The sequence below is a fragment of the Poecilia reticulata genome, chromosome 1 (assembly GCF_904066995.2).
Source record: "Poecilia reticulata chromosome 1, P_reticulata-male-v2, whole genome shotgun sequence".
In the NCBI taxonomy this organism is placed as follows: Eukaryota; Metazoa; Chordata; class Actinopteri; order Cyprinodontiformes; family Poeciliidae; genus Poecilia; species Poecilia reticulata.
In genome coordinates this window covers 14,828,377-14,972,471 of record NC_088830.1, presented here as the reverse complement: position 1 = coordinate 14,972,471, position 144,095 = coordinate 14,828,377, and the positions used below count along the sequence as shown (strand labels likewise).

Below are 144,095 nucleotides of genomic sequence, written 5' to 3'. Positions count from 1 at the left end.
ACATATTAAGAAAAAAGATTTGGCTACTTTTCTGAGGGAGAGTATGCCAGAGACACATTATAAGAACTGTAAGCAGATGTCAAGGATTCAAAGTCGACAATATTTTTAGCAACAGAAAATGACACAGTTACATGCTGTTGAGAGTTTTAACTTTTGCATCCAAATGATAGTTATTTTTAGAAATGCTACATTTTGCACAATGTTGTAAATATTTTATAAGCATCTTGGTCGTGCTTATTGTCTTTTGGACGATTTCACAAACAATAAATGAAATTAAAAGATGGCTAGTAATCTAATCTCACCTGCAGGACATCTTTTTCAGTGTTGCACGTTCAAGGTTAGTTTCTGCTTCGACAACCAACATTTTAAGATAGCTTTCTGTAGTCTGCTTTTGGTGTGCACTGAGGAAAGGTACATTTTTTACCCTTATAAAAACCTGTGAATAAACCTGTGTGCTGATTATCCCTATTTTTTCGTAGTTCTTTAGAACTGGGCATCCATTTTCTCTCCCCCCTTCTTACGCTGGAGTTGTGCGCACCATCTTCCTTCTCTTGTTCGACAATTATCTTCACCATACACGGTAAATCTTCATTTGTGATCATTATTACGTAAAGCTTAGAGGACTCTTGTAACTGGCAAATGAGTCATTATCTGTTTGTAGCTCATTTCTACTCCCCCTGCGTTTGCTCTTTACTCCCTGAGAAGACTTTCATTACCTCCTGCATTACTGCCTCTAATGTTTCTACAATCCAGTGAAGCCTGCTTGTTTTGAAAAGTAGCTAGTGTGAAATGTAATTATAAGTACACATTAGCCTCCTATGCTCTTCATTACATCCGTATTTGTAAGTTCACAAAGTAATTATTACCTCAGTAACACATTATTATAACCCCAGTCTGCATTTAAATTCATACAGCAAAGCGTCTTTATGAATACTTGGTACAACATTCACTTCAATGCGTGTCCATCATTTATTTTTATTTATTTTTTGGAGTTTTGCTTTGGTCCCATTTTTTATCCACCAGGTATGTCATTCTGTGAGGTTGGTGCAGCGTGTTGTGCTGGTGGGGTGGAGGTCTGCCCACTGTTTACACTCATTTGGCAGGTTCTTCGTTGGACAGGGTGGCATGAAGACAACCCATTTCATCAGCCTGTCAAAACCAAATATTCAATCTACAATCTGACTTGGTGGGAGAGCTCCAAGGAGATGAATTTTGTACAAGTGACTGAGAGCTAGAATTGCTTCGTTTACTTGCCTCTGTCAATATAAATGTATTTTTTATGCTGAAACTACAGTTTAGCATTTTGACCCTGAACTGGTGTGCCCAGCGAATAGCACTTTTTTTTTTTTTTAGAACTGGGATTGACGACTCACACAAACAACTGGCTGATCTGTGACGGTTCTGTTGATGCCCTGTGGACAGAGATTAACACTGCGTTGACGGCAAGATGCTGTGAAGCAAACAAAAACTTCATTTGTGTTTTTCTGCGCTCTGTGGTTTAGATTTTAATTTTATCTTTCTAAGTTCTTAAAATATTTTCAAGTCTAAAATTTGCCTGCCACACAAATTTATTATTGATAGTGACTGTATTCCAAATAGTCGGTGATCTCAGGCAAAAGGTGGATAAGTGCCTTTTTTCAGGACGAAATTATAATTGAATTCATCTGAAAGGCACCACTGAGAGATTTGAACACGCTTATTTAAATATTCTAACTTGGCTCATCTAAACTCTACTTTGTCTTTTGAATTATGGTGTAAACTGCCGCTATTATCACCAAATTTTCTTTAACATCTGCCGCTGTCCCTGGCAAATCCAAGAAGGGGGAAGGAGGCAAGCAGATGCAAATTAAACATTTTTACTAAAAAAAACCAGGACAATTCAAAACCTAGAAAACAAAGTGCAGGGAAATCCAAAGTAGGTTGGTGGCAATAACTGGAGGTCAAGTTAGATTATTATTTCTTTCTTTGGCACCAATAAGATGATTCTTAATGGGCCTAACAACAAAAGACAGATTTACGGTGTGCAGCGTGTGAATACGTGTAACAGACCATTGCCTAAACTTTTGGCTGCATTTGTTTGCCGCTCAGTGGGGCATCCAGACAATTTACCAAGTTGACATAAATCAAATCCCTTCTATTTGATCTCTGTTGGATGGCTTTGTTTGCTTCTGGAAAGACTCTATGGCGCATAAAACATAAAATGAAATACTTTCCTTTTTATGGAACCAGAATTAGTTTTTAGCGCAAATAATTACAATTTTACTCAAAAAAACTAAATATAATCAAAACATTTCAGAGCATCAGAATATCACTTAGAATATCCCTCACTTTTTCTGTGCATTCACTAAGATTCTTTTTAATGCAAGATTTTTGAGCAGTCAAAAAAAAATGTAGATTCACACTTGTTAAAATTTGGTTTTTTTACAAGAGATGCTATTTTCGAATTAATACAGTGAAATTTTTTCCAGAAAAGTGACTCCCAGCTGAAAAGTTTGAGGGTATTAAAAATCCATGTCAGCAACAAAAAAACACATCTGTCTGATTCACAGCACTCTTATTTATAGCAGTTTATGAAAAACGTAAAATCAGCTGCTCTGCTCTCATTACACATGCTAGATGTTTACCTTTTCAGTTTTTGTGATTTATGGTGATACATTTTGTTCACAGAAACTTTATGAAAATTAGGAATTAAAATAGGACTTTTAATAATTACTAAATTCAGGTCACATTTTTAAAATTAGAAACCTTAGATGAACTTACATACATCTGACACTTTGGTTATCTTTTAAACTTTTGATCTATGCTATCCATTCCACTCTGTTTTTGTGAGCTCGATCCAACCTTTCTGTTTTTAAGATGGTGTTCTTTTAGTACACAAGCTGCGATTGTTGTAAAAAAAAAATTATATCTATACATTTAGGAGTAATCTAAACTTCTCTGAACCATCATAGATTAAATAATCTATCATTATTTGTAATATATGTTGCCAAACTCATCTTTGCTTTCTCTTTGTTCCATAATGCATCAATCTTTTTTATTAGCACAAACTTATTTGAGTTTTTATCTATCTGTGTTAGCTAACCTTTTTTTTAGTATTTGTGTTATTTTTGGCTTGGCGGTCTGTTGCACTTGCAGTGAGACCTACTTTAATGTTTTGCGTTTGCACTAAAGAGCCTCTGAATACACTGTAACACTTGGACTTGGCCCCAGACATCCTATCTAATTAATCGATCAATACATAATCAGGAGGTAGACCACATATGGTCATTAAAACAGCTTTTATCCCAATTATCCAATTAAATTAGATTAGACTGCATTTTAAAGTGGGCTCTGGGCAGATAATTAGAAAAAATAATTATTTCTCACATACTCTTCATTCAAACTGGATGATAAAACCCTTGAATTAAAGCAAGAAACTAAATTGCATTTTCAGCAAATGTGTCTCAAATTGATGCCATTTAAACAAAACTGCATTTATCTTAAAAACATAGTTTTGTGAGACTCTCTTGAACCTTAAGAGCCTATCTTCATTTGTAAATAATATTCAGATTATTGACTTATTGTGGTTAAAACCACATAATCCTTTAATTTTGATTTGATTTCCATAATCCCCACCTCATTTATGCTGCCTTGTCCTGATGGAAATTAGCTGACCTTGGAGCAGCATGCGGACCTCCTGGTGGGGGAGCACAACCTGGCCATCCCCCTGATTAATTTGCCACTTAAGCCTGGCGTGCCTGGTGACACATTCAGAACTTAAACACGGGTTCAAATGAGGAGCAAAACATTCGTCCAATGCCTCACAATATGTAAAGGCTCATTACGCTCGTTGAGTTTGTTCATTCGATTGGAAATTCCAGTGCAGGCATTGAAAGGTTAACACTCATTTCATTGCTGCTTTGCCAGCCCAGACTCAAAATCACATGTTAAGTGAGTGGATAGAAAAGAGTACCTGCCTCAGATTGTCTGGTTCTTGACAGGACATTTGAGCCAACATGTTTTCCTGTCTGTCATGCCTCAAAGTATCCTCCTCAGTCTCTAAATCTCCTAACTTACACTTCTTTTTGGATATGAACTGCTACAACCTTTGCTTCCTCTGGGCTGTGCTGGGATGTTTACTTAATACATCTTATAAAAACAAGCCTAGGAGAGTAATACATGTATATAATCTGCTCCTGATTTCAGATAGGTTTCACTGTCTAATGATCTAATCTGCAGGAGCTCCCAAAAATTGTAAGCCAGTTGAAGCACAAACGGGGTTAATTATGACAAAAGGCGACACATTCAAATAAGTATATTAAAACTGGGGATGCACATTCGGTTTTGATGGATTAATAGCCTATTTTTGTTTGAGAAAGGTAGATTTTACAATTACATAAACAACAGATTCCAACTTTGAAGATTTTGTGGTTTTCCCGCTCCAACGTGCATTTGGTGTGGACTTGCTATATCATGCACACGGACCACGTTCACACTTTTGTGCCAGAGCCGGAGATGATTGCTGCTCAGATACATAACTGCTGATTTACACATTCTGATTATCACAGGAGACACATCTGTTGAAATATCTTCTCCTTTTCCCAAAAGCTACCATTTGTGACTCTGAATGTAGGAATCCATTCGGTGGAGGGAGTACGGCTGCTTCACACATAAAAGAATATAGCCTCCACCGCTCGTTCCTGAACGGTACAAACTAACTCTGGCTTTGTCAAGGACACCAACAGATACACGGTTTAAGTCTTTGTTCCGCCACAGCATGACATGCAGCTATAATTTATCTGTTCAAGGCAAATTACTAACATTTACATGCCCTGTCTGTGCTTTCTGCCTCACATTTTCTTCATTCCCTTTTTCTTATCTGCTTCTACATTCCTTTGGTTTACCCAGCAGGCATGATTATTGCATGAAAATACTCGAAATAAGCTTTGCAACTTCTTTCTAGGCTCTACCTGACTATCAACAGAAATAGACATCAGCTCGCAGTGGAGACTTTTACAGCATGTAGTACTCTCTTGACCTGCTGTTGAAGTGTGCACCTGTAGCTGTTCAAGGTTTGCTAACACAATGAAGAAATTCTCAATTGTATCGTTTTTTCTTCTTTCCATTTTGTTCAACGAGTGATATTCACGTTTTCATATTTTTCATGAGCACTATATTCTACTATCTCTATGTAACAGTTGTGTAATAATTTATATTTTTTACTGCTTTCTGGTCATGATGGCTAGGTACGCTGCAAACTGAGGCGTGTATATTAAAGTAATGTGAAAAATTAATGAATTACATTGAATAATTCTATTTCTGTATTAAAAAGTCTAAGATAAAAACTGTTTTAATAACATTGTTTTTCAGTTAAAAGGAAAGGAAAGTGAAGGAACGTGACATAAAAACAGGTACAAAAAGATGGAGGTTAGAAACTGAGGCAGAAAGTTTTCTTTGGTTCTTTCCCACCTTTACCTTTTGGCCGTCATTTATTCTTGTAAATTTTGGTTTATTATCACATTGAACTGTTAATCACTAGCTCACAGAATGTGAATGATAGTGATGGGTAAATGAGGCGTCATGAGGCGTTTCGACTCATGATGCCTCATGAGTTTCAGTTTCCATCTCCTCAGTGGCCAATCTGTATTAAACACCGTAACGTTATTGGCACTCAGGTAGCGCGGAGACTGTTTTTAACAATATGGTCAACTAGGACGAAGAACACTGTGGAAAAAAAAACTGCACAAATAAATCTGTGATGCAGTGAAAAGTGAACCGCGTTACAGCGAGGGTTCACTGTATATGAAATAATTTATAAAAAGCAACTGAGTAATTTGTAGAATGGCTGTGTATCTGAGTTTATCTGGGTGAATCTGGGACTTCATTCTCATGCCTGGCTCATAATGCCTCAGCATTGAAAAAGTGGATTTATTTAAATAAGACAGTTTAGTTAAACATATGCGGCACTTAACCTGCAGAACATAATATGACAGTAAACTAAAAGTCAGTTTCAGCTGAATTTGGATTCAGATAGATTAAGTAGAAACTGACAAGAACCGGATGAAACGACAAAAATGAAAACAAATGTATTTTCCAATGTAAGATCAAAATGGTCCCACACTGCGGAAACATTTCCTTTGAAGCTGCTCCATAGATGACAATGCAAAAGTTCAAGAATTTGTTTGGCAAATGCTTTTGACAGATTCGCTTCCTTATAAACACAGTTTGGCATCCAGTGGCACTTCGAAACAGTTCCTGTATTGGTCACGTGACTTGCTGAAACCAATACGCGCACCGACACGGGTGTTGGTCTATGGTAGCGGTTCTCAACGTGGGCGGTGCCGCCCCCCAGGGGGCGTTCAGAGGACGGCAGGGGGCGCTGGAGGACATTTTTACAAAAGGGGGGCGCTGGAATGCCTCTGGGGGCGTTTGGTCGAAGGTAAACTTTACACCTTATATGCACAACAATGCCAGTTTAGACTTTGAGCAACTTGTTAAAACTGTATTGTATAACATTAAACCATGCTTGGCTGCAACTGTATCAATGGCAGCTCTTCTTCTATTCAGTGTTTGTAGCTTCTGTTAGCTTCTTAGCGCAGCTCCGTTCTCCTGCTACTGGTAGCTAAAATCACGATACCCTCACTGTGTATCCCTCTGAAAAATGAACCCATTTAAATAAAGAAATAAAGAAATCCCTCCATGGGTGATACCACGATAGAGAGCGTTCATTTTATAGCGTTAACACGGTGCTGTAAGTGATCCGGTATGAAACTGGTGTGATAGAACAACACAGCACTTTTAAATTTCAATAATCAGAATGCAGAAATTGTTTCCGTTGTTTTAAAAGGTTTTTGTCAGTCTGCCTTTTCCCCATCGATACGCTTCCCAACCGCCCTGCACCTTAGGGAGTTTAAAAAAAAAAAAAAGACGTGCACATTGCGCAAAACTCTGAAACAGGAGAAGAGGGACATAACACGGAGCGACGAACTAGATGTGAATTATGGCATAAAAACAAAGAATCCGACGCTGAACAGTGAAAAAATCAACAAATGACGTGAAACACATGACGCAGTAGGTGATGAGTGAAGATTATTCGTCTTATATCCATCATATAATGGATAAATGATCAAATAAATCTAGGAACAGGAAATAAACTAAAGTGGACATAACAATAAACCAAGAGAGGACAATACTAATCAAAGGAAATAAAATGGAAATGAATGAAGAACAAAATGCAAGAATAAACTAACTAAATACAGAGGAATAAACTTCTATGGCAAGACCTTTCAAGCAATAAGTAATACAGAGGACTGTATGGCAAGAATAAACAGAAACTATTTCCAGATAAAAGGTAAAATAATATTGTTGAACTGCCATGAGTTTGTTGAGGCCACATCTAGTACTGAGAATAAATATATCTTACAGACCATAACAGTACTTACCACTTACTTATGTTTTTAATTAGATTTGATATATTTATTTCTTCAATATTATTTTCATGTCAGTGTTAATGTCATGAGGCTGATGACTCGATGACACTTTCAATTTGACTCATTAGGATTTGATTAAGAACCAGATTTGTTCTTTGTAATTTCTGTCCAGTAAAACTATTAATCTATAAATCAATAGTCAGGTCTATATAAAGATATAATCCATGTTTCTGTCTCATATTTGTATGGCATTAAAAGGATCTGGAACCTTGTTTTTCCACTGAAAGCTCTGGTTTGAACAATATCCATAAAATATCCATGTGGGTGAAGTTTTATGGATGATACTCTGATGTCCCATTCTCCTGAAGGCAGCACAGAGCTGCACCACCAGAAACTGACAAACACTGAAGAGAAGAAGAGCTATGATTAACGTAGTTACAGTTCTATCCATGTTTTAATGTTGCAGAGCTTAGTCGTTTTGCAAATAGATCAAAGTTTAAACTGGCATGTTGTACATCTTTTATCTGGTCATTTTGTGGAATATTTAACAACTAGAAAATGGCAAAGAACAAGAATATTTTTTCCACTCTGATTGGCTGCTGTTAGACCTACAGATTTTAACTTGAATGTTCATTGCATTTTTCATAGACACCTGTGAAAATAATTTCTATTCCCTTGACTTTTTTTTTCTCTGGGAAATTATTTTTGATGATAAATACACAGAAACAAGCATAAAAATCAAAACATCTACAATAGTGATAGTAATATTAATTATAAAATAATGGTCAGTGCAAAGTAGCCTACAAATTCTTTGGTGGGGGGCAGTGAGGGACCTGGATAAAGGCCAGGGGGGCGCTGGCCCAAAAAAGGTTGAGAAACACTGGTTTAGCAGCTACTAAAGTGTCCACTCCGTTTCAAAGAATAAATCTTACACAACTTATGACAACAGTCACATATTTTGTCTGCCACGATCCCCGGTAGCATATTGTGCTAGCTAATGTTAGCACAAGGTAAAGTTCATAAACTAGGTTTGTGTAATATTCGCCTGTCTTTATGTTGAATTCGTTAAACACCACACCTCTGTCGAGCGGCATTAAGCGTGGAAAATACCAAATGTATCTGGAGGAAACGTGTTAAAAACTGCTGTGTAATCCTCTGTAGTGTGTGTATTAACTAGCATTGAAGCTAAAGTGGGAAAACACAGCGGATCGCTGTACCAATATTATTAGGTCCATGTTAATATGCGCCATACGTCAAGTGACTGTACAGATTATTTCTTTACCAAGCACATAATCAGTGCTGTGGATGAGGGGAGTCAATGTAACTCTTAAATATATATTTTCTTCCAGATGCAAAATGAAAAACCAAGCTGGTAAATCACAGGCCGAAGGAGGATATTCACATCATTTCTGTCTTGTACTTCGTTTTATTTCGAATTGGATGTAATATGTCTTTTGCTGTGTTATGTTATGAAATTAAATTTTTCTTCTCCTAATTCCCCATTCTAGTGTCATAGTTGGTGCATGGCACCAACTCTGCAAGACAGAGTTTAGAAAGTGTGGCTGAGCTAATTTTTTCAGTTTCCAGCATGAGCCATGGGAAGTTAGATGCGACTTGAACTCCTTAGCGGATCCGATTTTAGGCAATACATTTGGCATCTTCCACACACGCAAGCATAGATATAAAAAACGGAGCACACCACACATACTCTAAATGCTTCTCAGCAGAGTGATGACACATTTGAATTGGCCAAATCCAATCTCAAGGCCCACCACACACAGACAGCTGTTGGTGGCTGAAAGTGCTCCACTCTATATCAGACCTTGTGAACAGACATGCAAATGCAAATCTAGTATTTGTAAACATGCAAAGAGAGGCAATGCCTTCATTCCTCCCTTCCCTGCAATCTGTCCCAAGTTTGCCATTTTTCTTCTCTGATCTTCATATAGAAAACACCACCTGGGTGTTTATGCAAGTAAAACCGCTTAAGCAAGTGGGGTAAAAACTTTTTGCTCTATTTGGTGGCAATGTTGGTGCAAAATTACTTGTGACAGAGTCCTGTGAAATGTTACACACCTGATCCAATCTTGGAATTGCTTCAATGTGGAGCAACCTCACTCTGACACACTTCTGGTTCATTTCATAAATTAGTTGCTTGCCTCCCAAACAGCACTGCTGTGGCCCTGTAGCCTCAGATGTTATACTGCATGAAAAGTGGGATTTTCGACAGCTATTGACACCTAGTACTGCCGTGCGCATGGAGATTGTGGGCTATTGGCAAGACGTTTTTGTCAGAATGAAAAATTGTAGGGTCAAAAACCATTCTTGGCAATTAATGAGAATTGAAATAATTATTCTCATTATTTCACCTCGTAAATAGCAGTTGGGCTGCACAGTAGCACAGTTGGTAGAGCTCTTGCCTTGCAGCAAGAAGGTTCTGGGTCCGATTCCCAGCCTGGGTCTTTCTGCATGGAGTTTACATGTTCTCCCTGTGCATGTATGGGTTCTCTCCAGGTACTCCGGGTTCCTCCCACAGTCCAAAAACATGACTGTCAGGTTAATTGGTTTCTAAATTCTCTTTAGATTTGTGTGTGTGCATGGCTGTTTGTCCTGTCTGTCTCTGTGTTGCCCTGAGACAGACTGGAGACCTGTCGAGGGTGACCCTGCCTCTCGCCGGAATGTTAGCTGGAGAGGCACCATCACCCCTCCCGACCCCACTAAGGGACAAGGGTGTAAGAAAATGGATGAATGGATGGATAAATGGCAGTTCATTACCAAGAACTGTTATGTTAACCATCTTGACCATTTTTGCCAAAGATGTGCTAAGACGTCTTTGGAGAATTGCAAGAGCAAATCTGATTTGTTACTCCTGTGTACAAAGTTTTATAGTAAAGGCGTATTCTTGTCTTGAATTTATTCAAATAAGGCATATCTTTGGTCATCCAACCAGGAGCTGTCTCTGACCCTCTTTAAAGTTAGAAACTCCCTGCAATTTGTTTTCAAGATCAAACACCAGTTGTCACCATTATCTAAACAAAGTGGAAGCAGAGCTTTTCCTCCACTGGCCTGGACTTGTGCTGTTTTATTGCTTTTCACAGATCAGTGTGAAGGGCAGTTAAAAAGATCTTGGCAAACAATCTGCTATAACTACAGGTAACATAAAGGTCAATAGGGCAGAATAAGTTATTAATCTGAAAACTATAATTTGGCTATTTTAAGCACGACATGTTAAGTTTTAAAACTAGCATATTTTAAATTTATTTTCTTAACAATTACCAGTTGAACTGTCTCCAATTGCCATCAGCTAAACAGAGCTGCATTCAGCCGTGAAGTTTGTTTTCATTCAAACTTTAGCAGTTTTCTAGTTGTTCTGCTGAGGTAGTGACATCAATTTGTGACATCATGCGAATTGATGTCACTAGGTGTGTTCACACTGCAGCCTGAAGTGACCCAATTCCGATTTTTTTGACGTAATGCGACAGTATCCGATCTTTTCATGGAAGTGTGAACAGCACAGGTCGGATTCTATTTAGAATGCGACCCATATCCGATACGTATCCGATTCAAATGCGACCTAACTTCCAGGACAAACGCCACTATTCTGAGTGCAGGAAGAAACAAAACAACCATGGCAACCCTGGTATCCATGACAACCATGGCGGACGATAATGCGGAAAGCAGTCAGTGGAGAGAAAGCGAGGTATCTGACCTAATAAATATATGGGGGGATAGGTCTATCCAGTCCAAACTGGAGGGATCTTATCGGAACCGGGCGGTTTTCACTAGCATTTCACAAGAAATGACCGTGCGTGGGTATAGACGTTCCTGGCTCCAATGCCAAAGAAAAATTAAGAGCCTCCGTAAAAAATATAAGGAGGCTAAAGACTCAAACAAAAGAAGCGGCAGTGGACTTGTTACTTGTCCATTTTACGAGTTGGACCGCATTTTAGGAGACAAGCCCAGCGTTCAACCTTCGGACCTGCTGGATAGCTGCTGTGCCGAAGAGGAGCAGGAGGAGATGAGCCCAAGTCCTGCAGCTAATACAGCTAGTCCAGCTAGCAGCGCTAGCGCCGGTTCAGGTGAGAGATTTACACAGAGGACTATATTGCACTCATGAAAAAACAGGAATGCTACTTCAGTTTTGGCAGTTTTATTTACCCTGGGCTTTATCCTTTGGAATCATGCGAATTTGGAATGTTTCTGTCTGAAGCAGCCGGGTATTAACTTACAGAAAAAATTGTTACAAACTTTCTTCTTCTGGTTACAACTTTACAACTTACGCTATTTATCTTTTAAAAACAGTGATGCAACACGCAGCTCAGATTCTGTAAAACTTCTGTGCCTGAATAAAGACTAGGCAGAATGTCTTAAACAATAACATTAATAAGACAAATAAGATATATTAAATAAATGAATAAAAGATTGTTTTATCCATAACCTATAATAATTTAAATACTTCTAGGGTGTAACATATATTTATTTTTTACATATCATGATCTCATGTGTATACACATATTATGTTTATAAAGGTGATGGGACACTTGCCTCACTGTCGACACCTGCCTCTACCTCAGAGTAAGGTTCTTCAACAAGAAGTGAAGATACAGCCTTTAATAGCGGTACATCTTCCAAATCCACTGGCTGTAAGATACCATTTATTTTGTCCAATTATAAACAAACCTTCTACTAACTAAACTGAGGAAATATTTTGTTAAGGGTGCTTAAAATATATTTGGTATTATCATAAATATCATAGTTTGAATTGATTGCAGTTTTAAAGTTTTTCTAACTGTAATACAAAAAGATAACATGTAATGGTTTATCTGATCTTTCTCTTAGTACAGCTACTTCTGCCAAGAACAGAAAAAGAAAATCAGAGCTGGAGGCTACTCTTGAGGTTTTTGCTGACAAGATCAGTACTGCCCTCAAAAGTGAAGATGCCGATCTTTTGTTGAAGATGCAAGCAGCTCAGCATGAGCATGAATTGAAAATGTTCACAATGTTATCACAGTTCTTGGAGAGATCAAACCACCCTCCACAGCAACCATTTTACCATACTCCAATGCCGCCCTCACAGCCTTACAGCCCAGGACAGCATCCTGCTCACCATTCCTCACCCGTTTCCTATGACTTCTGCTCCATCTCCCACCATTGCTGTGTCCTATCTTCAAGACTTAAGTTCACCACTGTCCTTCAACAATGCTCATCCACATCCTCAAAATCTCCCTCAGCCCTTTTTCCAGACACCAGCTGATATGCGAGCTTATTCTCCACCCTTTCAGTTTCAAGATGAGGATGACATTTAAACCAACTTGAAGTATTTTTGAACAGTACTAACATTTGTTTTGAAGCAGGCACTTTCACTGAATGTTACTCAGTTGCAATGCAATTTTGAGATGAGCAATATTTGTAAAATATTTTGTTCTGATTTCAAAAACAAATTTTAAAAATATTTATGATTTTTATTTTTTTTTTTAAAGGTGGTTCAGAATTTATACACAGAGGCACAGGTTTTTCTTCTACTAAAAAGAAATAAGATTATTGAAAATGTAATTTTGTTATTTAACAACGATGTGGTTACATTTAAAACACTTAAAACACTATAAATAAAAATGTGATAACATGCTAAACAGTTGAACTTTGTGAATAAAAACGTGATAACATGTTAAAACACTTGAACAACAAATACAGCTATTAATTCAACGCTGCCTACTAAAAAATTCAGTGAGGGCTTCTCTGACTCTTGCAGGTTGTATATCAGGTAAAGAACCTCCTTCTGCTAATCTTTCGAAGGGAAGGACAGGTGCAGATTCTAGGTAGGCCTCACCGTGCAATTCACAAATATTATGAAGTGTGCAACATGCACTGATGACAGTGTTGACGGCAGAGATCTCCACATCAAGCCGTTTGCTTAGACATCTCCATCGACTCTTGAGTTTGCCAAATGCACATTCTACAACCATCCTTGCTCTGCTGTGGCGCTCATTGAAGTAGCGTTGATCTGTTGTTAAAGTTCCGGTATCTGCATGTCCTTTCAACAACCATCTTCGAAGGGGGTAGGCTACCTTTTTCCCTTTTTCCCACTGGTATGGGTTGCCGAAGATGTGTGGCTGCACGTGTGAGTGTCAGAGAGACGCTCACATATGTACATAAATGTTTTTCTTGATACTCTAAAATTTTGGTTGAAATTGATGTCATCAACGCCAATTACTTCTGTTTCCCACCACTCCTGACTTCGAGTCCGAGCCCACACATTGCGCTGAACCGATGTAGCTGCCACTGCCTCACAAAATGCCATGGCCAAAATTCTGGCTCTCTTTCTTTTCGATCTTCTTAAGAGGAGAATGTTATTAAGATGCCTGCGGTTGGAGAATAACTGGAAGATCGCTAAATATGTTCCATTTCCATCCATGTTTCCATCCATTTCCATGTTTTATGTTCGTCTCAGGTCGACCTTACGACAGATGCACTCAGGTTCAACGTATTTATTCTAACAAGAGAGGAAATTAAGTTGGTCACTTCACCAGCTTCTGCCCCTTCACATTAAATAAAATACATGGTTCCCGAGGAGCAGTTAAAATTTGTAAAATTCAAAATACACATTATAGGTTAAATACAAAACATCGCAATATTTGTCCATTACACCCGGTATATAAATATATTTGCTTAAAATACATTTTATAACTACAATACGTATAAATACATCACAGATCTGACCATAATACATACCGCAGTAAAAGACGGCAACAGAAAAAGGGGACGCCCTGGAGGAGGAAATCACCAATCTTTTAGAGGATTTCCCTGGACTGGAGAAGGATTATGAGAATCTGCTGGAGAAAACCAACGAGCTGCTGGAAAAAAACGACATCCTAGGACAGGAAAACAACATCTTGGAGGAAGAAAACGACGCCCTGAAGGTGAATTGCACCGTCCTGCAGCAGAGAAGCCTCGCTTTACAGCAGCAAAACACCACCTTGGAGCAGCAAAACTCCGTCTTGGAGCAAATGAGGACCGAACTGCAGCTTGAAATGGAACAGCTGAACAGTAGGCTGAGGGACAGAGAGGAGCAGCAGAACCAGCAGCCATCTGAAGAGGAAACCCATGAAGACAGCCAGTCGGTTACAGACCAGCCACAGGAGCAGCCATCTATATTCAGACGTGCGGTCAGGGGCTTTACCAATACACTTGTAAAAATGTATAAAACAGACACTCTGAGGTATTGGGTTCAACCATGGCACTTCTAAATGAAGTTTCATGAGGGCTCCAAGCTTCATGCTTGATTGTCGGTGGCAGAAAAGCTTGAGGACAGCAGGACTGCGTTGTCAGCAGAGCTTGACACTTGGGGGCTGATGGTGGAAGACCTAATCACTGGACCCAACCATGGACAAGCAGGACCGCCTCTGAGTCTCAGGATGACTTTACATGTGATGTTCCATTTGCTCCTTCAGAAGCTGTTCAGGGCAGCATTTAGTCCCGCTGTGCAGAAAAATCTGGACAAAGTATGTGGCCCCCTTGACAGAGCGAGGGAGAGCCGGAGAGATACAGCAGCATCATATAAAAACATTTATTTATGGCTATCTTTAGTAGTTTTTTCTATATTGTTGGCAGAAAATAGTGTTTTTTTAGATTTGTTTTTTTATGGAAAATTTCCTGCTACCGACCATCTGAAAAAGTGCCAAAGAAAGTACAGTTTTTAATAAAAAAGTGTCTAGAATTGATCATTTTAGTATAGATACAGTCACTTCATCATGCTGCCACCCACATAATGATGCCCTGGGCGGTTGCCCATGCCTCCCATATCAGAAACCGCCGCTGAGCATGTCTGCTAACACGATTCATGTCCTTGTTGCACAAATCGCACAAAAGCAGCACAAACCTAAACCACACAAATACAGGTCATCATGCATATTTCCCGTGGCCCATAAAAACAGCGGATATAATCCTCTTTTTTATTATTATTAAATAATAAGGACAGGGAAGCCAAGCATACCTGTGGAGGAGGAGGAGGATGAATAAACCCTCGTTCAGGTGAGGAGGTGAAGGGACCATGTTTGCTTAGTTTCTCCTCTTTTGTAAAAGTTTCCACTAGATTTAACTTTAGATTTAACTCCTCCCGCAGTCTTTGCCCGGCGCTCCGGCAGATCGCGTTATAACGCTGTGGAGCTCGGTATAGCGCGGTAGATGTCAGGATCAGCCAGCCGGGCGGTCCGTCCTCTTTTCAGTTTGCAAAATCCCAAAAAAAAAAAACTTGTTAAAGCAGCATCCCCGCTAGAACCGTGCACACGGAAAAAAGCTCAGGAAGGGTTCACTCGATCCGCTCTTAGAACTACCGGAGGCTTAAAAATCCGGTTATTCGTTTTTAGCTAGCTTCACCACGTAGCCACTTTTAGCTTACAGAAGGAACGAAAAGCTGGAAGGGGCGACTCGGGGGGGAGTCCGTTCGTGTGTTGATATGCGTGGGGCGTCACGCACATTGATTCTGCAAGTGTGGTTCCAGTATTATATTAAAGCTAACAAATTAACCTTTATTTTTATACCCATTTTGTCGGGTTTATTTTTTTTATAATTCGTTCGCTATTTCACAAAGTTTTGATACTTGTATGATTTACAAAAAAACTAAAAAGATAAACCTTGACAAGCCGGGTATGTATAGAAAGCCTATAGTTTAAGGTTTAATATGATATCACTGTTGGCTCATTTCGTCATGTGTTCGTGACGCCCGAACCGATTTTCTTGGACAATGTTTCAGCGCCTTTCAGGAGGGGCTTTCAAATTAGCATAAATAATGCGGCTTTTACAAAAAATTATGAAAATTACTGGGAAATTTAAAGAGTTTTATTTACTTCAGCATACATAAAATTGGTATCGTTGGAAAGGAAAATCAATTAACTTTAACACAGCAGTGTTGCTTTTGGAAAAAAATTATTCTGAAAAGGACTTTTGATGGTGGGACGTTAGGGCATTTTCTGTGATCAGCAGGCGTTCTCTCCAATTCCTGAGTGGAAAGAGCGTCGCTGCCGGTACCTAATATCAATTATTTGCCATCCATCCATCCATCCATCCATCCATCCATCCATCCATTTGTTTCCGCTTATCCGGGCTTGGGTCGCAGGGGCAGCAGCTTCAGAAGGGAGGCCCAGACTTCCCTCTACCAGCCACTTCTTCCAGCTCCTCCGGGGGAACCCCAAGGCGTTCCCAGGCCAGCCAAGAGACATAGTCCCTCCAGCGTGTCCTGGGTCTTCCCCGAGGCCTCCTCCCGATGGGACGTGCCCGGAACACCTCATCAGGGAGGCGTCGAGGAGGCATCCTGACCAGATGCCCGAGCCACCTCAACTGGCTCCTCTCGACGTGGAGGAGCAGCGGCTCTACTTTGAGTCCCTCCCGGATGACAGCGCTTCTCAACCTATCTCTAAGGGAGAGCCCAGCCACCCTGCAGAGGAAACCCATTTCGGCCGCTTGTATCCGTGATCTCGTTCTTTCGGTCATGAGTCAAAGCTCATGACCATAGATGCATAGATGAGGGTGGGAACATAGATCGACCGGTAAATTGAGAGCTTCGCTTTGTGACTCAGCTTTTCACCACGACGGACCGGTACAGCGCCCGCTTCACGGCAGATGCTGCCCCAATCCGCCTGTCGATTTCCCGCTCCCTTCTTCCCTCATTCGTGAACAAGATCCCCAGATATTTAAACTCCTCCACTTGAGGCAGACGACACCCCTGACCCGGAGAAGGCACTCTACCCTTTTCCGGCTCAAGACCATGGCCTCGGATTTGGAGGCACTGAACCTCATCCCGGCCGCGAACCGCTCCAGTGAGAGCTGCAGATCACGATCTGACGAAGCCAACAGGACCACATCATCCGCAAAATACAGAGATGCGATCCTAAGGCCACCAAAATGGATTTCTAGGCTGCGCCTAGAAATTCTGTCCATGAAGGTAATGAACAGAATCGTTGACAAAGGGCAGCCTTGGCGGAGTCCCATTCTCACCGGAAACGAGCCCAACTTCCTGCCGGCAATGCAGACCAGACTCTGACACCGGTCATACAGGGACCTGACAGCCCATATCAAAGGGCCCGGTACCCCATACTCCCGGAGAACCCCCCAGAGTGTGACTCCCCTGTAATTGGAGCTCACCCTCCGGTCCCCCTTTTTAAACAGGGGGACCACCACCCCAGTTTGCCAATCCAGGGGAACTGCCCCCGATGTCTATGCGATATTGCAGAGTCGCGTGAGCCAACACAACCCTACAACATCCAGAGCCTTAAGGAACTCCTTAAGGCTCTGGTGGTAGATCTCATCCACCACCGGGACCCTGCCACCGAGGAGCTTTTTGACCACCTCGGCGACCTCGTACCCAGAGATTGGAGAGGCCAACCCAGAGTCCCCAGGCTCAGCTTCCTCAACAGAAGGCATGTTGGTGGGATTGAAGAGGTCTTCGAAGTATTTCACCCACCGGCCCACAATGTCCCGAGTTGAGGTCAGCAGCGCACCATCCCCACTATAAACAGTGTTGGTGCTGCACTGCTTCCCCCTCCTGAGACGCCGGATGGTGGACGTGAATCGCCTCGAAGCCGTACGGAAGTCTTTCTCCATGGCCTCTCCAAACTCCTCCCACGTCCGAGTTTTTGCCTCAGCGACCACCCGAGCCGCATGCCGCTTCGCCCGCTGGTACCCATCAGCTGCTTCTGGAGTCCCACAGGCCAAAAAGGCCCAATAGGACTCCTTCTTCAGCTTGACAGCATCCCTCACCGAAGGTGTCCACCAACGGGTTTGAGGGTTGCCGCCGCGACAGGCACCAACAACCTTGCGGCCGCAGCTCCGATAAGCCGCCTCAGCAATGGAGGCACAGAACATGGTCCACTCAGACTCAATGTCCCCATTATAATAATTTTTTGCTCAGAATTTTTTTTATAACTTAAACCTAACTTTGCCTTCTCCCCCATCTCTTTTTTCTATTACAACTCTGGTAGTCTTCCTTGCCACTGCCAATTTCCTAATTCCTTGAATTATGAACACCAACATAATCTATTCACTACAAGCTCCATCTGAACACAACTCAGATGAAGCAACTGCACCCACCAGAATATGCCAGCCATATTCTACGCAGCCCACACAACGCATACAAATCAAAAGGTGGCGACCTGGAGCACACCGTAAACACCACACACCAACCATAAAAGATAGTCCCTGTTGCCCAAGATGGTTCTTGATCTCGAGTGAGAATGCATACCCTTTGAGGTACCTAAAACGGGCTGTGAACCATTCGTGGGGAGCCCACAGCCTCAAAGAGTGAATTCACCAAACCTAAATACTATATAGCGCTATCACAGTATTTTATAATATTTTTTGAAAACTAGACATTTGTGTGTTATGTAACTCTGGATTTGTGGTCTTAAGATTTTGCTTAATCATAAGTGTATTTTCTAAGAGAACAGAGTTGCTGTTTTTACAAGATGACGTAAAATATTTCTCCCTTTTTTGCAGCCTTGGCTAGTCAAGTGCCAAGTTATTACTTGCTGAAACAACTTTATTCATGCAAAATGACAAACTCTGACATGGAAAGCATCAACTAACAGGTCCTTGCAAAACTGTAAAGGACCTGTTAGTTGATGCTATTTATTAAAGTGTGTTTGTGTTGTTGCTGAGGCAGAGAAAGCATTTAGGTCTGTGGATCAATCTGGGCAAGCTGCAGAGCTATTTGTCTTTAAGTCAGTATTCTCAAAGGTCCAAATGCTGGTCAAAGCATGCATAGGTCAGAGACATGTAGTGTACATGTAGCAAACGCTTTTACCTTTACATACAAAGACACTGCATTGGTTTATGTGTTAATCTGCAATTTAAGTGTTATATTTACTTATTTATTCGGTATTATTTAATGTGGAAGCAAATGAAAAAGGAAATCTGAGACTTTTTCCTCCTGACCTTTCTTTCCCCTGTCTTTCCTTTTCCAAAGTTAAAACCATGACTGTAACACAGGACAGATTAATGAGAACAGGGAAGCTAACATCTGCCCAAGGTGACAAGCAGGCATGCTGAGAGAAAGGTGGAGCCTTGTTTGAGCAAGAGATTATCAATGTTCTGGGGAATGTCTTCCTGCCAGCTGTCGGCATGTTGTACCACAGAGCTTTCATTTCCCTCTACAGTCAGCTGAAATATTAAGAGATAGTGTAGCATTCAACCTTAGCAGTTCTAAAAGAGTTATTCCCGTTTATTACAAATATAACATTCAGATTTCCATATAATCTTGTTACTGTAGATGTCGTTTCGTTTTTCTTTGAAGTGTAAGACCCAGTTCTGTTACTGCATCTGCTAAATACAGTCTTGAAGGAAGTGAATACTTGCGAAAACAGAAAATAAATATAACAATTATTAGCTGCCACCTCTTTACACAACTGAAAAGTTGTAACAAATACTCTTTAAATGTCCTTTTCTTCTGGTTTCAGATATAGTTCCAATTTTGGTGTTCTTACAAAAGCATACAAACTAATTTAAAGAACCTAAGAAATTATGCCATCACCACTCTCATGGTCTTTGTACTTCAGTTTCATTTGATTTAAATCACTGTTTACATGGCAGCTGTACCAGCATAATAAACTGAAAAAATATGTCTCAAAATAGAAATTTCTGCCACATGCAGTCAGGGACAAAGTCACAGACTGACCCTCACTGCCTGACACACGCAAAATATCCAGCATCTCTGTGCAGAAAAGGAAAGCAGCTAGAGCAGATTTTAATTTTAAAGGGAAAAAACCCCCAAAAATGGCTTTGGCTTTTAAAGTTCTGCAAACGGTTTTATAATAAGAGTTATTTGTTTTTGCTTTTAACTGATAAATACGTTTTTTAGATTAGACAAAAATGGAGAAGCTGCTAAGGTTTGGTGGTGTCCTACTACTGGCATGTTGTTTATACTGGATGACACTTCCTCTTACATCCTGCTTTCCAGACAAATGAACTGTCGTCTTTCCAAAATAATTGTTGAACATTCTTTATTTTTCAACAGACATGCCAAATACCCTGTAGTTAATTTTGACATCATATTGACAAAGGTTATTTTTGTCATTGTTAGCTCAGCTGATGGAATGAATGTTATGAAGATGAAAGGCCACCTTCAACCAGTCCTAAATTCATTTTCTTTCTTTTTCAGCATTTTGACACCATTTTACCTGAAAATAGAACAAAAAGGATTCACCTATTACCACTTATTCAATGCAGCATCAGACTACTTTGATTGATTATGATTTTCCAAAGTATTGATTGAATTGGCATGACAGATTCTCATGCTGTGTTACCTGAGCGCTTAAAGGTCATTCACATCCAACACAGGTTTTAGGTCTTGACTTTTGTTTTCTATGATTTTCTATGTCTAGTCAGACAACTCACAGGTAGACGTTTCAATAAATTTTTACTTCCTGCTTCTATTTTCTCATCACTCCGTATACATGCTCCTAGACATGCTACGAAGAGACGAGCGCAATCTTTACTCTCTCAACATTTCCTCCCCATTTCAGGATGAGCAGAAAGAGTCTGTGACCTTGGAGCTCTAGGGAGGTTTTAGGACTGAAGGAAAACGAGTAAACACTGGGTAGCAGTAGCAGCCATCAGTGCATGAAATGCAGAAAGCAGCAGCCTAAGTAGACTGACCAAATCATTTAGGTGTGCTTGATGCATGCTGCAGAGTTGGAGAAAGATCACATTTGAAACAGCAGCTCATTTGGAGATGACTATCTGAAGTAGCTTCAAGAGCTTGCCTCGTTTATGGATTTTGTATAAATAAATATTCTGACAGAGATTGGCACAATATTTATAACCAACTCATATCTAACCAGTATGTCCCTAATTTACCCAGTCCTGGTGCTCTTTCTTGTAATTAATTATTCTGATTTCGGCTACATGTTTTAAAGCATTACCACTTCCATGTTTCAAAATGGTCTTTTAATAGACTGTGGCTAACTCCTTTTGTGTTGCTATGACCGGTTTCATCTTATTGTTTGTTTTAATAAATGAAGTTATATTATTTTCCTCTTTACTATTGTTGACTATTGAAAGTTTAGTTCATTTTTGTATCGTGTACTCCACCCTTATTTTAACCTTTCTTTAAAGTTCTTGGTGTGTTCACATTTTGGTTGCAGAAAAAATCTACTACTATGATGCAAACTTGAATTTAAGATGAATACTAAAGAAAATAAGTTATTTTGTGTGGTCTTTAAAAGGACATATTTCAGATATAAAACACTCATATTTTAGTGGTTTTATTTGATTAATGTAATTTTCACACCATCTTTTCTCAGATTCTGAACTTTTCTCTTCGATGAAGAAATCTGAGCAACTTTGACACTGGGGAGATGACCGAAAGGGACAACTTTCTTTCTTCTTGTTGGTTAGTCAAAGCCAACAGCTGTGATTAACCTTCAAGTTTATTAGATATTTTTCCAAACCATCCAACAGTTATTCTCCTCAGCACATGTAGTTTTTATTGTAAAGCCATTTAGTCTGATGAAATTACTTTTTTTACATGTGTTTTGTAAATAAAATGGTATGGTATGCTATGCTACGTCTTTAAGCATTTTGTACCTGAAAGAAGCACCAAGAGGTGAAACTGATTTTGAAATTCATATGTTGCTTAATTCCTTGAGCTCAGAGCACAACCTGTTGCTGTTGAGTTCCTTTAGCCTTCTTCATGTTGACTTATTTTTAATTCTACGTCTCCGGTAGCAATTAGGCATGAGTGCAAATAGTGAAAATAAGCTTTTTAAATCTTGTGGCAAATCATGTTAATGATTTACATCTATTTTTGTCTTTGACATAAAAAATAGTCTGCTGATCAAAAACAGTGTAATAAAAGCAGAAGTCCATTCACGCATGCATTCTTTCTCAATTTATTTGGATTGACTCCATTTTCCTGAGCCAAGGCTGGAGCCTGTAGCAGAGGAGACGATATAAGCAACAATGAAAAATGGGGACAATGTCTTTCTCTAGAAATACCATCTGGCTTCCTCTTGGATTTCAGCCACTAAGTGTTCATCAGGAGATTCAGGGAGTCTGCGGCTACCGCTAACATATATTTAGACACTCAACCAGGTCTGACACTCAGATATTCGAAATTGTATGACCAAGAACATGTACTTCTGCGTTTTACTTTTGAGTTTTATAATGAATCAAGCAAGTGTAACTGACTTGCTTGAGTAAGTCTGAAGAAACTGAAGGTCATCTGCTTCTTTATGAGTTAAAAAAACGTAATATCTTTGTTCTCATATTTATATTTTGTATCATATTGATGCCCAAAAAGACAAAAGATGTACTATTTTAACGTTTATTTCCTGTAGACTTTTTAAGTGTAGAAAGAGTTTGAGTCTTAGTTTTTCTGCTAATTGCCATCATTTTCTGTTTTTATGGGAACAATATAAGCCTATGGAAACACTAAAAATGCTCTATCCCTGTTTTAAATGATTATACCTCTACAAAGTAGGAATATAATCTCGACCATAGCTAACATGACTACAATAGTTTGTGGCGAACGCACTCCCTAGAACATATGCATTTGCTTTGTTGTCTCTTTATGCTTTGATTTGTGTTCTTGCTTATAAAAGGCAGGAAGAAATTTGGTTCAGTGGGCTGGAACATCTGCTATGAGTTCAATGGCAGAGATAAAGAACATGCTCTGCTAACCCTCAACCCTTACTATAGAGCTTATTCCCCTGTGAAGGGGAATAATGAAAACACACAGACACGATGTGTTACTGCTGTCATCTCCAGTGTTCTAATGGAGGACCAGAAGCATTGCGTTCAATCTACATCAATCCAGACAAAACCAATCGAGACTCGAAAAGATAAACTCTCAAAACTTAAAATATAAGAAGGTTGAACTCTTCAAGAATTATAAACAAACAGTATATAACACATAACAGTAAACAGTAAGTAAGAGTAAAAGTAACATTAAAGAAAATACCTTTTAAACTTAGGCAACCTTTTACTGTATTGGTCTGTAGCGCTGAACGTGAAAGACCAAAATAATCGATCGCAGATCACTAGATCTGGTTTTCCCTTTTACTTATCAAAAATAGTTTTATAATCACTACACTGTTAGTATTACTTCGGGTGCCATGTCTCCGGCAGCCTAAATTCATTTATTAGAATAGAAGGGATCATAACTTTTAAAGGCCAGATGTGCTTGTAGAAACCATGGAGCCTTTTTCAAGGACAGTTTGCGTATGTGACCGGTAGATTTCTGCGTTGTGTGTGTTGTGTGGTGATCAGACAAACCACAAGACATCAAGTCTGGGTTTGGAGGCGGTCTCCGTTTATTTAATCTGTCAATCGGGAGATATTAGCATTAGCACCTAGCATGTGCTCCAGTTCTCCAACCAGATCTATACAAAATAATAGTTAGCATGCATCAAATTATATAAAGGTGTAAAAGCAACTCAAATGAAAATATCCAAACACTTATCATTAATACAGAAGGAAAAATAAACATTTAAACAATATAAATGAAAGGATTACAATAGATGATAAAACTTGCCTCTCCCCAGTGGAACGAATAACAAAAGGGGAGAGGAAATTAATAACTTAATATTTATAATAGTCCTGGAGGACCCTGAACAAAAGAAGAAGAAAATAAGGCGGAGTTGGAGGACCAAACCCCTTATAGTAGACACAGAGGAACACAGCAACAGTCAAGTAGAAGCAGACAAATACATAAAAGAACACATTTTGTGGAAATATAAAACTATTATTATAGACCCAGTTACACGTACATCATGAATACTACATAATTGGCAAGCCATAGCATATCAGTGAAGCCCTGTCAGCTGTGCTTAGTGCATGTGAGTTTAAATTTTACGATATAAACTCTGTTTCAGTCGGAAGATGCAGCCTTAGTGTATTTCTTATCTAATCAGGTTAGCTTTGGAGTTGTAATTTTCAATTTTACAGGTTTGAAAACAAAATGATACATCACCCCCCCAGCATGAGGACATGATGGATATTAAAGGAAATACTTTGATTTGTATAATTGCTCTGCGAGACACCATAAAAAACTGTTTGAAATGTCTCATTTATCCAGGGTGCACAAAGCACACATTAGGTATTATTGAAATTTAATCATGCAAGTTTATTAACATGTCCTCTGGGCTTCCCTACACCTCTTTAGAGGTAATATATATACAGCAAAGGCATGCCATTCATTAACATTGTGCAATGTTGTGTCTCCAAAGTTCATTTGTTTCCCTAATCTGGTTTTCAATTACACATCCAACTGATTATGAGCTTTGTTCAGTCGCAGAGCAGTGCACAGCATTAAATTGATGTGTCTCTCTGTTGTTATCACACCACTGTGTTATTAGTTTGATAATTTATTAAGCCAGTTCATGAGACCAGAACTGCACTTTATTTAAAAGAAATACTTAGAGCTCAAACTGTGCATGTTAGAGCATTTGATTTTATTTAAGAAGTGATTCCTCACTTTCAGGACTAAGAAGGCATTCTTTAACTTCACAGTGGCTACAGTTAATATTCTAAAGGCAAGGTCTGTTTATTTATATGGCGCCGTTCCTATATTAGGCAATCCAAAGTGCTGTACAAGACATCAAAAGAAAGACAAATTGAAAATGACAAACCTAAGCAAAAAGAAAGACGTTAAATTACAGATGTTAAAAGCACATTTGAATCTGAAACTATTATGAACTTTTATTTTCAATTTTAAAAGTCTAGTATTACTGTGTATCTGCTTTGAAAGATTCAGTGTTAAATATGTTAACAATGTTATTTCAAACTAATCTAAACGTTTGCAGGTCAATGCATTTTTTGTGTCTTTGTGACAGTAATTGAAGTGTTTTGAAATTTCAGATAGATTTTGCAGTTAAGATGAGATCCTCCAATCAGAACACAGAATAAGATTTAGTCAGGTTTCTCGCCAATACGCGTTTTAGTCAGATGTCTATAAGCCTGTGAAGACTTCACAGAGCAATGAAACGTCATTCCCATGATCAGTTGATTTGTTTACATATGAAAAAATGAGATGGAGACACCAGAGCAAAAGTAAAAGATTTCCACACTGATGTTAAGTGAACACTTTAATTCCACAGCCTTGATCCCAGTACACTATTCCAGCTCTATTCACACACACTTAAGAAACATAACATGATTTGCATGATTTTTACATGAAAAAAATCTAATTTCATCACATTTGGACTCATGTAATGTTTATTTTTCTTTGTCAATATTCAAGCATACACTACGGGAAAACAATATCACAGCAGTTTTATCATCATCGGAGTCAAGATTGTACAGTAGGTCCCAGGCATTCAGGCTCTGTCTCTTTAACTAGGCCCAAAACTTCATTTTAAAAGACTGTGCTATATAAGTAATTTCTTTTCTAGAACATGAAGTCATCTAGTGAAACAGTGTCATGTCGCTAGCAATATGATAGTGATCACTTTTTTTTAACACCAAGTCGAAGTGCCAAAGAAAAAGAACAAAAAACATTTTCACACTGACTCGATGTAAGTTGTCTAATAAAAGGCATCAAGATTAAATACAGATGAATTAAAAACATGGGGGAAATATGCACTACTATTCACTTCAAGTTTTTCTTGCATCGCTGACTCACAAATGTCAACATCTGACTGTGGAAGCTTGTCTGATTTTTATATTTTGTACTTTCCAGCACTTTTCTGTATTTGATTTGCACACTTTCTCTCATTAAGTCAAAATTCAGCAATTTGAGTTCTGTTTGTCCCCGAGGCACAGAACATCTCTCCAAAGTCTCCCCCTCCTTCTGTCTGATGCTCTTCATCCATCTCCCTGTACGCCCCCTTTCAGCATTTGCTTCATTTCTCCTGACTTAAGCTTTTCTTCCGAAACACTGGTTTGAACACGTGTATTGCACAATCCCTAAAAGTCTTACAGGCACACACAAAACAAACAGTGTCAAGTTGCATTAGATGATAAAGCGATGGGTAGCAGCTCAGTCAGAATGCAAAGTTGGCATCCTCACAAAGACGATTCACCTCACAGTGCACAAGTTCGGTCACTGAGTCGCTTTCAGGTCCCACAGGAAACATAACGTTTGGAATGTACTGAAGCAGATGGAGAGCAGCACTTCAAAACTGTTATTTAAAAATCACTCAAATTTTAATCTTACCGTGCCTGAATTACAGATGGTTACCCCGAATCTTTTGCTCATCTCGATTATTCTTTCCTCAAAGCATTATGACCAGTTGCTCACCAAAAATCTAATTTCTGTTTAAGCACAAGAATAGACCTTCACACCAGAGCTTCTCTACCCCAGATGCAAACCTTTGCTAGATCTGTCCTTATGTTTTCTAAGCAATAACATTAATTTGGTGTTAAGTGATGAGCGTGTTTTCTGATGACTGCTACAAAGTAAAAATCTGATTTTTACTTCCGTGTTGAATGTCTGTTTTATAATATATTTACCACCAATGACAAAGAAAAAAATGTCACTTTTTTGCAAAATTCACCAACTGCACAATTCTTGTTAAGTTGCAAGTAGCATAAGATGAGATGCATTTCAAAAGAGCAGAAGAAATCTTATGTTTTATGAACAATAACAATATTTGTTGCATAATAATTTCAGAGTTGAATGAAATTAAGTCAATTCACAGTTAATTTTGCAGCGTATTATCATATCTGGGAGATGTCAGTAAATTTCAGCAAAATAAGGTTTAAGTTATCCCCTGTGAATCCACCATAAAAAAAGCAGTCAATACGGAGCAATTTATTTATTATATGGGTTCCCCGGATAACGCTTATGAATGCAAACAGGGCTTCAGATTGCAATTTTAAAAAAAAAGTTTGACAGTGAAACCATAACTCAGTCATGGTTTATATATTTGTAAATAAATTCAGGCAGTAAGGGTTAAATATAATTGTTCCTGTAGGACACAAAAATGTGTTCAAATATGTTTGTTTTGTTCTACCTCATTTATCAGAATAATGTTTTACTCTATATGAGATGAAGGGGTAAAACACAAAGTAGATATGATCTGTTTTAATCATTTTATACAAGATGAAAGAGTAAAACTGACATTTTCCTCTCATCTTACTTGTTTCATGTCTTAGTCATTCAGCTCTACTTTTCTTTGTTACATACTTTCTATTTTTACCCAGATTTGGCAGCTGTGACTTGTTGGAGGAGGCACATGTCATGTAACTGTTTCTGTAAAGCAATGTAGAGGTGACTCGTTTGTTTCGGAGGCTTTTGAGATTGCCTCATTAAAACTCATTTTAGCTGTGATGTTACAAGGTGAAATTTTGCGGTTTCATAATCTCATCTTCGCAAAAATAATTAAAACCTAAAAATAGCACACTCTAAAATGTTTTTTTTTTTTTAATCAGCCTTTCACAACCCATCTGGGCACTTGATTTTTAATTACACTTAATTTCCAACAATGAATACTTAATCACATAAGTGACTTTCTGCTGGTTTTCATTCAACTGACTCCTTAACTTCCCTTAATAAATGCCTAAAACATAAATTTTATTTTGCAAATCAATACATTTATGAACCAGGTTTACACACTGCAAATAACTGCAAATGTACTCCAGCGTTATCAAGGAGAATGTTGCAGTGGAAAAGGATTAAAGGAGTAAATGAGATTATATGCCTAAATCACTTTGAAACCTGATTAACAATGTTTTATCATCCCCCATAGATATATACACATCCTCTATCCCAGTGTAATAAGTCAGAAGTAACGGGGCGTGGATGATCTTTAAAACAGATAGGTCCAAAGAACAGAGTTCAAGTCTTGTGGGAGAAGCAGGAAACTCATTCAAAAGACGTATCTCAACACACAAATCCAACATTAGACACAGCAGGAAAACAGAAACTCTTGTCAAACACTTCCTCACACATGGGCTGGAAGCCTTAAGAGCCAGACCACTCACACACAACCCTAACTGGTCCAAACGAGAAAGATATAAAAGTGATTTAGTATGAACCTGGATAAACTGAAAGCCTACTTCTCTTGTTTGCAATATTTAAGCCACTGTGTGTGAAGTGACTGTTGGCGTCAGGAACATATTTACCACACACGTATTGCTTCTTTTCCATTAACACAGGCAGCACATGCAAAATCCTAATCTAAATAGGAAGGAACGCACCACTTTTGCACGTATAATCAATTGCGCACGAGATCTTTGTAGATTGTACATACCTTATGTCAAATCTTTTAAGATCAGGCTCTCTGTGACTTTACAATCTATGCGGAAAAGAAAAAAAAAAAACTATTGACAGAAGCTACGAGCTAATAACCCAGATGTTTTGATCTGGGACAAAAAAAAATCAGTTTGCTGCCTTGAAACACAAAATGAAGCCACATAATAGTTTTATTTGTCAGTTTTTGTTTATTTCTCATAAAATAGGCATGTACAGTGAGGTTTTGTGAACATCTTTTAAGGAGAATTATGCATACTGATAAGAGAGGCACCGGCTACAAATAAAAATACACAATATGAACAACATATAATTCTGGTTGAACATACAATTAAATAATATCACCCTCCTTGGGGCAGTTCAGCATTTTCTGTCTCTAATCTCAAACTTTAACCATTTATTTTACCTAAAGCCTTCTTTCATGTTGAAGATAAACTTAAACTCTGGATGAAATCTATGCTTTTGTTGCAAAAACATATTCCAAAGCCAAAGTTGATGTCTCCACAACTACCCTGCTTCTATTGTCATCAAACTGGCAGTGAGAAACAAAACCTGGGCTGGTTGCTTGTAGACTGAGCCATTCTGACCTAAATTACGTTTAAAAGATTTTAATATTTAAATTTCCAGAAGAAATTCAAAGTGCCTTCTCAACTGGCTTCATCGTTTTTTAAAGTCACATCAAAAATGAAACATGGCCGTCTACAACGCTCACATCTCCACAATTCCAGTGTGTGCGTTGTTGGCAGAGAGGACAGCACATTTGCAAATCCAAACAAGCATAAATGTTAATCATCAGGTGGCGAGGCTTTGTCTGCTCCTGGTCCATTGATTTAATGTAATGGTACTTAATCTACTGCTGCAGCAGTTGTGCTGGGTCACGATGCTTTTGTTCCTCATCGGTGTCGCTTTCGTCTCCAGTCAGGGTAAAATCCCACAACCGAGTTTCACCTTTGTGCATGACAAGCTGGAATATATTTGTCTTATGCCACTCAGGATCAGAGAGGACGATTGGGGAATAATAAAAAAACAAAATCGGATCTACTCGAAATCTTCTACATCAGTCACCCGGTAATCCATGTTGCATGTTGTTGCGAGAGATTAGCAAAGGGTTTGCTTTTTTTTGCTTTTTGTAACAAAAGATTTAGGCCAAATGTGATGTCAATGGGATTGACCTTTCCTCAGAACTCATTTAAAATCTTGTCTTTTAGTCAAAAGTTGTTTCTTTTATATCATGAGTTTTTGACAGCATATGACAAAATATAACACAGTATGCGCAAACACTTCAACCTTCAGGGGATAGGCTTAGTGAGAAACGCAAATCACTAACCAAGTGATTCAGCTAATCGCACTAAACATAGTCAGTAAATGGATTGAAAAAGAAATATTTTCACAATTTGAAAAACTGCAGAGTCACAATTAAGCATGACTTTCACCCACACTGATAAAATTCTTCTCATTACATTTGTGGATACAGAACCTGGGTTTGAGCTGCTCAAAGAGCGACTCAAAAGATTAATACTTAAAAAAGAAATGAGACGGACTAGAAATGCAAAGGGAGATGTAGTAAATTAAAAAATCCAGCAGTGATATGGGAGAGAGACGTTGGAAGTAATTTCAAGGTTCTTAAATTAACTTGCAGCGTTACTGATGTGCTAGTCAAGAGAGACTCGGGCGCTGTCCGGACCCGGTATTATCGTACGTCCTGGCCGGTTCTGCTGAAAGCAGAGTAGATGAAAATGACACCTGGGATTAAAGGATGTCTTACATTATTAAATCAGAGAAAAACATCTACAAAAAAAAAAGTGTAAATATCGTTGAGCAAGAAAAAGAGCATCAGCACGTCTGCTTATTTTTCTGTGACATACACGTTCAGTCACTCTAACAACTATTTTATTCAGGCATCCATATGGTCAGCAATCCTCTGAGTTTCATTTTTGGGTAGTTATACCTGCTATAACTCTTGATGGGCTCAATAATGCAGCGTAATAGGTGCAATTTAGGAGAAGTAAGATAAAAATATATTATGTATGAGTTGAGTCAGTTTGTCCCAGTAAGGACTGGCCAAACTAATGCAATTACAAAAGTCCAGACAACCTCCAACAGGGGTCTTAGTGGGTCTTTTCAGAATCCATCTCCAGTGTGTTCACCGCTGTGCTGTACACACAACTGCCAAATGTGAACAGATACTAATTTAACTTGGATCATGAAAAAATGTATAGGAATTCCACTTAATAAAAATAATACATATATCCACAATATCTGACTGAATTACCAGCTAAGGAATTCACAGGGAGATTCAAGCAGAAACTAACATGGTGCTGCAGCCTAATTTACAGAACAAACAGCAAAAAATAAGGATCTATTCTCAACAAATGAAACAGCATTGTGTTGTGTAAAAAGTGAAAAAGAGAAAAATGAAGGTTTGTGAGGAGGCTACTCTGATAGGACGTGACGTCACAGCGGTGGCAGGTAAACGAGGTGGAGTTTTAGGGATAAACGTGAAAAGTGCATCAAAGTGAGTTTCTACACTAACAATAGCCTCAAGCATCAACATCCTACTGTTTGAATAATGTTAGGAAAGCCACCTCAAAGAGAAAAAAAATCTTGAAAAAATGCACAAAGAAAAGTTCAACGACACAATAAGATCTTATATACAGAGTGTATCAGCTTGTGAGGCTTTAACTAGAAGTAGTTCAGGATCTTTCTATAGTATAGATACCAACATATTTGGATTCTTTCTGAAACAATTTTCCTCTTCCTTCTCAGAGTGGCAAGAGATTAGCTTTATGTAAAGTCTTTTGACACGGCCTCGATGAAATTCGGAGCGGACATGAGTATAGTGAAGGTGCAGATGATGGAGAACAGCGAGAAGGCCACCAAGCATAAGCGATCCACCACAGCGGCGGCGAACTTCCACTCGCTGCAGATTTCCTCCCCCTCGTCCTGGTCTCGAAAGCGCCTGGCGATGTACTGCACTTCCTCCAGGATGAGGGAGATTTCCGGGATCTGCTCCAACATCATCGTCCGCGTGTGGTTTGAGTGGATGTCGGGCTGGGAGGAACCACTCAGGTGGTTCCCTCCGCCTCCTTCACCGCCGATGCCGCACGTCACCAGGCCCGAGTCGGTGCTCGGTGGGAAGGCGGGGTTGTCCGTTCCCATGGAGTGGTAGCCAAAATACAGGTTCATGTTGCCGTTGGTTGTCGACTGGGCCTGCCCTGGTATCGTGCTCATCTGGATGCTGGTGGCGCTGGTGTGGTGTGGAGGAGAGTGAGAGTACTTGTACGTTGGAGGGTTGCTGGAGCTCACTGCTGGTTTATTTTCTTCCCCGGGCTTCTTCATGCGGAGGAACCAAGCGCACCAGTTCAGTAGAATCACACGGATCTGCTTGACGGGAATATGAGAGTTTAAAGAAAGGACAAAACAGGCATAAAAATGTTTATGTTCCAAAAAATTATGCAATCAGAAAACAACCTGAGTAAATACATAAACCAGATTTTTAAAAGTTATTCAATTTATTTGGGAGGAAAAAGCTACCAAATCAAACTGACTGTTGATTTGGTAGCTATAACTAAATTAACTATGATTGTCTATGTTGTTTTGCTTAAAAGTTGATTTTACGTCGTCCTTCTCCTTCAAGTTTTTCCAACTGCTCTCAGTTCTGGTTACTGCAAAACATGTGGAATCAAGAAATCCCTTGAATAGAACCTATCTGTCAACACGAAGAAGGGTTAAAGGTAGAAAAAGCAGCACATCATGCCCACATTTGTTGAAAATCATGACTGGTCTGTCAAAATTGTTCCAAGCATACATCAAAAAAGAAACCAGAGCAACAAAGCACAGGTCACGCTCGCAGTAACACGGTCAATATGTTGGGATTTAGTGCAAAGAGAAGAAAGCGAGGTAGAAAATGGCTTTAAACAGATTTTATGGCTCTCCGTGGCTGAGTGGAAGGATTAGTTTTGGCTTGTTGGAGGATTGTGAGTTTAATTCCAGGCTCCTCCAACAATATACTGAAGTGCATGTATGGATGTGGATAGAAAAAACTGTAACTTGTGAAATGCTTTGAGTAGTCAGCAACAAAGAAGTGCCAAATATTCACTTTAGTTAATTAGAGCATAGAAATGTTTCCTAGTTAAAACTACTATTTTAGATATATCATGTGCATCTTAATTATCCATCCCTTCGACTCAATAATTCCCAAATGTTTCGCAGAAACACGACGAGAAATAAAACCTAGAAATCTTGAGTGACTCAAATCTTTGTGAACAGAACCTTCACAAAAGGTGCTCCAGAGAGGCAGCAATACTTTTAGACTTTTCATATCTATTTACTTTGAAAAGCACGTTTAACCTACCCATTTAGGCATTTTCCCCCCTCTGGGATCGTGGTGGTGGAACTGAAGAACCAGGACGGTTACCACCACAGACAAGCCCACAATCATCATGGTGCTGGCAAAGTACTGAGCTGAAAGTAAACAAAACATTTACATCATACATCCCTCTAAGGGTAATGAAAACCATGCCATTAATATAATTTATAACTAGCACCACAATTTCATACTGAAGGGATTTTTGTGGATATGTAAAAAAAAATCATAAACTATCCAAAATACATGAAGACAGAGATATAAAGAAATTAAATAGATTATGATAGGTGTGTGCTGATTTGCAGAACCCTGTCTACGTGCATTTAATGCAGCTTCTGTTTCACAGCTGTCCAGACTAATCCAATTATCATACATTTCCATATTAAACCACAAGCAGGAACTGGATTGCCATTGAGCATCAGTTCTACTTTTTTTTCTGCAGTGAGCTCACACATCATGAAGGGAACTTGGATAATGGCTCAGTTTTCCATCACCGAGCTACCAGATGATGCAGAGCAACTATTTTATCTGCTGTTTTCCCTCTCATCTCTCAGCCCGCCGTCCCGTCTGCTCGTGTGTGCGTCAGCAGCACAGCCTTACACGGCGCAACTCAATGTTTGTCTCCAGCAATGAGCGTAATCTTCAGATACTGCACAGACAATAAAACATCCACCTTACACCTGCACATCTTTTCCACGCTTACAACAAATCATTCAGTGGAAAAAATAGAAAATGTTCTGTTAGACTGTTGTGACAAAAGATCTATAAGTCTGATTGGGAAAAAAATTGTTGTGGCGCTCTCTAGGCTGTAGAGACTCAAAAATAAGTGAGAGAAAAAAAAAATCTGGAGTAAAATGTTATTGTGTTGGAGATGAAGAAATCACCAGTTCTGTGGTAGATTACCTACACGTGGTTTTTACAATGTTTTCGACCTTCCAGTCACAAATTTATCTGCTTCCCAAGTCGGTCAAAAGACAAGTCAAAAAAGTAATACATAGATGACATTATTTGGACGTCTCTGTGTACATTTCCTAGATAATGTCAAACTCACCAAATCCATTACGTAACATAATGTGGAAATCTCAAAAAGATAAACGTAGAAAATGTGCTGTTTTATGATAAGTCTTTCTGCAGCAGACCAACTACAGTCAGTGACTCACCTTGTCATAGAAAATATTTTCCTAAATCTATGATTCCTTTGACTTCATTTTTAAATAGCTTTAATGACTAACGAGCAATTTCTTGCTTGGCACATCTCTTAACTTTTTTTTTTTTTAATGAACTTGATTATCTTTCAAAATCTTCCTTGCATCTACCAAACTAGGTTAATTAATGATTGCTATTTAGTGAGAATTCACTAATTTGGAAAGTGGTACACTTGCATATCATTTTTCTACCTCCCTTTTCTTTTAATGAGCATTAATTACCGGCAAAGGATGTCTTACCAATTAGAGGAACAGAGTCTGAAGTGGCAGGCATGATCTCTGCAACAAGCAGCATGAACACCGTCAGAGAAAGCAGCACAGTAATACCTAGAGAAAGAAGATGAAACCACATTGAAGGTCTGCTGTCATCGTCTGTCCGCGTTTCTGCTAATTATTAACTTGTAAGACCTAAAAATAAATGCAACTTCTGACATAATCACAGGTTTGAAAAAAAAAGAAGGTATATTTATCTTGGAGTGTTTGTGTTTTCATTTAATTTGACCCTGTCTCACAAGGTGCTATTTAAAATCAAGCTGGCATTTTCAGGTCCCCATAATTATCTTGTGCTGTGTTTATGATCGACTTTTTATTCATCTGCCAATGAACGGCCACCTTGAATGCTAATCTACATCTTTAATGCCAGTATTAGCATAGCACAGCGACAAATAGATGGCTCTGAAACACCACTGAGACCTGCTAGTACTGAGGCAGGGAAGATGTACAAGTATATTCTAGTCTAAGTTTATGAGTCTGTCTCCTCTTGTGTTAGTGTAGGATTGTTTCACTGCGTTTAAGGCTGTGCTGGTGTCTCGGCCTGTACCCAGTGAGATCTTTTCTCCAGAGTCAGCTGGAAGCAGAAAAACCAAAAGGGCCAATCCAGAAATCAGCACACAGGGGATGAGCAGGTTGAGGCCGTAGTACAAAGTCCTGCGTCGCATAGTGACAGTGAACGTCACATCAGGGTAGGGCTCCTTGCAGCACTCGTAGTACAACTCGTTGCGCTTTCCAGGCACACCTGGAGGACAAAAAGATGAGGAGGCGATAAATGTCGGAGGTTGAACAAACTGGACGTGTTAGAATCCATTGAAGAAAGACTGTAGAAGGGCCAGAGAGGTCAGAATGTTGTTCTCTTTTACCTTTTACAGACAGAAATGCTTCAAAGAAAGCATTTATTTGAAGGTAATAACAAGTAAAAAAAAACTTATACAGGTTTTGCACCAAAGTCCAGCTTCTGATGTTGGGGCTGGTGGTCCTGGATGAACTTTCTCTTTAGGTTTGCCTGTAGTGATGTTTTTAAAGTTAAACAAGACTTTGTAACCACCTTTGCTCAGAGCGTAGCATACTGCTAACCTTAATATTATCATCTTTAGCAGACACAAACTAAAAGCAGTGACAGTATTATCAGGTAGAAAGTGTCCATCTCTTTTGTAGATTATCATTTGCATAATGTATCTGTGTTTTTGTCAAACTTGAAAACAGAAAGGAAAATGACTTCGTCATGGTCACACATGTATCAAAACAAGATTGTGAATTTGTATTAGTTAGAGACTGTGTGTGTGTGTGTGTTGTCGAGAAAAGTCGAGCTCATCCCACTTCCCCATGCTGGAGATTTTAGTTTAATAGTAATAATAAATAAAATTACCTTCAAATTAATGACATAGGTGACATCAAGACCCAACAGTAGAGTCAGACGGTAATAAAATGAATCTGGTTGTGTGTGTTGTTATTGTGTCCTGCAAACTTTGCTTTAATTCTACTTCTTTCTATTTAATCATAAAAAATCAAAGTCAGGCAGAAAGAGAGTCATGAAACAGGAAGAGCTGGTTTTCTGAAGAAAAGGGGAAGTTTCTTTCTTGCATCAGGCTAAAAATAATTCAGACCATTCCTTATTTTAAAGCATTAAAGGTTTTTAAAGAATAAAATATAAACGTTTTGAGAGATTGGATAAAACCCAGAGTAAAATATTTAAAATAATTACTTATAATTATGCCAATAATTAATATTGGTTTAACCAGTGGTTGATGTTGGTTTGATTATAAGAATATTTACACTTACTCTTACACTTGTGGAAGTACTTAAAGGTGAAACAAGTAACTGTAATTTGGTATCAGATAATTACAATAATGGATTATTATTGGGTTCTTTTCAGAAGTGTCTGTAATAACTCACATTATGATTATAATAAGAGTAACTAATAAGTTATGGTTATTATAACATTATAAATGAATGTTAAATCAAAAAGGTTATAAATGTGATTTTGACATTGAACTTGAAAAGGTGTAAAATGTTGTAACTGTAATTAAAGGTCACTGATGTTGTGTTGAAGGTAGATGGTAGGTGAAAGGTCAGGGGAAAGAGGAACTGATAGGAGAACGGAGAAGACTAAAGCCTTATTGCTAAACTTCAACTTGCCTAAGAAAAGGTTGGGCAGGAAACAGAGGTAGGAGGAACTGTTGAGCAACTTGGGGACATTAGAACAGAGATCCGGTCATAAGGTCTCCAGGGTGATGGAGATGAGATCATCTGTCCAAGCAGTCAGCCAATGAGACAGGCACAGCAACAAAGCTAGCCAATGTAAATGCACCAAAAGGTGGATAAACCCTTTATAAGGTGGGTGCAACAGAGGAATCTTTGGTTGGATCCTTCAGGCAGCTTCGAGCCAAGACGGAGATGGACAAAGAACTCTGCAGCTGAAGAAGAGCCGGGGCCACAGAGCCGAAGACTGTTCTGCACATGGGGACCAACCCGTTAGCCCCGCAACATGTGGCTTCAAATCGCACTTCTCTCAACAGCTGGGTTTAGACCCCCAAAGACAAAGACCAAGGCAAAAATGAAGATAAAGACAAAGGCAAAGAACAAAGGCAAAGAGGAAGAACTGGTGTGTTCCTTCCGTGGGACCAGAAAGATCGTGAGACGAGGAGAAGGGAGCTACAGAGCTGCAAGACAAGAAGCTGAGGACCGCTACGCGCATGAGGAAGTCACCCTGATGCCCGAGACTTGCCGCTCTAAGTCAGTACTCTTCCTGTACTGGGAACCTCCTGCTGCTGCAACACCTTCTTCATCATCAGGCCAGTTCTGGGGTTCAAAATGCCAAACTCTGTCCGTCTCTCTCAAAGTTTCCCTTTTTTAGTTCTCAGTGTCAGCATTAGGGAAAGATAGGCTAGATTATTGATTTTACTTATTTGATTATTTCTGCTACTGAATTAAGCTGTACTGACCCTTGCAAAATGGCCTTACTAATAAAATAATTAGCATTAAGAAAATCTAAATGATGTTGTGGACATTCAATTAATGAGTCACCTTAAAGTTCTTTGATGGTTGTGAAATAGCAATGAAGTTTGATTCTGGGAGGAAAAAGTAGAAATGTTTTATAGGTTGCTTTTAGCCAAAACTAAAACAACACCCTTGGGACTCGCCCGAGTCACTAAAACCAACCTGGTTCAGTAACAAGTGCAAGTTGTAAAAAAGAGAAAGAGCGACCGTTAACAGGTGTGCTCTGTGAAGCTAGTTGGTTGCAAGCTACTCAATCTGGCTAATTCACAGGGTGAAAAAGGGTGGGACATCTGGAGGGGGAGGTCGTTAGAAACCAGGCTAGTCTTTCTCGACGCCAGCTTAAACAGAGTTTACTCAGTTCTGAACAGGGTAAAATCCCATCAGATTTAGAAAACTCAAATTACCCGTTAGATGGAGAGCTGGCTGCACATCTCCCTCCTCTGAGAAGAGGAAGTAGAGTGAGAGAGAAGGGGGGGGAGGTGTTGCGCAACAACAGTGTGTAGATTCTGAGTGCCAATTTCAATCAAAAGAACAAGATAACAGTACAAGTATTGCACTTTGAAATGATGGTGAAATAATGAAACTATGCGTATTAATCACTTCGCTATTAATCAGTGTCTGTGTGTGTGTGTGTGTGCGTGTGCGGGTGTGTGTGTGTGTGTGTGAGTGTGTGCGTGCGTGCGTGTAGGGGTGTGTGTGTGTGTTTTTGAGACAAGTTGTCTGGACAACAATTAGCAATCAGTTTTGAATCAAAATCAAGCTGAAGTGCCGCAGATTTGATTATGTTTTGGGCATGACAGACCACCCATATCAACACTTTCTAACCTTTTCTCATGTTTTAATATTTATTCTCTATTTGTGAGAAAGACTCTCGTCTGAAACAGTCAGCAGCACAAACAGAACTCAAGTTTCTTGCTAAAAGAACTGATTTCCTTCAGAAATGAAATTTAAATAAATTGAATAGATGTAATTTTATTTCGTTCAAAGTTTGTCACCTGGTTCTGAAAGGATGTAGCTTTTGTTCACCACCTATTAAATTGATGGACTGCAGGCTTGCAGATTCAGATTGATTATACATAATCATGTGTGTGTGTGTGTGTGTGCGCAGGGGTGTGTGTGTGTGTGTGTGTTTGCCGGCCTTGACTCTGGCGTGGTTTGTTCTGAAGCACCGGGATGATTTGTGTTCTTGGGAAGTTTGGCCCTTGACTGTTCTGAATTAAGTGAACCATCGCTGGGCCAGCTGTCACCTCATAAAAACCAAAATACTCCCCACACACTCACACACACATTTCCGGGGCCTGCTAGGTGATCTCACTTTGTGTGCAAGTCTACGCTTGCATCTTTGTTTGTCCTGCTTCTCTTGGCCATTGATGAGCAAAAATTGAGGAAGAGATTATGTGACATCTTTAATTTCCCACGGACAGAGAAGATGGCAGAAAGAAAAGGCAGCCGAGTTAACAACAGTGTGTCACAGCCAAGGTAAACAGGACTGCTGAATAGGATCTGCCTTTTAAACACGTCACTCTGCATTTACAGAGCCTGCCGTGTGTCGATTTGGTTGCAGAACAGAGAAGAAGAGTTTCAGCTAAAACTTTGGTACAATTTCAGGGTCTATGTTCACAAAAGGTTCTTATTAAGAGTGGTGGTTTGGTTGTTACATGAGCATTGCCAAGCACACAATCTAAAAATTGATAAAATATTGAGATGCAATAGATTCCTGACTAACCTTGATGAATGATGGGTGGAAATGGTCTGTTTTCACTAAAAGTAATTTCTTGTTTTTCTACACTTGCATAGGAATCTTTTGAGAACTGTGCTATTTCGACGTTTGCTTTTACTTCATCAAATCTGACAAAATATTTAGTAATTAAAAACTAAGTAAACATAACCCTGCGGAAAGACGCCAAGGTTTTTATGAATACAGTTGGCGCCCCCTTTTCACCTTTAAGCAACGGCTTCGATATTTCCCCTGTTATCTGTAAGGAAGCTATGCAACCTCCACCCAAGGCAAACAGAATCAGTTTAAGATCTAAGCAGCAAATCTTAACAAATTAATACAGGAAGAAAACTGTCCAGGTTGTTAAAACTATACACGTGTGGATCGCTTTTGGTTGAATTAGAACAGGGGCTGGGGAACTTTGCAAGTTGGTAGCTCTCCATTTTTGGCAGGTTTTGCAGTTGGTTGTCAAAACAATATCTGAAGACAGGCTGAACATTTTGTCTGAAGGTCCCTCTTAATTTAATAATGAAGATTTCGAACCTTTGTGTCCAATCTGTTGGGTTACCTTAAAGGCAGAGCAAGTCTGAAGAACTGTTTCAGCTCTTTGATACTCACTGGAAATCTCACAACTTAAAGGATGCTAGAAACTACTTGTGAAGGCTGAAAATCACAGTCAAAGTCTCGTTAGCCATGTGTACTAAACAAAATATTTATTTATTGTACTTGAGTATTAGAATTGCGCTGCTCCGGGGGGCAGCATGTTGAAGTAGCTCTGCTATATTAGTTCTGATTTGTTCTCTTTCCACTTTTGTTCACTTTTTTTTTGTGTGTGTGTTTGGACAATTATTCCCTCTGGTTTTGAATGTTGTGCAGCTGGATGGATTTTTGCTCTTAATGTTTCATTTTTGGACAGTTGTGGTGGCAACAAAGTATTGCTTTTTTCAACTGCAAGCAACCAAGTAGCATCCAGAGCATTCAAATGATACCTGAACAACAACCCCAAATCCCAGAGGAGTTGGGGAAAAAAGGCTTCGTGTATGCAGAATAGGACCAAAGAACAGACGGAGAAGGAGGAAATTCAAACCATCTCTTCCATCAATCAAAGATGCTAAATTGTCTCTGCTCAGCTTTCTAATGTCATTGCCAGGCAGACTTAAAGAGGAGCAGCAGAAAACAAATGCTGTGGTTTAGCAGTGCTTGCTTGGCTACAACTGATGGTGTCATTCAGGACACGTTAATGTGGAATATTGTCTCTGCTGCTCAGATGTTGAGTATAATTAAATTACACTCAACATCAAATTTAATCATGTAATTTCAGCAAATGTTTTCAGTGAGAGGCCTCTTCAGATTTGTTGCAAGGCCGGCTACTACTGGAGATACTTCCTGTCGACAGCATTACTTGGATTATCTGAGCGACGACATTTATTTCTCTTTATTTTATTATTTATTTTATAATTTTTTGTAAACATCCAACTTCCCCTCAAAATGCCTTCCTCAAAAAAAGAAAAATGCATAAATAGGTATAAAAGAGAAACTGAATGCTTTTTTTTTTTTTGCTTTTCTTACCTACGAGGTCCCACTCGCCGTTGGGTATGTATGTAGAAATGTCCACGTCCATCATCTGGAGATCCAGGAGCCAGCCGTTGTGGGTCCAAGAGCCAAATTTCAGGTCACACTTCTGGATATCAAATGGGAACCACCGGACATCAATATAGCATGTACTCTTCAGGATACCTGAAAAGAGTAAGTACAGTACTTTTATTTTTCACCCAAGAGTTTTTTTGTTTTTTTTTTTGCACAGTGCGCTAAAAATGTCACTTAAACAGTTTTGTTTTGTAAAGTACAGATGGAGCTCAATAAAATAGGAATGTTTAAAAAAAACTTTATTAATTAAAAAAAAAAGTTATTTGGTTTGGTTTGATTTGAATGGTTATTACTTGCTTATTAATAAGTTCTTAGAATATTGCTTTAAATAAGGCCAACTAAAAGAGATGTTCAATACAGAAACTTAAGACCTACTCAATCATGGAGAAAACCTCTGTCTCAGTTGATCACCAGATTGTCACTAATGATCATAAGCCATCAAGAAATAAACTTATTGAGGGGAAGTTGAGTGAACAGTCAGAAGAAAACTAAATGCTTACTGATTGGACCAAGTATCCTTTTCAGATAACATTGTATTGAAGATCTACACCACAGAGGCTGGAGGTAGAAAGGAGAGGCCAGAATCCATGTTGCTCGAGGTCCAGTGTTAAGTTTCCAAAGTCAATAATGTATAAAGCCATTATACCAGGAAGTTTTATTGCACGTCGTGGTGCCCTTTGCTGACAAGCATTAATGGAGAGGCTGGCAGAATTCGCCATGTGTTTCCTTAACCCCTACCCATCTGGTTTGGCGTTTTGCCTTTATGCCATGTCATACCACATTGATGAACTAATAAAAAAAAAGAGTCCTGACCAATTAGTAAGTGACTCAACTTAAAAATACATGGATATAATTCTCACTGAGCAAAAATTTATATGTGACACTTTTTTTTCCTCCCTTGATTGTTACACTAAGTACAAATTTTATAACTGATTAAGATAACATTTGCTAAATAATGTATTAGTTTTAGCTTTTGAACAGAATTTCTAAGTAAAAAGTTACAATATGTGAATTTACTGAGACAGAGATGTATATAAGACTTTAAAGATGTACACTGCTCAAAAAAATAAAGGGAACACTTTAACATTGAAGTGAACACTGAAGTGTTCCCTTTATTTTTTTGAGCAGTATATATAAGACTTTATAAGTGAAGAGGTTTGGATAATGTAATCATAATAATAATAATCATTTTTAAGTGTTTTCCCATTGTATGCTGGGATTAAATTTGAAACCTCTGAATTTAAAGGAAAATAAGTTAAAATAAAAATGTACTTCCAACTCTCACGAAAAAAAATCTCTCAACTTATCCCAGGAGTGCAGAGTGAAAAAAAGGATTGTGTAAAAATTCAGTATTAATAAATCTGCACTGTAATATAATTCATTTAAATTTCTAATCTGCGATTATAAATACAACTCAGAGACAGGCCATACATAACATAACATGTGGAATATCTCACCTGGTGGGATGTACTGGCAGGCTCCTGATGCGTTAACCAGCACATTTGTATGAAACGTGGCATCAAATCTCTCATCGGCACTAAAGTGAGAGAAGACAAATTAGGAACAACTTTAAATGGCAACTGCAAGTCTGAACAGCAACTCAGGAAACAACATTATGGAGAAAGATAAAATAATGAGTAAGCTGCAAAGTCAAAGACACAAAGAAAAGAAAAACACACACAAAAAAACCATATTGCGAGTCTGAAGGTGACATGAGGGGGAGGAGGAGGATTACCACGGCTACAGATATGCAGTGTTTAATTACAATGATGAGTACAAAACATTGCAGAGTGCTTTAAAGCCACTTGTCACAGAGGAAAAAGGCAAAGATTGGATGTCTCATAAACTAACAAAACAGCCAATGTTTCTTTTCAGATCGAGTCTAAAAGGAAGCAGAAGCTGCAATTATCCAGACTGTAATCATAGCTTAACACTACATTATGTCAGAAGTGTTTCCTGAAAGTCTCAAGTTTTAACTTTTTTTTAATGAGCCACCAAGCCCGGTTTCAAAAGAGCCGACATTTGACTGGAATGCATTCACCCTAAATAAAGAAAACATCTTCACATTTGCAGCTTCAGCGGCTTGTCTGGTGTCGTTGCTGTACCATATTAAATAAATGGATGACACCTGATGAACTCGGGCCTTGGCGTGATGAATTTTCAGCCGCGGTTTGTGTTTCTTCTTGCAGCATTTATTGGCAGGGCATCTGCAAATCAATACAAGCCTAGGAAATAAAATAGACATGGCTTGTTCAAAAAATGAATAGCCTGACATTTCAGAAAGCGACTCCACATAAGGAGTGAATAATAAAGGCTATAAAGAAGCTGCTGCCCACTTCTGATTCAATATGAGCAATTAAATGTGCCTCAGTTGAACCGTGGTTTCAGTAGACTGTGGGAAAAAAAAAACTAAAACTTTAAAAAATGTTAAACTGAAACTGGTGACATTTTAGACAACATGGGATTGTTAAAATGTTGATTTTTGAGGAGTTTCACAGCATTTCATAACCCCCTTCTTTCACATGAAGTCATTTCCTGATTCTAGTGACAGCAGAGCAAAAAAAAAAAACTTGAACAGATTCATGCAAACATCTAATTATTATTTTTTCCAGATTTTGATAGTAACAAGAGAAAAATGTGTATGTTCCCATTATGTCACATCATGTCAATAGATTCCAGACAAATAGGCAGGAGAAAACCTAACCTCTGCATACAGAGGTAGACAGCCAGTAAAGCCTTATTTTTCCAAGTGGTGCGCTCCGACTCAAAACTTAAAAAAATGGTGATGACTGAAAGCACTCCAGCTCAAGCAATGATTGAATGCTTATCCAAATCCAGAGACTAGCTTGCCTCTCAACCCATCATTTGTTACTGTCTGTTAGTATATTTCTACCAATTACTGGCAGCGAAAGAATATGATGGCCGCACTTAAACTCTCCCTGAAGGCTTTTAGCCCGACAGGTAGAACATCAATTTTGGTCATGTGGTTTTGCTCAACATCAAATTACGACCTCTAAATCTATCATTTAAATCTAATCGCTTGTTTCACCTAGCATAGGGCTGAAAGGCGAAGAGGTTGAGAGAGAGAGCAGTGAAACTACTACCATCATTCTCATTTACCGTCCCGAATGAATGAGCTATATTAGGTTTTAGCCTTGTAATGGCATTTTGAATGTTTTTTCCTAACGTGTGGACTGGAAAGCAATGAGAGCGTTTAGCCACTTTATCAGGAGCAGAACCAAATACAGTTAAAATTAAACTAAGTCTAGAATCAACACATAAATAAAAATAAAAATAAAATAATAAATAATAATAAAATAAAAAAATAAAAAATAATAAAATAAAAATAAAAAATAAAACTAGAATCAACACAGCAGATTACAAATGCTATCGTAGATCAAACTATTCCCCCCGAGTACCGAATGTTTGGATCTTACATAAATCTTGGTTTTCATGACTTATAATTACTGCAAACATTGATAGATAAATAGGAAATGAATTGAATCAGATAGTGATTTATAGGTATTTGTGCAACTAATCCTTGCTGAATGTTTAGTTGCACAGCTTGCAGTCACTCTGGGAACATAAACAAGTTGAATATTGGCAGAGTTTCCATGCTTATAATATGGGTGGTTTGATAAACTTTCATTTTTTGGTATGTGTGTTACTCCTGGTCAAGATGCTAAAGGTAAAAAAATAAATACAAAATAGAATATTGTGATATTCAATTATTGTAAATGCAGTTTTTCAGATGTTATCAGTATGTAGCCAAAATATATAAATTTTGCCAAATTTACATTTTATTTTAACCTTTAGGTTAAAATAAACTAATCAACATTTCATTTCAAGAGAACCAATAAGAAAACAATTCATTTTTAAGATAAAGTTAAATCAAAGTCAATAATTCAGACATGTTAAGGATTACGACTCTAATATCAGGTCAATATGTCCAGAGAGGAGCCTTTTTGTTTGAGGCAAAAATGCCAAACAGAAATGTACAAAATGTAAGCGTATTTCGTCAACGATTCAAGCAAACAGCGAAGTCAAATAAATATCTACAAGCCCTTAGAGTGGTGATAACAAGGTTGAGTAACACTAGAACATTGTGAAGCATCTAAAGGTCTGACACTCTGATGTTTATGAGGGACTTAAAGCTCAGAAAAGCTTCAGTTTCTACAGCAATGAAGGAAATAACATTATCTCTTTCATTTTTAGGAACTTTCTAATAGTCCTGTTCCTCCTGTGTTCAGTTGACAAGTAGACAGCAAATATAGCCAGTATTAAAACACATATCACATGTATAAAAACTAGCATTAACTTAATCTGTTAAGGACTTTGTCTCTTAAAACAAATGCTTTTTTAAGGCTCTGATGGAAGCTGTTTAGTAACTAGTCAGAAACCAAAGAAGAAAGATGCAAAAAAAAATAAGCAGTGCTGAATTTGAACATGATTGTCAGTGATTAATGAATAGACCAAATCCTTACTAAGAATGTTGGGGCATTTCTGCTTTGTGCTTCGAGGATCTCATCCTTTTTAGATGTAATGTAATCTCCAGCCGGCTCAGGTTGCCAAGGATCTTTTGGACACGTCAAAAATAATTCTGTAGCATGTGTCACAACTCAGACGTGTGCATCACTGAGCTCAACTCAAGTTGATCAGGTCATTATTAGGCAGGAAAAAAGAAAAGGGAAAAAGAACATGGTGACTTCACAGCAAGCAGTAACTTTGTCCTCAGCACTCTGTATGCTTTTATGTCTTTCATTCCATGGCAAACCTTTTAGTAATGGGCATCCATCATAAATCATAGATGGACGTTTTATATGACAATCCTTCATATTTTACAAAACATCATTAATTTCTTCACCTTTGAACAAACATAGTGTTTTCAGATGCAGCAACACAAATGATAAGTTAATTAAGGATCAGCTTGACGGCAACTTTATGTACTCAGTGAGGAGCAATTTCAAATCCTTAAAAGTTCTAACTAAAGCTTTAAACTGAAGCCCACAGAAAAGTAGAACTAAGATTAAATTTAGCCTTTTGTTTAAATTAGTGAGGAGTCTGGCAGTCACAATTTGATTTAAGTGAAGTCTTTAGAGATTGGTTTTGCTTTAGTACCAGTAAATGCAGTCTGAGTAGTCTACACACACACACACGAGTGCATGAATTTGAACTCCAAGATCTTAAGGGACAGAAAAAGCAACATCTTAGAGATTCCTGATAAAGCCATGATGAATACGTCGAATCCCCATGTAATGAACTAGTTCTTAGACTAAATTGCTTACTGTTTATAGTAATATTTTTTCTTGGAAGGCGGCTTTTGAATAAAAAAACCAGACACGCAAAAAAGCATTAAGTAACACGCTTTTTTTGCATTTGGATGGTAATTGCACCCAAATATAGTATATATTCTAAAAGTAGCACCAGATAAAGTCACAGATAGTCTACCAAGTCCATAAAGAAACTTATTTAAACACAGACACACATCTATTGCACATCAACACACATCAGGAGATTGTGTTTTACCGGGGCATTGCATCTGAGCCATTCGATTTTCTATAGGGATTGGCTCTTCACCCCTCATCGTCTCTCAAATCACTCTGGATGCATTGTTGTTGATGTGCTAACACAGACACAAAGCATTAAACTGTCAAGCGTTTGAAATCCTTAGAGACATGGAACTATTCTCAACGTTCTTCCTGCTGGGTTTAGAGAAATAATGAGCCATGGAGCAAACAGGACGACTGTGTTGCGTCCAAGATCCTCCATTTCTCAAGGCTCCTACAGACTCGTACCACATGTTCCTACCAGCGGAGTTATTGTGAGACTGATCTTAGGTTTGAAGAGACTGATCTTAAGCTGCACAAAGAAAAGTACTCTCGTGACAGCAGTGACTTTCTTCCTATACATACAAGCAGAAACAGGATGTCACCCTCTCAGGTCCTTCACAGAATAAACCTCAAACACCACCGAGCCTGAGGATTTATGATGCGTGGTGCCCGTCTAAACTCCTCTAAGCTGTGCAGACAGATGACTTTCTGTTAAGTAATTTTAGATTTTCACAGTTCAGCACTCCAGAGGTTTCAATTTTACATGCAGCCTGACAGACAGGATCAAAGCCTTAACACATAAATGGTAAATGGACTGAATCTATATGGCGGCTTTTCAAGTCATACTGACCACTCAGATTGCTTCACTTTAGAGATTCGCTCACAAGCGCACACACTCATGACATGTCGACTGGTAGGAAAACGTAGGGTTAAATACCTTGGCTGGGCGAAGGAGGAAACTGGAATCAAACCCACAACTTTTGGATTGCAAAACGACACCTCTAACATTGTCACATCTTTTTAAATCCTTATTCCTTGTTGCCATTTTTCAACTACATATATTGGGGTTTTTATGTCATAGATTTGGGTTTTGATCACAAATAATTAGATCATCTTGGTGCATGTGTTGGGAGGTGTCTCATAAAACACTTGTGGCTTTATATATAAGTTTTTCAAGGCCTAATTATGCTGTTTATTCACTCATGTCCTCTAACAAACCTCTGAGGCCTTCACAGAACAGCTGGATTTGTACTCGGATTAAATTACTCATTGCTGAGTTTTGAAATTAATTGGTTGCACTAAAGTACTGTTTAATTATAGTAAAGGGGGCAAGATATAAAAGCCAAACTTACAAAATGTTGAAAGTAATCTATCAGTTTCCTTCTACTTTGCAACAACTTTGCTTTGGTCTGAAAATCCTGATTCCTGATTAACTGCATCAAGGTATGACCAACTGTAGAAAAACTGTGTATAGGTGTATAATGCTGACAGGCACCATATGCAGAGGAAAAACAGTTTTGCAGCAATTAATATATGTGAGAAAGTGATTCATACACGATCTTATTGTTGGACATATGGCTTCAAAAATCTCCTCTTACGCAAACTGCAGAACTGTACATTTAAGCATTGGTCTTGTTTTAAAAATGTTTCCCCCATATTCATATTTGCTCAAGTTTATCATGACCTAATTTTCTAATGGAAATTCTAAAATCTTGTAATTTTAATCTCTTCTCTTGCAGGCTTACTTTATTATTACAATGAAGCCAAAATTTTACCCAGGATTAATCCTCAAAGCATAAAGAACATCAGCTTCAACCCGCGCCTGCATCAGAAATATTGTCATTAATGTTTGTGATTTGTGGTCCTCTCCGTAAGCGGCTTAATGTTTAATGCTATCTCTGTTATACAGCAAAAACTCATGTCTCTCTTTTCCATTCTCCCCCCAACCAAGGTGAGACTCTTACTGATAATGAATCGGGTTTAGTTGGATAAAACACGAACAGATTGGTTTGCCAGATTAGCTTGACTTTTCAGTAGAGTATCACAAGATATATATCACATTATATATATTTTTTGCATAATCAAAAACCATTTTAATGCTATTGTGTAATTTTATTTTCACAGCATCTGTGATTAGTCTGTTGATATGGAAGATTGTAAGGGATAAATTCCAAATAACTTGGATTGGACAAAAAATATGTATATAGAATCTCTTTTAGTGACTTTTTCCAGAAACACAAATGGAGTTCCTTTTGCGCAATATATATCCAGGAACTTTATAAGTAACAAAGTGGTTGCAAAAATCTCAAAACATTTAAACGAATTATATGATTGTCCATCTAATATTGCTGTCAACAGTCCTCTGAAATATTTAAATGTGTTTGTATTAAATCTACAAGAATAGTTTTCCGTAAGGCAAGCATATGCTTGATTTCCTCCGATTATCCCTTGGGACAGTAACATTCTCACACGGGCCAGATAAAACCACAGCGTATCCCAGAGGCACAGCTGTTTCACAAATGGATAAATGCTCTCTGTGTTTGTTTATCATATTTGCAGCTTTGTATAAATGCTACAGAAGTCTAAAAAATATTTTCTTAGGGAGAAATTTGACATCATAAAGAGATTTAAACATCAAGGATGCAAATCATGATCAGGGTCTGTTGGTATTCTTGGAAGCTCATTGGATATTTGTTCAGAACTTCAGTCTGTATCTGAAAGGAGATGGAAGTTCAATGTCACACTGGACGTTATCACACCACAAATGTGTTTGTTCTAAACAGGGTCTTGGAGAGCTTTACAGGGTTCACCAAGAGAACATCACACTTCAGGTAAAACATATTGAACTGTGGGAGTTCCCTTACTGCTTAGAGGATGCTAAAAATCCTTTTGGTGGATTTTTTTTTTACAATTATCCATACTGGTTGCCCATTGTCCATTGTGAAATTGAAGAATGCACAAAAAACCTGTAAGAACATTTCAAATGCTGGCATTGTGTCCAGGCGACAACCTCATGCCAACACTGGCTAGCAACACTCAAAGAAATAGTGTAAGGCTTGTGGCGTACAGCCGGCTATTCCAAAAACACATTTGACTTTTATGCCAGTGTTTTCCTGACTTAAAAATCAGGGAAACACTGGCTTTTCTCTGCATGCTCTTCCTTACAGGGATGTCATGGTTTGCTCTGTGGTATAAAAGACCATGAGCCTGGCCAGTAACTGATGCGAGAGTTCAATCCTCCTCATGGGCTCGACACATGGGAGGTGACGTCTCTCCCTCCTCCATATATTCTCTATTGAGCTTGCGGTATGGAGCGATTGTTGCTTGCAAATATGTGCATATGCAGGCTAGTGACACGACACAAAAGAGTTTAAAAATATTCAACTTTCAGTGGACAGTACTCCAATAGCCTTGACAGTCACTAAATCACAATCCTATGTGGTGGTGTGTTAATTTTCTTATGAAAACTCTGCAGAAACTCTGTTGATATTATGCCTTATAAGTCAAAACCTTTGAGAAACGCTTTCAAAACTTGTGTTCTTTATGATGTAAAATTAAGGTCATTCTGAAGCCAAAAGACTGGCTATTTTTTTTATTTTTTGTAATTTTTTCAGGATGTTTACTCATGTGGGTAAAAAAAACACAACACATGGAAACTTCAAAATCACAGGAGACAGTGGTTCAGGGAATCAAGGTGATTGTTGAACCTGTAAGTGAGCTGAACAGAGTTACAAACGTGGCTATCAGATGAATCTCACAATGACAAAATGCAAGGGACAAAAAATGGATAAAAGGTGCAAACAAACCCATAAAATGAAGCTGATTTAAAATAAAACGTGTAATAAAACAGGATAACAGGAAAACCCAAGAGATGACAATGTTTACACAATAAATCAAGACAGTCAAAAGCAACCGATAATATGAAAAGCATAAAGCATGACGTGAGTTAAAAAAAAAAAAGCATGCAGGAGATGAGAAAAGAGACACAAACAGACATTACCTGTTGTAGAGGAGGATATCTGGAACCCAAACCAGATTGGAGGGAAAGCGGAGATTCTGAACCCCGGGGTAGTTCTCTGGGTTCCAGGACAGATAAATATCCGTCCAATGCTGTAGAATAAGAAAGCAGATCAATGAATTTGCTTCACAATTAGGATGCAAAAGTAAAAAAACCCCACAAAACAAAAACATTAGGTTTCTATTGATGCTGTTCACATAGACACATTTAACAGAAACAACACCTCTCTATCTTCAGCTCTGGTCATTATTAAAATGTTGATTCGTGAGCAGATGCACCACCTCTGCTTAATCCTATTTTATGATAAATGCTGACGCAGAGAGGTATTGAAAGATCAAAATCCCTCAAAAACCTCTCCTTTTAAATGTGATTCACCTGAGGCCATCAAAAGTCAAACATTTCCCTATTACACAGGCTATTAGTTGTTGGCTGTTACACTTTGTCTCCAGCTCAGATAATGAACGTTGCCACTGAAAGTCTGCCAAGCCGACATTTGGCACCGCTCCCCGGAATCCCATCTGAGGTTGGCTCAATTCAGCAAAGAGTGAAGTGAGTCCAGCTTCACAGCATTTTAAAAGCACACACTGCTGCTTTTTTAAAAAAAATCATTATTATTTATGACAAGTAACAAGTTAATCTGTCATCTGTAGTTATATGAATGTTGTGTGCTTTAGCCTTTAAGCGCGTTTTGCTTTAACGTTCTTGTATAAGAGTCGGGCAGATGGATGTAGGCACATGTTAAACCGTTAGGGCCTCTTCTCCGTGGAATAACCAAAGTCCTACATTTAAAGTGGCCACTGTATATGATGCACATCTGCTTAGTTCACATTATATTCGTGCGTAATCGTGCATGCATGCAGAGAGTATTCTTCCCCTACATTTAGTAAGATTTTGCCTCGTATTAGTTGGAAAATGTCTTTCCTACTAATAAAAACCATGTTCTTTTCTGAAACATTTCATTCGTGTCTGCTGACATATGTCTCCACTGAGGAGGCTAATGACTTAATTATACCACACTTGCCATCACTAAACCTTGACATGTTTGATGTTTCTTTTCATGTTCCTTGGCTGTGAAAGCACAACAAAGCAGTTAACCTTCAGCTCTTTGGTCAGGGAGGCGGATATCATCCGTAATGCCAGGCAGCATCTGTCTAAGAATAGTTTTGCAGTTATGTAACAGGAATATTAGTATCAAGCATCACTAATTCGAGACAGCCATAGTTAAAATAGTGTGATAATTGCTCTGCAAATCTATGATTACTATCAAGTTGTTTTAAAGCACAAGACACAAACGGAACAAATTGGAAATCCAGCGGAAACAGCGGCTGAAGCTGTGAAAATAATTTGATATGTGGCACTGATTGCTTCTTGTCTTTTGGGTGATGTGAGCGTCTTCCTGATGTTCGTCTCTTAGGAGTGATTTCACTGTTCAGCCTCTTCAACACAAACCAGCAGAAAACAGATTCTGGGAACCTATCTGGGTGCAGAAATATGTATTTTTGTTCGCGGTGTCTCTGTTCACCGTCAGAAAATGCATGAGTGGAATTTGATTGGTGGTGCACAGCAGTGCAACCAAAATACTTTTGTCTGGCGCAGACGTGTCCTTCAGGTTGACAGGTATCCATCCATATCACTTGTATCTTCTCACATGTTGTCACTCTATAAATACAAACCTAAGTATATTTCATTGGGACTTTTTGTGATGGACCACTCCCAAAGTAGCAGTAGAAATGATTCATGTTTTCTCTTCTTTTTTTAAGTAAAACATTTTACCCAATCCCCTTTTCAAAATAGCAGTCTATGAACATCAAAGGTCAGATGTCACCAAAGACTATCAATATATATTTACATCCAGACCATTATAATACGCATACACAACTTGTATTCATAATTGTGTCTGTATGTTTAGGATTGTTGTCATGCTTTAAGGTACACCTCAGTCCTAGACTCAGATCTTTTGCAGCCTCTAACAGGTTTTGTTTTAGCGTTGCCTTGGATCTTGCTGAAGAAAAAGGGATGCCTGGTCTATGGTGTTATTATCACTGTCAATGGTTTTTTGGCTTCTTCTTTGATTAACTTTCTCCTTCTTCTTCAACCTGTTACTTAAAGTAGGACACCATGTACTGGTAAGTTTGCAGTTGTGCCATACTCTTTTCATTCCCCCTGACACAGAATTTATTAGTTCTCCGTAAGGCGTTCATATCTGTTTATAACCTAATCTTGCTCTAAATTAAATTTTCTACTTTTTTTGGAAGTCTGTAGTGCAGTTTATTCCTTAACATTCGCTTAAAAAAAAACCTGAGGCTTTCAGAAAACATCTTTTTATTTTCTAATCAGAATACTTCTGCTTGCACTGGATTTTATTAGGGGTAAAAAAGGTAAAACAGACTGAATACAAATGCACAATATCCATCCATCCATTTTCTTTCACCCTTGTCCCTCAGTGGGGTCGGGAGGGTTCAAATGCACAATATATTTGTCAGATTTTTATTTGTAAAAAAAAAAACTAAACTATGTATCATTTTTCATTCACTTGTCAATTAAGCATAACTTTTTATTTGCCATTAAAACGCAACACATTATTATTATAATAATTCCATAATTCTTTTGCAGTGCATGATATGCAACGTATCTGCAATTATCTTTATCATTTGTGAGAGGAGGAGAGAAAAGCAGAGCACAGATATGAACAAAAGCTAATCAGATTACAAATTTTCACCTCAAGAAATGTAATTTATTCTCTGTCGATCATACATGTTTCATAAAAATCCTAATATAATCCAAGACGCAGTTAAGTTAAACACGCTCCTTTTCCGACTATCTGACTGATTGTCTCTGGCTGCATAATCCAATCCTCAAGTCTCCTCGCAGTCCTGCTGCATCTGCAAAGACCCCATAAGCTACTGCACCAAAGTAGATGATGTATTAAAGAGGTGGCTTATTGAATAATTGATACATTCATAACCTGTAAGGCAGTCAGCAGCCAACTCAACCTTGACTGTATCATCTCTAATGGGTTGTTCTGACTGGATCTGCTGTAATAATAAAGAGAAGGATGTAAGGACGTTCCACATGCCTGGTTCCACCAACGCAACACTTTTCCTTACTACTACACAAGGTAGTAAATATTTCTTTCAGCATATTTTTAGTTATTTTATTTTAAAATAAAATCCACAGTAGCTAAGATCCTCCATGCAGAAGTGGAACCCAATGTCCCATGTGTAAGACGTTAGGTTAAATATTTTTTAAAGGGACAGGCTTTTTTTTTTTTTTTTTAAGTGATTACTAACTGCACATGGGAATGTCATGAGCTCCAGATGTAAAAAGGAGAATGAAACGAGATGGAAACATAAAACTGAGGCTATAAGTAACAGGTTCATCAAAATTTCTATGCAGCAAATTAAAAAATTGTTTTCTTATGATGCGTGCTAATGTTGCTGTGATATTCAGATTGTAGAGTCAGAATCAAACGTGAAAAGACCCTAAGAGCGCTATACTTAAAATTATATAGATTCTCTTTAATCTTTAATCCCTATATTGGATGTTTTCCCTTTTTTTATTTTAATACTGAAGAAACTGTGGTTTGTTTAGTAACTGCCAGCCTACAAATTGCCCAGAAAGACTATACTGAAGGAGTTTTTTTTACTGAAGAAAAGCAGATAGTGTCAAAAGAGAGCTGCAGATGTATCAAGCAGTTCCGTCGGCCATCATATCTGAGGACTTTGCCGCATGCTGGTGGAACCATCAAAAGACTTATCCCTTGCTGTCAGATCTTGCGTTTTCATATTTATGTGTTCAGGCTTCGTCTACACCCAGCGCACGCATGTTCTCTACTGCAGGAGACAATATCTATCTAGAATGCTTGAGCATACTGCCTAAGAGGGCAGATATGATAATTTTTCTACACAAGAATTGTTTATGATTCTATTCCATGCTTGCTGCTAACCTGGACTGGATTTTACAAGTTGTTCTTTTTATTTATTTGTTTTATTTTTTTTTTTACATCAGATTAGCCCATTAGTGGGATCTAAATTAATCCAGCTAGTTTTGATCAGCATGACTTTGGAAAATTTGTCAAATTATTTTCTGTGTAAAGCAAACTTAACTCTGCTATGCTTCTACCTGCCAAATAGGTTTTTTTTCTTTATTATTCAATGAGAATCAGACCATCTTTATCACATCAATACCCATTAACTAGGTGGTAACTTGGTGCCCAAACTTATCAGCATTCAGCCCACAAAATCAGTGGGGCACACAACAAAGTCAGTTAAACGGAAATATGACAGGATAAACAGCTTTATTTTACTTTTACCTTCTTGTTCTGTTGTATCTAATGTCAACATTTTTATTTTGCTTTCGAATTGATTTCTGAAAAGAATCTCAAGACGTTTGTTCATTCTGGGTACAGAGGTCAAGAACTGGTGGGATTGGTAAGACTGAAGTTTGCCCATTAGCTTTCAACTACAAGTGCAATAAAAAAAAAACCAAATACTGATTTTTAGTCCAGATTCAGCTGAAGGTGAAGTGTGGACTGCTGACCCCCCCAAATCAACTATGAAATATTTGTGAAGCTGTGAATATGAAGTTTCCCAATTGCTGTTCCTGTACCGCTCTAGACTGCAGATTAGTTTGAACGACTTGGCGTTACAGCAACTGCTTTGTTCTCCACCGACTCTGCCTGCTGTGTTGTTTATCTGCACTTTTACTTTTATTTTAAAAGTAACAGATGATTATTTACCCTGACACAGCCCGTGCTACCTTGATTGTTGGACCACCTACAGTTTCAGCAAAGGATGAAACGCCTGAAACAATAAGGCGCATAAACCTACGAAGCAGCTCCGCATCACATCAGCTGCCAGTGATGCAGAGCTGCTTTTCCTGATCCCTTCATCCTCTAAAACACAAACAAACGTCTCGGTTGAATGAAAACAATTTTAAATCTAATCCCGCCAAGGGCATAAATAGTTTTGAACTAAAATGTAAATGAACATAAAATTATCACACTGATCACACACTATTTACTGAGCAAAGAGACATACCAGTTGCAGCCACGCGTTTGTGATCAACACTTGGTTCTTTTCATCCTAGAGGGGAACGAGAGAAGACAGAGAGGACTGTCAGCTGGAAGTAGAACCGGCTGTAAACAGATAGTAAATGAAAATATGCTACGGGCCGGGGAGAGAGAAAACAACAACAATAAAATAAAAACTCTGCAAGGTTGGTAAACACGATTCGTGAGATCATGAGAATAACTGGCTGTGAAGTTAAAGCTGCATCCCAGATGAGTCAGAGCTGATGTGTTCTCTGAATGACAATGATGCACTCCAGCTTGTTTAATGCAATGCCATGCGTACGCCCATTTGAGCAATGCAGCAGCTGGAGTAAAATTACACATTATGAAACGACCAAAGGAAAGCATTTTATACACAGGTGGCTTACAGAAGGTTCAGCGAGCGAGTGCAGATTTCTGAACTTTTTTGTCATGAAAGCAGAAAGTCCCAGACCACTAAAGCTAATGGTCTGGGAAGACTGGAGGTAAGATCCAGGAAGCTGGATTAAGACGAGAACAGAAATAAGTCATCCTGGTGCCGCTTGAAAAATATTAAAGAGCAAAAACACTTAAAAGTTACTAAAAGTGATTGGAGTGCATGTTATCTGTTTAATGTCTAGTAGGTCACAGCTGCACTGTATGCGATTTGTTCACACAATATTTTACCCATGATGAAAAAACAGTCTAATGCAGCCGGCTCAACCCGCTTGTTTTATTTGACTGCGATAAAAATCTTACAAACAAAAACTGCTCAACGGTTTTCTTCCTTATCCCTTCCCTTTCATCTTGTTTCGTAGCTTTTTTTGCCCTCTTTGGAAATATAAAAATTGGTACACTGTGAAACACTCAGACAGCGAGGTTTGCTTAGATATAGAAAGAAAGATCCCACTGGGATATGGAAGTTTTTCTGCGCCTGTCTTTATGTTTTATGTTTATATATGTAAATATCTCAAATGTAATCAAATGTAGTATGTTATTTGGATCAAATGGTGAATTAAATGCTCAAATGTTCAACATGTAGGTAAACTGTTTAACAAAATTCAACTTGACTTATATTTGGAGTTAAACTTCTGCTGACATTGCGTAGTGACAAATCTGTGTGCGTCTGTCTGGGTTTTTGTTATCATTTTTGGTGTTGGACTCCATCTGTTGGCCGTAACCTGACCCAGTTTTACGGTTACAGAGTACGATGGGAGCAGATGGAGAAATCAGAGACCCCATCCCACACAAACAAACCCACAAGAACAGCGAGATTTACATTATTCACTGCTGTCCACAAAGCATTCATTCATTTGCTTTTTCCGGCTTATCTATTATGTATGGTGCCATCAAACCGCATAGCTAATAACAAGGAATACATCTTTCTGTTTTCTATACGTGCTTAATATTGAACACGTGGAAAATATGTAAAACATGGTTTGTGACAAGTGCTACTACAAAATAACAATCTATGATAGTAAAATGAGGCAAAGTAGCTACATAATATGATAAATGAAAGGGGAAACCTTCATCTCACTTAATTAGTTTTTGTTTCCAGTTTGTATTTTTACAGCGCTGTAACAATTAGCTAAAATGTTGCTTAAGAAGTTGTGAGCTGACATTAATAGTGCATTAGGGAGTCTACATTGCAAGTTGGCATATGCTACTTTCTATTATACGGCGTGCATAAAAAGATGTCTTAAGACAAGGCTGGGTCAAGGATGTGACGGTGTGTCAGCTTGTTTTTTTTTTTCCTTTGGTCTGTCTAAGTGGTGGGTCTAAGCAGCAGGAGGTTGTGTGTTGTCCTGTGAGATGGACGGTATGGAGAACAGGGGGAAAAACATAATGAAGAGCAGCTGATAGAATAAAACATAAGGGATGTCAGAGCAGCTACCTAAGATACAGATATGTCTTTGTCAGAGCTGCAAGCTTGACATGAAAAAGATTGGGCAATGTGATTCCTTTTATATTTAATGGTGCTCAAGGAAATGGAATGTAGGACACAGGAAATGAAAGGTACGGTGTTTTTATGGAAGCACCTAAAAACTGTGAAAATCAAGACGAAGAAAAATTTATACCTCGTCTTGGTTTTAAGAAGAGGGTAAAACCAAAGCTCTACTACCTCATTAGGCTGTATGAGACTCATTAGTGTCCAATATTTCATTTTTGCTAAAGCTGTGGCATTTTTAATCAGTGGAGGAAATAAAAACGTGATATAAACATGATAGATGTTAACTTTTTTTCCATTCCAAAAAATGTCCATCATGACAGATGAAACATTGTTTTCATTATTAATTCTAACACTGGAGAAACTCCAAAGAAATAAGTTCTTTTACAAGTGCAAAATCTTCTAATTTTGCACTTGTAAATAAAATGAAACGTCTTTTCTCACCACACACAGGTGGAACTAAAAGTGCTTGGAGGAAAACACAACTTGTTGTTTCAAAGACTAACTTTCTCTTCTGATAATCAATTTTATAATAAATTCAGAGATTAATGAGGTGTGTGCATTGACATTGCTTTCGGGCACAAATGCATGCAAAATGCCATGGAAATGTGCAAGAGTACAGTCAGCCTGGGTTGGAATGAGTTTCACAGAGCAATTGATTGCTTCTCAGCTTTAAACATGCTGGTTTAAAAAATATTTTTTGCATTTACCTAAAATGTAAATTGTATTTAACAAAAACTCACCACGTCAATAATCTGCAGCAAGGTCAGGCCAAGTTCCACAAGAATAGGAGCAGAGTCGTTTTGGACTGGTCTCTCCAGACGGTTGTAGTTTAGCATCAGTTCATGGTACAGCTTCCTCTGGTACACTCCGCCGTGACAAGCTGGATGGGACAGATGGACAGTTACTGCAGGACATCTGGCAGGGAACCAATTTAGAAAAGAGAACTATTAGAAGGCAAAGTGGTTTTATAGTGCAAAACAAGAAGCAAGAGTAAAAACACCAACACAAATCTCATTTGGCAATCGTCCTTACTTGTCATGTTTTATTCATTCAAACAAAGACTAAAGATGTCTGCCGTTTTGGAAACCCTTTTCTTTACAAAGAAGGCTGATCATAACTAGCAGCACAAATGAAAAGAATATAAACCCAAATAGAGTAGAAGTGAAAACCATGGAGAGTTGGATAACAACTGTGAAAAGAGACAAAAATAAACGTCAACGTTCATGTCTAGTTATCCACATCATTTATAAAAACGTAAACTTTATCAATTTACTGTATGTAATCCAATCTGCCTGCTTGTTTGTATTTCTGACATTGTTTCTGCAAAACTAACCCTCAAAAGAAGAACGAATTAAGTCAAAGTAAGCATATTGTAATGAGCCCATTATAAACTCACTAAACTTTAATTTGCTGGCTGTAGTTTGACTGAATCTCCCTTGTATTAATCAGATCTCGAAAGAGTGTTTTTCACAAAACAAACAACCCGTGCATCTGTATCAGGAAGGATGCACTGTATATTCCTTTCGCAAAGCAAATTCAGTTATTTACGAATGAGCATAAATTCTCTTTGGCACCATGTTACTTAAATTGCTTGCATATTAACAAAAGACTGTTTAAAAACCTCAAAGTAACCATAAAATATTTAATGAAATAATGGAATCTGGATGCCACAAAACAAACTTATACACTTAGAAACTGTACAATATCGCTGCAGGTCACACAAAATAGTTTTTAACTTTTCACATAATTTGGTCCAAATATTTGAAGCATCATGGATTTTCACACAGAGATTGAAAGAAAAGGAAACTTTCTCTAGTGTCCAGCAAGTGACATTTAGTTGTCATTGCGTTAGATTAAACCATGGCAAACGATAGTTTGCTGGATTAATTTAAATTTATGGAGGCCAGGTTGCTTTTCTCGTCTTCATTGTGATTGGCCCTCTTACATCAACATTACCACATCCATGCTAGGATGTGCAGGTAGTGAGAGACATGCATTAGTCTCCCACTATTTGTGCATAAACCTGTTGGTGAACAACAGTGACAGATCTGCTGCATCCTAACTGCACAAAGCAGTGTTACTTTATAACCATCAATACTCCTGGCAAACCGTTTACATTGCTGCTGTTATTTGCAGGGATGTAAACCCTGCTGTTTGAACATTTTGTTCACATCTTCTAAGTAGTTTGTTGTCATTTTTGCACATATCTTTTCATTCAAATGTGCTATTTTCAATAACAGCTGTTAATTTGCCCTTAATGTACAGTCCCTTATTTTTTAAGTTAACTTTTGTGTGAAAAACACACTGCCTTTGAAAAAACAAAAAAGACCTTCCAGCAAGAAAAGAATAGAAGGAAAAAAATCCCATAAAATTGAAATACGACCACAATCCACTTCAGGACTGTCATCAGGAGAACATTCATTTATCTTCTTAAATTTTTCAGCCCTCAGACTCACATTTTAGCTGCAAATGAAAAGGTCTCAGCTCTCGTCTTCCCACTGACCCCTATCCAAATTAGCTCTTGTCCCAACATATTTTACCAATTACCAAGTGACAACCAATATATCTGTGTGGCCACAAAACTGTGTGGCTGGCTTATCAGCTAATGAAGCAAAAGTAAAGAAAGATGCCTCGCCGCGCATTCGTGTGCGAAGGTTTTGGCAAGTGTCAGATTGGGTATCCCTAAATCTGGGTTTGAAAGGAAATCTGCATAATAGGAGAGCATGTAAGCCAACCGAATTATGGAGAAGCACTGGAGTGGAGTGAACCAAGAAAAGACATTCTGAGTAGCAGACAGTCCTGTCAGAATGCAGTGGCAAAACAAATACACACATCTAATTGGCAGGCAACATATACTGTACAGTCTTCAAGTGGAATAATTATTCTATTCTGTACTTTTGTTTTCCTTGATTATCAAATTAAGGGAAATTGGTTTTGTATTTTTTTCTTATGAACTGGGTTGCTGCTACGACAGAGTGATAGGTGTCGAGGCTCATTTTACAAATTACACCAAATAATTAGTGCAGGTTTTGGAAAAAAGTCTAAATTGTGCACATTATTTCATTTCTAAAAAAAAAAACCCAAAACCATCAAAAACATTTGTATTAGAAATATTAAACAGGGGCAGACATGCTCCTCAAAAAGCAAATAAGTGTTTCCTATGCACCCTCTGATAATTTTATGTAGCAAGAATCCTTTTGAATTCAATGGGAATTTTAGTCATGCCTTTCACTTAATACTGACCTGCAAAGGTTTAATGCTTGTTTTCAGGACACATTGCTTGCAGCGCTGGGCATGATGTTCAGATTAAGAGCGACTGCGAGATCTCATTGTTCGTTATTCAACCACAATAGCTGTGCATCATTAACGCCGGTAGCAATCATCTGGAAGCAAGCTGCTTCTAAATCCCACCATTTAACTCTTCCTTTTTTAAAATGAGGCTTAAGACGGCACATCCACTTCACACATCCAGTTTCCTGACGACAACTAGGAAGGTTTCCATGGGGCTGCTAAGGAAGATGTGTCGGATTTATTTTGCATTTAAAAATATTTCAAAATAGTAGAATTTTGACAGAAATCTAAAATGCATTCCTCACAATGAACACTTGGCTTGTCTGATGCCTACATGTTAAAAGCAGAACTTTGAGATGTTGTAGGACAACGGCAGGTTTGCATAAAAGAAGTCTCTCTTCAGTGCAGCTATACTGCAAGTAAAACAAAGAAATAGTTAGAGTCTTTCGCTCTTCATGGTACATCCTGCCTTCAAAATAATTATTTACACTCTTGGCATCCCTGCTGTTCCCATTCTGCTTGTCACAGTGACAATCACAGTTGTTTTCCTTCTTACCTTTTCTTCTTTTCACATAGCCTTAATACACTGTCAGTGTTTGTTTCTAAAGAAAAAAAACACAGCAATCTAGTGTGTCACATCTAAAAACCCTGCTGTAGCTTTTAGAAACTGGAAAGCAATTTTAACAAACAGTAACGAGGAATAGTACTAAAACTCCATGTGTAAACTGTGGGTTCCCTGTTTTTTAGCTTCACTGATTTTTTTATTTCTCTTTTTCACTACTACAGTCAATAAATGAGCTTTTAAAACCAGATTTAGACTGGATGCTTTATGAGAGAGAGAAACTACGCTAAAGTATGCATTTTTAAGGAAGTAGCTGTCATCTGAATTTCTTGTCACAAGTGCCAGATGACGGGGAGCATATCTGATGTATCACTATGTTACCACCAGACACGTTCATGATGCAACAAATCCATCTGTACTGAAACCTATGTTTTGGTCTGGGCCAAAATTTACATGCTAGATCATCATCAAATAGCCAGAGCATGTCTTTGTATGTTTTTGAAACATTTCATAATTTCACATGTGACAGTTGTTCATCGCTGCAATGAACACAAACATGTCAAAGTTGACTTTTAAAATGCAAGAACCACTTTTTGGCTGATTCTAAACGAGCTTGCTTTGTAGATTTTGCTATAGCAACCTCATGCCACGCAGACATGACATGTTTTCATGACCTTGGAGTTACATACTCAAGTTGTTAGGATTCGGGTTAGTGTGGGTACTCTTTCCTATAGAGGATCTTCGGGGCAGAGTTCTGACGGGCTGACGCACCGGCAGCGGATTCCGAGTGATTGACTGGTGGACCTTTAAGAAGCAGTGGAGCCGTCACTCATCGCTCGATGGTCCCACTTGTTGGTCAGGGTCTAATCAGAAATCATGTTGAGGATGTTCTGTTAAATGACTTCAAGTAACATTTTGGTCTTCCCTCAGAAACCGAGGTACCGAAGGAATCAAGCCAAGAACCAGGTCTGGACTACAAACGCGTTTCCTGCCAAGACCGGACATCCCCGCCTGCCGCTCTCCTCCCCTCTCCATCACTGATCAAGAACGCTCCCGGATCCTAGCCTTTTCCCTCCGTGCTGCCACCCTCCGAAGAAACAAACCTGAGCTGACCGGCCTACCCATCCTCTGGAATATAATCAGACTGTACCGTTTTGAAATGCATTAAACTTTCACTGAACAGTGTTCTCTGGTGTTGTGTGAACTTGCATGTGGGTCAGGAAACTGAAATCCAACATGACAGAACCATCGAGCCAACTCGACCCAGCAGGTTCTCACACAAGACCCGCTCTAAGCGCAGCTGAACTCCTAGCCCGTCACGACGCCATGCTTCGTACTCTATTGGATCAGCAGAATTTCCAGGGGCAGATAATGGATCAATTGAGAACGTCAGTCTCGGAATTGACAGATAGACTGGAACGAAATCCTCAGCCTCCTAATACAGCCGGCGCAGCAGCAGCAGCCGCTGCCGCTGCCGCCGCTCCTCCACCCGGCCCGGGACCTCCAATGCAGCCAACTCCTGTTGGGACGCACCGAGGTCGTGAGATCCCGCTTCCGACACCTGATCACTATTCTGGAGAGATTGGAAAGTGTGGAGGATTCATCTTGCAATGTTCCATCGTTTTTAGCAGAGCTCCAGACTCTTTTCCAGATGACGCTGCCAAGATAGCGTATATGATCGGGTTATTGAAAGGGAAAGCCCTGCGATGGGCAGAAGCTAAATTTAATCTGGCCTCTCTTTCTCATATACCATTTGTTACTTTTCTAAGTGAGTTAAAGCAGACATTCGGCTATGCAGAGTCTAGTTCAGAAATCACGCATCAGCTTTGGAACTTGAAACAGGGATCCCGTTCTGCAGCTGAATTCGCAATTGATTTTCGCACCCTTGCAGCTACGTCGGGGTGGAATGACGAGGCTCTAAAAGGGGCTTTCATTCAGGCTCTAAATGAGACTCTGAAGGATGAACTTGTCTACCGGGACGAACCACCCAATTTGGAGGCTTTAATATCCTTGGCTATTAAGATTGATAATAGACTGCGAGGGAGGTCCCGAGAGAGAAAGGGAACTAAACCTGTGTTCTTCCCAGGCAGTTTCGCTCCCGAGGTTGCCATGGAAACCATACCGAATACGCTCCCTCCCGAGGAACCCATGCAGATTGGCCGCACCAGGATTTCCCCCACAGAAAGGCAACGTAGGCTAGAAGCCCGAGCCTGCTTTTACTGCGGTCTTGCTGGTCATTTTGTCGCTGCATGTCCTGCTCGGTTAAAAGGGAAAGCCCACCAGTGAGCACGGGAGTCCTGGTGGGTGGATGTTCCAGTTTGATCTCCCGATTTTCTCTTCCTGCCTCTCTGTGCATCAATCAAAGGTCAGTTAACTTCTCGGCACTAATTGATTCGGGGTGTGAACAAAACCTGATTGATAAGGAACTGGTTAAGAAGCTTAATATACCTACAATTTCTCTTCCCGCTCCAATCAAAGTTTCGGCCCTGGATGGAGGAGTCCTGCCTGCAATTTCACAACAGACTAAACCTGTCGAACTTCTGGTTTCAGGCAATCACCGAGAATTTCTGACTTTCTATGTGTTTCCCTCTCCACAGAGCCCTTTGGTGCTGGGCATTCCCTGGTTGAGACGACATAATCCTCACCTTAACTGGTATGAGGGAAGAGTGGAATCATGGAGCAGAACCTGCCACGCAACCTGCCTGCTGTCGGCCTTGACAAATCCAAAACTTGACACCACCCAGGAGGACGAAGATGACGCCCAGGATCTGTCCAAAGTGCCCTCTGACTATCATGATTTGAAAATGGTGTTTAAAAAAAATAAAGCGCTTTCACTTCCCCCCCACCAGCCCTACGACTGCGCTATTGATCTTTTTCCGGGCGCTCCGCTGCCCTCCAGTCGGCTTTATAACATTTCTAAGCCAGAGAGGGAGAGTATGCTAAAGAGTCACGGGCTGCAGGCATTATCCGCCCCTCTACGTCTCCGTTAGGGGCCGGATTTTTTTTTGTATCAAAGAAAGACGGTTCCCTCAGACCATGTATTGATTACAAGTGCCTCAATCAGATCACAGTTAAAAATAAGTATCCTCTTCCCCTTCTCACGTCAGCTTTTGAACCGGTTCAGGGCGCCACAGTGTTCACTAAATTGGACTTACGAAATGCTTACCATCTTGTCCGCATCCGTGAAGGTGACGAATGGAAGACCGCGTTTAAAACTCCGTTGGGCCATTTTGAATATTTGGTCATGCCATTTGGTCTGACAAACGCTCCAGCGGTTTTTCAATCTCTTATCAATGACGTGCTGCGTGATTTTCTGGATCGGTTTGTGTTTGTTTATCTGGACGACATCCTGATCTTCTCCAAGAACATAACGGAACACAAACAGCATGTCAGACTGGTTCTACAACGTCTTCTAGAGAACAGTCTGTACATTAAGGCGGAGAAGTGCGAGTTTCATGTACCTTCCATCTCGTTCCTGGGGTTCATCTTGGAGAGCGGGCAGGTGAAGCCGGATCCGGAGAGAATTCGCGCAGTTCTGGATTGGCCGACCCCCTCCTCCCGCAAACAGTTACAGCGTTTTTTGGGGTTTGCTAATTTTTATCGGAGATTTATCCGTAACTACAGTCAGACTGCGGCCCCCATGACAAGTCTCACATCCACCAAGATCCAGTTTACTTGGACTCCTGAAGCAGAAGCAGCTTTCTCGGCTCTGAAGGAGAAGTTTGCTAGTGCCCCTGTTCTGATCCAACCAGACCCTTCTCAACAGTTCACGTTGGAGGTGGATGCTTCTGACTCGGGGGTTGGAGCGGTCTTGTCTCAAGTCTCGCTCTCTGATCACAAACTGCATCCATGTGCCTTTTTTTCTCGCCGGCTATCACCTTCAGAGAGAAACTATGATGTGGGGGATCGTGAGTTGCTGGCTATTAAAATGGCTTTTGAGGAGTGGCGTCATTGGCTGGAGGGGGCTGAGCTTCCGATCGTGGTGTGGACAGATCATAAAAACTTGTCCTACCTGCAGACGGCCAAGAGGTTGAATCCTCGACAGTCTAGATGGTCTCTTTTTTTTTCGAGATTCAATTTTCTCATTTCTTACAGACCAGGCTCAAAGAATGTGAAACCTGACGCCCTCTCTCGACAGTTCTCCTCTGACGAGGGTAACCTTGTTGTGGACACCATAGTGCCGCGATCCTGTATCATGGGGGGGGGGTTTCCTGGGATATCTCCGACCTGATCCTCAGAGCTCAGCAGTCCGATCCTGATCCGGGTACCGGTCCTTCAGACCGAAATTATGTTCCTCTTTCTGTTCGTTCCCGGTTAATTCATTGGGCCCATGCTTCTCGTTTTTCTGGCCACCCTGGCACCAGTCGGACCACAGCATTAATCAGACGCTCCTTCTGGTGGCCATCCCTTAACAAGGATGTTAAGGATTATGTTTTAGCCTGTCCCACCTGTGCTAAAAACAAGTCTCACCATCAACCTCCCAGTGGCCTCTTGCAGCCCTTACCTGTTCCGGGCCGTCCTTGGTCACACGTTGCTCTTGATTTTGTCACTGGCCTGCCTCCTTCTAAGGGATTCTCAGTCATACTTACCATTGTTGATCGCTTCTCCAAGGCCTGTCATCTGGTGCCCCTTAGAAAATTGCCCACGGCTACGGAAACTGCTCTTTTGCTTGTTAAACATGTTTTCAGGCTCCATGGGATTCCTACAGAAATCTTGTCTGACCGGGGGCCCCAGTTCATCTCCAAGGTATGGAAAGATTTTTGTGGCGCGCTCGGGGCTAAGGTGTCTTTGTCTTCTGGTTTTCACCCTCAGACTAATGGGCAGACGGAGCGCATGAATCAGGAGATGGAATCTACGCTTCGTTGTATGTGCTCCTCCAACCCCTCGTCATGGTCCTCCCATCTGCCCTGGGTTGAGTATGCCCATAATTGCCACATTTCCTCCGCTTCTGGTCTGTCTCCGTTTGAGTGTTCTCTGGGTTATCAACCTCCTCTCCTCCCTTCAGACGAACCTCAGAATGCTGTCACTTCGGTTCAACATCATATCCGTAAGTGTCAGCGCATCTGGAAGGAGGCTACTGCAGCCTTAAATCGGACTGCTGCCCAGAACCGCCGCTTTGCAGATAGAAAAAGAAAACCAGCGCCTGTTTATAGCCCAGGTCAGAAGGTTTGGCTTTCGGCCAGGGACATTCCCCTCAAAGCTGCACCAAAAAAACTGTCTCCCAAGTTTTTGGGTCCTTTTGAGATCCAGGCGGTTGTGAACCCCTCTGCGGTTAGACTCAAGCTCCCATCTTCTCTCAGAGTCCATCCGGTTTTTCATGTTTCCCTGCTCAAGCCAGTGAGGTCTTCCTCACTTTGCCCCCCTGTTAATTCCCCCCCTTCTGTCCGTTACATCGATGGGGGCCCGGCCTACACCATTAACAAAATACTTGATGTTCGTCGACGAGGCAGGGGTTTCCAATACCTTGTGGATTGGAAGGGTTACGGCCCTGAGGAGCGCTCCTGGGTTCCTAGGTCATTTATTTTAGATGAGTCTGTTCTTAGAAGATTTCATGCCTCCAGGGATTCGGGGTCGTCCAGACCGCCAGGTGGCGGTCATTGAGGGAGGGGTACTGTTAGGATTCGGGTTAGTGTGGGTACTCTTTCCTATAGAGGATCTTCGGGGCAGAGTTCTGACGGGCTGACGCACCGGCAGCGGATTCCGAGTGATTGACTGGTGGACCTTTAAGAAGCAGTGGAGCCGTCACTCATCGCTCGATGGTCCCACTTGTTGGTCAGAGTCTAACCAGAAATTATGTTGAGGATGTTCTGTTAAATGACTTCAAGTAACATTTTGGTCTTCCCTCAGAAACCGAGGTACCGAAGGAATCAAGCCAAGAACCAGGTCTGGACTACAAACGCGTTTCCTGCCAAGACCGGACATCCCCGCCTGCCGCTCTCCTCCCCTCTCCATCACTGATCAAGAACGCTCCCGGATCCTAGCCTTTTCCCTCCGTGCTGCCACCCTCCGAAGAAACAAACCTGAGCTGACCGGCCTACCCATCCTCTGGAATATAATCAGACTGTACCGTTTTGAAATGCATTAAACTTTCACTGAACAGTGTTCTCTGGTGTTGTGTGAACTTGCATGTGGGTCAGGAAACTGAAATCCAACATGACACAAGTGACCCCATTAAAGATCTTTGTGATGAGACAGTTATTACACCAAACATGATCTGAAAACAAAATGATTTATTTCTTCTTGACCACATAGCCTCACATCTCTCATGACAATCCATTACGTTCTATACTTCTCGACCTGCTACAAAGCATTCCCCAGGCCCAATCTGCCTCTCAATAGACATGTGTGATCTATGTCTATGTTTGACTCGTCCGCTCTGCTACTGTTTAGATTCCTGACTATTTTTTTTTTTGCTGGTTTCCTATATGTTTTCCCTCGGCGTTCTTTATTTAGCATACCACTAGCTCCAAACCCAGGTGAGCAACCTCCAGATGTACCATGAGAAAGCAGCACTGCTTGCTGTTTCAGAGTGACTAGTGGCAGACTGAGACTCTCCTGCTGAGAGAGGAATGAATGGGGCAAAACCCCCCGAAGCAGAAACACATTTTGATTCGGAGAAAACAAACAGCCTGTTTAACCAGAGAGACACACTAATCACAACTCTATCCTAGGTATTTCTGGTGCTGCAAGCTGATAGATTCAAAATTTACTATAATTTCATCATCTTTTACTCTCAAAATTAAGCCCTCATACAAATTCAACACAGTCATACTGCGGCTTGGTTTTAAATTGACCACTAGAAAAAAAAAAGAAAAAAACATATTACCCGATGTGCTTCAGGCATCAAGTCAAGATGATGCTAAATCAGTGACCGAATTGAAATGCCTTCCCATTGTGACTCAATAAGTGTTGTGAATTCAGTGGACAGGTTTTGATACACTGAACTTGATCAATGCTAGTATGGTGATCTTGATTTGCTCACTTTTCAAAACTACACCCTCTCTTCACGAGATGTATTTTGGAAAAGCTTTTACATCAACATAGAACAGTTGTAAAAAAAAAAGAAAAAAAAAGATAAAATCTTTATAACCCTTAAGCAAAATCACAAGATTTTTATAACATATCAGTTTTTCCCCCCATTTTAGCAGATGAGCATAAAGCTTTCAATGGCCAGGAGGGAACTCCAACAGCTTGAAGCTTCAAGCAAAAAAAAAAAAAAAAAAAGCGGCCACTTCATACCAGTAAACCAAAGACGGACTTGTGTAAAGTGAATATTTAATGGATCCCAGAAGGCAGGTCAGTTTTAGCTTAAACAGTAAATATACTTGCAACACAACACCAACTGGGATCAGTACGCATGAACAACTGAAAAACAATCTGTGGTCAGACAGACATTAGCTGAACGTCTGACAGGGATAATTAAAACTGGAGTCTGGCAATTGCAGACTGACAGTCCAATTTTATCTGTCTCTTGAAAGTAAAATTTTTTGGTCTGACAAAAAAAATAAAGGCTGGAATTTTTCAAGCTAATTTTTTCACAGGATTATTTCTACAAAATCTTTAATGCTACTTCTTTCAAGATGTGCGCAAAGAAAGTCTGTTGAGCAGCCTTTTGAAGACGTTCTATTTCATTTCAGGACAGCCAAAATTAAAGGTTCTGCTCAGGGGGAATCCCCTTCTACAAAGACGGGCTGAATATTGATCAGCCTCAGGCAATCTGCGCATAGAGGAGACTTGGTCAAGTTTTAATACTGAATTAAAGCGTGCCGTTTTGTGAAATGTGCTTTGAAAAGTCAATCTCAGTCCAGAATATGACAGGGAGCACAATTACGCATTCCAATTTTTTTGACTTCTTGATCCCCTTTAGACTCAAAATTTATGATAAAATATTTTAATTATAGCTTGAGCAAAATCCCCATCATTTTCAAGTCACGTAAATAACTCCAGAGGGTTTATTGCCTGACAATATCTTTAGTTGTGCATTTCTCTGAAGCGGATGATAACTATTCCACACTGCAATTAATAATCAGCAAACATGGACAATTATCCAAATCACACTAGTAGACAATCTTAGCTTTCTCTCGATTACGTGCTTTTACATTCACTGTCCTGTGTAACACTTGAAGTAATTACAAATGTACTTACTAAGAGTTTCATAATCAACATTGTGGATAAGTGTTTTGCTGAGTTGTATGCCCAGACCCCTGGACCACTGAACGATAAAGAGGGTATCCTAACTGCATCATTTTGAAGATACCATCAAATCTTTCTGAATGATAAGTATTTTTTTTGTTGAATTTACTGACATGTCATTCTAAATACCCACTAATACTATCAGGGGCCTTTCTCCAGCAGTCATTGGACAAGAGGTGGGGTACAGCCTGGACAGGTCGCCAGTCCATCGTAGGGGCAACACAGGGACACACAAGGACACACAGGATGAACTATCATTCATGTAAATTCATGTAGTAGCGGCTCTAGTCCAGATCTGGTTTTTTTGTTGTTTTTTTTTCCATAGAGTCATTGAAAAAATATCTCCAAAAACACCCTCAGCAAAAACAAAGCGATGTTTCATTGCTTAATACAGCAAACTAAGTGAGCCAAAGAACCACTCCAAAGTTGGAAGTCAGTCAAAATCACTACCAAAGGTCAAAATGTGAAGAAGAAAACTGAACACAAAAACTCCGATCCACACAGCTCTACTTCAGAGTGATCTCATTTTGGTTTTGTATAAGCAAGTAAACCAAAACAACAAAACGTTTTGACGTGTTATATTCCACTTTTATTGAAGAGTTTTATAGTTAGTTTTTATCAGTATTCAAATGAAATAAAGCAGCATTTAAAAACTCTTATTTCATTTTCACCTAAAATCCAGACTATCACTTTTGTGTCAGACATGCAGATTTTTTGCAGTGGCTGCATCTAACGAACTAACTGGACTGCATCAAGAACAGGACAGTGAGGTGAAAGATTAGCCTCTAGAAACATCTAACTAAACGTCCCCCCATCACCTCAACAACCTTCATTGTCCATATTTTCATGATATTTTTAATAATTATTTCAAGTTGTACCAGACACACCAAAACATTCAGTGTCTCAGAATGCTCGGGTTTGTGTGTGGTTGTATGACTGTTTATTTCTGTTTAACAATTTGTTACTGTCTGTGCAATGGCAGTAACGCTAGTTTTATGATGTAGCCTGTGGTAAAGCGTTTTGAGTCGGATAAACAGAGTCTGCAGCTGCAGATCATAACGACAGACCTCATGAACCCTAAGCACCTGCGGGACGTCCTCCATGTTGAGAGGCAGATGTTGCGGGGAAACAAGGGGGACTCACTGGTTTTTAAGCACACTGATCCACAAACTTAATACATTTGTTTCTCAACAATTAAGCTGTGGAAACCTATAGAGTTAAATTCAATGAAGAACGACGGGGGGTAGAGTGGGGGGGAGGGGGGGACCCAATGAATTACTTTCTGACTGAAAAACAATGACAAAACCATCCACCGTGAAAAAACCCACAGGATACCCCTTGGGTACGTGTCGCTCATGCCAGATGTGGCCACATCTGGCATGAGAGACAGCAGCTCTCACCTCTCAGAGACATTGCCACCCAGGCGAAACAACAGGGAAACATGAGCATTTTAACAAACGTGGCCTGAAGAGAAGACAGCAACCCACCTTGATAGTAAAACGTCGCCCACAGGTAAACTCCAACCAACACAGGTCCATTGCTCTTCCGAAGCTCCATCGCAGCTTCAGATCGGAAGTCGTCCCCCCGCCCCCCCGCCTGGAGCCCGCTGGAAATGCCAAACTTGGAAGGAGAGGAGCCTTGACAGACTGCTGGTGCTGCTCTCCCTCCGCTCGGTGTCGGTCCTCCTCGTCGGATGCTCGGGCAGACGCGGACACGCTGGATGTCTGTCTTCTCGTGTTTGGGTCGACTGTCACTACAAAAGTCACTTTGAATCCAGCTGCCCTCTCTCTCTCTCTCTCTCTCTCCCCACTTGTCTCTCTCTCTCTCTTCCTGCGCTCAGATTTTATTTTATTATCTTTTTTACATATCAGATATTCGGAGCTGAGCGAAATCCTGCAAACTTCCTCAGGTTTGTCACCTCCGGTCACATTAGGCTCGTTAATGCAGGGTGACTTTCAGAGCGAGCGCTGCTGAATCTGCATCATTTCAATAGCTCTCTATCAGAGAGGGGCAGGCCACGCCCCTTCAGTCCAACTAACCTTGAAACTTTTTTTATTTTTTTTTATTTTTTTTTACTCATGCTCCAGATTCATCATAAAACCAGGAAGAATTGAACTGTTTTATGCTGCCGATCTGATATTTTATGTTTTTAACGCAAATGAGAGAAATAAAGTTTAAAAAGGTACACCCACATTTTAGTAGATTTGGTTAGTCTTTCCTACATGCACCGCCAATTACTATTATTTTTTTTCTTGGAAAGTCAATCGAAAAATAGAACTTGTGTGACCCAATGTAGTGCAACAACAAGTAATGCAATGACTGTCCAGAAAACAGTGAAAAAAACACTTGTCTCACAAAAATGTACAGTAAATGTCTAATTTAATGTTGATGGAAACTTCTTGTAACTTTTCAGATCCTCCCATCATAGAAATGTTGAGGTGTAACTGGCTGTAAGAAAATGTACAGTTCAAAGTTTATTACAATAAACTTTAAACTTTTAGTTTTGAAACAGGATCCAAGTGATCCAAGGGAATCACAGTGAGAACAGAACATGGAACGCAGACAGGGAACAGCAACAAGAGACCAATGATGAGCATTGGAAAATAGTTGACACATACAGAAACAACAAGTCAAAGGGGAAAAGTTCAGCTCCAATCTAAGAAAACTAAATCCAAACCCACAAAGAACAACGCATAAAAACAAACAAAGAAACTAACACAAAGGAATCAATGGGTACAGCAGGACCTGAAGAGTAAAGGAAAGTGGTCAGGCCACTAGCAAAAATGAAACACAAACACGGAAAGATATGCCCGAACCCAAATGCAAAACCCGTCCAGGATTTTCAAAAGAAACTAAAGGAAAAATAAGAATTAAGTTTTAAATGACATAAAGGTAAAGTCTTGAATGATGCAGATTCTGTTGGAAGTGTACCTCAAGATGTTGTAGTACACTTGGTGAAGATTTATTTGAAATTATTATTGCAAATCAAACTATCCATCCATCCATCCATCCATCCATCCATCCATCCATCCATCCATCCATCCATCCATCCATCCATCCATCCATCCATCCATCCATCCATCCATCCATTTTTCATACCCATTTAATCCAAGGTCACCAGGAGCCTTTGGCCGAGAGGCAGGATGCTTTCTGTCCAGGTCAGCAATCTGTCACAGAGCTGTAAATGAAACTCAGTTAGCTAGTCTGTTCAATCTCTTCCTCTCCTGGTTGGTGACCCCATATCGTGGTCAGTGACACCAAAAGCAAAAACTGTAGCAGACGTTACGTTCCTACATTGATTGTCACATAATCTTTGTGCTATAAAAGGACACCTGTGTGAAAACATCAACCTACTCCATAGACTCTGGTCAGCTAGAATTTGAAGCTTCAGCAGTCTGGGAGTGATCTAAATCAAGAGGACGGGCTTGGAGGCTGTGGTTCTGGTTCCATTGTGACATAAATTTTTAATAAATGCCTACAGGTAGCTGCGATACGATGTGTCAGCGCAGATGGGTCAAAAGACAACACATGTTTCTGCTGTGGATTTTGTTCCAGAATATTCAGTATTTCTTAGGAAAATCTACTAAAGATCTACTAAAGAAATCTCAGAGAAAAAAAAATAAATTATGTATATGATTATGTATATGATATCATGCTATGTGCCCTTATTAGCATTCTTACTTTGGCTTCTGTCCTCCTGTGCACCACGTCGACCTTTCCTTCCTTTTGTCTCTTTCCCCTGTTCGCTTGCCCTCATTTTCTCAGACGTTCTCACATACTTTATTTTTATCTACTCACACTTGCTTCGTACCTGTTGCTTTTGTTTTCTCTTTCCCTCCTTCACAGCTTTGCATCTCTCTGTTTCCTTTTCATCTCTGTTCTGCATTCCTGCAGCTCTGCCTGGAAGCATTGATGATGACCTTGGATGAATACAGGAACACCTGCAGCGTTTTTGACGCTCCCACCATCTCCTGCTTCCTTTTTTCCCTCAGTTTACAAATCCTCTATCTCCCCATATTCCCCATCTACTGTATTTGCTTCTGTTGCTCTCTGAGAGTCGCGTTGAATGTGTGTAGCTCTGTCACCGTAGCCCTGCGAGATGCTTTAAGCTGAGCCTGAGGGGGCCTGGGCTTTACTTTGACTGTTTCTTTTGTGACCATTTATTTATTTACTTACTTTGTTGACTTGTGTGTCTGCTGTCTTTTGTGATTTAAGAGACCTCTGTCCTGCTTTATCACACCTGTAATCAAGTAGCATGCTGGCCTTGAGCTCACGTTATAAATCTAGCCCTCCGGAGCACCTTCATGATTCAGCTGCGTTGGCAACCCTTGTAAAGAGGAGTATAAGACCTCAAAAAAACAGACCGCAGAAGGATTAAAAATCAAACTAACATATATATTTTACCTCTTAAAAACTAAATACCAGATTTTCAATTACTTTTATTGTAAAAGTGATCAAATTGAATGGAATTTGCTATTCTGCTGTCAATATACAACTTAGTCTTTAACATTTCACAAGACGGACACATCTTTGATCAGCGTTGTCACTTTCTCTTTATGTCAGGGAATCCTACAAGTTTTAGAATTTGAGTCTGAGAAGATCATTCAACTTTTTTTTTTCTTCTAAACCATTTCTGTCTTGATTTGGTCACATCTTGTTAAAGAAAACTCAATGGCAATGTATTTTAAGTTGTACTGATGAGACCTCTAGATTTTAATTGAACACATTCTGCTATTTCAAAGAGTTTAAGCCTGCCAATCCCTCATTCAAGGCCTTTAGAACATTAGCATTTGTATATCATGACAAGCCCTTCACCATACTTCATGATAGAGATACGTAACCTTTGTACAGCTTTAGTGTAAAAAGTTCAAACTTAGTCTCATCTCACCAGCACACAGTTTCAGTTTAAAGCTCCAGCAAAGCTTATCAAACTATTTATGTTTGTGTTGGTAGGACAGAACAAACTTTTTTTCCTCACATGACTGCCACACAGTTGCTTACATGTAGTAAAGACATGCCAATTCCTCGTTCAAGGTCTTGTTCTCTAAAAGGGATTTTTATAAACTTATTGTGTAAAATAAGGTATTATTTTTTATTTATTTAATCTTTATTTTACAAGATAAAATCCACTTGAAATTAACAATCTTTTTTCAAGGGACTCCTGGTCAAGAGGCACCAACAAATATAACAGAACTGTTCAGTTCATAAAAATAGAAAACCGAATTGTAATTTTTAATAAAAAAAAATTTCATGATTGTGTCTCACCATCATGTTTATGTCATAGCTCTATGTCCTTACTGTTGGGGAGAATCTGCTGCTATGGTGAACTTTACTAATAAGCAGCTCTGCTCAGGACATAGGTGTATGCAAGTGAGAAATCTGAAGAAAAAAAATCTATTTCAAATCAATAAGTCCATCAATGTTTGAAAAGCTGAAGTATGATTTATAGCTAAAAAGCAAAGACAGCCAAAGTTTCAAGCTCATTATTTTCTTGGCAACAAGTGTTAAACTGCTCCAAAAATCTGTGCCAGGAAATATTTTAGAACTTGTTCCAGAATCTGTAGTGACTGATATGATTGTCAAGTTAAGTAAAATGTGCCTTAAGTTGTTGTGATGTGAAAGGAGAGACGAGTCAAAATACATGCTGTTCTCAACACAAGAAACTTGAAACAACAATTTTAATGTTATCATAATCACACTTCACACGCAGAGCTATTTGACATCAAAAGGAGAGAAAGCTTTGCGTTTCCGTACGTCCAGAAATTTCCCCAAGAAATCAGTGTGATTCCCCTTCAATCTATTCTTGGTTGCCGTTGCAGCAACTGTACAGCAGCATCAGAGAAAACTCTCTGCACAGTTCCAGCTCACACAAGCAGAGATGAATCCTTACTCTGGATGAATGAGGATCTGCAGGAGTCTTATTTAGTAGCTCAAGTCGGTCTTCTTTTTCAGAGCAGGGCCAGGACATTGTGTGAGGAATAAAAACAGCTCAGTTGGAGCTCTGGTATCTGATTTTCAACTCTTAAGTTCAACCAAGCGAAACAAAGACACACTAAGTTTCTTGTGTTTCAGAAAATCTTCTGTTTCGTTATGCAGCTGAAGCATTGGCTTAAATTTTTTGTTCGGTGGATGAAAAATAAATTTTCCTTTTACAGGGAAATTGTAGTCATCAGGTCTGGATTTTATAACAAACACCATACGTTTCACTTCGGCCTCAGAATTAGGGATTCAATTGTGTGTCAGCTCTTTTATATTTCATTAAGCTTACATAAGAGTTTTAGTTTACACAAGAGGTTTTGGTTTTGACACCACAATTCACAGGATTTTGCATTTCGAATGCATTTAACTGATGCTTCTTGTCATCTAGTTTAAAAAGTTTAAATAATTGATTTTCTCTTTGCCTGAGGGGGAAAGCAACAACAACAACAACAACAAAATGAAAACACTTAAACAACCAGAAATTTTCAAGGACAGTCTCAGTTACACTAAAATATTTCCCACATTTCAAAGACATCTTGTTCATATTTATCAGATCTTCTGTCCCAAAGTGTTTCTGTCACATCGTATGAGCAAACAGGCATAAGTGTGAACTCGCAGACCCACACCTGTCTGCATGACTCAGATCTGGAGATGTGAATAATAGAAGAGCAGACTGAGGTCAGACTGTTCAAATGTGGTGTGAGTGTATGAGGAAGTCTTTGTCTTATCATGAGAGAGAGAGAGAAAAAAAAACTATCAGCCAAAAGAACTGGGTCAAGACACTGACATCATTGAGGAGTGGGGGGTCACCGGGTATATATATGTATATAAAATATAACCTAAAAATATTAGGTTGTTTTCCCTGCGTCTTCATGGAAGGCAGCTTTTAACCACAAGCGCTCTCACTTGAAATAAAATGACAAATCTTTGCTCCCATCTAGTGGTCATGATGTGTCATTGCAGGGGACTGGTGAACTCGCCCGCAAACTGTGCTGACCCTTGTGAACTACAATGAGCTTAAAACTACATGAAGATATACACTGCTCAAAAAAATAAAGGGAACACTTAAACAACACAATATAACTCCAAGTAAATCAAACTTCTGTGAAATCAAACTGTCCACTTAGGAAGCAACACTGATTGACAACGGGGACCCTCGTCGGGTCAATCAGTGGACAGTTTGATTTCACAGAAGTTTGATTTACTTGGAGTTATGTTGTGTTGTTTAAGTGTTCCCTTTATTTTTTGAGCAGTATATTATCACTCAAAAATTAACCATTGTCACAAATTCTCAATCTGAAAAGTTAATAATTTACTGCATACTTTAACAAAATGTGGAGATTTCTGTTTACTCTGTATTTAAAATTAATTTAAAAACGTAAATTGACATGTTGATCAAAAAAGAAAAATTGAAAGCGATAATGAAGAAATAATCAAATTAATTTTTGACAAAGCACGATTACTTACTATAAATGACCTGAAAAAGGCTCAAAATAACAGACTTAAATAAAAACACAAATAATTCCAACCTGCATGATACTCAACTGAGGAAGAATAAATACAAATAAACAAAGAATACGAAGTACGAAAACCGATCAAAACCCAAGAATTACCAGCAGCTCACTGGTTTCCTAAGATGGTTTTTGTTATGGGTAGTTGCCCAGCTGTGATCTCAGAGTGAAAAACTGAAAAGGATATGTAGTCAGTTTTTGGGACCAGTTTTTGCAACACTCAAGTCACTGCTGGAAGTATGGACGGGTTAATACAGCAGAATAATCTAAATTAAAATTAGCACCATTAAAATGTGGTGGAATTCATTCTGATTTAAAAGGCACAAAAGGTGAATTTCTGCTTTTAAGGGGAATTTCAAAGTGTCTGATGTTGTGAAAGGGCAATTTGCTCCATAGTTTTGCAGCGGCAGCCAAGGTCCGGTCTCCCTGGGGTTTCAACCTCGACCTCAGAACAGACAGAGTAGGAGTGCTCTCTTAACTGAAAGAGTTCTTGAAAGAGTGCGAACACAAATAAGATCAAAGACGACCCCGGGTGATGGCTGATCTAGAGCCTCTATCAGGGATCAAATCCTAAAATCATTTTAAAGACTGAGTTGTGCGTATCCGTTAGCAGCTGTTCTGCAGAGTTTTGAATAAACTACAATCAGTTTGCAAAAAAAACAACCCTCAACAAACATGACACCTCAATGTAGACTATTATAATAGTCAAGTTCACATAGAATGAAGGCAGGAATGGCTCTTTCACAATCTATGAAAGGGAGGAATCACTTCACTTTGTGAAATGTAGGAGATGAAATGAACCAGCTTTTATTGCAACAACGTTTACGTGTCCAAATCTGTCCTCCTGCTCCCTTTCAGTACTCATCAAAGAAAAAACAAATGAAGGATGCCAGTATTCTTTTAACAACCCCTCCCGCCCCCCCAGCAAAACAGAGAAGTAGTCTAAGATCTCTGCTGTTTCAATCTGACTGCATAGGTTCATATGACTCGATCAGCATCACTAAGTACTTTTGCTGCTGTAATCAAATGGGTCTCGGCAGAGAAGCAAAACAGATTCCGGCTTTATTTTAATCCCATCATTGTGCAGAACATACAGACAGATACAAATGGGTTGTCAACAAAGTGCAAGTAAGAAAGAAAATGAAATGATATTTGTGCATTTTATTGCATTTACAATGGCAACGATACAGTCATATAAACACAGGTGCTTAACTCATTCACACTAATTTGACCTGTTAATTGCTCTTACCTCTTCACACCCCTGAACATGCAGCTTGGAATAAAGGGTAGGTTGACTGACATTACAGTTTTCAGGTGTAATTTGAGGCTGCAAACCGTACTGGTAAGAATGGGAAGCTTGGAGCCTGAGGTTGTTGTTGTTGTTTTGTTTTTGTTTTTTTTATACAATAGGAATACACTGTAATAAGTTTTGAATAAATCATAGAACCTGACAAGAGAAGGTTTTCTGTTTTATGAGGTTGAGTTTACGAAGGTGTGCTGAGGTACATCTGCAGAGCAGGAGTAAAGATTAAAATAGTTCCCAGGATTGACACCGTGAGGAAGGCCCACAGGAAAATCCTGTCCAACACCTGAGCCACGAATTTCCAGTCCTGAACAACCTGCAGACGCAAACACACACGGAAGAAACAAAACACATAATTTAGTTCCCAAATATCACATTCTTTTACATAAACAACACTCAGTCTGGACTTTGCTACTATTTAGACAGGAGGCTGAAGCTCAAATGTAGCTTCTTTTTAATGCGTGGAGCCACATTCCCTGCTGTCTGCCTGCCTGCCTCCGCACCTCTCGTATGAAGTGCTCCTTCCTGATGTGACGGCTGATGTAGCGAACGGAGCTCGTGGCTTTCTCCAGCATTGCCAGCCACGCTTGGTTCTCGTCCTCCTTCCCTCCGAACGCTCCTCTCTGCTGGCTGCCGCCGTGGCCGGGAACAGCCCTCCTCCCCGCGCCTCTGCGCTGCTTCAGCTCCGGGCTTCGCATCTCAATGTCTGGGAAGTGATATCTGAGGGGCAATGGCAACAACTACAGTCATTACTTTAGTGGGTTTAGAGAATCGACGCTATTGCTGCGAAATGAGACTGACACAGGATTTTTATTTAAGTTTTTATTTCAAAAGCTGTGACTTTTCAGGTTCGTTTATAGATAAAAAGTTAAGTATTTCAGTTTTATTTTCTCTATGTTCTACTTATCAGGAAACGGCATCATGTTGAGGTTGGCTTTAGTAGCTTCGCAAAGGAGATCTTTTCTTTGGATTTTCATATACGATAGCTTTATTTTGTTTTTGCGCTTTGTTTAATGCCTAAGCTAAGAACCTGTTATAAAAACAGTTTAGTCTAAAACTCAGATGTAAGAAAATGACGATGCCAGAAATTGTCCTTTTTATTTTTCAAAGGAGTGTTAGGATCCCTAAAATACATCTCCGATTTCAGTATGTTTTCTTCTACCTAAATTATTACCACAGAATAGAAAAAAAAATTAAACATACTTTAAAAAAAACACACACACATTACTAGGTTGATGGTGCTCTGTAAAAACCCATTTGATCAATTCTTTTACCAAAAAAAAAAATATCAAGATGTTGGAATTGAAAGATGATTATTGTAATTGATAAATCATTTTTCAAATACTTTAACATGTCAATTATGTTAAAGTATTTTATTGTTCAGACATTACGATTTTTTATTAACAAAATTAGGGAACACAGTGAGGAAATGCAAATATTTTTCATTTCATTTTTTTTTCCATACTCAACTAGGCCTGAAAAATGATCAATTAATTCCATATTTTCCAATTTTTTTTCACACTGTGTAGGAACCCGGTAATAGAAAAAATTACTCTTGTCTGGGAGAACTACCTTTACCCAAACCAGTTATTTTTTAAAAAAAACATATAATTTACATCAATTGTAAGAATTTCTCTTGATTTATGTAGTAACAAAAAGTCTGCCATTGACATCTCTGGACTACAATGTCATGTTCAGAGAGTTATTTTACTATTTAGTGTAAATACCAAGACAACAAGAGAAAAAAGTTCAGTCTATTTAAGTTTACCTGTCGGTGTGGCCCCTCATACAGAGCAGCTTGGGCAGTCTCTGAAGAAACAGGCTCTTTACCCAGGGGGCCATGGGGTGGTAGGTGGCAGAGGAGCGATGGTGAACATTAATAACAAAAACTGTAACAATGATTGAAAAGGTGACGAAGATCATGATGAAGAGGAGGTACTCTCCAATAAGAGGGATCACCTGTTAAAGCAGAAAATACAAAACTGGGTCAGACAAAATTAATAACTTTGTTTACACATGCCAAACAGTCCAGAGAATTAGAAACAGTAAAGGATTATTATTTACTATTATTTGTTATTCAGTTTGCAGTTTATGCTTTACGTTTTAAAAGATTGTCTACAAACTTTTAATTATAATTCATGACTTTGTGTTTCCCCAGGTTTTAAGTGAGGTGTGACATAGAGGCCTGTTTCCTTTGGTCATTCTTTAAAATTAGAAAGTCAAGAGAACAAGGTGTTCATCTAAAGTGTTCTGTTTCGCAAGATTTTAGAAAAGACTGAAAGAAGACGGCTACACTCCTTAACTCGCCTAAATCTGCAGTCGGAACAATGATGTGGAGCGAGTTTTGCATTAGAGCAAGTTTTATTTATTTCTCACATCCTTTGAATATCTATCAATTTTGTATTTTTTTAAAGGGAACATATCTTATCTCCTTTTCAGATTGTGGAATTCATGTATATTTATTTTACTCAGTTTGATCATTTCTACCTCCAAATGCAAAGATTGCTGAAACTCAAAGCTTTCAGAGCTCATTTAAGGTTTTCTTGGTAGCTCAAGACTAACATGAACAGCAAAACACATATCAAACCTGAACTAATAATTCTACATAGATTCAAAAATTGTAAAACAAAATTTGCAGTTTGAGATCTTAACTCTATCTGTAAAAAAAAAAAAATTTAAGATCTTGTTTTCTTTAGGAAGTTTGAAACATTATTTTGTTTTGTTAACTGAATGTATGATCACACTGTTTTATAATTTATAATGGAAAACTAGTAATCCCGTTTAAACAGCAACTTTCAAAAGACATGACAAAGGTTTTATTTAATGAAAACATACCAACTTAACATTTCTCTCTCATCTCTTCCTTTCAAGCATTCAGGAAAAAATACTGCAGCTTTAAAAACACAATAATGCCAATTGTTGTGTTGGCATTATTGTTGGAGGAGAGGAGAGAAGGCATCCTTTGCTATGATCCGTTTTCTTAATAAGGGCGTTCAGCATTTTTAGACAAGCAGCAGGACTGAGCAACCAAAACGGCACGCTAAATTTCAAACTGTAGAAAATGAGAGAGAATAGTTTCCTGTACAAACCTTTGAAGATGAAGGGATGATTTCTTCTATGACCAAAAGGAATACAGTGAGTGACACCAGCACTGATGTCGAAAGGGACAGCTTTTCTCCCTCGTCTGATGGCAAGTAGAAGACCAGCACGGTCAGGAAGGACAGGCCGAGGCACGGGATGATGAGGAAGAGCGTGTAGAACAGCGGCAGCCTCTTGAGGATGAAGGAGTAGGTGATAAATGGGTACCAGTACACTCCATCCCTCCTGCTTCCTTTCATCCCCGTGGCGTTGAGTATCTCCCATTCACCATTGTCAAAGAAGTCTTTGCGATCGACATGGTGGTCCACCAGGACCAGGTCCACCATGTGCCCATCATAGGTCCACGAGCCGAACTTCATGGAGCAGTTCTGCCGGTCAAAGGGGAAGAAGGTGACATCCATGGTGCAGGAGGATTTGTAACTGGCAGGGGGAGTCCATGTTATGGTGCCATCCCAGCGCACTATGGCTTTAGTCATCAAGGAACCTTCAAAACGACCGTCAGCACTTGGAGAATATGAAAAATAGACATGATTGTTTTCAGTTGCATTGATTATGCATCGGTCTAAACAAGCTTCTGTCTGCTAACCGAGAGATAAAATTCTACGGATTCACGATATAATTTTGCGCTGAGACAAAAATGTAAAACAAACATATGCAATATGACCTCAGCACTTTGCTTCAAATAGCATTGAAAAATATTTATACATATCACGCATATTGCAAGCATGATATGCATATATTTTTATTCTCAAAGCTAGACCTAAGCTATTGAGAAATGGGAGAAAAAAAAACATATGTGAAACGTAATAGTTTAATTAGATGTGTTATTTACTTCAGTGAATGGGGTCTGCAAACATGACGCTCGTAGCTGGCCTACTCATGCTTTCAAAACAGAGTTTCTGTAATAAAAGTGATGGTGATGCCCTTTTGTGTTCCAGAAATCTTTCTAAACAGTCAGACTTTTCTCTCTTTAAAGTAAACGAAGAGTGTAGTAGTCTCCTTTGGTCAGCAAGCTGTCAGGCAGTGTGCAGCAATGAGGGGGAGGAAAATAAGTAGGGGGCAACATTATTCATCTCTCTATCCCTTTCTGCTCCACACAGCCAAAGAAATCTTGAGCCAATTCCTCTGGCATCCCATTAAATAGACTGTAAGCCACATAAAAAGCACGGCTGGATAAATGACACTTTAAAACTCTGGATATACCTTCACAACAGCCCATGCCCAGAAGGATCAAATCAAATCAAATGCTTTAATCTTGCAATAGTGCAGAATCCAGTAGAACTTACTTTTCATAGAGAACAATGTCGGGTAGCCATATAGTCTCTGAAGGGACTCTGATCGATGTAATGCCCCCGTTGTCCTCTGGGTTCCACCTCAGCTTCACGTCAGTCCACTCCTGTTGAAATACGCAACGCAATGATCAATACGTCACATTGAGTCAGAGGAGTCGATGGAGGGCAAATTTAAATTGAGTATTTGGATTTTCATTCCAGCAATAAAAAAAAAATAAAAAAAATAAAAAAACTACAATAAAAATCTAATTATACTTTGACTGGCAAGAGTAATTGCAAAAAAAAATAAAAAAAAGAATGAAAATTTGCTGTCTTAGCTTGGGGCAAAAACATAAAAACTGGCAAATGCTCAAGTTCATTTGCTGTCTGTTGTTAAAAAATAATTACTTGTCATATTGTCATAAATTCTCCACTATGTGGATGAAAGCTGTCACTCAGGTGACATTTAAAAACCCTCCCGAATTGGGCATCTGATTTCTGTTGAAATATGAAGCAATAAATACAAATTATGTTTACAAGGAGAACATGACTTTAATTAAAGTGTTAACTGAGTTGGATGAGCAGTTGTATGGATGTGAAACTAAGCTCTAACATATACTGTATGTATTTTTTTTTTTTACCTCTAAGTGAGAATATATGCATTTTCACAAATGACTGAAGATACGTGTGTTTACGTTATGTGACATGGATCATTTATGCCAGGAAGTTTCTATTTAAAGGAGAAAAAAATAACAGGCTGGAGGATAAAAAAGATTACACTGTTTACTATACTTGTGATCATACATTACATTAATTGTAAATGAAGACTGAAGATATTTTTAAGATTTACCCCTGATGTACCCTTGAAATGCTCCATGTACCACTCTTGAGCTTCCACCACTGTCAGTCAGATTAGCATGCATGTGTCTGAGGTCATCTAAATGATGTTAACAAGACAGTTTTGTTTCCTTTCAAGCAGAAGTAAGCAACGTGCCTTTTGATTCGACTGCTTCAAACCAGAAACTAAATTCAGAGTTGTGTTTACACCACAAATAGTTGTGACCCCTTTTTTTTCTTGTGACTTTAAAAGGAGGATGGTTGAATATTATTTTCTTCGCGACAAAGATAGTCAGTGGGGAGTTGGTGCTCACTGCTTGTGTTGAGATTAGGAAGATCAAGGTGTGTTTTTGCTGTCAATCTCACATTGGGTGAAGCCCAAAATATCCTTTGATATTTTCTATTCTCTATTCATTTAGCTGCATCATAATCCAGAAGGTGTTCCAGATTAGTTTCTAGCCCATGTGGTAAACATGACTTTGGCTCTATGTAGCAATGATCAAACTCACTGAATCAGTGTTTGGTAATAAGCTACAGATCTGCTGTGAAATGTTGCTTAGCAAGTATCACTATCCTCTATGATGATTGGTCATTTACGTCCTGGTAATGTGAACTAAAAACTCCAGCAGGCATTGTACAGGTGAGTCCCCTTGCTTATGATTCACTGTAGGGTCTCTAACTTCTTGTACTATTATCATAATCACCATATTCAGAAAAGCTAAAAAAAAAATCCACATAAATGGAATTAAAAACCTAACTTTAAGAATAATTTTTGTGAATCAAATTATTGAAAAAGAGTCAATCAAGTTCTCATCATCACCTGCCAGAGCCACACATTTGTAGTCATCAGCTGGTTCTTTTCGTCCTGCAAGAAAAAAGAAAAGAAAAAAGGAGCCCAGTTAGAGGAGATTAATAAAGCTGAAAACGATAAGAGAGGCTAATGAGGAGCAAACTAGAAGCTGGAACAAAGTGAAGTTTATTGAAGGAGCTTATAAGCCTAGAAGTGACTAATTTATGTTCTTGTTTTGCTTTAACCTCAGAAAGTACAGTAAATATCTACCGAGCTATCTATCTATCTCGACAGCATTTATGTCTGACATGAAGATCACAACGCACTTGATATGCCTTCAGACAAAAAATGTTTATAATCTTAAGAAACAACTGAATCACCCGATGTGAGAAGGTCATCGGCTGCCTCTTTAGCGAATCAACCTCAGTATCGCGCTGCTGACTTGTCCTTACCCTGCTGTCTTAAAATGTACTCTTACTTTCTTTTAATATCAATGGAACAGATTAAATTTGTGTTTTTCTCTTTTTTTAATTGCATTTCTGAAAGCCAGTATGTCTGGTTCTGTGCTTTAGATTCTGTTTGTCTCTCTTTGTTAGTCTCCCGCCCTGCAGCTTGCTAAGACAGAGGGCTGGCATTCCCGAGACACTTTCCGTTCGAGGTTGCCTTTGAATTTGATTAAACTTGAATTGAAGTGGCAATAAATCAAGATGAAAAACAGATTAAATTGAACTTGAATTTGATTGTGGTCTGTTTACATTTCCCCCCCGCCCTCCAATCTGCTCCCAGACACATTTTGAAGGGAAATAAAGCTGACAGAATAAATTAAATTGACCTAAATTGCTCTGACAAAGACAGTTTTTAGTGAGAATAGAACATACGGCATTTTAGGGTGGAGTTTGCGTAGTTTCTAATTTTATCCACAGCCGGAGTGATTTTACATAGCAAGTGTAAACGTTGTGTTCTTCCTCTGCCATCTACCAAAGTTATAATGTAACTGTGTTCTGTAAAAATAAATGAGAAAGGAGTTCAAATTGGGATCTGATAAAGGTTCATGGCATAAAAGAAAATTTAAACTGTCCAGTGCTTTGCCAGTTGTTTTTCATTCATTTTTGTCAGTAAGTTGTTTCATTTGTCCAAAGATAAAAGAAAGACAAGAACCAACCGTGGATTTGGAGTTAAATACAACACTGACACTGATAAATTTAGCAAAGAAAATATTAACAGTGTGATATTAAAAATTTAGGACACCCGTGGTGATGTTTTCTTTTGCTACCAGTTGCTCTGAAATAATGATTTGACTTCAAATTGTCTACAGACTGCTTAAGAAGATTCTTGATGTTTTAACATTTAACTTCAGAAGCTCTTAAGTCCTGTTTTCAAGTTGGACCTGACTTGTCCGAATATTAATTGAATTTTTTTGCTTTTTAAAAATATATTATTATGGTAGGAGTCAGAAATATTTTTGTCTGCTGAATCTACCACTAAGTTAACATTGCTGCAGCGTCGCATAGGAACAGAGCGACTCCAGAGTTCAATTAATCTTCCCGAGGGTCTCCTAGTGTCACTCAGCAGCTGATCGCAAACTGAGATCACAGTCATCATTAGAGGTCTTAATTTTAAAAAAAAAAAAGTCTGTTCAAAGTAGCCTAGAAATGCTGATTGTTGGAGCAAAGGTTCACCATAGAGCAATAAAATGTACATTGCTTAGACAGGGCAATATATCTTCATAAAAGTTAAATGCCTCGCACTGTCCGATGTGAATAAAACCTGGAATTGACTTTAAATGCCAAGTCCTCACCACATCAACCAGCTGCGAGATCTTCAGTCCAAAGCGAACAGTGATGGTGTCGTTGGCATGACCGACGGGCCGCACCCACTTCTGATAACCTTTGAAGAGATTTCTCAGCAGGAAATCTTCCTTCTGAGCCAGAGACACAAAGTCCTCCGGGGCTGTAAAAAGGAAAGCAAGAAATATGATAATGCTTAACTTATTACATATTTCTGGATTTAAAGTATCTCAAATCTATGTCAGGGAGCTGGGGTTTTTTTGAGATTTTTTTGCATTTCAGAACAATTTTGGTATTGACTGCTAAAAACAGAGTACGATTTAAAAACAAATAGCAACATGTAGACCCATGAATACACCAGACAAGTTTGGGAGAAAGTGAAACAGAAGTTTCTGGAGAAGCAGCCAAGAGGCTTGGTGTTAATATGGAGGAGATCGAACCTGTTCACAGTAAAACTACCAGTTGTTCACTCCACAAATTTGGCCTTCATAGATAGTGGTCAGCATCAGGGCCGGAGCTGAAAAAAGGCTCTGTGTGCATTTTGCCACAAGCCAGGAAGGAGACGCAGCAAAACATGTAGCAGAAGATCCCCATCGTCAGGAAAAGGCCAAACTGAACTTTTGCGAAACAACATGAGTGATGGAAGAGCAGCAAACATTAATTAACATAACCAACTCTTTATTTGCCTTCACAAGTAAGTGGGAGGATATGAGGTCATGTCCTTAGAATGAGCCTGGCAACACATAGACACACACACACGCACACCTACACACACACACACACACACACATCAACAATCAACATCAGACTCATGGCTGTTCATGGCCAAACGGATGTGTCCAAGTTCCCAAGAGCAGCAAAATGATCACGCTGACACAATCACCTCAGACAGATCCGTCGCCAGGGGAGATAAAAAGAGCTCAGAGCGTTCGGTGCAGTCAGCCACAAGACATGACTGTCAGAGTAAAAAGTGACACCCGCGCACTGCTGGGAAGACGAGCACGGAAGCCGCAGCGCTCTCGCTTCACTGGCCACCATTCATTTGCAAACAGCTGCGAGAGTTCAGATCCCAGAGGTGGGCACTAACAGGGAGCACCCTGCATAAATATAATGAAGCATTCTGTAATTCTACCTCGGGCAACTTCACTGATCAGCTGAAAGTAGGAAAATATGTAGGTATCAAATGGAAACTGAGGACACCATTATCTGCAGTTTTTCACTTTATGTTTTTTTTTATGAATAATTCATAAAGTGTTTTATGTTTTTACTTACATAGGCGAGGTCTGGCAGATAGTTTAATAGTGAAACAAAAAAATCTCATTACGCAGAATTCAGATGAAAATGGCAGTGGCATTCGCCGGTCGCTCAGAGCAGTATCTGGCATTTGAACATGACCCACACACAAGATGGGCCTTCAATGCTAACGCAGTGGGTTTATGAGCTGGAAGCTCGGGGCATTTGTCCACATAAGAAAGTGATGTTTGGCACGGCCTGTGGTGCAGCGTTGCAACAGAGGCCAATGAAAAGGAGAGGGGAACTTTAATTCAACAGCCTTTCAAATAAGGGCCATGCATCAGAGGAGTGGTGAGAGCTGATAAGGGAGGAGGAGAGGGGAGGGGGTGAGACAGACTGACCCAGAGCAATTCCCTCCAGCATCGGAGAGAAACAGGAAGACAGGGAAGGAGAGAAGCTGAAAGAAACATTAACTGGGGCAAGAGGAAGGAGAACAGACTGCAAAACTGATAGTAATTCCTCTATCGTTGAATATGACACACTTCTTTTTTTCACTTTATGAGCCAAATCCTTCAGAAGAAGAAAAAAAAAAAACGCATTAGGGGGCTCAGGTGCTGAGACCAAGGTGTCTTTGGGCAAACCACTGAGGTCTGAAGCCTAATCTCAGACGGGAGGCATAAAACCTGAATGGCTCCATCAATCTGTCGAGCCGAGGGATTCAGTGATTCAGGCCTGCTTTCCATATATCTTAAAGCAGATAAAGGTGTCAATGACATATTGAATCCCCTCCCCCAGGTTTCTTTACGACGCAGTCCATTTTACATTCAGACTAAAACTCTGACAATATCAAACTTGACAAATTTTACAGACGTCTTTTGACAAAGCGAAACGTGAAGCAAACAGACAAACGAACAGACAAACGGCACTCAAAGCAGCGGTAGGTTAATTAGAAATATAATCAGCAACATGTCAGATCATTAAACTCATTAACATGATCACCAAACTTCCAAGCTTTTTACCTAAGACAATCAGCTGCATGCAGATGTCTGTTGTTTTGAACATTATGCAAAGTGAATGAGAGAAAATGAAGCTTTTCAACAGCTGCTCAGAAGTTATCTTGAAAAAAAACTATTACAATTATTTTAAAGTGATAAAATAAATGAATTCTCCAAATAGGGCTTTTATTTTTTTAATACACCTGGTGTTGAATGAATGGGTAGATTTGTTGGTGGGTTCAGTCTATACTGTCCACGATAACATACATGGGAGCAAACTTTGGGTTTAAGGACTTTATAACAAAGAGAATGAAAAATGTGCAAATAGTTTCAGTCAGAGGTTTTCATACATCCATACATTAAGAAGTAGATCTAGACGAACGACTGAGAATTTATTGTGGAGTTTCTGAAATCCTGACAGCATAAAAATGAAACAGAATCCCAAGTATGGGCATTAAAAAAAATAGCTTACCCTAGAACAGACTGTGGGATTGTATGTAAAATTATATTAATGTATCAAATATTTCTATTTGACAGAAATGTGATATAGGTGTGAATAATTAATTAACTCATTTAAAAAAGCTCTGAAATTACTTTTTACTTCATATCTCATCGGTAATTTTATCCAATTTCCCCTCATCTGATGGTGACGCTGTGGCAACTGAAACTTGGTCAGTTATTATTATTATTTTTAATACAATGATGCAAAGACAGTAGACACAAAGTGTAAGTTTATGCCAGTGGTGAGTGTATGCAAACTTTTGATCCGCATTGAACTTTTGCATAATGTACAGTAAGTCTCAGAGATCATTATGTGTGTTCCTGTACATTTCCCCACAGATTTACCAAGACAATAAAATCAGCAGGTGTCTCAATGAAGATAATTTAAATGACAAATTTTAATTTCGATATCAGAAGTAAACAATCTAATGTTTTCCAAGTTCAAAAAAGTATTCAGATGAATGTAATTACCTATTAGATGACAGAGAAATATAAATGAAACATATGTGCTAAAAAAAAAAAACGAACCTAAGTACACTCCATTATTTTAACAGCCACAACTGGATCTCTGCTAATTATTCTTTACGTGAACAAAACAAAAAATAATCCTCAAGAAAAAGTAAAACATTCATGGACCCTTTATCAGTTTTCAAAATTCATATTGCTTCCTGTTCAGTGTGTGGAGCATGCAAAGTGAAAACACAGGCTGCGTTTCTTTCAGTTGCATCAGATTCACACAGAGTTTGCAAAGAGCTAAAATTGGGTTTTTGCACACTTTTCTTTCTATATGAAAACACAGGAAGCAGCTTTGTTTCAGGATCCTCGTAAACAAAAACGCGGTAGCCCCATTAGTCCCAGGTCTGCATTCCTCCATAAGAGCCAGCTCTTTCCATTAGATCGAGGCAGATAGCAGCGAATGCGGTGTGTGTGCACGGCTGAGATATAGAGGGTATTGATTGCAATGTGCACTGTGATGGTTGGAGTGGGGGGGGTGGAGGCTGAATCTCTGTAGGAAAATTATGATGCATTAAAGCGTGACTGTCTGTATCCACTTCCTGCATGAAAGCCCTCAGCAGGAGTATAACAGAGATTTGGCAGCGTCTGTGAGGGACGAGGCTTCGTTGCTGAATGACAGATGCAGGAGAGGCCCAGCGTGCACAAGCGCACCCTGCCTGCTTTCTCAATCTGAAACACCCCATGTGGGGACAGAGTAGCATGATCACCTTGACACTGCCACATCTGTTACAAGTGGAAACACAACGGGAAGCGCCACCGAGAGGGGTAAGAGAGAACAGCTTTCATTTTATATGTCAGGAGGCATAAAAATAGTTCAGCGTTGTGTTTTAGTCCATTTTGACTATAACTGCACACAGAGTGACTGACGACCAGGCGTGGATTGGTGTGAGGCAACTGGCATAACACGCTATTAGAGGATTTACACAAAGATTTAAAACAAAAATACATGCATACATTTTAGGCTTCTTTTTATGTCCACATGGTTTATTTGTCACAATTTAAGTGGCTTAAAACAAAAAAAGAAACAAATACCCTAGTAAATGAACCTCCATTTTGCAATGACTTTGCCTAAAATCAATACATTTTTTGCATTTGAATCTTTACGGTTTCTGTAAACAGTCCAAAACATTTTTAATTAAAAAATAAAAATAATTGATCAGGCTTGATGCAACTGGAACTTGACTTTACCGCTGTGTCAACAGTCCTCAGTTTACATCTAACTATATTTGAAGATTTTTTTTTTTTTACAAAATACAGAAAGTCCCCAAATGAAAATATGTTGCATTTTAAATATATATTTCAAATTGAGTAAATTTTCTTATATCTAAACTATATATAGTGAATATAAAACGATATAGGAGAAATTATGACATCTGTGAAAGCCTGGTTTTATAGCACAAGCATATGGATATTTAATATCAGTTTAAGAAAAACCCTGTTAAGAAAAATCTAAAATAAATAGACCATAAAAGCTGAAAAAACACCTGAATTTAGCCCAACATGGCTAAAATCAAACACCAGTATAAGATGTAATTGATTATACCATAATTAAGCATTTTGACGATGGCTACCCTGTTTAAATCCCAAATAGACATTTAACTTGCTGACAGCTTAAATCAGAGTAGACACTGTGGAGCTTTCTGGTGCCTTTAAAAAGATGACTGCAGGACAAATTGCAGGATTTAATGAAGTCTCTAAAGACTCTAAAATTCATCATTTCATGTTGTAGAAAACAGCCGTACGGTTAAGAACTTTTCAACTTTTCAACAGCCAATATGCCCAGGCTGGACGATTTCTGAAAGCAGAACTGAAACCGTTGAGAATCAAAAGTCTGGACATTATAGACAAAGACTAAGTTGTATCTGATTTAGGGCTGTGTAATAATATCGATATATATATATATATATATATATATATATATATATATATATAATATATATATATATATATATATATATATATATATATATATATATATATATATATATATATATATATATATATATATATATATATATATATATATATATATATATATATAGCTGACTGTATAGCTCAATAGGTAAAGTCACCAGTCTTCCACCCGGGAGACCCGGGTTCGAGGCCAGGCTGGGGGCTGGGGCAAACGGTTACAACGGTGACATTGAGCTGTCAGTGTGGGTCCTTAGGCAAGACCCTTGGAGCTATATAGCCTACCTCATACCATGAGAGACACAAATAAGCACGACATGCCGGCTCAGACGTCGCCCGGTCAAACAAGGTCTGCGTCAGGTGCTGGGGAACCAGAGCACCCTGATGAAAAGTGGGCTACTGGAACAAGACGGAAATGGGCGAGAGGTGAAAACATGGATCTGTTGGAATGCTACTACTCAAGTAATCCTAGTCAGAGGGGCTACATGCAAAGACTGTGGGAGGAATGGTTAGCTCGACATCCCCAGTCAACACTAACTGCCAAACAACTAGTAGCTCAGTGTTCCAACATCCGCAAACGGCAACTGCTGTCACAACTTGAGATTGACGAGGTACAACACAAGTGCTACGGGAAGGAGCCAGGATGCTACAACTCCCCACCCAGAGACTGGGTATGTAGCCCCAGTAATGAACGAACCATCTGAGCTGAACGAGGCAGCAACTGACCTGAGAGAGAGAATCATGGCCCGAATGAACACCAGACAACCCCGACGCCAATTACAACGGCTGAGTGAAGTACCATCAGAAAGTCTCATTGAAGATGTGAATGCAGCATTGAGAACGATCCCTACCAACACCATAACAGAAACCAATGAGCTGATATACAACTCAGCATCAGTGATCCTTGACATGCTTGGTTATAAGAGCAACCATGAGACCCAATACCCACCATGGAAAAGACGGTTAGAGGCTAAGATCAAGATCACAAGGAGGGAAGTGAGTCAACTGTCAGAGCTCCAAAGGGGTGCAATGAAAAGATCAGTACCCAAGAAGTACAGCCAGATGCCCATACCTGAAGCACTCGAAACTGCCAAACAAAGGCTCCAAGCCTTGGCCAGCCGCCTAAAGAGATACACGAGAGAGAATGAAGCCAGGAGGATTAACCGGCTCTTCGCCACCCAACCAGCCAAAGTGTACTCTCAATGGCAGGGTAATAACAACAGAGCAGACCCACCCAGGCTGGAGACTGAACAATACTGGAAAGGCATATGGGAAAGGGAGGCGTCCCACAACAGCAATGCACAGTGGCTAACCTCTCTACGAGAGGACCACAGCAACCTCCCGGAACAAGCCCCGGTAACCATCACTGTGGCAGATGTCCAAGACAGAGTCTCGGGTATGAAAAACTGGACAGCACCAGGACCTGACATGATCCATGCCTACTGGCTTAAGAAACTCACTGCCCTCCATGAGCGACTGGCAGCTCAACTGAACCAGCTGCTACAAAATGGGACTCACCCTGAATGGTTAACTGAAGGGCGCACAATCCTGATACAGAAGGACCCCTCGAAGGGTTCAGTCCCATCCAACTATCGGCCAATAACCTGTCTCTCTACAACATGGAAGCTCATGTCAGGCATCATAGCGGCTAAGATAAGCGGGCACATGGATAAATACATGAGCAAGGCACAGAAGGGCATAGGCATAAATAGCAGAGGAGCCAAACACCAACTCCTTGTAGACCACACAGTCGCCCGAGACTGCAAAACCCGACACACCAACCTGTGTACCGCTTGGATTGATTACAAGAAAGCCTATGACTCAATGCCACACACTTGGATCATTGAATGCTTAGAGACATCAACATCAATAGGACTCTAAGAGCCTTCATTGCAAACTCGATGGGGCTGTGGAAAACCACCCTTGAAGCCAACTGCAAACCACTTGCACAAGTGTCCATCAAATGTGGCATATACCAAGGAGATGCTCTGTCCCCACTGCTGTTCTGCATAGGCCTGAACCCTCTCAGCCAAATCATCAACAAGACTGGCTACGGATACCGACTCAAGAATGGGGCCACGATCAGTCACCTCCTCTACATGGATGACATCAAGCTGTACGCCAAGAGCGAGCGAGACATCGACTCACTGATCCACACCACCAGGATCTACAGCACTGACATTGGGATGTCATTCGGACTAGAGAAGTGTGGTCGGATGGTTACAAAGAGAGGGAAGGTCGCCCACACAGAAGGGGTCTCACTCCCAGAAGGAACAATAGCAGACATAGAGCACAGCTACAAGTACCTGGGAATACCACAAGCAAATGGCAACCTCAATGAGGTCACAAGGAAAGGAGCCACAGCCAAATACCTCCAACGAATAAGACAAGTCCTGAGAAGCCAGCTCAATGGCAAGAACAAGATCCGTGCAATAAACAGCTATGCCTTACCAGTAATCAGATACCCTGCCGGAATAATTAGCTGGCCAATGGAAGAGATGAAGGCCACGGATGTTAAGACTAGGAAGCTACTAACCATGCATGGAGGATTCCACCCCAAATCCAGCACCCTGAGACTGTACACGAGCCGTAAGGAAGGAGGCAGAGGACTAGTGAGTGTGAGAGCCACTGTCCAGGATGAAACATCCAAGATCCATAAATACATCAAGGACAAAGCCTCAACGGACGATGTGCTCAGCGAATGTCTCAGGCAATGGGGAACAGAAGACAAGGTGCTGGAAGTACCATCATGGGAGGACAAGCCCCTACATGGGATGTACCACCGACAAATAACTGAAGTGGCTGATGTCAGGAAAACCTACCAATGGCTGGAGAAAGCTGGACTCAAGGACAGCACAGAGGCTCTCATCCTGGCCGCCCAGGAACAGGCCCTAAACACCAGAGCAATAGAGGCTCAGATCTACCACACCAGAGAAGACCTAAGGTGTAGGTTGTGCAAGGAGGCCCCTGAGACAGTCCAGCACATAATAGCAGGGTGCAAGATGCTGGCAGGGAAATCGTACATGGAACGACATAACCAAGTGGCAGGCATAGTGTACAGGAACATCTGTGCAGAATATGGACTGGAAGCCCCGAGATCAAAGTGGGGAACACCCCCAAAAGTGGTGGAGAATGACCGAGCTAAGATCCTGTGGGACTTCCAGATCCAGACAGACAAGATGGTAATGGCGAACCAACCGGACATTGTGGTGGTGGATAAAGAACAGAGGAAAGCCGTTGTGGTGGATGTAGCAATACCAAGTGATTACAACATCAGGAAAAAGGAGCATGAGAAATTGGAGAAGTACCAGGGCCTCAGGGAGGAACTGGAAAAGACCTGGAAGGTGAAGACCACAGTGGTGCCTGTGGTAATCGGGGCCCTCGGGGCAGTCACCCCCAAACTGGAGCAGTGGCTACAACAGATCCCAGGAACAACATCAGACATCTCAGTCCAGAAATGTGCAGTTCTAGGCACAGCCAAGATACTGCGCAGAACCCTCAAGCTCCCAGGCCTCTGGTAGAGGACCCGAGCTCAGAGGATGAAACAGACCACCCGAGGAGGGTGAGAAGGGAATTTTTTTTTTTTTTATATATATATATATATGCTCTGAATAGGTATCAAACTATTCAGAGCAGGTACTTGGTGCACTTTATTTACTTTACAATATATATATATATATATATTTTTTTTTTTTTCTTTGCTAGAAAAAAAAATCAATATTCATCCGCAAGTATCGTAACATCCAGCTGTCACCTTGCTCACTCACTGCTTGCTTTGCCGGGAGAGTGATTAGGTCATCAGGCTTAGAGTGATTTCTTCAGATGTTAAGTGTTGAGGTTTAAAAGGTATCAAACTATTCAGAGCAGGTACTTGGTGCACTTTATTTACTTTACAAATGCATGTAAGCTACAGTTTGTACTGTTTCAATTAAAAGAAACATGTTTTCTCACCACTTCTTTGATTCATTTTGTCCAGCTGTTGACTTTAAGTCTGTGTCCATGTCCAACCAGAGCCAGGTATTGTGTAGTTGCTGGTTTTAATCAGTTTTCAGTTAAATTAATTCAATCCAACTCTATAACAGTCACAAAATGTCACCAAAATCACTCTGTCCCTCTAAAATCTTTCAGAAAATCACAAAAGTGTATTGAATTGTATCATTTGCTGAATATTGCAATATATATATATATATCATATTGTGAGCAGCATATTGTGTATCGTATCGTATCGTGAGATTATTGTATCACTACAGCCCTAATCTGACTGATGTGAGAGGCTGGAAATAGCAACAATACACATCTCACTGAAGTTACTTAGGCCAACGACAACACTAACTATTAGTCGTAGGGTGTACTGTTTTTATTTCTAAGATCTTTGTTGTTATCTTCAGTGCACATAAAACAAGGTGGTTACCCGCCATTCAATCATGTTTTTTCCAGATGTAAATAAAACAGTAAACATTCTTTTGCAATAAGAACTGAATATTTATGATGTGTCCAAACACAGTTTTTGGACTAAAAACCACTCCTTAGTTTTTAGTCCAATAACTAAGGAGTAGTTTTTGGGATCGACCTTTGATCCCTGATGAGGCAAAAGTGTACAAAGAACACAAACAGAAGGAAACGATGACAAAAGCTGACATATGCTAAAGGCAGATGAATTTCAATCAAATCTAAATTAGTCAATGAGATTTGATCTTCTTGAACAGACGTATAGAGGCCACATCTGATCGAGATTCTCCACAGAGTCTGTAACCAGCCGCTCTTAGGCTAACGCAAAAAAAAAAAAAAAAAATGTCAACACTAGGGCAAACAGAAAAAATGAGCAGCAACATATTATATTTGATTATAAAATTGACTGTAAATTCAATATAGCAAGGTGACCAAGACAAGACTAAGCCTAAATTAATAAGAAAGTTTATATCTATGGTAATAAAAGAAAAGGTACATTAATATATTCTCAAAGACATATCCCTATTTGCAGTTTTCTACATGAAATTTCTTTTAAATATATAAAATTTATCTCAGTTTAGTTTATCACACAAGCAAGCCTACCTTCCTAAAGCAGAGAAAACCGACTCTCTTTACTTTCCACAACAAAGCTTTTGAGAGATGAATCTCTTTATTGTATGAGGGATTTCATTTCCCTCCGTAGTTCCTGCGCGTATTATTACATACTTTATTGTTTCCGTACTGTTCTCCTCGCAGCTCATCATGTGCCACGCGTCCCAAGGGGGGCGCTGCGCACTCACTCTTTAATAAATGATGAATGCGCTCCTGTTCACTGACCCCAGCAGTTTGTCCCGCTCGATTATAAAGTATAATTTCCTCTGGAAATTATAAAACGACCCGCCAAGTAATAAAACCCCGCTCTTCAATAGTGCGCCGTGTGCAGAACGTGCTAAAGACTCTCCAATTAGACTTAATAACGAGGCCGACGTGACGTTTTGCGCTTGTTGTCGCACAAAACGACTCCAAGTCGTTCTCGGCACCGTGCCTGCTGTAATGTCATATCGCACCATCACCGGTTTACATCAAGACGCGCTCCACAGATTCCTCACCTTGCGCAGCAGCCTCTCCAAGAGCCAAAGAGAACCACAGCACCGCAGCCGCAAACTTCATGCTTTGTCCCGTCTTCAACAATGGATCAGAATGTTCTGCCGTTCTGCGTCTCCTCAGCAGCCATGTGGGACCCCCCCCAGGTGAATCCCGCTTTAAATGATGAATGATGAAGGACGGCAGCTTGTTGGTAGCTTCTTGCACAGCGCGCCCCACCTTCCTGCTGTGGTGTTGGTCCGTCCTTTCCTTTCCGCTCTGCGTTGCCCGCTGCGCTTCTCTGCAGCTTCTTCTGCGTGAGTCCAGGCAGCTTGGAGCTCCGGAGCCGATCGAGCCGATGGGCTGGAGGCGGGACAGACCAGTCACAGGGTGTGGAGGGAGGACACATCTGATCTGCCCCACATCCAAAGGGGGGATTGCTTTCATCAACGTGCAAAGAAATGAAACAAGTTGGAGCTGCGATCACTTTGAAAGTGAAGTTTTGAGTAACTGATTTATTAGTTATGACGCGATGAACCTTCGTTTTATTTTATTTTTCCTGGTTTCCTTTGATAAATTATGAGGGAACCATTGTGGGAACATCAAACAAAAATTATAGGGGTGCACCAATTGCAGTTTTCTGGCCTATCGCCGATCCGCGATCTTTAAAAAGCCCGACCTGCCAATTCCAATTTTTTTTATTGATACCATTTTTGTTGATAAAATAGAGCAAGAAAGTCACAGAGTTGGAGACAGTGATTGGTGACTGCAAATGTGTAAACATGACCCGGTGGGTCGGTCAGTCATTTAAATCTCTCCCACAGGTGAGCAGAAGAGGACAGAGGTTGATTGTTAGACCTTTGCTGAGATACATATTAGGGGAAAAGATCGGCTTCACATGAAAGTATCGGCTAATCGCCGATCTCCCAAAATGAAGGAAATTGGCTCTGATAAATTAGCCGGCCGATAAATCGGTGCACCACTACGCAAAACAGGACGTTTCAGTACAGTTAACTAAATTGAGTGGCATACATGACAATACAACTGTGAGAAAACACAATGCTACACAAAAACCTTGTTGCTCCTAAAAAGAGTTTTTCATCTATGTTTTGTAAATTATTTTGGTTGGGACTCACAAATGTATGAAAACTTGTCATGCCAAAAATAAAGTGCCTTGCAAAAGTATTAATACTCTTGAAAACTTAATTGATACCCAGAAACTGTGAACACTTGCTTTCAAGTCTTGCCACAGGTTACTAACTCAGTCATTCTACATTCTACTTATGTAGCACTTCCTGCCATATGTTTTCTGTGCCCCTTTTATATCTTTGAGAGAACTTCAAATGGCTTTCCTTTCACAACCTGATCTTCTATAAAGGCCAGACTTGTTGACTGCTATTGGCTTTCAGATCCTCCAGTTTCTTCAACGTTGCTGAGAAAATACATTTCTTGAATGACTTTGTATAAGCGACATTCGGCATAGGTCTTGCTGAGCCTCAGACCCTTTCAGTAAATGAGCGACTCCACTAATCTATAAGGTTTGCATTACGAGATATACAATGTTTCCAGATGCTGTGAAGCATTAAAATTAATGGCTGGCATTATCTTTCAGGAAGGAGGGATCTGTAGGTTTCCTTAATGAAGTCCCTCGCACCGCTATGCAGGCATGCATCACCATAAATCTCCAGAGAGGTTGAGACTAATGTAGCATGCATGCACTTCATCCCAACGCCATGCCGCGTCTTTCAATGCCCCACACGCTGCTCTCTTATTACTCTGTTGATGCTATGAGTAGCATGAGCATTTAATGTTTGACTTCTTCCTTTCTAAGGAGATAAATAGAGAGTAATAGTAGGGGGAAAAAAAACATCTCACCAAACCAGAACTGTTGGCAAGCAAGAGCAATGACATAAAAACAAAATCGCAAGATCCAAGTACTGACACAATTTTCTTTCATGTTGTTTACTTTAATATGAAGGCATTCACAAATAAGTCAAAAAAGAAAATTAGGAAATACAGCTAAAAGACCACAACCTAATTTTCACCATAGATTCCAAAAACAAACATTTTTAACAGTCAAGTCAAATATTGTTTCTTTCAGTGGCACACCCTCCCGTTGCCTGCTAGAAATCAAACTGACTTTGCTGCTGAAAACTCTCCCTTGAGTATCATTTGTGAAATCTAAAGAAAACTAAATTTTATGAGTTTCAAATCTGTCTGTTTCTTACATTTTTTCACCCAAAACATCCTCTGTGGCAGACTGCTGTCTCAAGAGATATGTGAGACTTCATGCATTCATCTGAAATCCGTCGCCCTGAGAATACCTGACCCTAAACATTGGCAGATAGAAGATGTGATTGACATGATGCATGGCTGTATAAAAAGATTTGTGTGTCCATGATGGATATGTGGTTTTATTTTTTAGAAATATTCTGTGGAAGTACCCCAACAGATGCCTGGATACATCAGAGCATCTGATGAGAGAACTGTTGTTTCTGACATCTGACCCTTGGGTCACGTCTGAGTCTGTCAAAGCTGCAGCCGTGTGGGACTGGTTCTCTAGTCGTTATTTTCTTTGAGATTTTCCATTAAAGCACCGAGACCCAACAAAAATAGTTTTTTTTTTTCTTTTATTCTGGTTGGGTTTTGTGCCACAACGGGAGCAAGGTTTAAATTAAAATGCCCAAAATAAAGCAGTTAAATAACAATTTTCGCATAAAGATAATAGTTTCTGTCGCTGCTGAGCAAGTTTGGGGCGTTGGAATTTCAGATTCAGATTTGAATTTCAATTTGACGATGAACATAAAATCTAAAAATTCTAATTTTGAAGCGGTGAAGATTAACTTCAACAACTTCTCACCAAAATAGCCATACACTCAAAATATACTGATAAAATGTTTAACTTTTAGTTAATCAGTTCAAAGTTTTGCTATGGTGTTTTAATACATAAAATGCTGAGAAGTACATTGCTATAAGTTTGAATCACTAGTACCAGTTAGCTTAGTTAGTAACATGACTTAAAGCTAGAATTGGGTTGGATGTGACGTTATTGAAGTAATTAGCCTCTGAACTCAGTTGGCGAGGGGTATTACCATGTTCTCAAGTACAGATTTTTTTCATCTTTTGCTGACAAAGGCACAAAAATGAGCTGCTACTCCAGCGCAGGCTGTATAAAGTGAGGAAGATGAGCTAATCTGGGTATCAATCCCACACAGTTACTTTTTTTTACAGGGAAATGTCCACCTCCTTTGGACGGGTTTCCTCCTTCTACAGGGTGATTAGGAGGTAACAAAAATAAAATTGGACCTACATGAATGCACAGGTGATATATGATGCATTATGTCATGTAAGACGAGGACACAACAGCGTGACGAAGGTGGATTTATTGAAGAGCATGCTCTCTAAGATCATCTTAGAGAGCAGGGCACTCCGATTCATCTTCTGTGTGTCATTTATTCAGGCAATCAAATTAGCAATCGGTGGACTTGTGCACAACTCAGACCGACTGGTGCAGTAGTGAGCCTATTACTCTCGCTCTCTCTCTCCTAATTAAGTTAGAGCAAACATCAGTCGGAGAAGGAGCTGAAAGGTGAATCATTCCTCACCCACTCACAAACACGGAGCAGCTTGGGATTAGATGGATCATTCACAGTCACCCAGAACACACACACATGCACACGCGCACACACACACAGGCAGGCAGCACGGTTGACAGTCTGCCACTTGGCTGTTATGGGTGGGATTCGTACATTTGATTTAATGCTCTTTTACACAAGCACCTGATTGTTGCTCGTCTATTGCCAAGACTTGAGTTCAGGGAGGAATCTGTCACACGCATATCAAGTAAACACCACCTTCCTACTTACTTGAAGCTCAGAGAGGCTGCACCATACTTGCGACGGTACAAACAAACTGGACGCGATTGAGTCAAGACAAATAATTTCCTAATGCAAAAGGTAAAAATGAGGATTTTTTTATTTTTTTATGGACTTTAAGCTGCAGAGCGATTCTGCTCTTAGACTCACTGTACTTAAAGTCCAATTTAATCAAGAAAATGAGTTCACATTAGGGTCATCACAGCTGAAGGGAGGCAGGGAGAGCGATTTCTGACTTAATTACATGCACAAACCCACATCTTCAATGTGAAATTACCATTGATTCAGGCAGCAGAATTAATTAGTTCACTTCATTTTTCAGCATGTTCTCCTGCATTTTCACTTGTTTTTTTGATTCACCTTTTTCGTCTCTCCTTTAGCAATTCAACACAGTAGATGTGCGTGGAGAAATTTAAAAGTGAATCTGTTTGTCCCTGACTCTGAGTCTACCAATTGACTGCAAACCTGAGGAAGAGGCGATGATTCACGTTGATTGTCACCTCAGTCACTGTGCTCTCCCTGCTGCTGTGACCATAACGACCTGATGTGGAGCGCATACATCTTGCCTTCACCCCACAGAGGGCAATCTTTATGCACTCAATTAAATTGTAGTCAGTTCCACTTCTGTTTCTCAGTGTGGCCGCGTATTCACTGACCTTTGGATTCAGAACCGCTAGGGAAACATAAACAATGATCAGTGTGGAGCCTCTGTGTGGCTTTTTGGGCTTCATGGTGTTTTTATTTGTTTGATTTTTCCAAGTATTTTTTTTTATTTCTTCCTCGTTGGGCAAAGTTTGATTAAATCCACAGTTAAGCCCAAATTTATTTGTTCCACGGCAGTTTTGGGTTTACATTTGTTTCTGTTCAACCAAGACATTTGCAAAAAAAAATTCATCAATTTCCACCCAACTGTCATGCAAATTTTGAGCAAACTTTTAAAATGTCACAAAAAAGGAAAAGAAAATGTGAATTAGATGCGTTTCCATCTACTGGTTTGGAGCAAATTAACCAGAGTTAAAGAGTAATTTAGTCAGGTGTTCTCTTGACGCAGGGCTTCGATGAACAGGAAGTAGAGCTTGCAAACCAGCAATGGACAATACGACTCAGGAAGCTGAATTGATTGCAACACTTTTTATTAAGAAATGTGTTGCTGTCAGACAAGTTGCCATTGTTCATTCGTGTCAACTAAGATTGGCAATGGCCTCCTGAAGACGCAGAGATAGAAATGCAGTTCTAATGATTACAACATTGGAAACAGCTGATTAGTCACGTCATGTTTGCTACATTAGAACTTATTTAGTAAACGTGTTTCCATCTCCCCTTCAGCGCATTACCTTTGTCGGAAACCTAAAATCCACCTCAAGGAAGCATGAAAATTCATTTTCAAAATTGAGGAAGTTATATTAAATTTTTCCATTAACCTTTTCTAATGCAATACTTCAAAATATCCATCAAAAAAACGCTAATGGGAACACGGGCAGCAACTGTGCAACAATCCCTCCATCTGAGGAAGAATGTGGCCACAGTGGAAAGGAACATCTCCTTCGTAAAATCAAAAAGAAAAAAAAAACTCTAATTGAACCTGAATCCATATCGCTATGATCCAACTGGCAATGGGGACGAGAGAGGAAACACACAGAAGACAGGAAGGGAGGAAAATGGGCAATCTAGGTCATGCTGGAATAAGTCACACCATCATTGAAAATGACTTACTGAGAATGATTATAGCTGTTAGAAAAATATTTATATTCATATCTGAGTACAAGTTACACATTTGAATGGAAATTATGAATCAGCCTCCAGGTCTTGAACCTTAAATATAACATTTATTGCACTCCAATAAAGGCTTGGATGACTGAGCAAATGTCACTTTTCCCTTGTTGCTTTGAAGATGGAGGATTGAGAACATTGTTATTTCTTTGAACAGACAGAAGAAGTATTTAGTTTCTCCTCCAAATCTCACCTGAGAAACGAAAAGTTCATTTCTCTCTATGAGGTGAGGCATCCAGTCTCTCTCTCTCTCTCTCTCTCTCTCTCTCTCTATATATATATATATATATATATATATATATATATATATATATATATATATATACATTTATATGTAGAAACATTAAAGAGGAGTTAAGGTGGAGGGTAAGTAATTCTTTAGTGTGGCTGTGTGAGTCAACCAGATTAGGAAAAAAAGAAGAAGAAAACTCCACCAATACAAAGAAACAGGCAGACAAAAACATGGAGACAAAGGTTCACAGAGACCGGAAACCACAATGCTGATTATGACAAAGCGATAAGTCGGATTTTCTGCCCCAGTTGCCGTGGCAGCCAGGAGCAGCTGCAGTGGCAGGATAGCACTCGATCCGCTGTTGCGCTCCTCCGTTCCCTGAGCCGGTCGATTATCAATGATTCGGAAAAGCGAGGAAGATCCTGCTGGGCCCGCTGCCCAGCACATTGCAGGGCCACAGAGGAGTGTGCTCAGGGGGGGGGACTACGACAAGCGGCACACAGACTGAGAGAAAATATATGTTTTTGTGCATCAGTTGATGCTTAAAGGTACTACAACCTAAAAAGAAAGAGAAAAAAGGGATGGAAATTTAGATAAAAACTATCTTTTGTCACTTAGGAGGAAGTGTGTTCACATGATTGGATAACTCAGATGTAATTATAAAGCTTCTCATGTAAAAACTAGTTACAACGCACAGATAACATCATTTTCAATAATTACCTGCTTCATAACAAAGGATTGTGCATTTCTAAAACAGGCCGCCAAAATATAAAGTTTTTTTCTGCAATTTATTACAGAACCGTCCTTCCATCAATATTATTTAAGGATTTGTGTATAAATTATTTCTTAAGGTAACTGTGCCATCTTGTACTCTGATCATTTTCTGTAAACCATCTAAAACTTTGCACTTTATGTTTTGCAACAGCACGGCAACACTTCACCTGATTACAGTCTCTGCACAAAAATGTTAGTTCCCCGACTTTGGCCTTCAAGGTAATGCCTCTTCCAAGGCAACATTATTACGTCAGTAAAATTGCAACTAAGAAAGTGCAAACTCAGAAAGTGCAAAAATCAAGGTTCATAATTCACTCGTCTGAATAGATAAAAGAAAAATTGTGGGTGCTTTTATCAATAATCACTAACAGAAGAGAAACTTTGTAAAGAGGATGATTCAACATGTTTATATAATAACATTATCCCAGCTTACTGGACATGGAGGATGTGAAGGAATGATTCATTTTCAAAAGGCATCAAACTTCAGACATGTCACTATATAAAACTATGTATGCAGAAAAGAATGCATTATAAGTACGTTAGCATAATCCATGTGATTGTTACTTTGGTTACATTGATGAGATATTGAGACACTTCTACAGATATCACCGTAAATGTTCAGGTAAAAATATCCCATATTGTTTTTGTGATAAGCTCAAGCACTCGCCTAGTTATGCTACAGTTGGGAGTTCAGGAAATCTTGACACAAGTTTCCAGAGTAATAAACCCTCCACTGCACAAATAGGTGAGAGAAATAAAAATAGAATCCAGACGAGAAAGAAAAAAAACCAAAAAAAAAACATTTCAGGTAAAATATGTATTTGGTGATTAATGAAGAACAGGTGGGGTGCGTTCAGGAGCAAAACCCAGGTGCAGATCTTAGACAATGATGGATGGAAATAGTGTGTTTTTTCAGCAAAAAATGGAGGTGGGAAAAGCATGGAAACCAAAGTCATCCCTGAAAATTACTAATTATAAATCAAATAGGGAAAAAGAAACCACAAACAGTAAAACTCACAGACAACACATTCATTTATTGTTTTTATTGTAATTTATTTCACGTAGCCTAACTTTACAATGTAAGGTCTTTTTTTCAAATAGTTATTGACCGTGTGTTTGGGCTGTAATAAAGCTAAAAGGCTCTCACAGTGATACAAATGTATGCGAGCTCTGGAACAAATATAATGTAGCGACATTGAAGAGGAGCTTCAACAGATAAACTAAATGCTTCTTCCTCTGCATTCCAAAGTTAAAGTGACCAACTTATTGTCAAACGGAGAACTTTTCAGTTTTATGCAGTAGCACGACAGGAAAACAATAAGTCCACACAATACCTCCACGCAGATGCAAATACCCAACGCTGAGGGACAGGAGCTGGCGCTAAGTAAGACCAATTCTGTCATTTTATTTCCACTTGCCTGTCTGTTTTAGTGAAGCTGTCACAAAAATATTCTCAGAGAGCAGTAGGGATCTGACTCATTGCGACTAACTGTCTGTATTCGTGCACACCATGTACCTTGACACGTGCGAACACATGCATCTCCTGCACACACATGCTTATTCACATGGACCTGCACAGTTGCAGAGATCCTGCACCTTTGAAGTTGTCACAAAAAATGTTCTGGATGGGTAGTCAGCATGAGACACAATCAGACTCTTCACTCTGCCTTATTTTACCCATCTCTGCTTCATGCAAGACACACACACGCACGCCCCCCCGCGCGCACACCCACACACACGCACGCACGCACCCCCTGCCCCCCCCCCCCCCACACACACACACACACACTAGACTGTCACAAGGATTCAGTCTTTTGCATCTGACTCAGACTGCAGCAACTCAGGTGCCATACTGTATGACCTCTTACAATAAGTTTCTGTCCCTGCATGCCTGTCACACACACACACACACTCTCACACACACCCACATGCAGTTAAAATCTATTCTAATATTATCCTGGAACTGAGTTGTCTGAAGCCTCTGCAGTACCTGACAGCGGCAGCTTTCACAAAATAACGATCTAACATTATGGAGTATATGCATACTGGAAGCTGAAAGTATTGTTTTGATTTCTGTGGGTTCTTGGAAGACTTTCTGGTATTTTATTTTAATTTCTAGACTCTCTGATTGAGGGTAAAAGGAAGAATCTGTGTAGCAGTGCTGCGCATCGAGAATTTAGCTCAAATAACAAACATCCAGGAAAGTGAAAACCAAATTGCTAAACATTTATTCTTAATTGGAATAAACTGTGAAAGTGAATGTTGATCTTTTTTTTCTTCTTTTTTTTAACACAGAACCTTTTAAAGAAGAGGAATTATCATACTGAATATAAAATATAAAAAATAAAAACGGGCAATGATTTTAAGGAATTCAGATAGTGATAACATGATCAGAATTTAAAGAACCAAAAAGGCTTTGTTTGATAAATGGCACTTGGTTGTTATTCATTATCACAAACTCAAACATTAATACTTTCTTCTGATATTGTGCGTGAGTTTATGATTGCATTTGACGCAACACCTTGCAATTTTGTTCCCAGAACAGCTCTCCGAATAATATATTTTCCATGTAAAACTATCAATAAAAACAGCTACACCACACATGCAGCGGTGCTGCACAGCTCCCTCCCACTGCTCCGTCTGAAGTGTTGCTCAGTTTAACATCAAACATTAAATCTTGTGGATTCCTGCCTCCACCGAGGCTTCAGAGGAACACCTCTCAGCTGCTGGGTGGACAACGGCCCAATCTTTGTTTCTCCTTTCCATCTTCCTCCTCAAGCATCCCACAAGTTAGTGGATTTTATAAAAATGGAAAGTCAGCAATGCATTTATATGTAGGGATGAAAGGAGGTTAGAGGAGGCCTTGGTAAAATGAAAGCACATGCCTTTCGAATTAAAAGTTTTACCTACTGAGTACAAACCTAGGGAAAATATTAATAAAGTCAGACAGAGTCAATATCAGTCATAGTCTTAAGCAATAGAACGTCTCACCAATTCGCAACAAAATGTCAAGCATGCTGCAAAGTCTTACTCAGCTCTTATAGCTGCTATCACTTAAGGAACTCAGCAACGTTTCTATAAGAGATCTTTATGTTAATATCTGTGTTTATTGTTTAGATTTTTGCTTGTGCAGCTTACATATGGTAAAAAGAACTGCAACTCTGAAAAATTAATAAAAAAAAACATATGAATACAATTAAAAGTTTTAGCATCTGTAATACCCTTCGTCAGACTATTGAGGATTCACTTTCTTTACAACTGACTAGGAAAACATGAACCCAGGAACAGTGGCTGTAGCACTGCTGCCGTGCAGTGAGAAGGTCCTGGGTTTGAATCCCGCTCTTTCTGCATGGAGTTTGCATGTTCTCCCTGGGTACTCCAGCTTCCTCCAACGGTCCAAAAATGAGACTGTCTCTCTAAATTCTCCTTAGAGAAGTTGTTGTTTGTCCTTCGATGGGATGGCAACCTGCAGGGTGTGTGGTGTACCCTGCCTCTCGCCAGTCGAGAGGCACCGGCTCACCTCAGGTGATTTTGGACACACCATGTAAACCTCACATGTGGCGCCTAAGGCGCCTGCTTAGTTTTTTTTTACAAACCTTTTCCGTTTGGGCTTCATTTTTGTTTGCTTGATTACAACAGTTTGGACTCTGTGATATGTGACATTTGCAAATATGATACAATTTGCAAATGGACCAGATCCTAAATGATTTTAGGGCCTGGTAAATAACAGATTAGCTATATGTTACATTTTTTTGTTTTTAATCAAATGTGCAATTGTTTCTAAAGTGAACAAAAGGGCATACATGCTTTAAAATGAAGGACAATTTGGGATAAAAAGAAACCTAGCTCTCTCAGGACTGAGGAAGCTTACTAGCGAGTGTCTGACTATATGTTGTTGGCTCATGGATCCTTGGGTCACAGAAAACCTCCTTCTTTGTAGGGGGATGTTGAGGTGGGGTGTGTAGTGTAAGCTGGTTAGCAGGCAAAAAAAGGGGCTTGAACCTGTCATGTCCTGCCATTATGAATTGGTTGTATGGATACAGACAGTTGCTTCACTTGCAGAGAATTGTTGGGCTCACCTCCACATGCCGGGCTTTTTTCAACCTACACCCCGAGAAGGCCTTGACGTTCTCCTACCTTGGCATAACCAGGTGAGACTATTTTTGGGGGGATATTCACAAGCCCTGAGCCGAGTGCCTGCAGTTCTCCCTGGGGAGTGGGATGACTTCCTCTTTACAGCTTCAAGCTGCTGAGAGAGCAGGCTCTGACTGTTTATACGTTTTTGCAATGAGCATCAGCTTGAATTACAACAAGTCCTTCTAGGAGATTGTGACCAGAAGGAAGAAGTGCGATCCAGGGGATTCAGTCATTCACCCCGGAGGACGATGATTGATTTTGTAAATGCATCATCAAGCCTGCGGCTCACTATGTGAGGCACCTGCTGGGTGAGCAGAGGGGAAAAGCTGACAGATGGCTGATCTCCAACTTGTGGCAAGTTGACTCTGGTAGCGACGAAGACCGATGGACACACCTGGTTAACATCAACTAAATGCTGAGGAAGAACCGAGAACTAGAAGAGGACTCGTCTCGAGAACGGCCTTTAACGTCTCATGAAGTGTTTTTCACAAGCCCTGTAGGAAGTTCAAATAAACTGAAGTCATAGATTTAAAGTGACTGCTGAAATGACTCAGCAGAAACGGTTAAATATAGTGTTGTTGTTTTTTTTTTTTCAGGCAACAGCTCATGGCATTCTGTGTTTCTAAAAGCATGAGAACCACAAACAATGACTTGGAATTGACGCTCATCTGTTTAAACTCTTTCTCTGCATTTTATCAGCGTCTCAGTATGAGCAATACGTCTAAGAGGAACAAAACCTTAAGACTACTCAGGCAAAACCTTTTGATTATGTGCTGTGTTACGAGGTAGAATGGGAAAACGAGCATTATTTTTCACATTGCCTATGTTCTTCTCGCTCAAATGATCAAACATTTCTCTCTTCACTCTACAAACCAATTCCTCAAATAAAGTTCTGTGGATAAATTATAAATCCCCGTCAGCCTAAAGAAAGTAATTATGAGCATAAATATTACACTAGACACACTAAACCAAGCGCAGGGATGCTTGCTTCATCTGTTCTTATAACTTGGCTTTCAGTAAAGGCCTGCTACATTATTTATTATGGCAGTCCAGCACGGAAGGCAATCTTCTTGGAAGGCGCAGATATAAATGTGTACATCTGTAAATATGCTAATGTTTTCCTATTGAGCTCCTTCCATTTGTACAAATCCTACAGAAAAAAAGACTCACCACATAAAATGCAATTCTAATTTCACATGACAAACCAGATTTGTTTGACCTCATAGGTGCTGAGAGGTTTTTATACGAAGTGATTTTTCTAGCACTGAGTCACATTTAGCTCATTTAATGTTTCCTTTTTGAGTTGCCTCTTCATTATAATTCTGCCAGTGTTATGAACTGGAGGATTGCACTCTTGAATTCGAAGTAAGCATCACTGAACATAAAACATAAATCCAGCTGCAGGTCTGAATTATTGGGGTTTTGTCGAGAGAGAATCTCCAAACCAAAGGTCACAAAGCACAAGGCTTCTTGATTTTCAGGCTGTCTGTATCGAGGAATTGAAAGGTGCTAAACTCATGAGCAAACAAACAATAAAGAAGTGATGCGTCTGTAAGTTTTAATCGACAGTGTCTTGCAAAAATATTTATGCCCCTTGAACTTTTACATATTTTGTCACATTACAACCATAAACGTAAATGTATTTCATTGGAATTTAATGTTAGCAATTGTGAAGAACAAAGAAAATCTAATTTACAAATAAAAAACTGAAAAATGCACAGAAGTTTCTTAAACTATTATTATCTGGACCTTGGCAAATTTTAACATTCTTTATGATAAATCTTTTGGCCTTTAGTGTCCTTATGGGAAGCCTTATGCTCTCCTAATTTCATGTGTTTTTTTCGTAAGCAGGTATTCGTATTTTTGAGTAATAGTTCAAGCAAACTTTAAATGAACAAACACTGCTGAGAAATCTACCGAATGGAACCTCAACAAAAACAGAATGAAACTCGGGAACAAACTTTGTCCTCAGATCGGATGTGCTGGTGCGGTTTCTCCTTTTAGTTAGAATTTGGTCTGTTTCTTAAGAGACTCTGTCTCCAAAGGAGACAAGCCACAATACTGCCAATCGAAACAAAGTGCTGCTGTGAACAAGGCGGAGCTACTGCGAGTGAGAGCTGAGCAGTGAAAGAAAAAATAAGGGAGCCGGATCTCCCTCAACGGGAATCGGCCTTTTGATTCAGGATAAAGCATCATCTCTTAGAACCGATGCTTTTGCATAACCCATTACAAATGTCGGTGCAATAGTGGCAGCACTAGCGTCATTGTCTCCTGTATTGTAAATAAGAGTTGGTCTGAAATGTTTGCTGTCTGACTGAATGTACATTATGGTACAGATGATGCTACACAGAAGTTTAGCCATTGTTCAGGTGATGCTGCATGCAGCTTTTTTTTTCTCCACTTTCCAACTTTCCACTGACCTCCCTTATAGCGCTGGATGAAAGACCTCTGTCACTGTCAGAGTCATTGTTGAATGGAAAAGAAAAGCAAATAAGTAAAAAGCATGCCAGGCGCTGCATACTTACTGTGGCATCAAGAGGGAATATTGGCAAATATTGGGTGGGCACACGGTTCCATCATTACAAGATTTCTTCTTTGTAACACATCTTTTCTTTGGTGTGTAAGATATCAAGTCTTTCTGAGTCCAGTGCATGAGTGTGTGTAAGTGAATGATGAATGTAGTGTGAAGCACTTTGGGGTGCTCTAAACACACAGAGGCCATTTACAATATGCCAAAGGGGTCAAGTCGATGTGGAGTCATCGACTTCACGGATCTAAAACTTTGGATTGTGAAAATCCAAAGTCTTTCATAGTTTGAATAAGTCGAGTCTAAAGCCATTAATTGTATGACTCAAGAAGAATATGAATTGATGCTAAGTCAAAACCAAACCTGTGAAAAACTCAGCTTTTGTTTGAGGCTTGTTTAATGTGAAACTTGATTAAAAATTCCTGACTGTTCACTGCAGGCCAGTTAAGGTCAATAAACTTTGGTCTTGTCGACTTTAATAAAACTATTCATCTGCTATGTGTTTCTGGGTCATTACACACAATTCGCTCGGAGGTATTTGCTTATTGTTCTTGTTGAAATAAGATTGAGTTAGTCCTATTTTATGCAGCACAATGTTTTAGTCTTCAGCTTAGCCGGCGGAGTCACTGAGCACATGATGACGTTCCTGTGGAGCTTCATCACTGCACCGCATTAATCTGATGCATATTTTTACACAAGTGAACCCGTATTATTAGCTTTCTCCTGAACTTTCTAATCAAATCAAAATAACCGCAGAGCTGATATGTGATTCTGCTGACATATTTTCTTTTAATTTTCAGAGTAAAAAAAAAAAACTTCCTTCCTCTAAAGTCACGAAGCGATCCTGTGTTGTATAATGTAGCTATTTATCGGTGTCGCCATGTACAGAAGCCACATGATCTTTTTAAGATCTGCCGTCATGCGGCCTTGAGCTCTGCTGTCCCTGTTCTGCGGCTCGCTGAAGCCTCGGCAGCCTCTGGGCAGCTGTCACTTGTTTCATGCTCTGATGGCACCATAACCTAGCGTGGAGAAGATTACGCAGCGAGGCAAGCTGCTCTCTGATTTGTCCCGAGACTTTGCATGCAGCAAGTTGTCCCATGAATAACAGAACAATTTGCAGTTTTTTTTTTTCTGCATTTCAGATTCATGCTTCAGTGTTAAAAACAAACGTAAAGAACAAATGACATCTCCAACAAATATAAAATGGTGGAGAGGTTAATATTTTTTAGCTTCCTATTTGGCAAATACAGCCTTCCACTGCAACACCTGCCTAAAATCTGCTTAGCAAGCAAAAAAATCCCCACATGATGAAGTCTGATGTCTGATTTGATTCCAGACCCGAGCTGATACTCGCAGTGGTTCAAAAATGTGATTTTTCCACACCTATTTAAAAAATCTTTCAAAATTTCAACTTTATTTGTAATTTTGATCATTTAATCCTAACTGTACCCACTCCCGGCTTAAGATATTAGACATTTTTCTGACCCTATCTTCCTGCTTCACAGTCCTTTGCCTTCTGTGTACCTCAGAACAAAAGAAAGCCAGTTTCTGCTTAGTAAGGTGAAGTGTCTGCCTGGTGGGTTTGCTCAAACATCCAGCCTGCTGACAGGAGGCGAGCAAACAGCTGAAATTGATAGAAAACATCACAAATAAACTCAGGCAGGAAGAAGTAGCTCACTGAAAGGGGTGGTAAAGTCATCATTTATCAGACCAGCGGAGAGTGAAGATGTCAGGTGCTGGAAAGCTTACGATATTTTTTGGAGAAACAGACCTGAACGAGCTACAAGCTACTGCCATCAATCACAAGTCTAACTGAGACGTCAGTCAGACACTCCAGAGGAGGGAAAACTGAAGGAGCTGGACTCGGCATCAGGTATGTTTGTCGTTCCTGCCTACATGGACAGAGCGTTTAAAATAGAGCTCTTTGGTCTGGAAAACAATCCAACCTCGCTTCCTAGGGAAAATATTAATAAAGTCAGACAGAGTCAATATCAGTCGTAGTCTTAAGCAATTGAACGTCTCACCCATTTGCAACAAAATGTCAAGCATGCTGCAAAGTCTTACTCAGCTCTTATAGCTGCTATCACTTAAGGAACTCAGCAACGTTTCTATAAGAGATCTTTATGTTAATATCTGTGTTTATTGTTTATATTATTGCTTGTGCAGCTTACATATGGTTAAAAGAACTGCAACTCTGAAAAATTAATTAAAAAAAAACATATGAATACAATTAAAAGTTTTAGCATCTGTAATACCCTTGGTCAGACTATTGAGGATTCACTTTCTTTACAACTGACTAGGAAAACATGAAGCCAGGAACAGTGGCGCAGTCTGTAGCACTGCTGCCGTGCAGTGAGAAGGTCCTGGGTTTGAATCCCGCTCTTTCTGCATGGAGTTTGCAGGAAGCTGGGTACTCCAGCTTCCTCCAACGGTCCAAAAATGAGACTGTCTCTCTAAATTCTCCTTAGAGAAGTTGTTGTTTGTCCTTCGATGGGATGGCAACCTGCAGGGTGTGTGGTGTACCCCGCCTCTCGCCAGTCGAGAGGCACCGGCTCACCTCAGGTGATTTTGGACACACCATGTAAACCTCACATGTGCATCACTGTTACCAAAAACATTAGCATCACTGTCCTCTCTGGAAGGTTACATTTTCACTCACCTTGGATATTCAGAAGCTTGAAGCTGAAAATGAAACAGGTCTGATTATTAGGATAATAATTATCTGACTTGTGTAACCCCAAACTGAATCTTTCTAGGTGGTCATTTCATTCTTAAATATGCCAAACAAACAAATAAATAACTGAAGCAGGAATGTAACATTGTGGCAACAGTAACGTAATCCATCCTGACGCAGCAGAACACGCTGAATTACTCTCCCGTAATTCCAGTGCACATGCATTATTCAAAATGGAGGCTTAGCAAGTACAACCCGCATGCTCCAAAGACGTGATAGGACTTGATGTTCAACATAACGGCTTTCACTTCCTTATGTTTAGAGCCATGTAGTGCTCATTTTTTAATACAGCTGCATACACGGAAAGGTAGGGAACAATGTGATAGCATCTTAAAACGTGTTTGGAAATGTGTGTAAAAACAAAGGAGCGATGTAACTACGTCGGCTGTTGCAACTGTGTAATTTCACTGAAAAAAATGAAATGTAGGAAAAAAAGAAATCATAAAACTCCTACGTTTCAGACAGCGATAGTTGACTACAACAGCAGCTGGGAAATTGACCTCTTTGACTGACAAATATGATGATGTGGCAATGTCAAATTTAATGATGGATTTTATTTTAGCACAGATGTTACGGCTGAGTAGGTCTAAAATGTCCAGTGTTTTATTAGAACCTTTGCATGGAGGCTTAATTATAGATCAAATGGCTTAAAGCTGTCAATGTACACCTTCTGATTATAGTTATTAAGTGTGCCTACAGGTTTATGCACAGAAAATGTATTAATCAACAGAATTTTTCTGACAATGTACTGCAATAAGAAGAAAAAAGGAGAAAAACGCCATATTTATTATGGAAGATGAAATTGGCAGTAGGATTTTCAAAAACATAAAATGCATCCTGGTTAAAAAATGTAAAAAATAAATAAATAAAAAAAAGAACGGCAAATATTTAATGAATGATCAGCATTGTTGAAAGATGACAATAAACTGACAATAAAACTTGAACTTCTTGAACTTTTCCAGAAAAGTCAAAGAAAAACCAGATGGCAGTAATGTCAAAAGTCCATCATGTCATAAAATAAAACAAATATGTCAACACTATAAAATCATGTTTATGTTCATATCACATTATGTTTTATTTAGTAGAAACTGTTTTCAGGTTTCACTCATTTCTACAAAAATAACCACTTATTTTTTTGTTTTTTTTTTACATAAAACGTTTTTTTTCTTTTTCAAAACTTAGTTTGACAAACTTTTGTGCTTGCAGCTAATTCACTCACTGGTCTATTTATTAGGTACACCTTGCCAGGACCAAGTTGGACTCCCTTTTGAAAACTGAAAGTAAGATTCAGTGGACAAGCCCACACTTTTCCAGTCGATCGTGTCCAATTCCAGTAAGCCTGTGTGAATTTTAGCCTCTGTTTTCTTTTTCTTAGCTGGCGCCCATCTGCATCAAGGGTCAAGGTGTTGTGCTTTCAGAGACTGTAGTTTTCATCCGTTAGTAGCTGCAGGGGGTTATCAGAGCTACCTTTACCTTTCTGTCATCAGGAAGCAGTCTGAACATTCGTTCCTGAGTTTCTCATGTTCTTCTACGACATTAATGGCGCCTTCTTGATATTTTCTCTTTCTTTGTAAACTTGAGAGATAGTTGTTAATGACCTATCACCCTCAAAGTAATTAAAATCCCCTTTAATCGCCATTCGGATGCTGATCTTTTAGCAAGTCAATTTCACATCTAGAGCCCCAAACACATTGAGTCTCTGTGACTGGCTGATGCTTTATTTGTGCTAATTCTAGTAAGCAAATGGAAAGGTGGACCTACTAAAATGGCCTGTGACTGCTCCTGATTGTATTGCCTTTTTAATTTCTCTTCTCTTTTGGTGCTTTTGCAGAGTTAACTGGAAACGCACATCCTGTTGTACAAATCCAAACATATTCACACATAGAGAAAAAGCTAATCCTGGGCTATTATTAGTTACAGTAATCATTAACTCACTGTATCACCGAGCTCTGGGGTGAAAGCATTCGTCATTTTTCTCATGCATGCATCTTATACACTTTTGAGTTCAGTAATAAGACTAATCCTGAGTGACATGAAAAAAAAGGTTTAATTATTAGCCATGGAATTGGGCATTAAGAGCCCTCTGATGGAATCATAAATGGGCTGCTATTTTAAGAGAAACTAATCAAGCATAATTTCACTGAGCATTTACAAGGCCATTCAATTAGCTTATAAAACAATAACCAGACATGGCATCAGTAATGACATATTTTGTAATTACTATAAATGAATAAATAAATAAATAAATAAATAAATAAATAAATAAATAAATAAATAAATAAATAAATAAATAAATAAATAAATAGCCAGAAACAAAAAAAAAGTCCTGCAGGTAATGCCCGAAATTTAAAAGTAGAACATAAATTATGCAAAACCACAAATAATTAGAATTGCCTTTCACGGCAGAGTTTTGAGCAGCTTGTGTTACAGCTATCCAGCTGTGTACCTCACTGGATGGTGGACGCATGGTTGACTTTGACAGGTTAGAGAGAGTTTGTGTCATGTGCTTGTTTTGAAAGTTTCCAGTTCACTGGCAAATACTGGATGATGTTCAACTCCTAAGTATCACTGAATGTGCTGCTGATTTCAACCCAAACCGGAATAATCATCTAGCAAAATCATTCATATTTGTTTAAAGGTATCTCATTTAAAATACAAGATGAATCCCTGATTATTGTGATTTTGCATGATTGCTGTCAGAGGCCTCCATTAAAACAGAACTTCTAAGTCGTGTTGCTGGTGCACTAACCTGTTATTTTATGCAACCCAAAAACAGAGCTAATTGGAGAGCAACGTGGCTCTGTTTTCTTTGACCAAGTCATTAAAACATTGCAGCCTTCTTTTCTGTGTATGTTTTCTACAATGCACAAATTATTTCCCTGATTCAATGACTGTGGGTTTTCTGCAGCAGTTTTTTTTTCACATTTTACTCTGGTAATCAATTTACCTGCATGTACATCACGTATAAATCAGAACTAAAATGCAACAACCTAGATTATATATCAGCTCAGCTGACAATCTTTGTTACCATATTGCAGTACACCAACTAATTAAATTAAAATTCTCTCTTAACTTTTCAAGGCAAGGAGGAAAGCCAGCGCACATCCAGTGATGCCTTAAGGCTCAGAACTGCATCCAGTAATGAGTCGACAGAGAAAGGAGAGTTCTCTTAGTGTTGGTTATCACAATGTGGCTGAGAATCCAGAGTTTCGCAACAGTTACGAGACGAAACCAAAGAGGGGCTGGATGAAAAGACCCATGGTTCCCAGGATGCACACCGTCACAAAGACCCAGAGGAAGATTCGGTCGATGACCATAGCAACGTACTTCCAGTCGTCTTCTACCTATAAGTAGAAGAAGACAAAAAAAGAACAAAACACTTGAGGTATTACGCATGAAATAATGTGTATATATATTTTTCTGTTGTGCGAAGTAAGCAGAAACCAGGTGACTCAAGATTGAAATACCAACTTTAAATCAGGACGGAAAATGTTCAAATCAAGAAAAAGAAGAGAAAGTTTCTACAAATTTCATGAGTCAACATAAATTTGATACATTATTTACACATGAATTAATTAATATGATAATTTCAAACCACAGCAACAGGCACTTTGAGAAATCCGTCTGAGTAAAGCGTTTCTGCTCCCCATCGGGAGACTCCATCCTCTATAGCCGACAGACGGGGGAGTAAAGCCTTAAGCGAACACTCAACCTGAACCATTGTGAACACTCAGAGCAGTTTAGGTTCTGCATCAATTTAGGGAAGTTTTTGAATGTTGCTCTCCCATAGGCCTTCAGTGCCAATGTGGTGTTTTTTTTGCATAAATGCATTATGCAAAAGAACCCCTGCAGTGTGTTTATTCTCTACTGCCTTGTACATACAAAAGGTATATTTAAACAATCGAAAAAGCTGTGTCTCTCCTACACTGCATCATTTTTAAGATTTATTTATAAAATCTACACGGTGCAGTTTCGCAGCAGGAAACTGGCATATGTAAAGAATAATTGATGTTACAATGTAAGGTGAGAAAAAACGTGAAATGAACTCACCTGTAGAGAGAACAGAGAATGGTGAAAAAAGCAAGATGGCTACATGTCAGAAATAAAATGATGCAATGGCTTTACACACTGTTTTCTTGTATTCCTCATCAGCATCTCTGGGTTGAATTGGTTCGTAGCCTATTAATTAACATCCTGGAGTACTTAATACAAGACGGTAAAACATATATGAATTACTTTATTTAATAAACCTATGATAGAAACACTATTTTGACACAAATCTGTGGTTTTGTTTAATAGTTTTTGTAGCACTATGTCATCCTATGCAAGTTGTTTTTCTGCATTGTGATAGACCAGTCCAACAGCAAAGCACTATCTCCTGTTTATCTTTAAAAACGGAATGTCCAAAGTTTATAACACAAATTCATAAGTCCACTGACAGACTCCTCATCCAGTTTATAAACCCACATAGGACTAACGGTCTCTTCTGTAATTTACTGTACCATAACAATAGACCACTTAAAATGTAAAGGCAGTAAATAGTAAATCCAATGTCAATAAAAAAAATTCAGAAAAGCTGGAAAAACACGGCACCTCTTTGGCCTTGTTCCTGCTCCTCATGTTCTCAGCTATGTACTTGACGCTCTCGATGGCCTGTCTGACCTCGGGCGACACCACGGAGAAGGCCATCACCGTGTTTATGCTCTGTGGACTCAGCTGACGAGGCACCTTCCCAGACTCTGGTGTCTCTGGGGTTTCCCTCACGTGCTGGCAGGGGCAGGGACATTTCTTGCCAGTGCAGCCCTCCATGGCCGCGAGCTTACTGTCCCCACCAACCTCCAGACAGTTGAGAGAGCCTCCTCCGACCTGCTGGAGGGGACACAAGCACAGCCGGAAACTAGACTTTGTTTGGGAAAGATCTTGGATGACGACACGTCACTCATTTCAGATTTGGTAAAGCCAAAACGACGACGTAACACTGTCACCTCAGCTGTACAGCGTCAACAGGGGAATCTTAAGAACAGATTTTTCTAAAAGATTGATAAGCAGAGCCATCTCAACAACCTTATTGATCATACCCCTAGAAAACTATTCCCGCCAATGTCTTCTGCTTAAACAGAGAATAACACATTATCAGAAATCCTTCATTTACATGTTATGTTTATCCCACGAATATTCTGCGAAAAGTGTTAATTTATTTAAATGAAATGCAGAACACACTTTTTATTAAACAAGAGGCCGAACGTCTAATGACGTGAAAATGTGTGCACACCTTTCACCGCACAAGAAGAATCGACCTGCTGATTCAGTTTCACAGAAACACCAAAGAGTCTTGGAAAGTCAGGGCTTTAGCTTGATTCATTGTATGCTGATAAACTGTTTACATTCTCATTGATTAGATCACACCCGACACGAGGGGATCTGGTGTGCAAGTGGACGATGGGGAGAGCCAGCTGCGGCAGGAAAACAATAAGATTCAAAAGTCTGTCTTTAAACATGAATTCCCTGTTTTGTGACAGTTTTTTGAAAACTGGTTATGGCTCTTTAAAGATTATTGGTCCAAACTTCATCTGTAGGTACTTCCTGGTGAAAATTCAGAAGGGGAGATTCCTGCTACACTTCATAAAGTTTTCCGGTCTTTCTGATGAGTTAAACATTGAGCAAAACATTATTTTTTAAATCTCCAATTAAGTTTTTTTTTTTTTTTTTTTTACTGAAGCCAACCAACCTGGGCAGCTTAACATCATAGGCTGCTCAAGAACAATAAGAGACCATCTGCAAAACATGTATGTTGATCCAGTGAGCCAAAATAAACCAGGTATTGCACCAATGACATGATGGAAGTAATAAATGTAAAGTCCTGGTCCGAGTCGATGGCCACGGTCAATAAGTATATTTTGTGTTTAATCCATTTAAATCACTTTTTTTTTCTTCAAATACATTGAAATGTGAATATTTCTGAACAGGTCACCAAATCTTTTTTTTTTTTTTAACTGACATGACCTTAGATTCAACCAAAAATTAGCTTAGGGGAATGTTGTTATTATTTCTAACAGAAGGTGGTACTGCGGTGCCACAATCTGACGAGTCCCAAAATGATGCATGAGAAACTTCAAGAGAAACAAGTTTCTACGCGGCTGGGTCAGATTTCCGTACCTGAATCAAGCTGTTCTTCCTCTTCCTCCGTCCTTTCCCTCCTCCGCCTCCTCCTCCCCCTCCAGCTCCTCCTGCTTCCCCACTGCCGTCCAACCACCCGGCCCTACCCTCCTCATCTATCGGCCTACGCATCAGCATGATCCTGGGCAGCACTTTGAGGAACACGGACCGCACCCAGCACGGCATGGTGTGCGTCATGGGCGTGCGGTAGTGCACGTTCAGCACGAACACGGTTATGACGATGCTGAGGGTGACGAAGATCATCGTGAAGAGCAGGTACTCTCCGATGAGGGGGATGACCAGTGATGTTGAGGGGATGGTCTCTGTGATCACGAGCAGGAACACAGTGAGGGAGAGCAGGACGGAGATACAGAGCGTGACCTTCTCTCCACAGTCAGATGGGAGGTAGAAAACCAGCACTGTGAGGAAAGAGATGAGGAGGCAGGGGATGATGAGGTTGATGGTGTAGAACAGCGGCAGGCGGCGGATGTAGAAGGAGTACGTGATGTCCGGGTAGATCTCCTCACAGCAGTTGTACTTGATGTCATGCTTGTAGCCCGGCGCGTCAATGATTTCCCATTCCCCGCTTTCCCAGAAGTCTTTGAGATTTACCTAGGAGGCGAGCAGGATTTCCAAGCTGAATGATCTACTATGAGGACAACAGACGCTCGTTTATAAAACGGTGTAAATCGTAGAAAAGTTTGACATTGTTGGATGTTAAAAAGAAAGTAAGATCAAAGAGTATCCACTGAATAAGCCATAGGTCTTGTGAAAAGTCATGCAAAGAGTTGCAAAACAAATTATCTTTTGAGTCTGTAAGTGATTGGCCCGGGGTCAGAGGCTGGCATTTAAAATAAACAGATCAACTTATTTTTCTAATTCACAAACTGCACTGACGCTGGACTCAGATTAAAACTGCAGAAATTAGTTTTCATAATTTTATGAACCTTTAACAAGGAGGTTTTGTCAACAGCTGATTGAAGACTAATGAAAAATTAAATGAAAGTAAAGCAGCAGCAGCATTTAGAAAGGAAAACTGAAGGATTTTGTGGTTGAGCAAAAATGTGTGTCTTAAGAGTCCCTTTAAAAAAAAGAAGAAATCATTAAAAATTCCTATAACATAACACTGGAAACTGACACACGTACTGACCTTGGATCCAATGAGTACAAGGTCAATCTTGGCTTTGTCATAAGTCCAGGAGCCAAACTTCATGGAGCAGTTTTGATAGTCAAAAGGGAAGTAGGTGATATCCATCGGGCACGAGGATTTAAAAATGGCAGGAGGAACCCAGGTGATCGTACCGTCATACTTCAGCAAGGCTTTGGTCTTGTCCTCTACCAGGAAGTCACCCACAGCACTGCAGTATCAACACGTTTCCAAGACAACCGGGGCGTCAAAGGACACGACACGAGTGAGGTTAAAGCAGGACACAAAGATGGGAGAAAGGGAATTGTTACAAACAATAAGAGGAAAAAATAGGAAATGGAGGCACAGAAGAAGAAATGTTAGGCTAGAAAAAGTTTGTGTGTGGAATGAGCTGCTTTACTGTAAGCAGCAATAAAGACCGAATGAGGCTGCAGGACACAAAGCACAAAGTAACTGAACTACTGACCATAACATCATCCTCACCAATTTAAACCACTAAACTGACATCAACATACTCCAGTGAATTTGTCTTTTTATCTGTTTTATTTTTATCATTTTATTTGAGTTTCTTTTGAGTGTGTTCTTCTCTGTTTATACTTGGTATGAAATATTTTAGACATAAAACAAATTTTAAGCTGTCACCAACTTTTGAAGCACTTCAGGTCTCATTTATTGTACTTGCAGTTACTTTTTTTAACTTTATAAATTAGAATCAAGATGTTTTGAAATTATTCAAAACACTGAACAACTGTCTTATCTTTTGCTCCTAATAGTAATCAAGAAATATTCATGCACACGTAGCTCTTTGTCACTCCAACATGATGATGATGATGATGATGATGATGATGATGATGATGATGATGATGATGATGATGATGATGATGATGATGATGATGATGATGATGATGATGATGATAAGCCTCACTTGTTGTAGAGAACAATATCAGGTCTCCAAATCTTGTTTGAGGGAACTCGGATGAATTCAATCCCATCAAACTCTGCTGGCATCCATCTTAATTTGTAGTCGTTCCAAATCTGGAAGAGAGAAATCAAACACGGCTGTTTCCTGTTTTTTAATACTCTACCTTTCTTTTGGCAATGTGTGGCTGCAAGATTGTGTTAGCAACTTCTGGCTTGACATGTGCAGTACAACACCTTGCTTTGGGAATTTATCCGGCTGTATAATTCCAGAAATTATACAAATTTTCCTAAAATGATGTTACAAGGAACTCCTTTAAGTGTTAGGATTCTTTGATAATTTGTGAATTATATTTTTACTGCCGGTCTTCATATGAAGCAGGGTAGTTGACAAAGCAGCTAAACATGCTAGGATATAAAGTATAATTAATGTTTGAAAGATGAAGATCCATTGAAGATTATATAACCAGTGAAAAGCCTAAAAATTGACAAGTTTTAATCTGTGTGAGAGACTTTTTGTTTTTCACAAAAGAAACATATTCAGGAAGTCCCAAACCACATTCTCACAAAACCAAATGATAATATTGATACCATACACATTATTAATTTGTTTATTGTTTATTGAAGACGTTGCATCTCTTTGTAAATGAGAAAAAAAAGTACTTGCAATCAGAACTTTTTCTCTGGTGTGGAAAGGCATGTAAGTACAACACCATGCAGTAAAATTTCACTGATCAACACTCTTTCTTTTGCCCCTGCAATACTTGTGAAAAACGATTTTCTTGGTTCCAATTTTTTTTAAAGAATGAAGCTACCGACAGTAGACATGCTTGTACGGCGAGTAGCTCAGAAAGCATGAATAAATTCTTCACTGGCAAATAACAGATCAGTGCGTTCACTTATTCTGCCAAAATACCTGCAGGTAACGTTTTATGAGCTGTGGATCCATTAGTCTTGGCTATTTGGATGTCGCTCTAGATGATTTTTTTTTTTTCATTAGCGAGACGGATTAATGCTCAGTCATGACCTGGAAGATTTTTAATTAACCAGTTCATGCTACACTGGTTTTTCCATTTATCCATCCACCGAGTTTGCATTATGATTGCCGGGATAATTCTCGATGGGCTGCGGTATTGTAGATTATTGTGCCCTAGAGATTCAATCAAAAGGCAAATTTACTGACACAGAAATCAGTTGGTGTTTTTCTTGAGATTCAAACAAAATGCTGTAAAATTGTGTAAAAAAAAAAAGCACCAACAAAGTTGATACAAATAGATAGAAAACAAATAGATCTGAAAAATCTAAATAAATTAGATTAAAAAAAGTAATTAGAGATGCAAATTTCAATTCATCATAAAGTTCAATTTTCCCCTATTTAATGGTGAGCTGTGGTACTTTTTCAAAGGGTATGCATATTTAAATGGTATTATTTATTTATATTTTTGTACTTACAGTGCGTGGCAAAAACATTCATAATCCTTGTGTATTGTGAACTCACATGTCGGAGCCATAAATTTGTTTCCATGATCTGATTCACCTCATCCTGCACAGAAACAGCAGAGAAGAATAGGAAAGTTAGATGTTGTTGTTGTGACAACAACCTTGGGAATTATTATTAATTTACAGTGAACAAAAAGACAATCCTTTCTTTCAATTTGTGTTTTCTGGTGCAGAAGTTGCTCAGCTGAAAAGGTCAACTTAATAATACGAAGAGGTGCAGGTGTGTCACCGCCTCGCTGCCGTTCTCTGTATTGACCATTCAGGTTTGATTTACAGTCCAGTGATTCTCACGACTTTACACAAGCCGCCCAAAAAAGCCCATCAGCCAGACTCTGAACCACAGACCCACATGTGTGTCACATTCGTCAGAGCACGCACACACACAGATCGATACACTCGCCTTCAGCTTAATCTCACCTTGCTGAGCATGCAGATACGTGTAACTACATGTGAGTCCAATCTGAAAAGTTTGTCCCAGGTATTTTTTTTTCTCCTATTCTGAAGATTGTCTTTTGAGAGATTTGAACAAAAACGTGCTTTCAGATACAAACTTACAGCCAACAAGTCACAAATCGCAATAGCAAACTCCAGAGCCGCATAAGCCTCTGAAATTGGACGAACTATAAAAAGGCTTTTATTTTTTTGTATTTATTTATTTTTTTTATCAAAAGCTGGGCAATGTGACGATCACGGAAAACACATTCCTTTTCACAAAGACTGATTTTGACACAAAGAATAAGTTAAAATATGACACATGGATGTACTGAATTCTCTGAAATGCGTGCGAAGAGAAAAACTTACGACTTTAACAAGCTGCGAGATGGAGACCTCAAACTCCACGGTAACAGGGTCAGAAACGTTCTCCACTGGTCTGATGAACTGGTTGTACCGTCTGAAAAGCTTCCTGAAGAGCCGGTCCTCTGCCTTGGATGCGACACAGTCTGAAGTGAAAGAAAGAAAGAAAGAAAGAAAGAAAGAAAGAAAGAAAGAAAGAAAGAAAGAAAGAAAGAAAGAAAGAAAGAAAGAAAGAAAGAAAGAAAGAAAGAAAGAAAGAAAGAAAGAAAGAAAGAAAGAAAGAAAGAAAGAAAGAGTAGAGAGAGAAAAATGTGACCAAAAGTGTAAAAGAAAGAAAAGAAAAGAGGGAGTTCAAGGCGAACCTGATTGGTTGCAGCCATCCTCTACAGCCCGTCTAATCAGATTCAGTCGAGTTGGGGATGACTTTGATTGAGAGCTGGGGGAAGCCAGGCTTCGTCTCCTTCTAATTTTGATGCAGCTTCTTATTAATGAGCTTTTTGAATTTGTGCCGTTAATGTTTTAAGACATTCGATGAACCATCTGCAAAATTCTCTCTTTAGAGTATCTCTTCGCTGCTGAGATCAGAGTAAGAAGTTTTCTTTGAGCAAGTCTGAGATGAGGGAAAACTTCCAGTGTTGAAGGGCCAAACGAATAAAGACATATTTTCTTTCTTTGTTTTCATTTTGTTGAACACGCTTAGGGAAATTATCGCCTCACCCATGGCCCATAAATACCAATATAGATTTAATGGAGTATTTATCCTAAAATTTGCTTAGTATTTCCTCTTAATTTCAACATTTGCTTTCTTCTCTCCCTCCGTCTCTAGCTTCATAACAGCTCCAAAACAAACCCTGTCAAACCAGGAGACTCTGCCCTGCGTGGGCACACATCAACTCTTGGATATGTTTATTTGAGCAGGTATTAAAATACCTGGGATTAGTATTTACAAAAGAAGTAAATAAAAGTGAAATAAGCTCTGACAAGCATATCTGCTCTCTTCCCCTGATTAATCCTGTACGGTGAGTTGAGCCACAAATATTTCACTATTAACCTAATATAGGTGTGTATCTGTCTGGATGCCTCATTTCATGACTACATTTAGCAAAAAGAACATATTTGCAGTTGTATTTACAAGTTGTCCTGACGTAGGTTGCCTGAGGGACAACGTGAAGATGTCAACCAAGGGGAAGAAGCTATTTTAGCCCAGTTTAGAGACGTTGACTATAGCCTGTGGATAAGATACGAAATATTGTTCTTATTTTGGTGCAGGCATAGAAGGTGAGAGGACCAATTACTTTCTCAAGTTTTTTTCCGCAAAGTTTTTTAGATTTCTGTTACTAAGCTTTTCTTTGAGCAAAGCTTAAAACTTGTATGTGTGCAAAAATGAAATAAACACTCAAATAAAAGCTTAATAATAGAAATCTAAAAGACGTGAGTGTTACAATTGACTGCAAAAACAACGGAATCCAGCTGAATGACGTTAGGGATCACTCCTGCACTTTTTAAACACGATAGCTTGTTTAGATTTATATCTAAAAAATGTATATCTTTTATATATATATATATATATATATATATATATATATATATATATATATATATATATATCTTTCTAAATATCTGCGTTAATATCACAATGTCCGTCGGGGATCAGAGGTGACTGGTCTTTGGTATTTGGCCAAGTCAGATGCAAACAAGTAATTTAAATGTTCATTTTTTGTGCCATGCAAGGGACTAATGTCAGTGATTGTGGATTTAATGCTAGGTGCAGCTATTTGTTTCACAATGCACTGTATACCTGCCTATATTTGCCGATTCACCTGTTTGCTGACTTTTCTGTGGAACGTGATTCTAAACCAGGGATCCTCAAAACTGTTCCTCAAGGGCCGGTGTCCTGCAGGTTTCAGATGCGTCTCTGGCTCGACATCTGAGTCAAATAATGAGGTCATTAGCAGCAACATGACTGCGTACTGAGGAGGTGATTCAGCCATTTGACTGCGGTGTGTTGAACATGGGACACATCTAAATGTCGCAGGACACCGGCCCTCGAGGGCTGGATTTGAGGACCCCTGATATTCAAGGAAGGAAAACCTGCTGCTGCTCAACAAAAGAATACCATTCAAAAGAATACCAAACTTGAGAATCTGAAATTTGTATTTGGTGTATATTGCAAAGGCCCTATGTATCTATATACCTTCAGATGTTAAATATATTCTACGTAAATAAGCTTAAATGCCTTAAATTTGGCCTCTGTCTCTTTAAAAAGCTCCTTCTCTTAAAGGAGGTGACACTCTGCCTTCAGCACGTCATCACAACAATGCTCCTCCATTATGCAGTTAACAGCCATCCTTAGGAGCGTTGCACTGTTTGTATGATAAGACCAGCAGACATGCAGTTCCACCAGGTGTTTGCTAGTTGCTGCCACCGTCTGGAGGAGTTGAGGAGGAGTTGAGTGGAAGAGGCACGGGGATGGGAACTCTGTGAGGCGGCACTTGGTGAAAGCAACAAAGATTGATTTTATGTAAGACCCTCCTCTCTGCTCCTTTTATCCAAGAGTATTCATGCATTTTGACAAAGTGGGGAAGAAGAGCTTTTCCACCTTGAAAAGGGTAAAATACTTTTCACCTACTAAGGAGCAGTCACAACAAAACCATGTTAGAGCCAGCTGATTCAGTCTCTGCTGACTATTAAAGCAATTGACAAGTGCTGCATTCCTCCTTCTGCAAGGCCTCGGGTTTGGTGAAAAGGCTTTCATTGGCTCTGCTGTTCTGTTAAAGGCATTCATCACTGTCGGCTGTCCAAACTCAACACCGCTCTGTGAACGTGGTAATCTCTTGGATTGTGAATTATTAAACTACTCTGTAGCTGTCAGAATTGACTCAAAGGGCTGTCAAGGTCTTATCTTATTGCTGGACATTTTTGAGTAAAAATCAATGACGCAGATCTACACGAGAAAATATTGTCATTACAGTTTTAAGTTACATCACTGTGAGGGGTTAAAGATTATTGGCCACCGATAAAAACAGGTTTTTTTTTTCTTCCAGTACTATAGCTCACATCACAAAGTTAACAAAGTCCCAATGAAATTTGAACTTTGCTGTGATATTCTCTAAGTGATATTCAATGTACAAACGGTGACTCATCATCAGTGAAGGTATCTGTGGATGTTTAGTTTTAGCATCTGTTTAATGCCCTGATGTCCTCTAATTAACCCCCCTGAGGCCAAAATAATGCATATTGTCACTTCAGTTTTACCCCGTTTCTATTCAGTTTCTTGTTTCTGCACATGCACAAATATTTTTAGAGGTTTCCATACAAATGATCCATATTGTAAGTAAAGTTTTACTGTGTAAAGCATTGGTGTCCCCATTATTTCTGGACTGATAACAAAAAAACTACACTGGTGGAAGGACTTGAAAGGCTTGTTCCTTTGACGATGGGCAGCAAAGAGCAGAGAAAACTAAAAAAAAATATGAAATAGGAAGCATGATATGAAAAGAAATCTTGGGTCGCTTTCAGTGTTTGTCTCCAAAAACCTTTTAAAATACTATCATCATTTGACTAAATTAAACTGGGGAAGATAAAAGCAAAAAGAACAGAGTTAATTGGAATGGACTGCTGACGAAATCCTGCCAATCCTTTTTTTTCATCAAGTTCCCGCCTTCAGACACAGTAGATAACCTCTCATCAACGCTGCACACAACAATGACACCATGAACCCCGCTGCTGATGAACTCTCGATGGCAGGCCTCCAGAGACAACACGAGAGTTAACCAAAAATAAAAATGAAAATTAAAAAAAATAAAAAAACACCTAGATGAAAAGAAGAAGAAGTGAAAAAGGAGAGGAGAGAAGCTGAAAGCAAAGCCTTCTTAAGATGTCACTCAGGAGATTATTTGAATCCAGAGTTCTGAGCCTGCTGTCTGATAGATGCTCAGTACTTGGCAGCGCTGCTTTAAATGGAGTTTTAAAAAGCAGGGAAACTTCGGAGGAGATTCCAGCGAGGCAGAGAAAAACGTCAAATTGTCATATAAATTTAAGGAAAAGAATCTATAAGGTGACACAAAATAGAAGATATCCTGTATTTTTAAATCAAAAAACATAAAAATGCTGTCATGATGTCTAATCTTTGCTTTAACACAGGAGAGATACTTTCTACTGACTAAATCCACACACATCATATGGACTTAAAACATTTAACACGGCAGGATGTCTCTCATGTGGAGAATCAAAAATCAGCCACAGGTGAATTACTTCTTACCATCAGTAATTATGTTTAAATATCTATTATTACACCTAGATAAACACACATGTTGTGATAAAGAGTATATATATATTTTAACAAGAAAGTAATTTCATCCACAAAAGCACTTGAAATGTGAAATAATTTGCCAGTAAGCAAACATTAAAAATAGGAATACTGCTTTTAATGTATTCCTGCCACTATACTGAAGAAGTTAGCAGCTGACAGCTCGCTAACCCTCCTTTACAGCTCAACCAGTCATGGTTCAGCTGCTGAACAAATCAATTTCATCAAGCTTTTGTTTTCCTTTGCCGAAGAGGCGATCGAGGGAGCAGAGCAAAGGAAGCATGAACGGTTCACACAGCATAAGCAGCCACAGTCTCTGGCACTTTCCACATACAAATGTTGCTTTAAAAGCTGAAGGGGAATAAAAACAAAAGCAGGAAATGGTATATAGATACGGATCTGTAACAATTCAAAAGCTGAGATGAAAACAAACAATGTGCGTTTGTTCTTTTCTCAAGTTTTTCAAATTGTTCTTTTCTCAATTCATAATTTTTGCCAGTTTTCATTCGATTTTTCTCGTACGCTACGTGTGTCTGGAAATGGCTTTTGACAAAGAAATGCCTCACAAAAATTCAGATTTTATGTCTGTCTCGTTTTATATTTGTGACAGTTTTCCATACGGGATCATTGCAGTGTGTTTTTAAAACTGTGGAGCGTTATGAGCACATTTATGATACCTTAGAAGGCTTTTGCATTAAAACAAGAGAAGCAACTTTGCTTTAAACTAGGATGAAATATTACAGAAATTATTCAAAATAAATTTTGTGAAATGACAATACATTTCTTACACTTTGCAAAACACAAAACTAGTAACCATCCAATGAATGTTATTTAGTTGGTCTAGTAACATACAAATTACATACATTTTGACTTGATCTGTTTTATTTAACATAATCGACAGTTTCTCCACAGATAGAGAGAGAAGAGTTTTGTGAAAAGACAGCAATCAGCTTGTCTGAGTAACAAAAATAAGATCGCTGCACTAAGTTTGACTGCCTTCAATGAAAATGTATGGAAAGCGTTGATGTTTTTGCCATTATTAAAACTGTGCAGGTCACTGCTGTCTTTGTGATTTTTATTTTTTTTTAATGGCCATGAGGAGCTCAGAGGCGGATTAGGATGAAAATGTTTTGTGGAAAAGATATGTGGAGGAGTAATTAGTGAGTCAAGGAAATGCATTTCCATTTGATTCCATGAGTGTCTAACTTTAAATCAATTAAATGTTTCCAGACAAACATCATGTATCTACACAACCTTGAGCTAGGAGCCAATGAACCACTGTTAAGACTCTTTGATTGAATTGCAGCTGGGCCTTTTGCGTGGAGTTTATGCGTTTCTACATAAATGTGTATGATTCTAATGAAACTCTGGTTTCCAGCCATGGTGGAGGTTCTTCTTATGACCTTTACTTTAAGCAAAAAAATCCCCCAAATTAGCATGTTACATCAACCATGTGTGAGCCCTTAAACTTTAATTATCAATTTTTATACATGTAGTGTTTTACAAAAAAATAAAATAAAATAAAAAACCTCTATTTCTTGAACTATTTCACATTGTATCTGTACCAGACTTACAGGAATGGGCGATTAACAGGCTTCTGCAGCACATGATGGCACGCAGTCGTTTGAATCATTTGTGCTGGAACAAAAACACGGAGATACACACATCTTTGTCTGAAAGGAAACCTAGTTGTAATTTCCACTCTTCTTCAACAAACAAGACAAATAAGTTTCTGTTTTTAGTTATTTAGTTCCTCCATTGAAATTCAGTTTCTTTGTGTAATTGTGAAAATTGCAGCTGTCTTTTTTTTGTGTCACCCGTGTTAATCTGATGGGGCATACATTGAAAAGTCCTGAATCTTGATTATCTACTTGTATTTTGGTAAAAAACAAAAAAAAAATGTTGTCTGATAAGCAACAGATCCCTGATATAAGCTACAACATGTGGAATAACAATTTCTTTCTAGACTACACTAAATTTGCAGATATGTGCATCGGTATCCAGACTTTTTTTGATACCTGGGATTAGCTGAGATAGATCAAGTAAATCTTACCAAAAAAAAAAAGAAATGAGTGGAGATGCAGAGAAATGAAACAGGAGATGTGAGAAGACCAGAGCTGTGGCAAATTAGAATCCAGAGCATCTACAATTAATGCATTCCACTGTATATTTTCAATTATTCAACTCAACATGCAGGCAATGTCAAAACCAGAGTAGAAAGGCAATCTAAGTTATGGAGGTTTCATGAGCAGCTGATACAGACAAGAAAATGTTACGCTAGAGTTAAGGCAGCAATTATAAGAAGCATATAGTTTAAGTGCTGCATCCTTGAGTAGATGCTGTTAACATTCCAATTTTAGAAAGCGAAAATAAATGTTTTCAGCGCCAATTTGACCTCAACTTGACCCGGAGAGATTAATGTATGGAGATCCTCCTGCATCTTTGGAGCTTTTACTGGGAGGAAAACGTGGTTTACAGTCTCGCTGACATTTGGAAGTGGGGGATGAGATGCAGCAAGTGACGGAAAACAAGAGAACATTTTATGGGTCGTGCTGAAGGCTTGCGTTAGGGAGCCATTTGGCCTCCATTCTCCCCTGAGCGTGCAAATGCTTTTAAAGCAGAGTGAGTAAGAGAGACGCACAGAGGGAGGGAAACATAGATGGGCATAAATGAGGAGGTCTTCATCTCTCACAAAACAATGCATATTTATGATAAAAACACGCCGGTAGCAAACGCAAGGGGTTCAGCTGTGCAGGAAAACCCGAAGAAAAGAGAACAAAGCTGAAGAACAAAAAGACGACAGCTTCTGAACCTCGGAGACTTGTGAGTGAAGTGTTGTGCTGGGCTCTTAAGGTTGTAAAAGAAGAGTAAAAAGAAACAGAGGAGCTAAATAAATGCAGCACACAAACTCAGCAGGTTAGTCTCTTTATATCCTTCCAAGAAGAGCTGTCCATAATAGCTTTTCTCTTCTGATCCTCAAAGATAAACACTGCTTCTCTTATCAAGATGAAACTGGTATGGAAATCATTAGATAGTTTGATTTTGGTTAAATGCATAAAATAAAAAATAAAAATAAAAATAAAAATAAAAATAATAATAATAATAATAATAATAATAATAATAATAAGAGAGTTCTTTAGCATTTTTTTTAATTTGTGTTTTACTTTCTTCATATTCAGAAGCTTACAGTTGAAACTAAATGTTTATATGCAGTGAATAAATGATATTTTTCTTACTATGTGAAGGGAAATCACACTAAACTTCTTTTGTTTCAGATCAGTCAGAATTACCTATTTTTTAAATGCCATAAATTATTAATGACAAATTGAAATTGAACATAAGCTGATTTAGCTGAATAGTTTCATTAAAGCATTGTATGTTTTTTTTTTCTTGTTATATTGCTGTTTTGCTTTTCCCACTGGAAGATCATCCATCCATCCATCCATCCATTTTCTAAGATCCTTGTCCCTTAGTGGGGTCGGGAGGGGTGCTGGTGCCTCTCCAGCTAACGTTCCGGGCGAGAGGCGGGGTCACCCTGGACAGGTCGCCAGTTTGTCTCAGGGCAACACAGAGACACACAGAACAAACAACCATGCACACACACACTCACACCTAGGGGCAATTTAGACAGACCAATTAACCTGACAGTCATGTTTTTGGACTGTGGGAGGAAACTGGAGTACCAGGAGAAAACCCACACATGCACAGGGAGAACATGCAAACTCCATGCAGAAAGACCAGGGCCGGAAATCGAACCCAGAACCTTCTTGCTGCAAGGCAACAGCTCTACCAACTGCATCACTGTGCAGCCCTGGAAGATCATTACCTCTAAATCAAACCTTATATGAGTCAGAAATCTTTGCTCTTTGGTTCCAGAATTATCTGCAAAGTCAAACCAGCCTCTAATGTGGCATCTGGAGAAGTTGTGTTAAAATGTAAACTGATGTAAGCAGCAAGTCGAAAAGTGGCAGAGAAACTGTGAGGGCTGCAGTAGGATATACCTTTGTGACTCAGTTTGTAAAAAATAAAAAATACCACACACCCTTTTGTTCTGTGTTGCTGCTTTATAAATACTGTGACTTTAACCTTGCTACCACACAACTGAACAAACACACACACACACACACACGCACACACACACGCACACCACAGCTCACCGGATCATCAGTCATGCATTTAAATCCGAATGCCTCTGTTTCAACACAATGAGCAGTTAGACAAACATGCCCACATTGTTTAACTTTAAAATCACCTCAGGCGTCGTTACTCTGCACCATCTATGGATATTCTGTTTCTGTTTTTTTTTTGTTTTTGTTTGTTTGTTTTTGTAATTAAATGTGCATAAAAGTCACAATGAAACATCCTCCACGTCTGCATCGGGCTGTGAAGAAAAGGATGTGATGTCTATTTCCATGTAAGGAACAACCCTCACATCGATCGCTCAATCGCAGTGCATCAGTCTGTGGTCTGATGTTGCATAATACATGAGCGTGGCATACTCTACCATGAACTTGCACAAACATTTTCCTGCGGTCAAAAAGTTTGTTGAGTGCACAAGTTCTGCTTGCGGAGGATGAGGGGCTGTCTGTTTTCTATACTTGGAAGCTAAAGATTACGCTGAAAGAAAATATCTCAATGTTACTCCAAATGTATCTGTAGCACCCCTAACTCTGAAGAGCAGCTCCTGCGTTTCTGAGTGTTAATCATTCATTTGTGGTCATTACCGGTAATTAAATAAGTGGATCATTACTGCGACCTTTATTGCTTTTGTCAGAAGAAATTATTCAAATAATTTTTTTTCTCTCTCTTTGGGATTCTGTAATGATGCGTATCATGTTTTCTTCTGGGTCAACCTGCTCCGTTACTTATTCAGCAATTCATTCATCCGCTCATTCAGACACATTTAAACCTCCATACTAAAGGCAGTAGAGTAAAAAAAACTAACAAAAACAAAACACTTTTTAAATATAACTAAATTTATGACAAAAAAAAAACATGGCTGTGAAGTGATCCCACATGAGACTTCTGCAATGAAAGAGAACCCATCAATAGATGCAAAGCGATAAAATCCCTTGGGGAAAAAACAAACAAAAAAAACATGAACACTAACACTAAGTTTGAGATGAAACCACGCAGGGCTGCACAGTGGCGCAGTTGGTAGAGCTGTTGCCTTGCAGCAAGAAGGTACTGGGTTCGATTCCCGGCCCCGGTCTTTCTGCATGGAGTTTGCATGCGTGGGTTCTCTCTGGGTACTCCGGTTTCCTCCCACAGTCCAAAAACATGACTGTCTCCTCTCCAAATTGTCCCTAGGTGTGAGTGAGTGTGTGTGTGTGTGTGCATGGTTGTTTGTCCTGTGTGTCTCTGTGTTGCCCTGCGACAGACTGGCGACCTGTCCAGGGTGACCCCGCCTCTCGCCCGGAACGTTAGCTGGAGATAGGCACCAGCAACCCGACCGACCCCACTAAGGGACAAGGGTGTCAAGAAAATGGATGGATGAAACCAAGCAATGAGAGGCAAAAAGAAATTCTGAATTACTGCCTGAAACTGAGCTTAACAATATGAAAAGACAACAAATATTAGATCACAAAAATTTTACTCGCAATGTGAAAAAGTGGGACTCTTTTTTTGGTACCGCTAAAACAAGCGAAGGCAACTGATTTCCATCAGTATTGTTAATTCATTATATAATCAACAACAATAGAGTACAACCGACAAATGAAATAATTTGTGGTTTGAATTACTCCAAGAGGACTCGTGTCTGAAATCAGAGGGACAACATTTCAGTTACCACGGCTATACTGCCTTCGCCATACAGAATGCAACTAGACAGTACAGCTAAACTCTTCCTTATATCAAGACTCTGAAGAAGCTTGACCGTTTATCCACAGGTTTATTGAATTTAAGGAAGTGTGAAACTAAAATACAAACAAAAAAAGAATACATCACTTTCAGTCTTTTGTAAACATGTACATATAAGTTTAACATAGCTAAATTAAATACTGTCCCAAATGAATTAGCAAAGTTGTGCAAACAATAAACATCCAAAATTATTTTACATCTAAACAACCAGAAATAATATAAAAATAATGATGCACAACAATATATTAAACTCAACGTACCTACAATGCTTCGTCAAGACAAAGATGATTGCAGATGGCACTGGATTGATTAAACACACGGGTAAAATGAATCGAACTCTGGCTTTCTGTCGCTGAAGGCCACGTGACATGCAGCTGGCTGCACCTCTCAAAGGGAACGCCCCCACACATAGACACCCACAAAAATCCCCAACAACACACTCCCCGCCTGGCGTGCTCCCATGCCACTCATTAGACCATAACAGTCCTTAATCATTCGGAGAGAAGAGAAGCACTATCTCTGTGACAGGCCTAAGGAAGAGTGAAGAGCCTTCTGCTTTGCAGACCTTGACCTCTACCTTTCTGACTTTGCCATCTTTGCTCGGGAAAGTCTGTGTCACAAGTCCAAGAGGCCATTCGTTTCTTGCCAACTGAATGTTCTTGAGGAGTACAACACTTCCTGGTGTAATGTTTGGTTGAGTTACCAGCCACTTTCTGCGTGGCTGCAGTGTTGGGAGAAACTGTTTCCTCCATCGGTCCCAGAAAGTGTTAGATAAATGTTGGACCTGGCGCCACTGACGCTTGTAAAGGTTTGAAGCTCCAAACTCTCCTGCAGGTACTGGAACAACATTTATTTTCTGAGTGAGTAAAGCAGCAGGAGTTAGGATGAATGAATCATCAGGGTCAGTGGTCACAGGAACTAGAGGTCTAGCATTAATGATTGCTGCGACCTCTGACATGAAAGTTGTCAGGACTTCATGAGTAAGTTTGTCTTTCATCTGGAGAAACATAGAGTCAAGAATCCTTCTTGCAAGTCCGATCATTCTCTCCCATGTCCCACCAAAATGAGAGGCATGTGGAGGATTGAATGTCCACACGCAACCTTGATCTGACAGGTAGGTTTGTATGGTGGTATTGTCCATGTTAGAAGGTATTTTCATCTCTTTACAAGCACCGATAAAGTTTGTGCCACGATCCGAGTAAATGTGTTTGACTGGTCCACGAACTGCAATGAATCGTCTGAAGGCATTGATAAAGCCAGATGATTCAAGGGATTCAATGACTTCAATGTGAATGGCTCTCACACTCATACAGGTGAATATTACAGCCCAGCGCTTACTATGTGAAAGACCACCTCTTGTCCGTCGTGCGCAGATGATCCAAGGACCAAAGACATCAAGTCCAACATGTGTAAAAGGAGGTTCTGTAGAAAGGCGAGCTGCTGGGAGGTCAGCCATTTTCTGAACACTAACGGGAGCTCTGAGCCGTCGACAGATCACACAGTGATGGATAATGCTGCTTGTTTTCCTCTTCCAACCAATGATCCAGAAGCCAGCTGACCGAAGGGCACCTTCAGTAAAGAGTCGGCCCTGATGATGTACCTGCTCGTGGTGGTGTCGAATGATCAAAGTAGCAATATGATGCTGTGCTGGTATAATCACTGGAGTTTTCTCACTTTGACCCAGGTTGGACTGATGAAGGCGACCTCCAACTTTTAGCAGACCGTCCATGGCAATGAAAGGATCCAAGTTCTTTAGAGGGCTACTTTGTGGTATCCTTTTCTGTTCCTGAATGCACTTCATTTCCTGGGAATATGTCTCCTCTTGTACTGATTTGATGATGATGGCTGAAGCTTGATTTCTCTCCTCAACACTGACATGTGACTCGCAGTAATGCCAGCCTCTGCAGGAGTTGCTTCGTGCTGCCTTGAGATGACAAAGATGTGCTATGTGAACAAGGCGGGCCATTGCACAGGTGAGTGACTTCCAGGAAGAAAATCTAGCAAATCGTTGGGAACCTAGATGATCAGGGGATGTTGTTGTGCTCAAAGTAGATGCTAAAGGTCGCACATCAGGATCTGTATCTGACTCAACCAGATCGTAGCTTCTTTCGGAGACCACAACCTCAGGTGAATAGAGAAACTTAGGTCCAGCCAACCAGTTGGTATGCATGAGTTGACCAGCAACAACAAACCGGGTTGCATGATCTGCTGGGTTCTGATCTGTAGGTACAAAGTGCCATTGATTTGGGTTCGATGATCTTCTGATCCGTAGTATACGATTACTGACATATACATAGAACCGCCTGGTTTCGTTGTGAACATAGCCCAAACAACCTTACTGTCTGTATAGTAAGATACATCGTTGAGCTGAAAGTTCAGTTCTGCAGACACTAAGTCAGCTAGCTCAACAGCCAGCACCGCTGCACAGAGCTCTAGTCTCGGGATTGTATGCTCTGGACGTGGGGCCAGTTTGGCTTTTCCCATGACAAACCCAACCCGATTGATACCTTCATCATCTGTGACTTTCAAATATGCAACCGCAGCAATAGCTTTAGTTGACGCATCACAGAATACACACAACTCTTTCTTGTCAGCACCTGAAGGTGACAATTTGGTGTACAATCTGGGAATTGGAAGTTGAGAAAGTTCGGTCAAAGAAGCTCTCCATGCAATCCAAGCTTCCTCCCCTTCCTTTGGTAGAGGGGCGTCCCAATCTCCACTACCTGCTGTGAGCTCTCTTAAGATTGCCTTGCCTTGGATAGTGATTGGTGCCGCGAAACCAAGAGGGTCGTACAGACTGTTGATTGTAGATAAGACGCCACGTCGAGTGTATGGCTTTATCTCCTTTGAGACACTAAAGTGAAAACAGTCTGTCTGGAGGTTCCAGCAGAGTCCAAGACTGCGTTGCATTGGAAGCTGATCGACGTCAAGATCTAGCTCTTTTAAATCACTTGCCCGATCAGATGGTGGAAAAGCCTCCATGACTTCCTTGCTATTAGCAGCAATCTTGTGCAGTCTCAGGTTTGACTTTGAGAGAACGTCTTGTGTTCTTTTGAGCAAGCTGATGGCAGCCTCAGTTGTGGGTAGAGACTTCAGCCCGTCGTCCACATAAAAGTCATGCATCACAAAATGCTGAACATCACTGTCGACATGAAACTCACCACCTCGAACAGACTGGTGCAGACCATTGATGGCCACTGAGGGAGACGGTCTATTGCCAAAGACATGGACTCTCATACGATACTCAACAATGTCTTTGGAGAGGTCATTGTCTTTAAACCAAAGGAAACGTAAAAAGTTTCTGTCCTGCTCTTTAACTAGAAAACAGTAGAACATCTGCTCGATGTCTGCTGTGAAGGCAATCGGTTCTTCTCTGAAGCGAATCAGGACTCCGAGGAGTGTATTGTTCAAGTCAGGACCAGTTAACAGCACATCATTGAGGGATATGCCATTGAACTGGGAACTCGAATCGAAGACAACTCGAATTTGTTTTGGCTTTCTTGGGTGGTAAACACCAAATGTGGGCAAATACCACCTTTCTTCGTCTTCACTGAGTGGAGGAGCTAACTCAGCATGGTTATTCTTGAACATTTTGTCCATGAAGCTCAGGAAGTGCTCTTTCATTTCAGGCTTCTTGTCAAGGTTGCGTCTGAGAGATGTGAGACGCTTTAGCGCATGAGACCTATTATTGGGAAGCCGTGGGCGTGGATGTTTAAAAGGCAATGGCGCTATCCAACTATTGCTTGGGTCTTTGCAAAGTCCTTCCTGCATTATCTTCATGAAGTACCCATCCTGAATCGAAGGTGCTACTTGGTTGTCATCTTTGGTTCTCTGAAACACCGAGCATCCTAGATGGTCAGCTTCACAAACAGATGACCCTCTGAGCATGCTGGAATGCGTTCGTTGACTGGAAATCCACCATATATTTCCTTAACATGAAACACATTTGGACATGGTTGGAAAAGTGTTGGACGTCCAATATCAGAAGCAGTGGTGAAGAAGGTACAAACTGTTGGTGGTTTGTGCACGTTGCCCAGGCATACGTTGCCTACTATCACCCACCCCAAATCCAGCTTCTGTGCGTAGGGCAGGTTGTGTGTGCCGTTCACCTGTTTGCGGACTTTGTGAACACGGAGAATGTCACGGCCCAGAAGAAGCATGATTGGTGCTTTTGGATCGACCTCTGGGATCAGGTGCGTCAGTGACTTAAGATGAGGATGGTGGAGTGCTACATCGGGAGTTGGAATCTCGTCTCTGTTGTTTGGGATGTCATTACACTCTATAAGACTTGGTAATGGGAGACGGACAGTTCCATCCAGAGATTCCACTTCGTAGCCGGTAGCTCTTCTTCCTGATACTTGCTTCACTCCAGCACATGTTCTCAAGGTGTAAGGAGAACTTGAACTTGTGTCACTGAAGACCTCAAAGAACTGTGAGGTAACTAACGAACGGTTGCTTTGTTCGTCTAAGATGGCGTAGACTCTCGTAGCCTTGTCCCTAGACCCAGATGGATAAACCTTTACAAGGCTTATTTTAGAGCATGATTTCTCAGCAAGATCTCCACCACAAACTTGAGTGCACTGGGTATTGACCTGTGATTGAACAGGGGTTTCAACCTCCCCGCCGTGCCTTGATGGAGGATCTACTTCTGCTGCCCAAGGTGCTGGCCCAGGGTGAAGCACTGTGGGATGCCTTTCGCTGTTGCATTCTGCGCACAGGATCTTAGCTGTGCAGTTTTTTGCGACATGCAGTGTGGAGGAGCAACATTTAAAACAAACATGATTCTCCTTCAAGAAGTTCTTACGATCTTCAATGGACTTCTCCCTAAATGCTCGACATTTGCGCAGAGGATGTGGCTTTTTATGCAGAAGACACATTTTGTTGCAATCATCAGATTTTGAGAAGAGCTCGTTTGTGTTTGAGGTAACTTCGGTTTTGTGAGTAGAAACCTCTCTGTATCTGTTCGAGTTCCAAGCTGTCCGCTCAGCCTTTGGAGCAATGTCCTCTTGAGAGTTGAGATTGAAACTTGGGTCGTTCCTAATGCTTGCTTCTTGACTGATGAAGTCCACGAAGTAACCAAATGGTGGATATGGGACCTGATATCTTTGCTTGTACAATGAACCTACTGATGCCCATTTTTCCTGTAGGTTAAAAGGCAGCTTTCGCAGAATCGGATTTATGCCTCTTGCCGTGTCAAGGAAAGTGAGTCCAGGTAAGTCTCCTTCGTCCTTAGCTGCCAAGAGTTCGCTTAGTAAATCACTCAACTTGATTAACTTGGAAAAATCTTGGTTCGTTATTTTGGGAAACGTCTCAATTCGTTTGAAGAGGGCATCTTCTATAATTTCCGCAGAGCCATATGTTTGGTCAAGCCGGTTCCAAATCATAGCCAGTCCTGCATCTGGGTGGTTTATGTGGATTGCTCTAATTTGCTCCACATGTTCGGCTGAATCTTTGCCTAGCCACTTCAGCAGAAGATCCATCTCCTCACTGGATGTCAAACGTAAACCATGGATGGCAGACTGAAATGATCGTTTCCAAGCCCTGTAGTTCTGAGGTTTATCATTAAACTTGAGTAAACCCGTAGACACCAGTTCCCGTCGAGCCAGATAGCGAACGAAGTCATTCACGTTCAAATCGTCAAATTTAGGATTTGAAAATGATGAATGAGGGGGATGATCACTGACGTTCACTTGTGGCGTAGAGGGACGTATTGGAGTAAAATGATCATGATCGGGTCGAATTGTGCTTTTCTCATAAGTGAGTTGCTGCTGTGGAGTCTGGCAAAATAACTGGGATCCAGAATTATTTTCTTTGGAATGAAGGGCTTAACGTCTGGCATAAGATTCTCAGGCATAGGTGAAGCATCAGCATCTACCTGTGGCTTTGAAGGAAGCGTGAGTTGTTTATCAGCATCCAACTGTTGACCTTGGTTGAGAACGTACTCTTTCGTTCGTTTGGTGGCTTCTAAGGAAGTTATTTCCCAGTTAAGCTGGTTACCTGATGGATTTTTCTTCAAATCAGCAGCTGCTTCAAGTGCTTCGGCTTCAGCGACAGCTGCAGCTGTTTCTTTTTTTATGCTCAGAATGTCCATTGATGCTTCCAATTTAGCCTTTTGCAGTTTTAAGTTAGCCTCCTCTTCGGCAAAGGCGAGGCGTGCTTTTGCTGCTTCAGCTTTTGCTCTTGCTTTAGCAGCAGCAGACCCTGTAGTAGACGCTCTTGACTGTACTGAAGAACACGAAGCTTGAGATCGTGTCTCCCACGTAGCAGCTTCCTCTGTCATAATTACTTGTTTTCTTGTGATTTAGAGACGTGAACGTTGTAATAATAATTCACTGGCTGGGTACGTCGATGTGTATTCGAGTCTTCCAGCTTGAACTGCGATGTCTAGTCCGTAGAGAAGCTGTAGTTTCACTATACTGCCTTCGCCATACAGAATGCAACTAGACAGTACAGCTAAACTCTTCCTTATATCAAGACTCTGAAGAAGCTTGACCGTTTATCCACAGGTTTATTGAATTTAAGGAAGTGTGAAACTAAAATACAAACAAAAAAAGAATACATCACTTTCAGTCTTTTGTAAACATGTACATATAAGTTTAACATAGCTAAATTAAATACTGTCCCAAATGAATTAGCAAAGTTGTGCAAACAATAAACATCCAAAATTATTTTACATCTAAACAACCAGAAATAATATAAAAATAATGATGCACAACAATATATTAAACTCAACGTACCTACAATGCTTCGTCAAGACAAAGATGATTGCAGATGGCACTGGATTGATTAAACACACGGGTAAAATGAATCGAACTCTGGCTTTCTGTCGCTGAAGGCCACGTGACATGCAGCTGGCTGCACCTCTCAAAGGGAACGCCCCCACACATAGACACCCACAAAAATCCCCAACAACACAACGGCGATGAATGAATCATTCTTTTAATTCTTTTCTTCTCTAGAGAAAAGAGAGAACCAAACCATTGGAGACAGAGAAAGGAGGAGTGAATATTATTTTTAAGGTTTATGTGAAAGATGATAAACCAGAAGATTCTGATTCACCATGATGCCACCATGGTGAATCAGACATCTGCTGTTTTTGCCCCAGGAGTAAATGTTTACCATGAGACTTTGATAAGCCATGCTTCTACATTGCAAACATTCCTGCAGGTCAGAACCAAGTTTTCTACAACAGTGGTCAGCGATTAGGATTCTGGTTGGTTTCCAGGAGCCTCAGATCATTTTCCCTACATCCCACCTTTTCACTAAAGTTCTTCACCACACCCGAATCGTATTCATCCCCTTTCATTTCTGATCTGATGAGACAATTTATTGTCTACTTCTTCTCACTGATCTCATCCCTCTCTTCATCTCTACCTGGCATCATCAGTCTATTTTTTGTTCCTCCTTTCACTCCTCCTGACAGTTGCTCCTTTTTCATGCTATGACTTTTTCCAGATAGTCTTCATTTATTTTAGTCTTAATTGACTCTTTAGTCTTCCTTCAGTCGAAGCCATGTTTCTGGCCCTCTTTTTTTTCCCCCCAACAAGTCTCAATTTTCTTGAAAACAAACCAGCTCATTTCTTCTTATGACGAATAATTTCGCAAAAGATTCAAGAAAACCTGTGCGTACACATCCAAATGACTTGAAAATCTATGTGCAAACACTCCCATCTTTTCCGAAAACTATTTTTATAGTTTAGCCATAACTGTGAGTAACTAAGGTCATCATATTTATGCGGTGACATTCAGCGTTGTGAGAAGGTTTTATATCATATGCCTTCAGCTGACTCAGTCTCCTGACTGAAGACATCCCATCTACCCTCTGCCAGAGTAAACAATGTGCCCTGTATAAATCAGCACCTCACCAAGGAGGGGGGAGGGGGGCACACGTCCTCTAAAGAGATTATTAATCTGCATGGCTTCGTAAAATCTTGCCTCGGAGCAAAATTTGCATTCATCAAAATTCATTTGCCTTCACTGCCATTCTGTATTCCATTTCAGTGACCCAGTTTGTGTCAATGGGAGCAGTTTTAATGTTCATAATTAGGATCTAAATGGGGCTGTTTGGGTGCGTGGTGATTTGAGAACAAACGCAAAGCAAGAGGCTAAAACTTCCAGCAACTGAAAGATTCAAACAAAACTTAAGAGGAGGGATTCTTCGTGGGCATGAAGAAAAGATGCGTGCTAAACAGGCTCAAAAGCGCACAGAGCGCGTCACCCATTGCTTATTAACCCGATCAATTTAATCTGAAATCGTGATCGCGCTTTTAAAAGCTTCAAATCTAGCCGATCTGCAGTGCTACTTTGGGCAAAGACCACTTACCTTGAGTCTGCAAATCGATCAGAAGAAACATCAAAGTCAACCCCATGGAAGGCTTCATTCTGTCCTCCTGTGTGCCCAATCAAGGATCCCCCTTTATTTCCAAAAATAACAACAACAACAAAAAAAGACCGGGACAGCAGTCAGTGTAGTCAATGAGGGAAATAAATAAGATGGAACAGAATGAGAAGATGTTCCGTGTCTCCCCTGGTGCCGTCGCTCTCGCTGTGGCCGTGCGCTCCTGAATCCAAACTTGACTTGGTTCGTCCCTCCCTCATGAGCGCTCAGCTCCCCTCTGGCGCATCCACTCCGACTTGAAGCACAGGGAGGAAATTAGATCCGGGAGCGGACAAATCTTTAAGTTTATATTTAGGAGTGTCACGAAACAACAACAAAAAAGATTGGTTAGTTTGTTTAAAAAGAAAAAAAAAACTTCGTAAAAAAAAATCTAATTACTTATCTGGTTATCTTTGTTGTTGTTAATATTATTCATTTCTAAAGTGTAGCCTTTCTGATACTATCGAGTTCTTCCAAAAAGTGATGGCAGATGTTAAAATTTGACGACTTGTAAAAGCAGAGAAAAAAAATAAAATAAAAAAGCTCTCTGTTTAGCACCATGGAAACGAGTGTAAACGACCGCTGTTTGTGGTTTGCGGACGGACTTTTGAACTTCTTTTCACTTCACATCTGCCATTGGTAATTAATAATATCACAATCATCGCACGTCACAACTGTCACAAGCTGAGGTTTAATGAAGAGTGCTGTGTCTGTTCCCAGCCACTAAACTGCAGCACTGCGCCGCGTTGCGCAGAGGAGGCTGTGCGTCTCATGGCTCGCTGTGAGCTCCCCTGTTTACAAGCTCCTAGATTAGGCTGATTGGGCTAATTTTAACCCCAGACTCACACGCTCGGTTTAACGTCATCTAACTAAACTCAGTCAAGATGAGACCCCAAGCCGATGAGAAAATGGGGGGGAGAAAAAGTAATGGGCGTTTTGATGGGGGGACAAATGTGAGAATGACTGCGTTACACTGTTAAAACCATTTTCAGAAAATACTTTTAGCAGAAGTATTGAAAATATTATCCTTGAACATTACATTAACAACCTTGGACAAAATATCCCCATCTTTAAAGATTTCTTTATTGTTATTATTATTTTACATTTTGTGAAGTTCCCACAAACTTTAGTGTACTTTTATAGGACAAAGTCAAAGTAATGCATAATTGCAAGGAAAAGGTTGCATGGCTTCTACTGCTTGTTTCAAACAAAATCAAACTTTAAACATGTGAACTTTCAATTCACCCCCATTTTATCTGACACCTAAAAAAAAACACAGAGTGTGCTCTGTGTGTTTTTTTTTAGGTGTGCTCAAGTGGCACAATCAAGTGACATCGTCACTATTTTAATTTGTAAGAAAAACTAAGTTTTGTCAGAAAAAAAAAGGAAACTGCACCATCCTCGCTGTGAGGATGCTTTTCTTGAGCAGTAACAAGGCAGCTGGTCAGAGTTGATGATGGATGGAGCTGAATAATAACGCTGAAAGAAAACCTGTTAGAGGCTGCAACAACTTGAGACTGGTACCGAGGTTCACCTCCCCTAAACACAGAACCAGAACTACAATGGGATGGTTTGGATCAAACTACCTGAGTGAGAATAAATCCGATCTGTAAGTGCCATCATGGGCAGGGCAATATTCTTCTCCAGATGTGAAAAGTTGAGAGAGATAACACCCCAAAAACAGTTCCCAGCTGTGATGTGAGTGAAATTTTACAAAGTATTTTTACTCAGGAGCTGAATACAAATACATTTGTAATGGTTTTATCTAAAAACCCAGAGAAAAAAAAAGAAGTTTATGTTTGTAATGAGATAAATGGAGAGAAACTTTAAAGCATGTGTACAACTTTTGCAAGGCATTGTAAACAACATTTGAACTTTAGTGAGTTACAGGCAATTCTGACAAAATGTAACCAATATAAATACACACACTTTGATTCAATAATGGCATGTTCCAAATTTTCCAAATGAATAATTTAGCCTGTGGTCATCTTCCTCCAGTAAAAGTTGACTCTCTTGATTCACATGTGACGTGAATAATAACTCAGCCCAGAAATCCTGGGTGAACGTTCACTAGTGGTATTACGGCATCACTTCTTCAAGATGGACATAGTGGGAAAAAAACAGCACTGTAATATGAAAAGAGATTTCCTGAAACAATAACGCTTCTTTTTTTTATTTATTTATATAACAAGCAAAGCTCTTCCACCTGCATGCTGTAGTTTGGTATGGACAGAAAAAACGCTGCTGATGGACAGCAAGATATTTTTCAGTGACTCTTGAGACCTCTGGAGACAAAACGGCTAAAGATCTGCACAAATAAATCCATAACTCCAGAAAACACTCCAACTTTAACTCTAACATCCTTTAAGGTTGTGGTTTAGAAACATTTTTGATTCCCAAATGTTAGTATTGCGAACTACAGGCCCATTGAGGTGAAACTACAGAGAGAAGAACCAAATGTGAGAGAGATTAGAGATTGAAGCAGAATGTTGAACACCTTTATTGGAAATCAAAACAAAGAATCACAGCAAATGCAACAAATACAATC

At 39.5% G+C, this 144,095-nt stretch overlaps 3 protein-coding genes and 3 long non-coding RNA genes across 8 annotated transcripts; 3 read left to right on the top strand and 3 right to left on the bottom strand.

Moving 5' to 3' along the window:
* Positions 1-28,761: 28,761 nt before the first annotated feature.
* On the bottom strand, positions 28,762-71,439 carry LOC103464217 (neuronal acetylcholine receptor subunit alpha-7-like). Of its 2 annotated transcripts, none has more exons than XM_081607028.1 (10): positions 70,660-71,439; positions 57,867-58,006; positions 55,186-55,230; positions 50,129-50,238; positions 42,256-42,335; positions 40,721-40,888; positions 34,982-35,176; positions 34,402-34,488; positions 32,945-33,054; positions 28,762-31,974 (listed from the first exon to the last, which is right to left on the bottom strand). In XM_081607028.1, exons 1-10 carry the CDS (start codon positions 70,727-70,729, stop codon positions 31,375-31,377), a joined length of 1,605 nt encoding a protein of 534 aa, XP_081463154.1. In that variant the 5' UTR covers positions 70,730-71,439; the 3' UTR covers positions 28,762-31,374. The 2 variants fall into 2 exon arrangements, with proteins under 2 accessions (XP_081463154.1, XP_008406399.2); XM_008408177.3 differs by having other exon boundaries at positions 28,762-31,971; positions 70,660-71,415.
* LOC145551670 (uncharacterized) lies at positions 58,793-62,164 on the top strand. The gene is made up of 2 exons (XR_014087562.1): positions 58,793-61,834; positions 61,910-62,164. It is a non-coding gene; the product is annotated as an uncharacterized LOC145551670 (long non-coding RNA).
* Positions 63,094-63,824, top strand: LOC145551668 (uncharacterized). The gene is made up of 2 exons (XR_014087559.1): positions 63,094-63,344; positions 63,577-63,824. It is a non-coding gene; the product is annotated as an uncharacterized LOC145551668 (long non-coding RNA).
* On the top strand, positions 66,598-67,081 carry LOC145551669 (uncharacterized). Its single transcript, XR_014087561.1, has 2 exons — positions 66,598-66,751; positions 66,827-67,081. It is a non-coding gene; the product is annotated as an uncharacterized LOC145551669 (long non-coding RNA).
* Positions 71,440-77,701: 6,262 nt separating the features above from the next.
* On the bottom strand, positions 77,702-97,103 carry LOC103464222 (neuronal acetylcholine receptor subunit non-alpha-3-like). The gene is made up of 8 exons (XM_008408190.3): positions 96,464-97,103; positions 85,761-85,912; positions 83,993-84,037; positions 82,351-82,460; positions 81,055-81,568; positions 79,734-79,924; positions 78,469-78,685; positions 77,702-78,281 (listed from the first exon to the last, which is right to left on the bottom strand). The coding sequence occupies exons 1-8, from the start codon at positions 96,882-96,884 to the stop codon at positions 78,147-78,149; spliced, it is 1,785 nt and encodes a 594-aa protein (XP_008406412.2). The 5' UTR covers positions 96,885-97,103; the 3' UTR covers positions 77,702-78,146.
* A 16,137-nt stretch (positions 97,104-113,240) lies between these two features.
* LOC103464230 (neuronal acetylcholine receptor subunit alpha-3-like) lies at positions 113,241-142,414 on the bottom strand. Of its 2 annotated transcripts, none has more exons than XM_017309918.2 (8): positions 141,494-142,414; positions 123,009-123,148; positions 122,206-122,250; positions 120,715-120,824; positions 119,793-120,000; positions 118,643-119,254; positions 117,080-117,352; positions 113,241-115,830 (listed from the first exon to the last, which is right to left on the bottom strand). In XM_017309918.2, the coding sequence occupies exons 1-8, from the start codon at positions 141,549-141,551 to the stop codon at positions 115,705-115,707; spliced, it is 1,572 nt and encodes a 523-aa protein (XP_017165407.1). In that variant the 5' UTR covers positions 141,552-142,414; the 3' UTR covers positions 113,241-115,704. The 2 variants fall into 2 exon arrangements, with proteins under 2 accessions (XP_017165407.1, XP_017165040.1); XM_017309551.2 differs by having other exon boundaries at positions 117,080-117,355; positions 141,494-142,413.
* Positions 142,415-144,095: the final 1,681 nt, after the last annotated feature.

Bases quoted from the DNA above. Each gene is read 5' to 3' on its own strand.
- LOC103464217 (XM_081607028.1), bottom strand. From the start codon at position 70,729: ATGGAGCTTCGGAAGAGCAATGGACCTGTGTTGGTTGGAGTTTACCTG. The intron at 50,239-55,185 runs GTATGTCTCTTT...CTTATTCTACAG, and splicing joins CAAACGCGTGGCTGCAACTG to CATTGGACGGATATTTATCT. The intron at 33,055-34,401 runs GTAAGACATCCT...GTTTACTTTCAG, and splicing joins AGACTCTGTTCCTCTAATTG to CTCAGTACTTTGCCAGCACC.
- LOC103464222 (XM_008408190.3), bottom strand. From the start codon at position 96,884: ATGAAAGCAATCCCCCCTTTGGATGTGGGGCAGATCAGATGTGTCCTC. The intron at 84,038-85,760 runs GTGAGGACTTGG...TTTTTCTTGCAG, and splicing joins TCTCGCAGCTGGTTGATGTG to GACGAAAAGAACCAGCTGAT. The intron at 82,461-83,992 runs GTGATGATGAGA...GTATTTCAACAG, and splicing joins CAAATGTGTGGCTCTGGCAG to GAGTGGACTGACGTGAAGCT.
- LOC103464230 (XM_017309551.2), bottom strand. From the start codon at position 141,551: ATGAAGCCTTCCATGGGGTTGACTTTGATGTTTCTTCTGATCGATTTG. The intron at 123,149-141,493 runs GTAAGTGGTCTT...CTTTCACTTCAG, and splicing joins GATCGATTTGCAGACTCAAG to ACTGTGTCGCATCCAAGGCA. The intron at 119,255-119,792 runs GTCAGTACGTGT...CTCGCCTCCTAG, and splicing joins TTGTACTCATTGGATCCAAG to GTAAATCTCAAAGACTTCTG.